This window comes from Sphaerodactylus townsendi, linkage group LG04 (assembly GCF_021028975.2).
Source record: "Sphaerodactylus townsendi isolate TG3544 linkage group LG04, MPM_Stown_v2.3, whole genome shotgun sequence".
In the NCBI taxonomy this organism is placed as follows: Eukaryota; Metazoa; Chordata; class Lepidosauria; order Squamata; family Sphaerodactylidae; genus Sphaerodactylus; species Sphaerodactylus townsendi.
The window spans coordinates 7,702,491-7,838,903 of record NC_059428.1 but is presented as its reverse complement, the minus strand read 5'-3'; the positions used below and the strand labels follow the sequence as shown (position 1 = coordinate 7,838,903).

The window sequence follows — 136,413 nt, the reverse complement described above, 5'->3', positions numbered from 1 at the left end:
GGGGGGGGGGGGTGGGGGGGGGGGGGGGTGGGGGGGGGGGGGGGTGGGGGGGGGGGGGGGTGGGGGGGGGGGGGGGTGGGGGGGGGGGGGGGTGGGGGGGGGGGGGGGTGGGGGGGGGGGGGGGTGGGGGGGGGGGGGGGTGGGGGGGGGGGGGGGTGGGGGGGGGGGGGGGTGGGGGGGGGGGGGGGTGGGGGGGGGGGGGGGTGGGGGGGGGGGGGGGTGGGGGGGGGGGGGGGTGGGGGGGGGGGGGGGTGGGGGGGGGGGGGGGTGGGGGGGGGGGGGGGTGGGGGGGGGGGGGGGTGGGGGGGGGGGGGGGTGGGGGGGGGGGGGGGTGGGGGGGGGGGGGGGTGGGGGGGGGGGGGGGTGGGGGGGGGGGGGGGTGGGGGGGGGGGGGGGTGGGGGGGGGGGGGGGTGGGGGGGGGGGGGGGTGGGGGGGGGGGGGGGTGGGGGGGGGGGGGGGTGGGGGGGGGGGGGGGTGGGGGGGGGGGGGGGTGGGGGGGGGGGGGGGTGGGGGGGGGGGGGGGTGGGGGGGGGGGGGGGTGGGGGGGGGGGGGGGTGGGGGGGGGGGGGGGTGGGGGGGGGGGGGGGTGGGGGGGGGGGGGGGTGGGGGGGGGGGGGGGTGGGGGGGGGGGGGGGTGGGGGGGGGGGGGGGTGGGGGGGGGGGGGGGTGGGGGGGGGGGGGGGTGGGGGGGGGGGGGGGTGGGGGGGGGGGGGGGTGGGGGGGGGGGGGGGTGGGGGGGGGGGGGGGTGGGGGGGGGGGGGGGTGGGGGGGGGGGGGGGTGGGGGGGGGGGGGGGTGGGGGGGGGGGGGGGTGGGGGGGGGGGGGGGTGGGGGGGGGGGGGGGTGGGGGGGGGGGGGGGTGGGGGGGGGGGGGGGTGGGGGGGGGGGGGGGTGGGGGGGGGGGGGGGTGGGGGGGGGGGGGGGTGGGGGGGGGGGGGGGTGGGGGGGGGGGGGGGTGGGGGGGGGGGGGGGTGGGGGGGGGGGGGGGTGGGGGGGGGGGGGGGTGGGGGGGGGGGGGGGTGGGGGGGGGGGGGGGTGGGGGGGGGGGGGGGTGGGGGGGGGGGGGGGTGGGGGGGGGGGGGGGTGGGGGGGGGGGGGGGTGGGGGGGGGGGGGGGTGGGGGGGGGGGGGGGTGGGGGGGGGGGGGGGTGGGGGGGGGGGGGGGTGGGGGGGGGGGGGGGTGGGGGGGGGGGGGGGTGGGGGGGGGGGGGGGTGGGGGGGGGGGGGGGTGGGGGGGGGGGGGGGTGGGGGGGGGGGGGGGTGGGGGGGGGGGGGGGTGGGGGGGGGGGGGGGTGGGGGGGGGGGGGGGTGGGGGGGGGGGGGGGTGGGGGGGGGGGGGGGTGGGGGGGGGGGGGGGTGGGGGGGGGGGGGGGTGGGGGGGGGGGGGGGTGGGGGGGGGGGGGGGTGGGGGGGGGGGGGGGTGGGGGGGGGGGGGGGTGGGGGGGGGGGGGGGTGGGGGGGGGGGGGGGTGGGGGGGGGGGGGGGTGGGGGGGGGGGGGGGTGGGGGGGGGGGGGGGTGGGGGGGGGGGGGGGTGGGGGGGGGGGGGGGTGGGGGGGGGGGGGGGTGGGGGGGGGGGGGGGTGGGGGGGGGGGGGGGTGGGGGGGGGGGGGGGTGGGGGGGGGGGGGGGTGGGGGGGGGGGGGGGTGGGGGGGGGGGGGGGTGGGGGGGGGGGGGGGTGGGGGGGGGGGGGGGTGGGGGGGGGGGGGGGTGGGGGGGGGGGGGGGTGGGGGGGGGGGGGGGTGGGGGGGGGGGGGGGTGGGGGGGGGGGGGGGTGGGGGGGGGGGGGGGTGGGGGGGGGGGGGGGTGGGGGGGGGGGGGGGTGGGGGGGGGGGGGGGTGGGGGGGGGGGGGGGTGGGGGGGGGGGGGGGTGGGGGGGGGGGGGGGTGGGGGGGGGGGGGGGTGGGGGGGGGGGGGGGTGGGGGGGGGGGGGGGTGGGGGGGGGGGGGGGTGGGGGGGGGGGGGGGTGGGGGGGGGGGGGGGTGGGGGGGGGGGGGGGTGGGGGGGGGGGGGGGTGGGGGGGGGGGGGGGTGGGGGGGGGGGGGGGTGGGGGGGGGGGGGGGTGGGGGGGGGGGGGGGTGGGGGGGGGGGGGGGTGGGGGGGGGGGGGGGTGGGGGGGGGGGGGGGTGGGGGGGGGGGGGGGTGGGGGGGGGGGGGGGTGGGGGGGGGGGGGGGTGGGGGGGGGGGGGGGTGGGGGGGGGGGGGGGTGGGGGGGGGGGGGGGTGGGGGGGGGGGGGGGTGGGGGGGGGGGGGGGTGGGGGGGGGGGGGGGTGGGGGGGGGGGGGGGTGGGGGGGGGGGGGGGTGGGGGGGGGGGGGGGTGGGGGGGGGGGGGGGTGGGGGGGGGGGGGGGTGGGGGGGGGGGGGGGTGGGGGGGGGGGGGGGTGGGGGGGGGGGGGGGTGGGGGGGGGGGGGGGTGGGGGGGGGGGGGGGTGGGGGGGGGGGGGGGTGGGGGGGGGGGGGGGTGGGGGGGGGGGGGGGTGGGGGGGGGGGGGGGTGGGGGGGGGGGGGGGTGGGGGGGGGGGGGGGTGGGGGGGGGGGGGGGTGGGGGGGGGGGGGGGTGGGGGGGGGGGGGGGTGGGGGGGGGGGGGGGTGGGGGGGGGGGGGGGTGGGGGGGGGGGGGGGTGGGGGGGGGGGGGGGTGGGGGGGGGGGGGGGTGGGGGGGGGGGGGGGTGGGGGGGGGGGGGGGTGGGGGGGGGGGGGGGTGGGGGGGGGGGGGGGTGGGGGGGGGGGGGGGTGGGGGGGGGGGGGGGTGGGGGGGGGGGGGGGTGGGGGGGGGGGGGGGTGGGGGGGGGGGGGGGTGGGGGGGGGGGGGGGTGGGGGGGGGGGGGGGTGGGGGGGGGGGGGGGTGGGGGGGGGGGGGGGTGGGGGGGGGGGGGGGTGGGGGGGGGGGGGGGTGGGGGGGGGGGGGGGTGGGGGGGGGGGGGGGTGGGGGGGGGGGGGGGTGGGGGGGGGGGGGGGTGGGGGGGGGGGGGGGTGGGGGGGGGGGGGGGTGGGGGGGGGGGGGGGTGGGGGGGGGGGGGGGTGGGGGGGGGGGGGGGTGGGGGGGGGGGGGGGTGGGGGGGGGGGGGGGTGGGGGGGGGGGGGGGTGGGGGGGGGGGGGGGTGGGGGGGGGGGGGGGTGGGGGGGGGGGGGGGTGGGGGGGGGGGGGGGTGGGGGGGGGGGGGGGTGGGGGGGGGGGGGGGTGGGGGGGGGGGGGGGTGGGGGGGGGGGGGGGTGGGGGGGGGGGGGGGTGGGGGGGGGGGGGGGTGGGGGGGGGGGGGGGTGGGGGGGGGGGGGGGTGGGGGGGGGGGGGGGTGGGGGGGGGGGGGGGTGGGGGGGGGGGGGGGTGGGGGGGGGGGGGGGTGGGGGGGGGGGGGGGTGGGGGGGGGGGGGGGTGGGGGGGGGGGGGGGTGGGGGGGGGGGGGGGTGGGGGGGGGGGGGGGTGGGGGGGGGGGGGGGTGGGGGGGGGGGGGGGTGGGGGGGGGGGGGGGTGGGGGGGGGGGGGGGTGGGGGGGGGGGGGGGTGGGGGGGGGGGGGGGTGGGGGGGGGGGGGGGTGGGGGGGGGGGGGGGTGGGGGGGGGGGGGGGTGGGGGGGGGGGGGGGTGGGGGGGGGGGGGGGTGGGGGGGGGGGGGGGTGGGGGGGGGGGGGGGTGGGGGGGGGGGGGGGTGGGGGGGGGGGGGGGTGGGGGGGGGGGGGGGTGGGGGGGGGGGGGGGTGGGGGGGGGGGGGGGTGGGGGGGGGGGGGGGTGGGGGGGGGGGGGGGTGGGGGGGGGGGGGGGTGGGGGGGGGGGGGGGTGGGGGGGGGGGGGGGTGGGGGGGGGGGGGGGTGGGGGGGGGGGGGGGTGGGGGGGGGGGGGGGTGGGGGGGGGGGGGGGTGGGGGGGGGGGGGGGTGGGGGGGGGGGGGGGTGGGGGGGGGGGGGGGTGGGGGGGGGGGGGGGTGGGGGGGGGGGGGGGTGGGGGGGGGGGGGGGTGGGGGGGGGGGGGGGTGGGGGGGGGGGGGGGTGGGGGGGGGGGGGGGTGGGGGGGGGGGGGGGTGGGGGGGGGGGGGGGTGGGGGGGGGGGGGGGTGGGGGGGGGGGGGGGTGGGGGGGGGGGGGGGTGGGGGGGGGGGGGGGTGGGGGGGGGGGGGGGTGGGGGGGGGGGGGGGTGGGGGGGGGGGGGGGTGGGGGGGGGGGGGGGTGGGGGGGGGGGGGGGTGGGGGGGGGGGGGGGTGGGGGGGGGGGGGGGTGGGGGGGGGGGGGGGTGGGGGGGGGGGGGGGTGGGGGGGGGGGGGGGTGGGGGGGGGGGGGGGTGGGGGGGGGGGGGGGTGGGGGGGGGGGGGGGTGGGGGGGGGGGGGGGTGGGGGGGGGGGGGGGTGGGGGGGGGGGGGGGTGGGGGGGGGGGGGGGTGGGGGGGGGGGGGGGTGGGGGGGGGGGGGGGTGGGGGGGGGGGGGGGTGGGGGGGGGGGGGGGTGGGGGGGGGGGGGGGTGGGGGGGGGGGGGGGTGGGGGGGGGGGGGGGTGGGGGGGGGGGGGGGTGGGGGGGGGGGGGGGTGGGGGGGGGGGGGGGTGGGGGGGGGGGGGGGTGGGGGGGGGGGGGGGTGGGGGGGGGGGGGGGTGGGGGGGGGGGGGGGTGGGGGGGGGGGGGGGTGGGGGGGGGGGGGGGTGGGGGGGGGGGGGGGTGGGGGGGGGGGGGGGTGGGGGGGGGGGGGGGTGGGGGGGGGGGGGGGTGGGGGGGGGGGGGGGTGGGGGGGGGGGGGGGTGGGGGGGGGGGGGGGTGGGGGGGGGGGGGGGTGGGGGGGGGGGGGGGTGGGGGGGGGGGGGGGTGGGGGGGGGGGGGGGTGGGGGGGGGGGGGGGTGGGGGGGGGGGGGGGTGGGGGGGGGGGGGGGTGGGGGGGGGGGGGGGTGGGGGGGGGGGGGGGTGGGGGGGGGGGGGGGTGGGGGGGGGGGGGGGTGGGGGGGGGGGGGGGTGGGGGGGGGGGGGGGTGGGGGGGGGGGGGGGTGGGGGGGGGGGGGGGTGGGGGGGGGGGGGGGTGGGGGGGGGGGGGGGTGGGGGGGGGGGGGGGTGGGGGGGGGGGGGGGTGGGGGGGGGGGGGGGTGGGGGGGGGGGGGGGTGGGGGGGGGGGGGGGTGGGGGGGGGGGGGGGTGGGGGGGGGGGGGGGTGGGGGGGGGGGGGGGTGGGGGGGGGGGGGGGTGGGGGGGGGGGGGGGTGGGGGGGGGGGGGGGTGGGGGGGGGGGGGGGTGGGGGGGGGGGGGGGTGGGGGGGGGGGGGGGTGGGGGGGGGGGGGGGTGGGGGGGGGGGGGGGTGGGGGGGGGGGGGGGTGGGGGGGGGGGGGGGTGGGGGGGGGGGGGGGTGGGGGGGGGGGGGGGTGGGGGGGGGGGGGGGTGGGGGGGGGGGGGGGTGGGGGGGGGGGGGGGTGGGGGGGGGGGGGGGTGGGGGGGGGGGGGGGTGGGGGGGGGGGGGGGTGGGGGGGGGGGGGGGTGGGGGGGGGGGGGGGTGGGGGGGGGGGGGGGTGGGGGGGGGGGGGGGTGGGGGGGGGGGGGGGTGGGGGGGGGGGGGGGTGGGGGGGGGGGGGGGTGGGGGGGGGGGGGGGTGGGGGGGGGGGGGGGTGGGGGGGGGGGGGGGTGGGGGGGGGGGGGGGTGGGGGGGGGGGGGGGTGGGGGGGGGGGGGGGTGGGGGGGGGGGGGGGTGGGGGGGGGGGGGGGTGGGGGGGGGGGGGGGTGGGGGGGGGGGGGGGTGGGGGGGGGGGGGGGTGGGGGGGGGGGGGGGTGGGGGGGGGGGGGGGTGGGGGGGGGGGGGGGTGGGGGGGGGGGGGGGTGGGGGGGGGGGGGGGTGGGGGGGGGGGGGGGTGGGGGGGGGGGGGGGTGGGGGGGGGGGGGGGTGGGGGGGGGGGGGGGTGGGGGGGGGGGGGGGTGGGGGGGGGGGGGGGTGGGGGGGGGGGGGGGTGGGGGGGGGGGGGGGTGGGGGGGGGGGGGGGTGGGGGGGGGGGGGGGTGGGGGGGGGGGGGGGTGGGGGGGGGGGGGGGTGGGGGGGGGGGGGGGTGGGGGGGGGGGGGGGTGGGGGGGGGGGGGGGTGGGGGGGGGGGGGGGTGGGGGGGGGGGGGGGTGGGGGGGGGGGGGGGTGGGGGGGGGGGGGGGTGGGGGGGGGGGGGGGTGGGGGGGGGGGGGGGTGGGGGGGGGGGGGGGTGGGGGGGGGGGGGGGTGGGGGGGGGGGGGGGTGGGGGGGGGGGGGGGTGGGGGGGGGGGGGGGTGGGGGGGGGGGGGGGTGGGGGGGGGGGGGGGTGGGGGGGGGGGGGGGTGGGGGGGGGGGGGGGTGGGGGGGGGGGGGGGTGGGGGGGGGGGGGGGTGGGGGGGGGGGGGGGTGGGGGGGGGGGGGGGTGGGGGGGGGGGGGGGTGGGGGGGGGGGGGGGTGGGGGGGGGGGGGGGTGGGGGGGGGGGGGGGTGGGGGGGGGGGGGGGTGGGGGGGGGGGGGGGTGGGGGGGGGGGGGGGTGGGGGGGGGGGGGGGTGGGGGGGGGGGGGGGTGGGGGGGGGGGGGGGTGGGGGGGGGGGGGGGTGGGGGGGGGGGGGGGTGGGGGGGGGGGGGGGTGGGGGGGGGGGGGGGTGGGGGGGGGGGGGGGTGGGGGGGGGGGGGGGTGGGGGGGGGGGGGGGTGGGGGGGGGGGGGGGTGGGGGGGGGGGGGGGTGGGGGGGGGGGGGGGTGGGGGGGGGGGGGGGTGGGGGGGGGGGGGGGTGGGGGGGGGGGGGGGTGGGGGGGGGGGGGGGTGGGGGGGGGGGGGGGTGGGGGGGGGGGGGGGTGGGGGGGGGGGGGGGTGGGGGGGGGGGGGGGTGGGGGGGGGGGGGGGTGGGGGGGGGGGGGGGTGGGGGGGGGGGGGGGTGGGGGGGGGGGGGGGTGGGGGGGGGGGGGGGTGGGGGGGGGGGGGGGTGGGGGGGGGGGGGGGTGGGGGGGGGGGGGGGTGGGGGGGGGGGGGGGTGGGGGGGGGGGGGGGTGGGGGGGGGGGGGGGTGGGGGGGGGGGGGGGTGGGGGGGGGGGGGGGTGGGGGGGGGGGGGGGTGGGGGGGGGGGGGGGTGGGGGGGGGGGGGGGTGGGGGGGGGGGGGGGTGGGGGGGGGGGGGGGTGGGGGGGGGGGGGGGTGGGGGGGGGGGGGGGTGGGGGGGGGGGGGGGTGGGGGGGGGGGGGGGTGGGGGGGGGGGGGGGTGGGGGGGGGGGGGGGTGGGGGGGGGGGGGGGTGGGGGGGGGGGGGGGTGGGGGGGGGGGGGGGTGGGGGGGGGGGGGGGTGGGGGGGGGGGGGGGTGGGGGGGGGGGGGGGTGGGGGGGGGGGGGGGTGGGGGGGGGGGGGGGTGGGGGGGGGGGGGGGTGGGGGGGGGGGGGGGTGGGGGGGGGGGGGGGTGGGGGGGGGGGGGGGTGGGGGGGGGGGGGGGTGGGGGGGGGGGGGGGTGGGGGGGGGGGGGGGTGGGGGGGGGGGGGGGTGGGGGGGGGGGGGGGTGGGGGGGGGGGGGGGTGGGGGGGGGGGGGGGTGGGGGGGGGGGGGGGTGGGGGGGGGGGGGGGTGGGGGGGGGGGGGGGTGGGGGGGGGGGGGGGTGGGGGGGGGGGGGGGTGGGGGGGGGGGGGGGTGGGGGGGGGGGGGGGTGGGGGGGGGGGGGGGTGGGGGGGGGGGGGGGTGGGGGGGGGGGGGGGTGGGGGGGGGGGGGGGTGGGGGGGGGGGGGGGTGGGGGGGGGGGGGGGTGGGGGGGGGGGGGGGTGGGGGGGGGGGGGGGTGGGGGGGGGGGGGGGTGGGGGGGGGGGGGGGTGGGGGGGGGGGGGGGTGGGGGGGGGGGGGGGTGGGGGGGGGGGGGGGTGGGGGGGGGGGGGGGTGGGGGGGGGGGGGGGTGGGGGGGGGGGGGGGTGGGGGGGGGGGGGGGTGGGGGGGGGGGGGGGTGGGGGGGGGGGGGGGTGGGGGGGGGGGGGGGTGGGGGGGGGGGGGGGTGGGGGGGGGGGGGGGTGGGGGGGGGGGGGGGTGGGGGGGGGGGGGGGTGGGGGGGGGGGGGGGTGGGGGGGGGGGGGGGTGGGGGGGGGGGGGGGTGGGGGGGGGGGGGGGTGGGGGGGGGGGGGGGTGGGGGGGGGGGGGGGTGGGGGGGGGGGGGGGTGGGGGGGGGGGGGGGTGGGGGGGGGGGGGGGTGGGGGGGGGGGGGGGTGGGGGGGGGGGGGGGTGGGGGGGGGGGGGGGTGGGGGGGGGGGGGGGTGGGGGGGGGGGGGGGTGGGGGGGGGGGGGGGTGGGGGGGGGGGGGGGTGGGGGGGGGGGGGGGTGGGGGGGGGGGGGGGTGGGGGGGGGGGGGGGTGGGGGGGGGGGGGGGTGGGGGGGGGGGGGGGTGGGGGGGGGGGGGGGTGGGGGGGGGGGGGGGTGGGGGGGGGGGGGGGTGGGGGGGGGGGGGGGTGGGGGGGGGGGGGGGTGGGGGGGGGGGGGGGTGGGGGGGGGGGGGGGTGGGGGGGGGGGGGGGTGGGGGGGGGGGGGGGTGGGGGGGGGGGGGGGTGGGGGGGGGGGGGGGTGGGGGGGGGGGGGGGTGGGGGGGGGGGGGGGTGGGGGGGGGGGGGGGTGGGGGGGGGGGGGGGTGGGGGGGGGGGGGGGTGGGGGGGGGGGGGGGTGGGGGGGGGGGGGGGTGGGGGGGGGGGGGGGTGGGGGGGGGGGGGGGTGGGGGGGGGGGGGGGTGGGGGGGGGGGGGGGTGGGGGGGGGGGGGGGTGGGGGGGGGGGGGGGTGGGGGGGGGGGGGGGTGGGGGGGGGGGGGGGTGGGGGGGGGGGGGGGTGGGGGGGGGGGGGGGTGGGGGGGGGGGGGGGTGGGGGGGGGGGGGGGTGGGGGGGGGGGGGGGTGGGGGGGGGGGGGGGTGGGGGGGGGGGGGGGTGGGGGGGGGGGGGGGTGGGGGGGGGGGGGGGTGGGGGGGGGGGGGGGTGGGGGGGGGGGGGGGTGGGGGGGGGGGGGGGTGGGGGGGGGGGGGGGTGGGGGGGGGGGGGGGTGGGGGGGGGGGGGGGTGGGGGGGGGGGGGGGTGGGGGGGGGGGGGGGTGGGGGGGGGGGGGGGTGGGGGGGGGGGGGGGTGGGGGGGGGGGGGGGTGGGGGGGGGGGGGGGTGGGGGGGGGGGGGGGTGGGGGGGGGGGGGGGTGGGGGGGGGGGGGGGTGGGGGGGGGGGGGGGTGGGGGGGGGGGGGGGTGGGGGGGGGGGGGGGTGGGGGGGGGGGGGGGTGGGGGGGGGGGGGGGTGGGGGGGGGGGGGGGTGGGGGGGGGGGGGGGTGGGGGGGGGGGGGGGTGGGGGGGGGGGGGGGTGGGGGGGGGGGGGGGTGGGGGGGGGGGGGGGTGGGGGGGGGGGGGGGTGGGGGGGGGGGGGGGTGGGGGGGGGGGGGGGTGGGGGGGGGGGGGGGTGGGGGGGGGGGGGGGTGGGGGGGGGGGGGGGTGGGGGGGGGGGGGGGTGGGGGGGGGGGGGGGTGGGGGGGGGGGGGGGTGGGGGGGGGGGGGGGTGGGGGGGGGGGGGGGTGGGGGGGGGGGGGGGTGGGGGGGGGGGGGGGTGGGGGGGGGGGGGGGTGGGGGGGGGGGGGGGTGGGGGGGGGGGGGGGTGGGGGGGGGGGGGGGTGGGGGGGGGGGGGGGTGGGGGGGGGGGGGGGTGGGGGGGGGGGGGGGTGGGGGGGGGGGGGGGTGGGGGGGGGGGGGGGTGGGGGGGGGGGGGGGTGGGGGGGGGGGGGGGTGGGGGGGGGGGGGGGTGGGGGGGGGGGGGGGTGGGGGGGGGGGGGGGTGGGGGGGGGGGGGGGTGGGGGGGGGGGGGGGTGGGGGGGGGGGGGGGTGGGGGGGGGGGGGGGTGGGGGGGGGGGGGGGTGGGGGGGGGGGGGGGTGGGGGGGGGGGGGGGTGGGGGGGGGGGGGGGTGGGGGGGGGGGGGGGTGGGGGGGGGGGGGGGTGGGGGGGGGGGGGGGTGGGGGGGGGGGGGGGTGGGGGGGGGGGGGGGTGGGGGGGGGGGGGGGTGGGGGGGGGGGGGGGTGGGGGGGGGGGGGGGTGGGGGGGGGGGGGGGTGGGGGGGGGGGGGGGTGGGGGGGGGGGGGGGTGGGGGGGGGGGGGGGTGGGGGGGGGGGGGGGTGGGGGGGGGGGGGGGTGGGGGGGGGGGGGGGTGGGGGGGGGGGGGGGTGGGGGGGGGGGGGGGTGGGGGGGGGGGGGGGTGGGGGGGGGGGGGGGTGGGGGGGGGGGGGGGTGGGGGGGGGGGGGGGTGGGGGGGGGGGGGGGTGGGGGGGGGGGGGGGTGGGGGGGGGGGGGGGTGGGGGGGGGGGGGGGTGGGGGGGGGGGGGGGTGGGGGGGGGGGGGGGTGGGGGGGGGGGGGGGTGGGGGGGGGGGGGGGTGGGGGGGGGGGGGGGTGGGGGGGGGGGGGGGTGGGGGGGGGGGGGGGTGGGGGGGGGGGGGGGTGGGGGGGGGGGGGGGTGGGGGGGGGGGGGGGTGGGGGGGGGGGGGGGTGGGGGGGGGGGGGGGTGGGGGGGGGGGGGGGTGGGGGGGGGGGGGGGTGGGGGGGGGGGGGGGTGGGGGGGGGGGGGGGTGGGGGGGGGGGGGGGTGGGGGGGGGGGGGGGTGGGGGGGGGGGGGGGTGGGGGGGGGGGGGGGTGGGGGGGGGGGGGGGTGGGGGGGGGGGGGGGTGGGGGGGGGGGGGGGTGGGGGGGGGGGGGGGTGGGGGGGGGGGGGGGTGGGGGGGGGGGGGGGTGGGGGGGGGGGGGGGTGGGGGGGGGGGGGGGTGGGGGGGGGGGGGGGTGGGGGGGGGGGGGGGTGGGGGGGGGGGGGGGTGGGGGGGGGGGGGGGTGGGGGGGGGGGGGGGTGGGGGGGGGGGGGGGTGGGGGGGGGGGGGGGTGGGGGGGGGGGGGGGTGGGGGGGGGGGGGGGTGGGGGGGGGGGGGGGTGGGGGGGGGGGGGGGTGGGGGGGGGGGGGGGTGGGGGGGGGGGGGGGTGGGGGGGGGGGGGGGTGGGGGGGGGGGGGGGTGGGGGGGGGGGGGGGTGGGGGGGGGGGGGGGTGGGGGGGGGGGGGGGTGGGGGGGGGGGGGGGTGGGGGGGGGGGGGGGTGGGGGGGGGGGGGGGTGGGGGGGGGGGGGGGTGGGGGGGGGGGGGGGTGGGGGGGGGGGGGGGTGGGGGGGGGGGGGGGTGGGGGGGGGGGGGGGTGGGGGGGGGGGGGGGTGGGGGGGGGGGGGGGTGGGGGGGGGGGGGGGTGGGGGGGGGGGGGGGTGGGGGGGGGGGGGGGTGGGGGGGGGGGGGGGTGGGGGGGGGGGGGGGTGGGGGGGGGGGGGGGTGGGGGGGGGGGGGGGTGGGGGGGGGGGGGGGTGGGGGGGGGGGGGGGTGGGGGGGGGGGGGGGTGGGGGGGGGGGGGGGTGGGGGGGGGGGGGGGTGGGGGGGGGGGGGGGTGGGGGGGGGGGGGGGTGGGGGGGGGGGGGGGTGGGGGGGGGGGGGGGTGGGGGGGGGGGGGGGTGGGGGGGGGGGGGGGTGGGGGGGGGGGGGGGTGGGGGGGGGGGGGGGTGGGGGGGGGGGGGGGTGGGGGGGGGGGGGGGTGGGGGGGGGGGGGGGTGGGGGGGGGGGGGGGTGGGGGGGGGGGGGGGTGGGGGGGGGGGGGGGTGGGGGGGGGGGGGGGTGGGGGGGGGGGGGGGTGGGGGGGGGGGGGGGTGGGGGGGGGGGGGGGTGGGGGGGGGGGGGGGTGGGGGGGGGGGGGGGTGGGGGGGGGGGGGGGTGGGGGGGGGGGGGGGTGGGGGGGGGGGGGGGTGGGGGGGGGGGGGGGTGGGGGGGGGGGGGGGTGGGGGGGGGGGGGGGTGGGGGGGGGGGGGGGTGGGGGGGGGGGGGGGTGGGGGGGGGGGGGGGTGGGGGGGGGGGGGGGTGGGGGGGGGGGGGGGTGGGGGGGGGGGGGGGTGGGGGGGGGGGGGGGTGGGGGGGGGGGGGGGTGGGGGGGGGGGGGGGTGGGGGGGGGGGGGGGTGGGGGGGGGGGGGGGTGGGGGGGGGGGGGGGTGGGGGGGGGGGGGGGTGGGGGGGGGGGGGGGTGGGGGGGGGGGGGGGTGGGGGGGGGGGGGGGTGGGGGGGGGGGGGGGTGGGGGGGGGGGGGGGTGGGGGGGGGGGGGGGTGGGGGGGGGGGGGGGTGGGGGGGGGGGGGGGTGGGGGGGGGGGGGGGTGGGGGGGGGGGGGGGTGGGGGGGGGGGGGGGTGGGGGGGGGGGGGGGTGGGGGGGGGGGGGGGTGGGGGGGGGGGGGGGTGGGGGGGGGGGGGGGTGGGGGGGGGGGGGGGTGGGGGGGGGGGGGGGTGGGGGGGGGGGGGGGTGGGGGGGGGGGGGGGTGGGGGGGGGGGGGGGTGGGGGGGGGGGGGGGTGGGGGGGGGGGGGGGTGGGGGGGGGGGGGGGTGGGGGGGGGGGGGGGTGGGGGGGGGGGGGGGTGGGGGGGGGGGGGGGTGGGGGGGGGGGGGGGTGGGGGGGGGGGGGGGTGGGGGGGGGGGGGGGTGGGGGGGGGGGGGGGTGGGGGGGGGGGGGGGTGGGGGGGGGGGGGGGTGGGGGGGGGGGGGGGTGGGGGGGGGGGGGGGTGGGGGGGGGGGGGGGTGGGGGGGGGGGGGGGTGGGGGGGGGGGGGGGTGGGGGGGGGGGGGGGTGGGGGGGGGGGGGGGTGGGGGGGGGGGGGGGTGGGGGGGGGGGGGGGTGGGGGGGGGGGGGGGTGGGGGGGGGGGGGGGTGGGGGGGGGGGGGGGTGGGGGGGGGGGGGGGTGGGGGGGGGGGGGGGTGGGGGGGGGGGGGGGTGGGGGGGGGGGGGGGTGGGGGGGGGGGGGGGTGGGGGGGGGGGGGGGTGGGGGGGGGGGGGGGTGGGGGGGGGGGGGGGTGGGGGGGGGGGGGGGTGGGGGGGGGGGGGGGTGGGGGGGGGGGGGGGTGGGGGGGGGGGGGGGTGGGGGGGGGGGGGGGTGGGGGGGGGGGGGGGTGGGGGGGGGGGGGGGTGGGGGGGGGGGGGGGTGGGGGGGGGGGGGGGTGGGGGGGGGGGGGGGTGGGGGGGGGGGGGGGTGGGGGGGGGGGGGGGTGGGGGGGGGGGGGGGTGGGGGGGGGGGGGGGTGGGGGGGGGGGGGGGTGGGGGGGGGGGGGGGTGGGGGGGGGGGGGGGTGGGGGGGGGGGGGGGTGGGGGGGGGGGGGGGTGGGGGGGGGGGGGGGTGGGGGGGGGGGGGGGTGGGGGGGGGGGGGGGTGGGGGGGGGGGGGGGTGGGGGGGGGGGGGGGTGGGGGGGGGGGGGGGTGGGGGGGGGGGGGGGTGGGGGGGGGGGGGGGTGGGGGGGGGGGGGGGTGGGGGGGGGGGGGGGTGGGGGGGGGGGGGGGTGGGGGGGGGGGGGGGTGGGGGGGGGGGGGGGTGGGGGGGGGGGGGGGTGGGGGGGGGGGGGGGTGGGGGGGGGGGGGGGTGGGGGGGGGGGGGGGTGGGGGGGGGGGGGGGTGGGGGGGGGGGGGGGTGGGGGGGGGGGGGGGTGGGGGGGGGGGGGGGTGGGGGGGGGGGGGGGTGGGGGGGGGGGGGGGTGGGGGGGGGGGGGGGTGGGGGGGGGGGGGGGTGGGGGGGGGGGGGGGTGGGGGGGGGGGGGGGTGGGGGGGGGGGGGGGTGGGGGGGGGGGGGGGTGGGGGGGGGGGGGGGTGGGGGGGGGGGGGGGTGGGGGGGGGGGGGGGTGGGGGGGGGGGGGGGTGGGGGGGGGGGGGGGTGGGGGGGGGGGGGGGTGGGGGGGGGGGGGGGTGGGGGGGGGGGGGGGTGGGGGGGGGGGGGGGTGGGGGGGGGGGGGGGTGGGGGGGGGGGGGGGTGGGGGGGGGGGGGGGTGGGGGGGGGGGGGGGTGGGGGGGGGGGGGGGTGGGGGGGGGGGGGGGTGGGGGGGGGGGGGGGTGGGGGGGGGGGGGGGTGGGGGGGGGGGGGGGTGGGGGGGGGGGGGGGTGGGGGGGGGGGGGGGTGGGGGGGGGGGGGGGTGGGGGGGGGGGGGGGTGGGGGGGGGGGGGGGTGGGGGGGGGGGGGGGTGGGGGGGGGGGGGGGTGGGGGGGGGGGGGGGTGGGGGGGGGGGGGGGTGGGGGGGGGGGGGGGTGGGGGGGGGGGGGGGTGGGGGGGGGGGGGGGTGGGGGGGGGGGGGGGTGGGGGGGGGGGGGGGTGGGGGGGGGGGGGGGTGGGGGGGGGGGGGGGTGGGGGGGGGGGGGGGTGGGGGGGGGGGGGGGTGGGGGGGGGGGGGGGTGGGGGGGGGGGGGGGTGGGGGGGGGGGGGGGTGGGGGGGGGGGGGGGTGGGGGGGGGGGGGGGTGGGGGGGGGGGGGGGTGGGGGGGGGGGGGGGTGGGGGGGGGGGGGGGTGGGGGGGGGGGGGGGTGGGGGGGGGGGGGGGTGGGGGGGGGGGGGGGTGGGGGGGGGGGGGGGTGGGGGGGGGGGGGGGTGGGGGGGGGGGGGGGTGGGGGGGGGGGGGGGTGGGGGGGGGGGGGGGTGGGGGGGGGGGGGGGTGGGGGGGGGGGGGGGTGGGGGGGGGGGGGGGTGGGGGGGGGGGGGGGTGGGGGGGGGGGGGGGTGGGGGGGGGGGGGGGTGGGGGGGGGGGGGGGTGGGGGGGGGGGGGGGTGGGGGGGGGGGGGGGTGGGGGGGGGGGGGGGTGGGGGGGGGGGGGGGTGGGGGGGGGGGGGGGTGGGGGGGGGGGGGGGTGGGGGGGGGGGGGGGTGGGGGGGGGGGGGGGTGGGGGGGGGGGGGGGTGGGGGGGGGGGGGGGTGGGGGGGGGGGGGGGTGGGGGGGGGGGGGGGTGGGGGGGGGGGGGGGTGGGGGGGGGGGGGGGTGGGGGGGGGGGGGGGTGGGGGGGGGGGGGGGTGGGGGGGGGGGGGGGTGGGGGGGGGGGGGGGTGGGGGGGGGGGGGGGTGGGGGGGGGGGGGGGTGGGGGGGGGGGGGGGTGGGGGGGGGGGGGGGTGGGGGGGGGGGGGGGTGGGGGGGGGGGGGGGTGGGGGGGGGGGGGGGTGGGGGGGGGGGGGGGTGGGGGGGGGGGGGGGTGGGGGGGGGGGGGGGTGGGGGGGGGGGGGGGTGGGGGGGGGGGGGGGTGGGGGGGGGGGGGGGTGGGGGGGGGGGGGGGTGGGGGGGGGGGGGGGTGGGGGGGGGGGGGGGTGGGGGGGGGGGGGGGTGGGGGGGGGGGGGGGTGGGGGGGGGGGGGGGTGGGGGGGGGGGGGGGTGGGGGGGGGGGGGGGTGGGGGGGGGGGGGGGTGGGGGGGGGGGGGGGTGGGGGGGGGGGGGGGTGGGGGGGGGGGGGGGTGGGGGGGGGGGGGGGTGGGGGGGGGGGGGGGTGGGGGGGGGGGGGGGTGGGGGGGGGGGGGGGTGGGGGGGGGGGGGGGTGGGGGGGGGGGGGGGTGGGGGGGGGGGGGGGTGGGGGGGGGGGGGGGTGGGGGGGGGGGGGGGTGGGGGGGGGGGGGGGTGGGGGGGGGGGGGGGTGGGGGGGGGGGGGGGTGGGGGGGGGGGGGGGTGGGGGGGGGGGGGGGTGGGGGGGGGGGGGGGTGGGGGGGGGGGGGGGTGGGGGGGGGGGGGGGTGGGGGGGGGGGGGGGTGGGGGGGGGGGGGGGTGGGGGGGGGGGGGGGTGGGGGGGGGGGGGGGTGGGGGGGGGGGGGGGTGGGGGGGGGGGGGGGTGGGGGGGGGGGGGGGTGGGGGGGGGGGGGGGTGGGGGGGGGGGGGGGTGGGGGGGGGGGGGGGTGGGGGGGGGGGGGGGTGGGGGGGGGGGGGGGTGGGGGGGGGGGGGGGTGGGGGGGGGGGGGGGTGGGGGGGGGGGGGGGTGGGGGGGGGGGGGGGTGGGGGGGGGGGGGGGTGGGGGGGGGGGGGGGTGGGGGGGGGGGGGGGTGGGGGGGGGGGGGGGTGGGGGGGGGGGGGGGTGGGGGGGGGGGGGGGTGGGGGGGGGGGGGGGTGGGGGGGGGGGGGGGTGGGGGGGGGGGGGGGTGGGGGGGGGGGGGGGTGGGGGGGGGGGGGGGTGGGGGGGGGGGGGGGTGGGGGGGGGGGGGGGTGGGGGGGGGGGGGGGTGGGGGGGGGGGGGGGTGGGGGGGGGGGGGGGTGGGGGGGGGGGGGGGTGGGGGGGGGGGGGGGTGGGGGGGGGGGGGGGTGGGGGGGGGGGGGGGTGGGGGGGGGGGGGGGTGGGGGGGGGGGGGGGTGGGGGGGGGGGGGGGTGGGGGGGGGGGGGGGTGGGGGGGGGGGGGGGTGGGGGGGGGGGGGGGTGGGGGGGGGGGGGGGTGGGGGGGGGGGGGGGTGGGGGGGGGGGGGGGTGGGGGGGGGGGGGGGTGGGGGGGGGGGGGGGTGGGGGGGGGGGGGGGTGGGGGGGGGGGGGGGTGGGGGGGGGGGGGGGTGGGGGGGGGGGGGGGTGGGGGGGGGGGGGGGTGGGGGGGGGGGGGGGTGGGGGGGGGGGGGGGTGGGGGGGGGGGGGGGTGGGGGGGGGGGGGGGTGGGGGGGGGGGGGGGTGGGGGGGGGGGGGGGTGGGGGGGGGGGGGGGTGGGGGGGGGGGGGGGTGGGGGGGGGGGGGGGTGGGGGGGGGGGGGGGTGGGGGGGGGGGGGGGTGGGGGGGGGGGGGGGTGGGGGGGGGGGGGGGTGGGGGGGGGGGGGGGTGGGGGGGGGGGGGGGTGGGGGGGGGGGGGGGTGGGGGGGGGGGGGGGTGGGGGGGGGGGGGGGTGGGGGGGGGGGGGGGTGGGGGGGGGGGGGGGTGGGGGGGGGGGGGGGTGGGGGGGGGGGGGGGTGGGGGGGGGGGGGGGTGGGGGGGGGGGGGGGTGGGGGGGGGGGGGGGTGGGGGGGGGGGGGGGTGGGGGGGGGGGGGGGTGGGGGGGGGGGGGGGTGGGGGGGGGGGGGGGTGGGGGGGGGGGGGGGTGGGGGGGGGGGGGGGTGGGGGGGGGGGGGGGTGGGGGGGGGGGGGGGTGGGGGGGGGGGGGGGTGGGGGGGGGGGGGGGTGGGGGGGGGGGGGGGTGGGGGGGGGGGGGGGTGGGGGGGGGGGGGGGTGGGGGGGGGGGGGGGTGGGGGGGGGGGGGGGTGGGGGGGGGGGGGGGTGGGGGGGGGGGGGGGTGGGGGGGGGGGGGGGTGGGGGGGGGGGGGGGTGGGGGGGGGGGGGGGTGGGGGGGGGGGGGGGTGGGGGGGGGGGGGGGTGGGGGGGGGGGGGGGTGGGGGGGGGGGGGGGTGGGGGGGGGGGGGGGTGGGGGGGGGGGGGGGTGGGGGGGGGGGGGGGTGGGGGGGGGGGGGGGTGGGGGGGGGGGGGGGTGGGGGGGGGGGGGGGTGGGGGGGGGGGGGGGTGGGGGGGGGGGGGGGTGGGGGGGGGGGGGGGTGGGGGGGGGGGGGGGTGGGGGGGGGGGGGGGTGGGGGGGGGGGGGGGTGGGGGGGGGGGGGGGTGGGGGGGGGGGGGGGTGGGGGGGGGGGGGGGTGGGGGGGGGGGGGGGTGGGGGGGGGGGGGGGTGGGGGGGGGGGGGGGTGGGGGGGGGGGGGGGTGGGGGGGGGGGGGGGTGGGGGGGGGGGGGGGTGGGGGGGGGGGGGGGTGGGGGGGGGGGGGGGTGGGGGGGGGGGGGGGTGGGGGGGGGGGGGGGTGGGGGGGGGGGGGGGTGGGGGGGGGGGGGGGTGGGGGGGGGGGGGGGTGGGGGGGGGGGGGGGTGGGGGGGGGGGGGGGTGGGGGGGGGGGGGGGTGGGGGGGGGGGGGGGTGGGGGGGGGGGGGGGTGGGGGGGGGGGGGGGTGGGGGGGGGGGGGGGTGGGGGGGGGGGGGGGTGGGGGGGGGGGGGGGTGGGGGGGGGGGGGGGTGGGGGGGGGGGGGGGTGGGGGGGGGGGGGGGTGGGGGGGGGGGGGGGTGGGGGGGGGGGGGGGTGGGGGGGGGGGGGGGTGGGGGGGGGGGGGGGTGGGGGGGGGGGGGGGTGGGGGGGGGGGGGGGTGGGGGGGGGGGGGGGTGGGGGGGGGGGGGGGTGGGGGGGGGGGGGGGTGGGGGGGGGGGGGGGTGGGGGGGGGGGGGGGTGGGGGGGGGGGGGGGTGGGGGGGGGGGGGGGTGGGGGGGGGGGGGGGTGGGGGGGGGGGGGGGTGGGGGGGGGGGGGGGTGGGGGGGGGGGGGGGTGGGGGGGGGGGGGGGTGGGGGGGGGGGGGGGTGGGGGGGGGGGGGGGTGGGGGGGGGGGGGGGTGGGGGGGGGGGGGGGTGGGGGGGGGGGGGGGTGGGGGGGGGGGGGGGTGGGGGGGGGGGGGGGTGGGGGGGGGGGGGGGTGGGGGGGGGGGGGGGTGGGGGGGGGGGGGGGTGGGGGGGGGGGGGGGTGGGGGGGGGGGGGGGTGGGGGGGGGGGGGGGTGGGGGGGGGGGGGGGTGGGGGGGGGGGGGGGTGGGGGGGGGGGGGGGTGGGGGGGGGGGGGGGTGGGGGGGGGGGGGGGTGGGGGGGGGGGGGGGTGGGGGGGGGGGGGGGTGGGGGGGGGGGGGGGTGGGGGGGGGGGGGGGTGGGGGGGGGGGGGGGTGGGGGGGGGGGGGGGTGGGGGGGGGGGGGGGTGGGGGGGGGGGGGGGTGGGGGGGGGGGGGGGTGGGGGGGGGGGGGGGTGGGGGGGGGGGGGGGTGGGGGGGGGGGGGGGTGGGGGGGGGGGGGGGTGGGGGGGGGGGGGGGTGGGGGGGGGGGGGGGTGGGGGGGGGGGGGGGTGGGGGGGGGGGGGGGTGGGGGGGGGGGGGGGTGGGGGGGGGGGGGGGTGGGGGGGGGGGGGGGTGGGGGGGGGGGGGGGTGGGGGGGGGGGGGGGTGGGGGGGGGGGGGGGTGGGGGGGGGGGGGGGTGGGGGGGGGGGGGGGTGGGGGGGGGGGGGGGTGGGGGGGGGGGGGGGTGGGGGGGGGGGGGGGTGGGGGGGGGGGGGGGTGGGGGGGGGGGGGGGTGGGGGGGGGGGGGGGTGGGGGGGGGGGGGGGTGGGGGGGGGGGGGGGTGGGGGGGGGGGGGGGTGGGGGGGGGGGGGGGTGGGGGGGGGGGGGGGTGGGGGGGGGGGGGGGTGGGGGGGGGGGGGGGTGGGGGGGGGGGGGGGTGGGGGGGGGGGGGGGTGGGGGGGGGGGGGGGTGGGGGGGGGGGGGGGTGGGGGGGGGGGGGGGTGGGGGGGGGGGGGGGTGGGGGGGGGGGGGGGTGGGGGGGGGGGGGGGTGGGGGGGGGGGGGGGTGGGGGGGGGGGGGGGTGGGGGGGGGGGGGGGTGGGGGGGGGGGGGGGTGGGGGGGGGGGGGGGTGGGGGGGGGGGGGGGTGGGGGGGGGGGGGGGTGGGGGGGGGGGGGGGTGGGGGGGGGGGGGGGTGGGGGGGGGGGGGGGTGGGGGGGGGGGGGGGTGGGGGGGGGGGGGGGTGGGGGGGGGGGGGGGTGGGGGGGGGGGGGGGTGGGGGGGGGGGGGGGTGGGGGGGGGGGGGGGTGGGGGGGGGGGGGGGTGGGGGGGGGGGGGGGTGGGGGGGGGGGGGGGTGGGGGGGGGGGGGGGTGGGGGGGGGGGGGGGTGGGGGGGGGGGGGGGTGGGGGGGGGGGGGGGTGGGGGGGGGGGGGGGTGGGGGGGGGGGGGGGTGGGGGGGGGGGGGGGTGGGGGGGGGGGGGGGTGGGGGGGGGGGGGGGTGGGGGGGGGGGGGGGTGGGGGGGGGGGGGGGTGGGGGGGGGGGGGGGTGGGGGGGGGGGGGGGTGGGGGGGGGGGGGGGTGGGGGGGGGGGGGGGTGGGGGGGGGGGGGGGTGGGGGGGGGGGGGGGTGGGGGGGGGGGGGGGTGGGGGGGGGGGGGGGTGGGGGGGGGGGGGGGTGGGGGGGGGGGGGGGTGGGGGGGGGGGGGGGTGGGGGGGGGGGGGGGTGGGGGGGGGGGGGGGTGGGGGGGGGGGGGGGTGGGGGGGGGGGGGGGTGGGGGGGGGGGGGGGTGGGGGGGGGGGGGGGTGGGGGGGGGGGGGGGTGGGGGGGGGGGGGGGTGGGGGGGGGGGGGGGTGGGGGGGGGGGGGGGTGGGGGGGGGGGGGGGTGGGGGGGGGGGGGGGTGGGGGGGGGGGGGGGTGGGGGGGGGGGGGGGTGGGGGGGGGGGGGGGTGGGGGGGGGGGGGGGTGGGGGGGGGGGGGGGTGGGGGGGGGGGGGGGTGGGGGGGGGGGGGGGTGGGGGGGGGGGGGGGTGGGGGGGGGGGGGGGTGGGGGGGGGGGGGGGTGGGGGGGGGGGGGGGTGGGGGGGGGGGGGGGTGGGGGGGGGGGGGGGTGGGGGGGGGGGGGGGTGGGGGGGGGGGGGGGTGGGGGGGGGGGGGGGTGGGGGGGGGGGGGGGTGGGGGGGGGGGGGGGTGGGGGGGGGGGGGGGTGGGGGGGGGGGGGGGTGGGGGGGGGGGGGGGTGGGGGGGGGGGGGGGTGGGGGGGGGGGGGGGTGGGGGGGGGGGGGGGTGGGGGGGGGGGGGGGTGGGGGGGGGGGGGGGTGGGGGGGGGGGGGGGTGGGGGGGGGGGGGGGTGGGGGGGGGGGGGGGTGGGGGGGGGGGGGGGTGGGGGGGGGGGGGGGTGGGGGGGGGGGGGGGTGGGGGGGGGGGGGGGTGGGGGGGGGGGGGGGTGGGGGGGGGGGGGGGTGGGGGGGGGGGGGGGTGGGGGGGGGGGGGGGTGGGGGGGGGGGGGGGTGGGGGGGGGGGGGGGTGGGGGGGGGGGGGGGTGGGGGGGGGGGGGGGTGGGGGGGGGGGGGGGTGGGGGGGGGGGGGGGTGGGGGGGGGGGGGGGTGGGGGGGGGGGGGGGTGGGGGGGGGGGGGGGTGGGGGGGGGGGGGGGTGGGGGGGGGGGGGGGTGGGGGGGGGGGGGGGTGGGGGGGGGGGGGGGTGGGGGGGGGGGGGGGTGGGGGGGGGGGGGGGTGGGGGGGGGGGGGGGTGGGGGGGGGGGGGGGTGGGGGGGGGGGGGGGTGGGGGGGGGGGGGGGTGGGGGGGGGGGGGGGTGGGGGGGGGGGGGGGTGGGGGGGGGGGGGGGTGGGGGGGGGGGGGGGTGGGGGGGGGGGGGGGTGGGGGGGGGGGGGGGTGGGGGGGGGGGGGGGTGGGGGGGGGGGGGGGTGGGGGGGGGGGGGGGTGGGGGGGGGGGGGGGTGGGGGGGGGGGGGGGTGGGGGGGGGGGGGGGTGGGGGGGGGGGGGGGTGGGGGGGGGGGGGGGTGGGGGGGGGGGGGGGTGGGGGGGGGGGGGGGTGGGGGGGGGGGGGGGTGGGGGGGGGGGGGGGTGGGGGGGGGGGGGGGTGGGGGGGGGGGGGGGTGGGGGGGGGGGGGGGTGGGGGGGGGGGGGGGTGGGGGGGGGGGGGGGTGGGGGGGGGGGGGGGTGGGGGGGGGGGGGGGTGGGGGGGGGGGGGGGTGGGGGGGGGGGGGGGTGGGGGGGGGGGGGGGTGGGGGGGGGGGGGGGTGGGGGGGGGGGGGGGTGGGGGGGGGGGGGGGTGGGGGGGGGGGGGGGTGGGGGGGGGGGGGGGTGGGGGGGGGGGGGGGTGGGGGGGGGGGGGGGTGGGGGGGGGGGGGGGTGGGGGGGGGGGGGGGTGGGGGGGGGGGGGGGTGGGGGGGGGGGGGGGTGGGGGGGGGGGGGGGTGGGGGGGGGGGGGGGTGGGGGGGGGGGGGGGTGGGGGGGGGGGGGGGTGGGGGGGGGGGGGGGTGGGGGGGGGGGGGGGTGGGGGGGGGGGGGGGTGGGGGGGGGGGGGGGTGGGGGGGGGGGGGGGTGGGGGGGGGGGGGGGTGGGGGGGGGGGGGGGTGGGGGGGGGGGGGGGTGGGGGGGGGGGGGGGTGGGGGGGGGGGGGGGTGGGGGGGGGGGGGGGTGGGGGGGGGGGGGGGTGGGGGGGGGGGGGGGTGGGGGGGGGGGGGGGTGGGGGGGGGGGGGGGTGGGGGGGGGGGGGGGTGGGGGGGGGGGGGGGTGGGGGGGGGGGGGGGTGGGGGGGGGGGGGGGTGGGGGGGGGGGGGGGTGGGGGGGGGGGGGGGTGGGGGGGGGGGGGGGTGGGGGGGGGGGGGGGTGGGGGGGGGGGGGGGTGGGGGGGGGGGGGGGTGGGGGGGGGGGGGGGTGGGGGGGGGGGGGGGTGGGGGGGGGGGGGGGTGGGGGGGGGGGGGGGTGGGGGGGGGGGGGGGTGGGGGGGGGGGGGGGTGGGGGGGGGGGGGGGTGGGGGGGGGGGGGGGTGGGGGGGGGGGGGGGTGGGGGGGGGGGGGGGTGGGGGGGGGGGGGGGTGGGGGGGGGGGGGGGTGGGGGGGGGGGGGGGTGGGGGGGGGGGGGGGTGGGGGGGGGGGGGGGTGGGGGGGGGGGGGGGTGGGGGGGGGGGGGGGTGGGGGGGGGGGGGGGTGGGGGGGGGGGGGGGTGGGGGGGGGGGGGGGTGGGGGGGGGGGGGGGTGGGGGGGGGGGGGGGTGGGGGGGGGGGGGGGTGGGGGGGGGGGGGGGTGGGGGGGGGGGGGGGTGGGGGGGGGGGGGGGTGGGGGGGGGGGGGGGTGGGGGGGGGGGGGGGTGGGGGGGGGGGGGGGTGGGGGGGGGGGGGGGTGGGGGGGGGGGGGGGTGGGGGGGGGGGGGGGTGGGGGGGGGGGGGGGTGGGGGGGGGGGGGGGTGGGGGGGGGGGGGGGTGGGGGGGGGGGGGGGTGGGGGGGGGGGGGGGTGGGGGGGGGGGGGGGTGGGGGGGGGGGGGGGTGGGGGGGGGGGGGGGTGGGGGGGGGGGGGGGTGGGGGGGGGGGGGGGTGGGGGGGGGGGGGGGTGGGGGGGGGGGGGGGTGGGGGGGGGGGGGGGTGGGGGGGGGGGGGGGTGGGGGGGGGGGGGGGTGGGGGGGGGGGGGGGTGGGGGGGGGGGGGGGTGGGGGGGGGGGGGGGTGGGGGGGGGGGGGGGTGGGGGGGGGGGGGGGTGGGGGGGGGGGGGGGTGGGGGGGGGGGGGGGTGGGGGGGGGGGGGGGTGGGGGGGGGGGGGGGTGGGGGGGGGGGGGGGTGGGGGGGGGGGGGGGTGGGGGGGGGGGGGGGTGGGGGGGGGGGGGGGTGGGGGGGGGGGGGGGTGGGGGGGGGGGGGGGTGGGGGGGGGGGGGGGTGGGGGGGGGGGGGGGTGGGGGGGGGGGGGGGTGGGGGGGGGGGGGGGTGGGGGGGGGGGGGGGTGGGGGGGGGGGGGGGTGGGGGGGGGGGGGGGTGGGGGGGGGGGGGGGTGGGGGGGGGGGGGGGTGGGGGGGGGGGGGGGTGGGGGGGGGGGGGGGTGGGGGGGGGGGGGGGTGGGGGGGGGGGGGGGTGGGGGGGGGGGGGGGTGGGGGGGGGGGGGGGTGGGGGGGGGGGGGGGTGGGGGGGGGGGGGGGTGGGGGGGGGGGGGGGTGGGGGGGGGGGGGGGTGGGGGGGGGGGGGGGTGGGGGGGGGGGGGGGTGGGGGGGGGGGGGGGTGGGGGGGGGGGGGGGTGGGGGGGGGGGGGGGTGGGGGGGGGGGGGGGTGGGGGGGGGGGGGGGTGGGGGGGGGGGGGGGTGGGGGGGGGGGGGGGTGGGGGGGGGGGGGGGTGGGGGGGGGGGGGGGTGGGGGGGGGGGGGGGTGGGGGGGGGGGGGGGTGGGGGGGGGGGGGGGTGGGGGGGGGGGGGGGTGGGGGGGGGGGGGGGTGGGGGGGGGGGGGGGTGGGGGGGGGGGGGGGTGGGGGGGGGGGGGGGTGGGGGGGGGGGGGGGTGGGGGGGGGGGGGGGTGGGGGGGGGGGGGGGTGGGGGGGGGGGGGGGTGGGGGGGGGGGGGGGTGGGGGGGGGGGGGGGTGGGGGGGGGGGGGGGTGGGGGGGGGGGGGGGTGGGGGGGGGGGGGGGTGGGGGGGGGGGGGGGTGGGGGGGGGGGGGGGTGGGGGGGGGGGGGGGTGGGGGGGGGGGGGGGTGGGGGGGGGGGGGGGTGGGGGGGGGGGGGGGTGGGGGGGGGGGGGGGTGGGGGGGGGGGGGGGTGGGGGGGGGGGGGGGTGGGGGGGGGGGGGGGTGGGGGGGGGGGGGGGTGGGGGGGGGGGGGGGTGGGGGGGGGGGGGGGTGGGGGGGGGGGGGGGTGGGGGGGGGGGGGGGTGGGGGGGGGGGGGGGTGGGGGGGGGGGGGGGTGGGGGGGGGGGGGGGTGGGGGGGGGGGGGGGTGGGGGGGGGGGGGGGTGGGGGGGGGGGGGGGTGGGGGGGGGGGGGGGTGGGGGGGGGGGGGGGTGGGGGGGGGGGGGGGTGGGGGGGGGGGGGGGTGGGGGGGGGGGGGGGTGGGGGGGGGGGGGGGTGGGGGGGGGGGGGGGTGGGGGGGGGGGGGGGTGGGGGGGGGGGGGGGTGGGGGGGGGGGGGGGTGGGGGGGGGGGGGGGTGGGGGGGGGGGGGGGTGGGGGGGGGGGGGGGTGGGGGGGGGGGGGGGTGGGGGGGGGGGGGGGTGGGGGGGGGGGGGGGTGGGGGGGGGGGGGGGTGGGGGGGGGGGGGGGTGGGGGGGGGGGGGGGTGGGGGGGGGGGGGGGTGGGGGGGGGGGGGGGTGGGGGGGGGGGGGGGTGGGGGGGGGGGGGGGTGGGGGGGGGGGGGGGTGGGGGGGGGGGGGGGTGGGGGGGGGGGGGGGTGGGGGGGGGGGGGGGTGGGGGGGGGGGGGGGTGGGGGGGGGGGGGGGTGGGGGGGGGGGGGGGTGGGGGGGGGGGGGGGTGGGGGGGGGGGGGGGTGGGGGGGGGGGGGGGTGGGGGGGGGGGGGGGTGGGGGGGGGGGGGGGTGGGGGGGGGGGGGGGTGGGGGGGGGGGGGGGTGGGGGGGGGGGGGGGTGGGGGGGGGGGGGGGTGGGGGGGGGGGGGGGTGGGGGGGGGGGGGGGTGGGGGGGGGGGGGGGTGGGGGGGGGGGGGGGTGGGGGGGGGGGGGGGTGGGGGGGGGGGGGGGTGGGGGGGGGGGGGGGTGGGGGGGGGGGGGGGTGGGGGGGGGGGGGGGTGGGGGGGGGGGGGGGTGGGGGGGGGGGGGGGTGGGGGGGGGGGGGGGTGGGGGGGGGGGGGGGTGGGGGGGGGGGGGGGTGGGGGGGGGGGGGGGTGGGGGGGGGGGGGGGTGGGGGGGGGGGGGGGTGGGGGGGGGGGGGGGTGGGGGGGGGGGGGGGTGGGGGGGGGGGGGGGTGGGGGGGGGGGGGGGTGGGGGGGGGGGGGGGTGGGGGGGGGGGGGGGTGGGGGGGGGGGGGGGTGGGGGGGGGGGGGGGTGGGGGGGGGGGGGGGTGGGGGGGGGGGGGGGTGGGGGGGGGGGGGGGTGGGGGGGGGGGGGGGTGGGGGGGGGGGGGGGTGGGGGGGGGGGGGGGTGGGGGGGGGGGGGGGTGGGGGGGGGGGGGGGTGGGGGGGGGGGGGGGTGGGGGGGGGGGGGGGTGGGGGGGGGGGGGGGTGGGGGGGGGGGGGGGTGGGGGGGGGGGGGGGTGGGGGGGGGGGGGGGTGGGGGGGGGGGGGGGTGGGGGGGGGGGGGGGTGGGGGGGGGGGGGGGTGGGGGGGGGGGGGGGTGGGGGGGGGGGGGGGTGGGGGGGGGGGGGGGTGGGGGGGGGGGGGGGTGGGGGGGGGGGGGGGTGGGGGGGGGGGGGGGTGGGGGGGGGGGGGGGTGGGGGGGGGGGGGGGTGGGGGGGGGGGGGGGTGGGGGGGGGGGGGGGTGGGGGGGGGGGGGGGTGGGGGGGGGGGGGGGTGGGGGGGGGGGGGGGTGGGGGGGGGGGGGGGTGGGGGGGGGGGGGGGTGGGGGGGGGGGGGGGTGGGGGGGGGGGGGGGTGGGGGGGGGGGGGGGTGGGGGGGGGGGGGGGTGGGGGGGGGGGGGGGTGGGGGGGGGGGGGGGTGGGGGGGGGGGGGGGTGGGGGGGGGGGGGGGTGGGGGGGGGGGGGGGTGGGGGGGGGGGGGGGTGGGGGGGGGGGGGGGTGGGGGGGGGGGGGGGTGGGGGGGGGGGGGGGTGGGGGGGGGGGGGGGTGGGGGGGGGGGGGGGTGGGGGGGGGGGGGGGTGGGGGGGGGGGGGGGTGGGGGGGGGGGGGGGTGGGGGGGGGGGGGGGTGGGGGGGGGGGGGGGTGGGGGGGGGGGGGGGTGGGGGGGGGGGGGGGTGGGGGGGGGGGGGGGTGGGGGGGGGGGGGGGTGGGGGGGGGGGGGGGTGGGGGGGGGGGGGGGTGGGGGGGGGGGGGGGTGGGGGGGGGGGGGGGTGGGGGGGGGGGGGGGTGGGGGGGGGGGGGGGTGGGGGGGGGGGGGGGTGGGGGGGGGGGGGGGTGGGGGGGGGGGGGGGTGGGGGGGGGGGGGGGTGGGGGGGGGGGGGGGTGGGGGGGGGGGGGGGTGGGGGGGGGGGGGGGTGGGGGGGGGGGGGGGTGGGGGGGGGGGGGGGTGGGGGGGGGGGGGGGTGGGGGGGGGGGGGGGTGGGGGGGGGGGGGGGTGGGGGGGGGGGGGGGTGGGGGGGGGGGGGGGTGGGGGGGGGGGGGGGTGGGGGGGGGGGGGGGTGGGGGGGGGGGGGGGTGGGGGGGGGGGGGGGTGGGGGGGGGGGGGGGTGGGGGGGGGGGGGGGTGGGGGGGGGGGGGGGTGGGGGGGGGGGGGGGTGGGGGGGGGGGGGGGTGGGGGGGGGGGGGGGTGGGGGGGGGGGGGGGTGGGGGGGGGGGGGGGTGGGGGGGGGGGGGGGTGGGGGGGGGGGGGGGTGGGGGGGGGGGGGGGTGGGGGGGGGGGGGGGTGGGGGGGGGGGGGGGTGGGGGGGGGGGGGGGTGGGGGGGGGGGGGGGTGGGGGGGGGGGGGGGTGGGGGGGGGGGGGGGTGGGGGGGGGGGGGGGTGGGGGGGGGGGGGGGTGGGGGGGGGGGGGGGTGGGGGGGGGGGGGGGTGGGGGGGGGGGGGGGTGGGGGGGGGGGGGGGTGGGGGGGGGGGGGGGTGGGGGGGGGGGGGGGTGGGGGGGGGGGGGGGTGGGGGGGGGGGGGGGTGGGGGGGGGGGGGGGTGGGGGGGGGGGGGGGTGGGGGGGGGGGGGGGTGGGGGGGGGGGGGGGTGGGGGGGGGGGGGGGTGGGGGGGGGGGGGGGTGGGGGGGGGGGGGGGTGGGGGGGGGGGGGGGTGGGGGGGGGGGGGGGTGGGGGGGGGGGGGGGTGGGGGGGGGGGGGGGTGGGGGGGGGGGGGGGTGGGGGGGGGGGGGGGTGGGGGGGGGGGGGGGTGGGGGGGGGGGGGGGTGGGGGGGGGGGGGGGTGGGGGGGGGGGGGGGTGGGGGGGGGGGGGGGTGGGGGGGGGGGGGGGTGGGGGGGGGGGGGGGTGGGGGGGGGGGGGGGTGGGGGGGGGGGGGGGTGGGGGGGGGGGGGGGTGGGGGGGGGGGGGGGTGGGGGGGGGGGGGGGTGGGGGGGGGGGGGGGTGGGGGGGGGGGGGGGTGGGGGGGGGGGGGGGTGGGGGGGGGGGGGGGTGGGGGGGGGGGGGGGTGGGGGGGGGGGGGGGTGGGGGGGGGGGGGGGTGGGGGGGGGGGGGGGTGGGGGGGGGGGGGGGTGGGGGGGGGGGGGGGTGGGGGGGGGGGGGGGTGGGGGGGGGGGGGGGTGGGGGGGGGGGGGGGTGGGGGGGGGGGGGGGTGGGGGGGGGGGGGGGTGGGGGGGGGGGGGGGTGGGGGGGGGGGGGGGTGGGGGGGGGGGGGGGTGGGGGGGGGGGGGGGTGGGGGGGGGGGGGGGTGGGGGGGGGGGGGGGTGGGGGGGGGGGGGGGTGGGGGGGGGGGGGGGTGGGGGGGGGGGGGGGTGGGGGGGGGGGGGGGTGGGGGGGGGGGGGGGTGGGGGGGGGGGGGGGTGGGGGGGGGGGGGGGTGGGGGGGGGGGGGGGTGGGGGGGGGGGGGGGTGGGGGGGGGGGGGGGTGGGGGGGGGGGGGGGTGGGGGGGGGGGGGGGTGGGGGGGGGGGGGGGTGGGGGGGGGGGGGGGTGGGGGGGGGGGGGGGTGGGGGGGGGGGGGGGTGGGGGGGGGGGGGGGTGGGGGGGGGGGGGGGTGGGGGGGGGGGGGGGTGGGGGGGGGGGGGGGTGGGGGGGGGGGGGGGTGGGGGGGGGGGGGGGTGGGGGGGGGGGGGGGTGGGGGGGGGGGGGGGTGGGGGGGGGGGGGGGTGGGGGGGGGGGGGGGTGGGGGGGGGGGGGGGTGGGGGGGGGGGGGGGTGGGGGGGGGGGGGGGTGGGGGGGGGGGGGGGTGGGGGGGGGGGGGGGTGGGGGGGGGGGGGGGTGGGGGGGGGGGGGGGTGGGGGGGGGGGGGGGTGGGGGGGGGGGGGGGTGGGGGGGGGGGGGGGTGGGGGGGGGGGGGGGTGGGGGGGGGGGGGGGTGGGGGGGGGGGGGGGTGGGGGGGGGGGGGGGTGGGGGGGGGGGGGGGTGGGGGGGGGGGGGGGTGGGGGGGGGGGGGGGTGGGGGGGGGGGGGGGTGGGGGGGGGGGGGGGTGGGGGGGGGGGGGGGTGGGGGGGGGGGGGGGTGGGGGGGGGGGGGGGTGGGGGGGGGGGGGGGTGGGGGGGGGGGGGGGTGGGGGGGGGGGGGGGTGGGGGGGGGGGGGGGTGGGGGGGGGGGGGGGTGGGGGGGGGGGGGGGTGGGGGGGGGGGGGGGTGGGGGGGGGGGGGGGTGGGGGGGGGGGGGGGTGGGGGGGGGGGGGGGTGGGGGGGGGGGGGGGTGGGGGGGGGGGGGGGTGGGGGGGGGGGGGGGTGGGGGGGGGGGGGGGTGGGGGGGGGGGGGGGTGGGGGGGGGGGGGGGTGGGGGGGGGGGGGGGTGGGGGGGGGGGGGGGTGGGGGGGGGGGGGGGTGGGGGGGGGGGGGGGTGGGGGGGGGGGGGGGTGGGGGGGGGGGGGGGTGGGGGGGGGGGGGGGTGGGGGGGGGGGGGGGTGGGGGGGGGGGGGGGTGGGGGGGGGGGGGGGTGGGGGGGGGGGGGGGTGGGGGGGGGGGGGGGTGGGGGGGGGGGGGGGTGGGGGGGGGGGGGGGTGGGGGGGGGGGGGGGTGGGGGGGGGGGGGGGTGGGGGGGGGGGGGGGTGGGGGGGGGGGGGGGTGGGGGGGGGGGGGGGTGGGGGGGGGGGGGGGTGGGGGGGGGGGGGGGTGGGGGGGGGGGGGGGTGGGGGGGGGGGGGGGTGGGGGGGGGGGGGGGTGGGGGGGGGGGGGGGTGGGGGGGGGGGGGGGTGGGGGGGGGGGGGGGTGGGGGGGGGGGGGGGTGGGGGGGGGGGGGGGTGGGGGGGGGGGGGGGTGGGGGGGGGGGGGGGTGGGGGGGGGGGGGGGTGGGGGGGGGGGGGGGTGGGGGGGGGGGGGGGTGGGGGGGGGGGGGGGTGGGGGGGGGGGGGGGTGGGGGGGGGGGGGGGTGGGGGGGGGGGGGGGTGGGGGGGGGGGGGGGTGGGGGGGGGGGGGGGTGGGGGGGGGGGGGGGTGGGGGGGGGGGGGGGTGGGGGGGGGGGGGGGTGGGGGGGGGGGGGGGTGGGGGGGGGGGGGGGTGGGGGGGGGGGGGGGTGGGGGGGGGGGGGGGTGGGGGGGGGGGGGGGTGGGGGGGGGGGGGGGTGGGGGGGGGGGGGGGTGGGGGGGGGGGGGGGTGGGGGGGGGGGGGGGTGGGGGGGGGGGGGGGTGGGGGGGGGGGGGGGTGGGGGGGGGGGGGGGTGGGGGGGGGGGGGGGTGGGGGGGGGGGGGGGTGGGGGGGGGGGGGGGTGGGGGGGGGGGGGGGTGGGGGGGGGGGGGGGTGGGGGGGGGGGGGGGTGGGGGGGGGGGGGGGTGGGGGGGGGGGGGGGTGGGGGGGGGGGGGGGTGGGGGGGGGGGGGGGTGGGGGGGGGGGGGGGTGGGGGGGGGGGGGGGTGGGGGGGGGGGGGGGTGGGGGGGGGGGGGGGTGGGGGGGGGGGGGGGTGGGGGGGGGGGGGGGTGGGGGGGGGGGGGGGTGGGGGGGGGGGGGGGTGGGGGGGGGGGGGGGTGGGGGGGGGGGGGGGTGGGGGGGGGGGGGGGTGGGGGGGGGGGGGGGTGGGGGGGGGGGGGGGTGGGGGGGGGGGGGGGTGGGGGGGGGGGGGGGTGGGGGGGGGGGGGGGTGGGGGGGGGGGGGGGTGGGGGGGGGGGGGGGTGGGGGGGGGGGGGGGTGGGGGGGGGGGGGGGTGGGGGGGGGGGGGGGTGGGGGGGGGGGGGGGTGGGGGGGGGGGGGGGTGGGGGGGGGGGGGGGTGGGGGGGGGGGGGGGTGGGGGGGGGGGGGGGTGGGGGGGGGGGGGGGTGGGGGGGGGGGGGGGTGGGGGGGGGGGGGGGTGGGGGGGGGGGGGGGTGGGGGGGGGGGGGGGTGGGGGGGGGGGGGGGTGGGGGGGGGGGGGGGTGGGGGGGGGGGGGGGTGGGGGGGGGGGGGGGTGGGGGGGGGGGGGGGTGGGGGGGGGGGGGGGTGGGGGGGGGGGGGGGTGGGGGGGGGGGGGGGTGGGGGGGGGGGGGGGTGGGGGGGGGGGGGGGTGGGGGGGGGGGGGGGTGGGGGGGGGGGGGGGTGGGGGGGGGGGGGGGTGGGGGGGGGGGGGGGTGGGGGGGGGGGGGGGTGGGGGGGGGGGGGGGTGGGGGGGGGGGGGGGTGGGGGGGGGGGGGGGTGGGGGGGGGGGGGGGTGGGGGGGGGGGGGGGTGGGGGGGGGGGGGGGTGGGGGGGGGGGGGGGTGGGGGGGGGGGGGGGTGGGGGGGGGGGGGGGTGGGGGGGGGGGGGGGTGGGGGGGGGGGGGGGTGGGGGGGGGGGGGGGTGGGGGGGGGGGGGGGTGGGGGGGGGGGGGGGTGGGGGGGGGGGGGGGTGGGGGGGGGGGGGGGTGGGGGGGGGGGGGGGTGGGGGGGGGGGGGGGTGGGGGGGGGGGGGGGTGGGGGGGGGGGGGGGTGGGGGGGGGGGGGGGTGGGGGGGGGGGGGGGTGGGGGGGGGGGGGGGTGGGGGGGGGGGGGGGTGGGGGGGGGGGGGGGTGGGGGGGGGGGGGGGTGGGGGGGGGGGGGGGTGGGGGGGGGGGGGGGTGGGGGGGGGGGGGGGTGGGGGGGGGGGGGGGTGGGGGGGGGGGGGGGTGGGGGGGGGGGGGGGTGGGGGGGGGGGGGGGTGGGGGGGGGGGGGGGTGGGGGGGGGGGGGGGTGGGGGGGGGGGGGGGTGGGGGGGGGGGGGGGTGGGGGGGGGGGGGGGTGGGGGGGGGGGGGGGTGGGGGGGGGGGGGGGTGGGGGGGGGGGGGGGTGGGGGGGGGGGGGGGTGGGGGGGGGGGGGGGTGGGGGGGGGGGGGGGTGGGGGGGGGGGGGGGTGGGGGGGGGGGGGGGTGGGGGGGGGGGGGGGTGGGGGGGGGGGGGGGTGGGGGGGGGGGGGGGTGGGGGGGGGGGGGGGTGGGGGGGGGGGGGGGTGGGGGGGGGGGGGGGTGGGGGGGGGGGGGGGTGGGGGGGGGGGGGGGTGGGGGGGGGGGGGGGTGGGGGGGGGGGGGGGTGGGGGGGGGGGGGGGTGGGGGGGGGGGGGGGTGGGGGGGGGGGGGGGTGGGGGGGGGGGGGGGTGGGGGGGGGGGGGGGTGGGGGGGGGGGGGGGTGGGGGGGGGGGGGGGTGGGGGGGGGGGGGGGTGGGGGGGGGGGGGGGTGGGGGGGGGGGGGGGTGGGGGGGGGGGGGGGTGGGGGGGGGGGGGGGTGGGGGGGGGGGGGGGTGGGGGGGGGGGGGGGTGGGGGGGGGGGGGGGTGGGGGGGGGGGGGGGTGGGGGGGGGGGGGGGTGGGGGGGGGGGGGGGTGGGGGGGGGGGGGGGTGGGGGGGGGGGGGGGTGGGGGGGGGGGGGGGTGGGGGGGGGGGGGGGTGGGGGGGGGGGGGGGTGGGGGGGGGGGGGGGTGGGGGGGGGGGGGGGTGGGGGGGGGGGGGGGTGGGGGGGGGGGGGGGTGGGGGGGGGGGGGGGTGGGGGGGGGGGGGGGTGGGGGGGGGGGGGGGTGGGGGGGGGGGGGGGTGGGGGGGGGGGGGGGTGGGGGGGGGGGGGGGTGGGGGGGGGGGGGGGTGGGGGGGGGGGGGGGTGGGGGGGGGGGGGGGTGGGGGGGGGGGGGGGTGGGGGGGGGGGGGGGTGGGGGGGGGGGGGGGTGGGGGGGGGGGGGGGTGGGGGGGGGGGGGGGTGGGGGGGGGGGGGGGTGGGGGGGGGGGGGGGTGGGGGGGGGGGGGGGTGGGGGGGGGGGGGGGTGGGGGGGGGGGGGGGTGGGGGGGGGGGGGGGTGGGGGGGGGGGGGGGTGGGGGGGGGGGGGGGTGGGGGGGGGGGGGGGTGGGGGGGGGGGGGGGTGGGGGGGGGGGGGGGTGGGGGGGGGGGGGGGTGGGGGGGGGGGGGGGTGGGGGGGGGGGGGGGTGGGGGGGGGGGGGGGTGGGGGGGGGGGGGGGTGGGGGGGGGGGGGGGTGGGGGGGGGGGGGGGTGGGGGGGGGGGGGGGTGGGGGGGGGGGGGGGTGGGGGGGGGGGGGGGTGGGGGGGGGGGGGGGTGGGGGGGGGGGGGGGTGGGGGGGGGGGGGGGTGGGGGGGGGGGGGGGTGGGGGGGGGGGGGGGTGGGGGGGGGGGGGGGTGGGGGGGGGGGGGGGTGGGGGGGGGGGGGGGTGGGGGGGGGGGGGGGTGGGGGGGGGGGGGGGTGGGGGGGGGGGGGGGTGGGGGGGGGGGGGGGTGGGGGGGGGGGGGGGTGGGGGGGGGGGGGGGTGGGGGGGGGGGGGGGTGGGGGGGGGGGGGGGTGGGGGGGGGGGGGGGTGGGGGGGGGGGGGGGTGGGGGGGGGGGGGGGTGGGGGGGGGGGGGGGTGGGGGGGGGGGGGGGTGGGGGGGGGGGGGGGTGGGGGGGGGGGGGGGTGGGGGGGGGGGGGGGTGGGGGGGGGGGGGGGTGGGGGGGGGGGGGGGTGGGGGGGGGGGGGGGTGGGGGGGGGGGGGGGTGGGGGGGGGGGGGGGTGGGGGGGGGGGGGGGTGGGGGGGGGGGGGGGTGGGGGGGGGGGGGGGTGGGGGGGGGGGGGGGTGGGGGGGGGGGGGGGTGGGGGGGGGGGGGGGTGGGGGGGGGGGGGGGTGGGGGGGGGGGGGGGTGGGGGGGGGGGGGGGTGGGGGGGGGGGGGGGTGGGGGGGGGGGGGGGTGGGGGGGGGGGGGGGTGGGGGGGGGGGGGGGTGGGGGGGGGGGGGGGTGGGGGGGGGGGGGGGTGGGGGGGGGGGGGGGTGGGGGGGGGGGGGGGTGGGGGGGGGGGGGGGTGGGGGGGGGGGGGGGTGGGGGGGGGGGGGGGTGGGGGGGGGGGGGGGTGGGGGGGGGGGGGGGTGGGGGGGGGGGGGGGTGGGGGGGGGGGGGGGTGGGGGGGGGGGGGGGTGGGGGGGGGGGGGGGTGGGGGGGGGGGGGGGTGGGGGGGGGGGGGGGTGGGGGGGGGGGGGGGTGGGGGGGGGGGGGGGTGGGGGGGGGGGGGGGTGGGGGGGGGGGGGGGTGGGGGGGGGGGGGGGTGGGGGGGGGGGGGGGTGGGGGGGGGGGGGGGTGGGGGGGGGGGGGGGTGGGGGGGGGGGGGGGTGGGGGGGGGGGGGGGTGGGGGGGGGGGGGGGTGGGGGGGGGGGGGGGTGGGGGGGGGGGGGGGTGGGGGGGGGGGGGGGTGGGGGGGGGGGGGGGTGGGGGGGGGGGGGGGTGGGGGGGGGGGGGGGTGGGGGGGGGGGGGGGTGGGGGGGGGGGGGGGTGGGGGGGGGGGGGGGTGGGGGGGGGGGGGGGTGGGGGGGGGGGGGGGTGGGGGGGGGGGGGGGTGGGGGGGGGGGGGGGTGGGGGGGGGGGGGGGTGGGGGGGGGGGGGGGTGGGGGGGGGGGGGGGTGGGGGGGGGGGGGGGTGGGGGGGGGGGGGGGTGGGGGGGGGGGGGGGTGGGGGGGGGGGGGGGTGGGGGGGGGGGGGGGTGGGGGGGGGGGGGGGTGGGGGGGGGGGGGGGTGGGGGGGGGGGGGGGTGGGGGGGGGGGGGGGTGGGGGGGGGGGGGGGTGGGGGGGGGGGGGGGTGGGGGGGGGGGGGGGTGGGGGGGGGGGGGGGTGGGGGGGGGGGGGGGTGGGGGGGGGGGGGGGTGGGGGGGGGGGGGGGTGGGGGGGGGGGGGGGTGGGGGGGGGGGGGGGTGGGGGGGGGGGGGGGTGGGGGGGGGGGGGGGTGGGGGGGGGGGGGGGTGGGGGGGGGGGGGGGTGGGGGGGGGGGGGGGTGGGGGGGGGGGGGGGTGGGGGGGGGGGGGGGTGGGGGGGGGGGGGGGTGGGGGGGGGGGGGGGTGGGGGGGGGGGGGGGTGGGGGGGGGGGGGGGTGGGGGGGGGGGGGGGTGGGGGGGGGGGGGGGAGGCGGGGGAGGGGGGGGGGGGGGGGGGGGGGTGGGGGGGGGGGGGGGGGGGGGGGGGGGGGGATGGGGGGGGGGGGGGGGGGGGGGGTGGGGGGGGGGGGGGGGGGGGGGGGGGGGGGGGGGGGGGGGGGGGGGGGGGGGGGGGGGGGGAAGCAAGGGGGGGGGGGGGAGGGGGGGGGCACAGGGGGGGGGGGGGGGGGGGGCGGGGGGGCATATTGCTTCTGTGCTTATCTTTTCCCTCTTGCGCAGGGGGGCATCTACTGGTTCACCCTCATGGATGCCTACAGCACCAGTTTTGGCCTCATCATCATCGTCCTCTTCATGTGTCTCGGTGTTGCCTTCTTTTACGGTGAGTCCCTCGCAAGGACCCCCATTTCCTGCTCGTCTCCTGCCCCTGCCGACCAGAGCGAAGGCTGAACTTCAGGGGTTCCTCATTCATGGCAATTTACAATCCAGATGTTGTTTGGGTTGCCTGCCTGTGTTCCGTCTAGTCCAGGGGTCTTCGAACTATGGCCCTCTAGATGTTCATAGACTACAATTCCCATGAGCCCTACCACTTGGCCATGCTGGCAGGGGTTGATGGGAATTGTAGTCCATGAACATCTGGAGGGCCATAGTTTGAAGACCCCTGATCTAGTCCATCATCCCTTCCAGTTCCCTAGGAAGACCACCAAACAAGGGATAAGGTGAGCCCTTCGGGGGAGGGCGGTCTATAAACCCAATAAATATAAATAAATAAATAAATATAAGGTATTGTCAAAGGTTTTCACGGCTGGATTCAACTGGTTGTGGTGGGTTTTCCAGACTGTGTGGCTGTGGTCTGGTAGACCTTGTTCCTAACGTTCTGCCTGCATCTGTGGCTGGCATCTTCTAAGGGGTATCACAGAGAGAAGTCTGTTACACACTGTGTCCAGTGAGGAGGTAAGGTTTAGTGGGGTATATATTGTCCATGTCCCAGGGTGGGGACCCAGTCAGTAAGTGTTCTGGGTGGAACTTGTTATGCAAAGGTATGGTTAACTGCATTGTAATGTGGGTGGGGTTTTCAGTCCAGAGAGTGATTCACATTTGCAAACCACACCTTTGCATAGCAAGTTCCACCCAGCAGCAGCAGCAGCAGCGGAAGGCCGTTGCTTTCACCTCCTGCAGGTGAGCTCCCAAAGGCACCTAGTGGGCCACTGCGAGTAGCAGAGTGCTGGACTAGATGGACTCTGGTCTGATCCAGCAGGCTCTTTTTTAGGTTCTAGGTCAGCCCTGTTACTGCGGTGTAACGGGTTCAAAATATTTAAGCCAAAAAGCTCAAGCCGACAAAGAATAAAATCAAAAAGGTATTATATTCAGGCCAACAAACGGGCAAGCAAGGATTAGAGGAGCCGCACTAGAATGGCTGCTGGCTCTCATTTTTATAGGTTACATCAGAATAGCAATAGAAAGAATACACCCCTCAGTACTGTCATCATCAATCAATCAATGCAAAGGGTGGAGATCATTCCCTTACCCAAAACATTTGGGGCAAACTAATGCTCTAATTGGAAGATGTCAATTTGTCACCTTTGACGCATTATGAACTAAGGCCCAGCCTCATCTTATCAGCACTGTTCTCTGTTGCCCTATTTTCTGAGACAAAGAGCCTAAACATTTTGCTTTGTATCAGAAAAAGGGCAGACTCAAGGTGCCGGGCCAGGACGAGAAGGCCTCAGTAACAACTTAGTTCATCATCTCACACATTCCCATGTAGAATTGAGAACAAAGAGTATTTCACCCAGGCTCTTGCAGACTTAGCTAGTAACAAAGGCCAGAGAGCCAAAGGCCTACTTTGGTTCATCTTAATTGATCATAATTAAAGCATAAAGTCATAAAAGCAATGCAATTAGAGAAAGTGTCTGCATAGAAACTTTGAAGGTTTTCAAAACTTGTTCTGCGCCTACAGCCCTGCCCACTCTGACCACCAGTGGTGCTCCAAGCTCCTTAGTCGATCTCTTTCCACATCATCTCCCGCCTGGTCCTTTTGGCTGGAGGTTCTGGGACATTTGGCGTGTCACTGAGATGTCTACCCCTGAGCCAGAGGCCCTGTTGTGCCCCAATGGGCTGTGCTTCCCGCAAGCACTCCAGAGAGTAACCTCCCTACTTGCTTCTCAGGTGTGAACCAATTCTGCCAAGACATCGTGGACATGATCTGCCGCTGCCCGCCCTGGTGCAGCAAACTGGTCCTCTACTTCAAAGCCTGCTGGGTGATCATCACGCCTGGACTACTCCTGGTAGGGCCTCCTCTGGAGCTGGTTGCGTTTGGTCCCTCACCCCCCCTCGCCCCCCCCCATTTCCCCTCCTTGAAGACGTTTAGGCAGAGGTTGGCTGAATATTTGCCAGGGATGTTTTAGGTCAGTGGTGGCGAACCTATGGCACTCCAGATGTTCATGGACTACAATTCCCATCAGCCCCTGCCAGCATGGCCCTGGTTTTAGGAAATTCTGCCAGGCACAGTGAACTGGGTGCCCTTCATGCCCCTTCTCTTCTCTTCTCACAAGTATTTGGGCACAATCAGTGTTTATGTCTTGGCTCAATAACTGAATTACAGAAGCTGATAGTTGGGGGCATTCACTAGTCGGAAGTGAAGGGTATCTGATTGCTCCACCTCATATCCAACATGGCTGGGGACCATATTTACTCTAAAGCAAGATGCCCCCTCCCCATATTAAAATGGTTATACTGAAAAGGTTTGTTGCTGTAAAAAAGCTTTTAACCTGTATGCCATTTTAAGTTGGCCTTTCTCTTGAGTGTGAAAAAGCCCTAGTTTTCTTTTCAGGTAAACGGGATATTTGAGCATTCTGAGTTGGTTATTTTGTGAGCTCTCAAGCCCTCAGGGCAGATTCCAAGAATTTTATGTCCAGTTTTAATTACTACTCAGCGCACGCACGCACGCACGCACGCACAAGCATACACACACACACACAAGATCCTTTCATTTGTCCCTTTGAAGCCACATTCTGCTGGAACTGTTCTGCCCGTAACAGAGGCGCTCATGGAGACTTGTGGGTCACATGTGCCCGGGTGCATGCCAGCTGATCACATGGGGGCGGAGTATCGCCCCCCGCACCCTTCCCCTTGGCCCCACCCTGCCAGGTAGCCAGCCCAGCTAGGTAAGTGAGGCGCAGAGGGGGAGGGGGCGCCCGTAGCAGGTTTTGCCCCGGGTGCCATTCCCCCCCCCCCCCCGCATGCCTCTAGTCCATGATATTTTATATCCTCCCCACCAAACACACACATACTATGTATGCATTTAAAGACACTCCCCATTCTCTCCCACCCCCCCACCCCCCCAAACTGCTAGTCTTCCTGCAGAACCACTAAAGAAACGTTGTGTGTTGTCTTGCCTGCAAACTAGGAACAACAACAATTGTCGTTGTTGTGTTAATCTCAGAGTTGGAAGGGACCACTGTAAAATTTTCAACAAATCGGTACGCAATCCATGTTTAAAACCTCCAATGACATCGACTCCGGCACCTCAGCAGGGGGACACCTCCAGTGTTGAACACGAGGATAAAAATATTTTATACTCCCCCTTTCTCGCCGAAGCTCAAGGCGGATTACAGGATGTGAAACTGGGCGATCAGGCTGGAGATCAAATGACCGCTGCAGTCAGACTGGGATGACCACACTAGTTGGTGGTTTGCACTGGTCTCTAAGGCAGGTAAATGCCCATCACTGCAGCCTCTGGGCTGTAGCTGCCAATAGACTACTGAAGAAAACCAGCCAGCTCTTCTGTAGGGAGTGTGTGTGTGTGTTGTGTGTGTGTGTAGGGGGGGGGGGTCTGAGCCAATCTGCCCCCCTCCCAGACGGTCAGAAGGGGCTCAAGCCCTGAACCCCTCTGCTTTTCTCTGCTTCCTCCAGTTCACCCTCTTCTACATCTTCCTGGATTTGTCGAGCACAACTCTGCACTACGGAACCTACGAGTATCCACGCTGGGGGGAGGCCCTGGGGGTCTGCCTGGGGGTCGTGACCTGCATCCAGATCCCGCTCTGGGCAGTCATTGCTCTCTGCAAGGAGTCTGGGACACTGATGGATGTGAGTATGTCTGTGTGTGGGGGTGGCTGTGGGGGGGGGGTGTTGGTTACAGGGAAGACTGGAGAGGAGAGCTGTTCTTGGGGAAAGAGGTGCCCCCCACCAGTGCAAGAGAACCCCGGTCCCTTCACTAGCATTGCGTCCAAGTGTAATCCGGGAGTTGGTGTCTTCTGGGAACTGGGGCAGTCAAATCTTTCTACTCCAAACTAAGTGGCTGGCCTTCCGCAATCCCCGTTCAGCTGGATCCGCCCCTCCCTGTGCAATATGCGGACATGAATAGCAGCCTACCTTACAAAGCAGTTGTGCAGACACCAAATGCTACCTGTCTAAGATGCCCAAACTTCACATACACCAAACTTCACATACACGCTACAGGGGTCAGTGCTTTCAGTCACAGACTAGGAAAGGGATTTGGGCGTCTTAGTTGATAGTTCCATGGGAATGTCCACTCAATGCATGGCAGCTGTGAAAAAGGCAAACTCTATGCTGGGGATCATTAGGAAAGGAATTGAGAATAAAACTGCAAAGATTGTCATGCCCTTATATAAAGCCGTGGTGCGACCGCACTTGGAGTCCTGTGTCCAGTTCTGGTCGTCACATCTCAAAAAGGATGTCGAAGAGATAGAAAAAGTGCAGAGAAGGGCAACGAGGACGATTGAGGGACTGGAGCACCTTCCTTATGAGGAGAGGCTGCAGCATTTGGGACTCTTTCGTTTGGAGAGGAGACGGCTGAGGGGGGATATGATTGAAGTCTATAAAAAATTATGCATGGGGTAGAAAATGTGGACAGAGAGACATTTTTCTCTCTTTCTCACAATACTAGAACCAGGGGGCATCCATTGAAAATGCTGGGGGGAAGAATTAGGACTAATAAAAGGAAACACTTCTTCACGCAACGTGTGATTTGTGTTTGGAATATGCTGCCACAGGAGGTGGTGATGGCCACTCACCTGGATAGCTTCAAAAGGGGCTTGGACAGATTTATGGAGGAGAAGTCGATCTATGGCTACCAATCTTGGTCCTCCTTGTTCTGAGGTTGCAAATGCCTTAGCAGACCAGGTGCTCAGGAGCAGCAGCAGCAGCAGAAGGCCGTTGCTTTCACCTCCTGGATGTGAGCTCCCAAAGGCACCTGGTGGGCCACTGCAAGTAGCAGAGTGCTGGACTAGATGGACTCTGGTCTGATCCAGCTGGCTTGTTTTTATGTTCTTATATCTTTTACTGTGGCAAGAGCTTTGAAAAGTTGTATCCCACTTTGTCAGATGAGGCATGAACCTCTCGCCCCAACAGATGTTTAGACCGTCAGGGCTGTTGATGTGGAACGCGGGAGACAGTTTTGCTTAACATGCGGCAAATTCTAAGGACAACTTGGACCACAGTCCTGTGTTCGAGTTCCAGGGCAGAGGTCCTCTTCAATGCTGCTGTGTAAACACGCATTTATGTTGCCATCTCCGTCTTAAAAGTGCACTTCTTAGAGAGCCAGCGTGGCGTAGGGGTTAAGAGGAGGTGCACTCTAATCGGGAGAACTGGGTTTGATTCCCTGCTCTGCCACTTATCTGGTGAACCAGATTAGCTTGTACACTCCAGTCCAGCACACACCAGCTGGGTGACCTTGGGCTAGTCCCAGTTCTTTGGAGCTCTCTCAGCCCCATCTATCTCACAGGGTGTTTGTTGTGAGGGGGGAAGGGCAAGGAGATTGTAAGCCCCTTTGAGTCTCCTTACAGGAGAGAAAGTGGGGATATAAATCCAAACTCTTCTTCTTCTTTACTCCAAAGAAAGGCTACGATGCCCATGAGGCAATGCTACCTAGCCTGAACAGTCTCCCTGGAGGATCTCCTGGAGTCACTATTTATGCATGTTTATATATTTATATTTATATATTTATATTTATATATTTATGCATGTCCGTGGCTTCGTGTTGATGTGTTTGGGGCTGTGTAGGGCTGGGTGGAGGAAGGGGAAAGTGAAGATGGGGTATGAGTCTGGAATTGTGTGCATCGAGGAATGCTGCTGTAAATTTCGTTGTGCGTGCACAATGACAATAAAATGCTTATGCTTATGTTTGGAAGGGATTTTTTTTCCCTTTTAAGCAGCTAGAAAGCTGAGATGCGGCAGGTCAGAAACGAAAGCTATTAAACGAGTCTCTCTGGTCTCTTCTTTTCAGAGGTTCAGGAAAGCCATCCACCCGCTGAATTCCTGGCGGACCACAAGCGGGCGTGACCTGTCCCACCACGTCATTGACGTTCCTTACACCGTGAACCTGACGGACCACGACTTCACGGGGGGCTGGCAGCAGCAAGGCAGCAGCGAGGCGTGAACGGGCAGGGAGGAGGCGTCCCACCCAGGAGGGGTGGCCACAGGCAAGCGGAGGCACAGCAGGGCCGCGGCCGTGAGGCCCAGAAGGGGCAGCCTGCTAGGAGAGCTGTCTTGAGGAGGACCCAAGAAAGGTGGCGCTCCGTGAAGATATGCTGCGGCTGGGCAGGAGATGGTGGAAACTTTCTTTAAAAATGGAGTAGAGGGCCCGGGTGTGCGACTGAGTGTTAAGACATTGGAGATGTACGTTGCTGGCAGACTTTACTCACTGGTTGCCTTTGCGTTTAGCACCAGTGCAGCGACCTTGGTTAGGCCTGACCTTTGGGCCCACCTGGGCGCTGAGCACCCTGCTCTCCAAGGGCCCCTCTCTGCTGCTGTGCTTGGGCAGCCGGAGCCCCAGCCCCCTTCCCCCCCAGCCTCCTGCCCCCCGTGCTGGGAAAGGTGGGTCAGCCTGCCTGTCTTCTACTTTAGCATCCAGGGCAGACCAGAGTGAGCCTCGCTCGTCTTTGGGCTCCGTCCCAGCTGCTAGTTTGCATTCTGCCTGCTCTGATTGCCAACGGGAACAAGCCGGCCGGAAGGACCTCCAGGCCGGAAGACCTCCGACTGCCGGAAGCTGGTGGCCTGACCCAGGAGAAAAACCCTGTTGTTAAGCAACAAAGAACCGAACTCTGGAATTCACAGCCAAGAGAAGGGAGACGTCAAGGAGACGTCCATCAGTGGCTACTAGCCAGGGCGAATAAAGGGAACCTCCAAATGCAGAGGCAGTATACCTCTAAATCCCAGTGCCAGGAGGCAACATCTGCTGAAGGCTCCGCCTCTATCCTGCCTCTATCCTTCCCCCCTTTAGGGCAATTGGTTGGCCGCTGTGTGGGGTGGGACGTTATGTAACAGATACATGCTATGCTTTTAATCAGACGATACATTTTCCCCTTTCTCCCTCCCCGCCTTCTTCTTTTTCTTTTTTGTTCAAGCAAGCAGCAGAAAGTTCATTCTTCGTATCCTTTGTTCCCATTTTTCTTTCGTTAAATCCGGCTTCTCTCATCCATTTATCAAAAATTAACCAAATCTTCATAATGTCTCTTGGTTTTTCTTGCCATAACATATTTTTTGACATCATCTCAAAAATTTCTAACTGTATTTGTTCCCAAACACATTCCAACCTATTTTGTTAAAATTATCCAAGAGAAGTTCCAGTGTTTTGGAGATAAGAATTAGAGTCTCTGAACACGCTCAGTCGAACTATGGAGCAATTTGGCTCCCAACTTCTGGCAACTGGAGAACAATTTCGCACTTTTTTAAAAAAACCAAGAAGCCAAGCTTAGTCCTCAGCCTAATTCACAGTCCCTAGTATTTCAAAGGGAACAAACTGCTTTGCTTATTGGTGATTTTGGATTGAATGTTAATCGCTGGGACACTTACCATTTGATTAAGCAATCACTCTGTTCTCTATTGCATTGCAAACCAGCTGAACTATACTTTTTAAAACTTGAGATGCTCCCCAAGATAGGTCATTTTAAAAGACTTTTTACATTCCAACCATTTTGAGACTGTCCATTTCTTTTTATCTTTCCATCCTAATGCGATCACCATGTGTGCAGCTGTAATCATGATTTTGTACACTGGTCTCGGGGCATGGTTCCTACATAGCCAGTATTAAGTTTTGAAATGGATGGTGGGAGACCGTTCCAAGCCTATATAGGGAGGGGCAGTATACAAACCTAATAAAATGAGACAGGCTTTGATACCCAGTAAAGATCCATCAAGCTTGGTGTCGTGGTTAAGAGCAGGTGGGTTCTAATCTGGAGAACCGGGTTTGATTCCCCACTCCTCCACCCGAGTGGCAGAGGCTTATCTGGGGAACCAGATGTGTTTTCGCACTTTTACATTCCTGCTGGGTGCCCTTGGGCCAGTCCCAGTTCTCTCAGGACTCTCTCAGCCCCACCTGCCTCGCAAGGTGTCTGTTGTGGGGAGAGGAAGGGAAAGGAGCTTGTAAGCCACCTTGAGTCTCCTTTCAGGAGAGAAAGGGGGTGGTATAAATCCAAACTCCTCCTCCTCCTCCTCTTCTAAACCATAGGTGTCAAACTTGCGCCCCTCCAGATGTTATGGACTACAATTCCCATCATCCCCTGCCAGCATGATTCTGGCAAGGGATGATGGGAACTGTAGTCCATAACATCTGGAGGGCCATGAGTTTGACACCTGTGTTCTAAACTTAATAAAATAAGAGTTGCAGCTTGTCTTGACTGGACATAGTTTGGTGCTGAGACTGGTGTCTTCCGTCTTGCTGTTGACCCAGTTCCGCGGCATTCTCGCTGCAGGCCACCCACAAGAGTCACAGCCCAAGAATCAGCTCCTTTCCCTCGGCTAGTGACATAAAGGGCACAGAAGCTGGCTGTAGCTGGTTAGGTCAGGACGGCTTCAGGGGCCTGGAGCGTGAGGGTCCTGCTGGATCAGACCAGTAAAGATCCACCCAGTCCAGCATCCCAGCTCACACAGCAGCCAACCAGTCCCTTGTGAAGACCGTCGTGAGGCCTCTCCCAGGAACGTGAGGCAAGGGGGGATGCCCTCGGGATCCGTTCCCTGCCCAGGGAGTTCCTTTCTAAGAAAGTGGTTTGTTCTCCAAATGCCTCAGGGAGGGGGGTGGGTGGGGTGGGGGTCATGACCAGCATCAATAAAAGTCATGTTCTGCCCGTTGTCTGTCTTTTTTCTGCAAAGTGCTGGTGTGGGTGTGTGTGTGTGGGGGGGTGTCCTTCCCCTCCAGTTAGGAGGACTATTCCCCCCCAATGGTTGCCGCTCTTGGGCTGGAGTAAACGGGCCCGTTCTTCCAGGGGAGGAAGGGAATAGAGCCGCAGGGTCAGTCTGCACTGGAACTGCGCTCTTGCAAAGGTCAAGAGTGAGGAACAGGCCAGCTGAGAGCAAGGCAGAGTCTCTGGCAGGGATTATGAGCAGAGGAGGGCCCGATCCAGAGGTGGGATCCAGCAGGTTCTCACCAGTTCCCGAGAGTGGGTTACTAATTATTTGTGAGTGCTGAGAGGGGGTTCCTAACTGGGTCCGCTTTTCCGTTAGAAATCCCATTAGGTCCAAAAATCATCAAGTCCTGCTGTTTCCTCTGTGGCTGGTTAGCGAAGGTAGAAAACGGGATAATTCTCCCTGTTGGGCTGTTTCAAAAACATGTTTTAGAAATATGGTCAAGTTCCTTGTTTAAGGAAAGTCTCCTTTTGATTTCTAGAAACAAAATTAAGCGTTTGAAAGTATTAAGTATTTGACAGGCAGTCAACTAGAGGAGAAATAGTTGTTTCTGTTGGCAGCAGACGATAGGACTTGCTAGAATGAGTTTAAATTATGGACAGAAAGATACCAGTTGGAAATTAGGAACTTTTTTTTACAGTAAGAGTTTTTTTTACAGTAACAGAGAAATTATTAATGCCCCGCCCCCGGAATGCCCCGCCCAGCCCCACTGGCGCTACGCCACTTTTTGAATCCCACCACCATGGGAACCTGTTGCTAAAATTTATGGATCCCACCACTGGCCCAATCTCCTAATGTCCATGCAGAGGTCTGTGGTGAGGCTGCAGTCAGAGCGCGATAGGGTGCCAGGGGGCTCTCTCAAAGAGCGCCAGAAGACTGGGGAAATGCAATAAGGAAGAGGCACAACCAGCAAGTGTTGATGTGCATCATTCTGGCAAGAAAGGGTACAGAACTTCAGGGCGTTGTAGTCTAGAGAAGAGATGAAGGGTGGGGAGGGGACACTTATCGAGAGGGGGCGAGGCACTTACTCCTGACCTGGGGAAAAAGGGGCAGAGCCTTTTCTCCCCCTCCCAACATTCAAACATTCTCCGGAACCCCAACTCAGTTCCTGATCTCTGGGTTCATGACAGCCAACCCTGCAGAGGAACCGGCACGATTCCCCAGTGACGGCCTTGAGGTTAGATGGGACGTAAAGGGATCACGGAGAGCTCCTTCGGCATCGCTGGGGAATTGCACAGCTTTTCAGAAGTCAAAATTGTTCAAGGTTTTCTATTTCTCAGCTCAGCCATCGACCAAAAGGGAGGCGGCAACTGAGAGATCAGGAGGAGACAGAGAGACTGGGGAGGCCAGCCAGGAAGGTGACGGGAAAGGCTCTTAAGGGTAAGGATGTGTCACTGGCAACCAAGGGCGAGTTAATTCCTGCCCTAGTTTCAATTTTGTTTTAACCGGGGACCCCAGATTCTTCCTTTAAGGTGGATTTAAGAGAAGAATCTGAGCTCCCTAGTTTAAACACCATTGAAAGTGATGGTGTTTGGGGGTGGATTCCACTGGAGGTGTTTTGTGAGAGATGATGCTGACATTTGTTTGGTAAATGTTTTACTGGGGGGATTAGTGAGAGATTTTCATGCTTAATACCCACTTGCACTGGCTTGGAGTTGTTTCTCAGGCTAACAACCTACCTCATAGGGTTGTTGTGATTAGGAAATTAGGAAAAGAGTTGGTGGGGAGAGAGCCATATATGTTTTGCTGGGAGTGGGAGGTGTTTTGTGAGCTGGTACAAAAAAATCATTGGTGGGGGAGGGTGGCCGCCCATACGTCGGGAAGGGGGGGCACCAAACTCAGGTTTTGTCCCCGGGCGCCAGTTTGCCTAGGGACGCCCCTGCTAGTAGTCCCTCTTGCAGGTGTGAAAGTGGACAAGGAAGAAAGTTTGAGAGGGAGAAAGTTGATCCCTTTAAAATGTGCTGTTGGAAGAGAGTTGCAGCTACTGTGGGCCGCCAAAAGGGTAGCTGCACATCAAATGAAGCCTGAATTGTCCCCAGAAGCTAAAATGACTAAACTGTCATAAGGGTGTTGTGGGTTTTCCGGGTTGTATGGCCGTGTTCCACTAGCATTTTCTCCAGACGTTTTGCTTGCATCTGTGGCTGGCATTTTCAGAGGACGATCCTGTGAAGATGCCAGCCACAGATGCAGGTGAAACATCAGGAAAAAATGCTGCTGGAACATGAAGAAGAAGAGTTTGGATTTATATCCCCCCTCTCTCTCCTGCAGGAGACTCAAAGGGGCTGACAATCTCCTTGCCCTTCCCCCCTCACAACAAACACCCTGTGAGGTAGGTGGGGCTGAGAGAGCTCCGAGAAGCTGTGACTAGCCCAAGGTCACCCAGCTGGCGTGTGTGGGAGTGTACAGGCTAATCTGAATTCCAGATTAGATACACGAGCTCTTAACCTCCTACGCCACTGCTGCTCCTGGCCACACGATCTGAAAAACCCACAACACCCTAGTGATGCCGGCCACGAAAGCCTTCGATAATACATTATACTGTCATACTTTGGGGACGTTACGAGAAGCGTCACTAGAAAAGACGAACGTGCCAGGAAAAGTCAGAGGCGGCAGAGAAAGAGGCGGCTCCAACTTGGGACGGATCAACTCCACCAAGGAAGCCGCGGGGGCCCTCCGTTTGTGCTGTTTTGGAGGACAGTGATCCAGGGGGTTGCCGTAAGTAGGAAGTAACATGACCGCATTTAACTCACACACCCTTCAGTGGGGCTTTTATCCAGTGTCAAAATGGAGCCAGGGTGTGGGTGCTTTTGAAGGATGATGGGAGAGATCTAGGACTGAACGGGGGGACCTGATTCAGTACAAGCCCCGTTCATGCTCAAGTAGCTCCAGTCCCTTGATGGAAGAGGAACGGACACATCCCCACGCTCCGTTTCTTCTGCATGGCTCTAAGGTCGGAGGTAGACCAGGCGGGGGATGGGGGAGGTAAATGCCCACACCCATATTTACATAAGAACATAAGAACAAGCCAGCTGGATCAGACCAGAGTCCATCTAGTCCAGCTCTCTGCTGCTACTCGCAGTGGCCCACCAGGTGCCTTTGGGAGCTCACCTGCAGGATGTTAACGCAATGGCCTTCTGCGGCTGTTGCTCCCGAGCACCTGGTCTGCTGAGGCATTTGCAATCTCAGATCAAAGAGGATCAAGATTGGTAGCCATAGATCGACTTCTCCTCCATAAATCTGTCCAAGCCCCTTTTAAAGCTATCCAGGTGCCATCACCACCTCCTGTGGCAGCATGTTCCAAACACCGATCACACGTTGCGTGAAGAAGTGTTTCCTTTGATTAGTCCTAACTCTTACAGGGGAGTTATTGGCACTCAGGACGACGGCTTGCAAGGGCCCAGAGAGGCTGCGGGTGCAAATCCGCCCGTCCTAAGCAGGCTGTGAGCAGCACCAGCTAATGAACACAAAAATATTCCCCGTGGATGCAGGGAGCCTGTGTGGGGGGCCCTCCATTGAGGAGCCCCGGAGTTCAGGGGTCTCTTCAGCATTCCAGCGGCCCCTGAAGAGAAGGCGGCCACGGAGCCCCCGAGAGGGCCACGCTGCGCTCCCAGAGTCTGCAGTCAACCCCCCCACCCAGAAAAGACACCTCCAGGCCCCGCCTCTTAAAATCGCCTACATGCTTTATTGGATTGAAAACAGTTTTACGAAACGGCCGTAGAATAAAATCAGACTTGGCAGACGCACGGCAGGGTTTGCTGTGCCAATGGTTGCCGGGCACTGCCCAGGACGGCGGGCGGGCGGGCGGCGTTGATGGGCAGTTCTCCTGGAGGAGGTGGAGCCTGCTTGGCGCGGCAACGTCTCATCTCAAGGGGGGTGGGTGCAGCAGCCCCCCCGCTCGCGGCTGGAGCCCACCCCCGGAAAGCAGGACCAAGGACAGGCTCTTTACCCTGCGGAGCCCAACCCAGGCAGCGCCACCGAGCCAAGCGTCGCCCCTGCTGCGTCCCCACCGCCACCCACGCAAGCCCCTGAGCTGCTTCTTCTCTCTCCTCTTCGGGGCGGAGGGGGCGCAAGCCGGCGGGAGCCCTCCTGGGCACAGCAGCGGAGAGATGTAGGCACTTGGTTGCAGAGGGGAGGGCGCAGCGGGGGTCCCCAGGAGCCCTGGGCCCCTCAATTGTACGAGAGGCTTAGAGGCCCCACTGGTGTCTTTCCCAGACATGCGGGTCAATGGGAGGGAGGCTGGCCCCACGGAGCCCACTGAAGTGCAAACGCAGAGCAGCAGGGAGAGGAATATCACCCCCCCCTTTTTCTCCTCAGGCCTGTAGGCCACCACACGTGGCACCTGCCCCCCTTTTGCTGAAGCCCCATTTCCTCCAACTGGTGGGGGGGTTCCTCTCTGCTAGGTCCTGAGGTGGCAGGAGGGCTAAGAGCCACAGGGCCGGGCCACTACGCCCTGAGCCCGTGCCATCCGTTCTCGGGACAGCACCGGACGCCAGGGCCTGCCCCCCCCCTCCTCAGCCCCACGGCTTCCTCGTTCTCCTGGAAACCTCCACACAAAAAACATTCCACGCTGAGGCACGTGGTTTGCAACGAGGCTGGGCCCCGGCTCCAGGGTGGGGGCACGGGCAGACTGCTCAGTGGACCTCTCTGCCTGCAGAGCCGCGCTCCGGCCTTTCTCCATGAAGGAGAGCTGGGGACCCCTGCCAAGAAACCACACGTGACCTCCCCCCCGGACAGCAGCCCCCTGGCTTCTATCTCCTGCAAGGCACAGTTGCCGACCTCCAGGTAGGGCCTGCAGTTCTCCTGGAAGCACAAACTGATCTCCAGGCTACGGCAGCCCCTTCGGCTGGAGGGGACGGGAGCGGCGGACCGGGCCGTAGCACAGCCCCGCAGAACTTGCTGCCCCCGGAATTCCCCGTATGGACCCTGGCAATCCACAGGGGTCTCCAAGGACTCAAACACCTCGCTGGGGGAAGGGGGCAGAGTCTCTCTGAGGCAGGGGCCCCCACGAGGGCAAGAGTCTTTCTCCCGGCAGAGTCAAGCAGACCCCCACTTCCCCACACAGCCATCGCTCTGCCCAAACATCTCGTGGAGCTCCTGGTGGGCTTTGGTGGGGGGCTAGGAAGAGGGCAGAGGTGCTGGGAAGGAAGGGAGGGGGGGCGTGTCTCGTGGTTTGCTGCACTGAGGAGAAGCAGGGAACGGAGCAGAGGAAACCAGGTGGCCTGCAGGGGGAGCAGGGCGGGGGGGGGGCACACAAGCAAGAGGCATCAGCAGTAGCCATGCACAGCCAAAGCGAAGGGCTCTCTGGCATGAGCGGGGGGGGGGGGCAGGCTGAGGTCACAAAACAAACACATTTCATTAGCTCCTCCCCCCACAGCTGTGAACGGGAAGCAGCGGGGTCCCAGGGAGGAGGGGGTGGGCCAGTGCTCGCCCCTACCCGTGTGGTGCTCTCGGTGGGTGGGGGCTCCCCTCCCCTCGCCCCCACCCCATTTCCCCTTGTCCCAGGGGGGGTCACCCCTCCTTCCGGCCCCCCGGCTACTTCTTTGGCTTCTTGAAGATCTTGAGGGGGAACTTCTTCTTGCCGGGGCCCGAGTCGGTCTCCTCGCCCGTGGAGCCGCTGTCCTCATCCCCGACGGTCTTCTTGGACGCCAGCTGCGGGATGCGGGTGCTGCCCTTGGCGAGGTTGTTGGGCCGGGAGTCGGAGACCGGGGAGGGGGTGTCGGGCTCCGTGGAGCTGGGGCTGTGAGACCGGGAGGAGTCGGAGTGGCTCGGCCGCATCCCCACCCCGCTGGCCGCCAAGTGGCTGATCTCCCCCAGGCTGGACGACTTCTCCAAGCCGTGGTTCAGCATAATCGCTTTCTTCATCACAATGGGGCTCTCGGGCAGCTGCTCCTGCGAGGAAGAGGCATCCGGGTGCCGGCTGTGGCCGCCGTTGGGGGACCCGGCACCGAGGGCCGAGTGGCCCGAGCCGGCGGTCTCCTCCGAGGTCTTGTGCAGCAGGGTCGGCCGGTTGGGGAGCAGCTTGGGGGCCGCGCTGGATACGCGCTGATGGTCACTCATGTGCGGGAGGGAGGAGTCCGAGTCGGAGCGGGACAAATCTCTGTGGAGGGAGCGAGAGAGAGAGAGAAGTGAGAACGTGGCCGTGCGAGAACGTGGCACGGAGAACTTCTTCACACGCACACACAGGAAGATGCATTCATGCACAGAGCTCAGCTTCTCTGATGAGGGGGTTTTCTGCAACCACTCCCCGAGCATGAAAAACTGTTAGACAACAAAGATCTCAAAGCAGGGGGCAAACGTTTGTGCCCGTGGACTTAAAACTCGTGGCTAGCATGGTCATACTGCATTTTAAAACTAAACATTGTTATCTTTTACAAAATGTTTTTGGATCTAGAAGAAGAGGAGGAGTTAGGATTTATATCCCCCCCTTTCTCTCCTGCAGGAGACTCAAAGGGGCTGACAATCTCCTTGCCCTTCCCCCCTCACAACAAACACCCTGTGAGGTGGGTGGGGCTGAGAGAGCTCCGAGAAGCTGTGACTAGCCCAAGGTCACCCAGCTGGCGTGTGTGGGAGTGCCCAGGCTAATCTGAATCCCCCAGATAAGCCTCCACAGCTCAGGCGGCAGAGCGGGGAATCAAACCCGGTTCCTCCAGATTAGATACACGAGCTCTTAACCTCCTATGCCACTGCTGCTCCTAGTTTTACCTTTAAGTTTTATTGAGCCCCTGGCCTCAACAGGGGCTGGAATGGGCTCCCGAGTTAGATCAGAGCCCTGTGGGGTTTGAGTTCTTTCTGCAGGCCTGCAAGACGGAGCACTTCCACCGGGCATTTCTTAGGGGCCAGCCAGGTTCAGACCTCCCATGGGATAATGGGGATATTACTGGCCTCCTGTGGGATAGCGGGGATTAAGTCGCCATCGAAATGTTGATTTGTTATATAGTTGTATTTTAAATATTTATTCTATTTTATTGTATTCGTGTGATCTTGCTGTTGCCGCCCTGAGCCCTTCAGGGCTGGGCAGGGTATAAATTCAATAAATAAACAAACAAACAAACAAACAATAGTTCCCTTTTATTTTTCTATTATTCTTACTGAAAATTCAAAATCTTAATTGTTTCCCTAAAATGCCTTTCATTTTATTACTCTGGAATTCTCGGGTTGTTTTATTCCATGTTTGTTATTGGTCTATGACCATAAATAAATCATAAAGCCGCTCTCAGAGCATCAAGGGGCTTGCAGGGGAGAAGCAGGCCATATTTTATTTTATTACCGTATATACTCGCATATGTCGAATTTTTCAGCACATTTTTTGGGCTGAAAAAGCCCCCCTCGACTTACACGTGAGTCAAGTGTATTTTAAAAAATATTTTAGGGTTTTTACTTTGTCAGCCGCCGGGGGCGCAGTTTTTAGGCTAGTGGCACCAAAATTTCAGGGATTTTTCAAGAGACTCTCCTGATGATACCACCCAAGTTTGATAAAGTTTGGTTCAGGGGGTCCAAAGTTATGGGCCCCCAAAGGGGGTGCCCCATCCCCCATTGTTTCCAATGGGAGCTAATAGTAGATGGGGATACATTTTGAGGGTCCATAACTTTGGACCCCCTGAACCAAACTTCACCAAACCTGGGTGGAATCATCAGGAGGGTCTCCTAAAGATACTGTGAAATGTTGGTACTGCCAACATAAACATTCTTCCCCTGACCAAAAATCCAGTTTTTAAGGATTTTAACTCTTGTGTTTTAGCTTGGTTGCTGGTTGAGCTAAGGTTTTTGTACTTTTAAAGTTATTGTTGAGACCATATTGTTTTTGTTGACCCTCTTTTCCACTTACAGAGCTAGTTTACTGTTTTTCTTTGAAATAAATATTCAAAAACATTTAACCTACTGATGCCTCAATTGATGCTGCATGTCCCACCCTCGACTTATACGGGAGTCAATAAGTTTTCCCAGTTTTTTGTGGTAAAATTAGGTGCCTCGACTTATATCCGGGTCGACTTATGCACGAGTATATACGGGTAAATTTATACCCTGTTCCACCTGACACGAAGTTGGCTCAGGGGAGCCTCTAATAGCAATCGCACAGCAATTCACAAAATTTGCAGTAAACATTATGCACTTATAATAAAACCGCTCCCGTTTAATACATTTCTTCCTGTTTAAACACCATATTCTATTTGTTATCTCCTATGACCCCTCCCCCGATACTTACAGATCAGTTGTGGTCAGGGGGTACAGTTGTGGTTGGGGGTATCAAGGCTCTGGAGAGCCCCTGACTGGAGGTAGGAAAGGAAGAAAGGAAAGAGGTCTCTAGACCCCTGGCTGAGGATCTACCGTCACTGTCTCATGGGGCTGTCAAGTACTATACTACCTGATACTACCTGAGCTTGAAAGGCTTAGAACGGGGGTGGAAACCTGTTTAATGGAGCGCAGGGGGCACAGTAGATAACCGAGTCAAGAGCAGGGCCCCTCCAGTGTGGAAACGGGGGCCCCACGGTCAGCGGAAGGGCAGAGGCAACACTCCACACCGCACATCCACCTCCATGCTTCACACAAGCTTTCTTCCGTCAGTCGGCACGGGCAGAGCTAATCCTGTGCAGCAACGGCCTCGCCTGGCAGCACTGGGCGATCCTTCTAAATGAGGGGACAGGCCAGTCTCAAAGGGTCGTTGTTGGGAGGGCGGGAGGACGACCCAAACCCAAGAAGCCATTCATCAAAAGCCCAGGAGAAGTTCTAACTGCCAGGTGCAGGATGAGCTGAGCCCCTGTGGGAGCGTCCTCACAAATTCACAAGAGCGCACCGCTCGTTGTATTGGCCACCCTGCTGGGGGGAGGGGGAGGAGCCAAGGACAAGGGACGTTTGGGTTAGATACTCAGGGAAAGCACAGCACAGCTGGTTAGCAGGTCTCCGGCAGCCTTTTCAGGGCCTTCGAGAGGCCGGGCGAACAGCAAACGTCATGCCACGGTACCCAAAGCTGTCTGTGCAACAGCGCGTCCCAGATGTGACATCGGGAGGGGGGAGGTTGGGCAGCGTGTCCATCTGGAGGATGTAGGAGGCGGTCGTGTGGTGGTAGTAGATGGGGAGGGCGTGGCAGGCTGAAGCCATGTGGGCAGGAGTGGAAGAGGAGGAGGAGGAGCAGGCAGCGGCGGCGGCGAAGGGAGGGCCGGTGCCTTGGACCTCGGAGCCGTAACCCTGGCTGCCGGTCAGGCTGGGCATCCGACGCAGAGACACCCTGCCCGGCAGGAAGTGGGCCAACGCCCCGGATTCGGCCGAGCCGGACAGCGCCTGGCTCTCTACCAACCTCTGGGATCCCAAGGCATGCTGGGGGTCCACAAGCCGATGGCGGACGCTGCTCGGCATGACAGGCGCTGGAACGAGAGAAGGAGACGCAGGTGAGGATTGAGAGGCCGGGCTGGGGGGCAGCAAGCCGAGGCGACGGGCACCGCTGAAACCAGAGCGGGCGGCAGAGGCGAGGGGACCGCGGGTATGGCGCGCCCTCCACCCCCACTGACACCTAAAGATCTGTGCGGATGGAGGCCAACAGGGATGGAGCCATGCCACCCACTGGCTGAGCGTCCCTCCCGGCGGCTTCTGGTCACTGCCCGTGGCCCAGTCTTGAACGGAAGAGGGGCTCCCCAGCATTTCTCCTGGGATTCTCTCTTTTTTGTACAGCTAATGAATAGGTATCAAATTCATGGCCCTCCAGATGGTATGGACTACAGTTCCCACCATCCCCTGCCAGCACATGCTGGCAGAGGATGATGGGAACTGTAGTCCATACCATCTGGAGGGCCATGAGTTTGACACCTGTGAGCTAGTGGAATGTAGGAGTGTGGAAACACATCTGGTTCACCAGATAAGCCTCTGCAACTCAGGAGTGGGGAATCAAACCCGGTGCCAGACCCCCGCCGGAATCTCCTGCACCCCCTCCTCTGTGTTGCCAGTGGGACTTCGTCCTTCAGCCCAGCAGAACAGAGTTCTTTTAAAATGCAACCCAGTTAAGAACCTCCTCCAGTGAAACACACACGTGGCCGACTTGGACCTAGGAGCCCCGAGGGCCTCCAAACTGTGAAGAAGGGGCCACATGGCCCTTCCGTACCCCTGCCCTGTCAAGTAAGCCCAGAAAGGCCACATCTAGAATATTTCTACCCCAGCCCTGCTTGAAGGACCTCACCAGACCCAGCCTGTGGCTCTCTTTTCCCCATCTCATCCTCAAACACGCTGGATAGGAATCCCACGCGCTTCCTCGGGGAGGGGGGGGGAGGGGGGATCTGCTTAATGACAAGTTTCTAACCCTCAAGAATAGATCAAGGGGGGAAATGCAGAAACTAGGGAACTTTCTCTCAAAAGATTGGGGAAAAATACACAAAAGCAGAGAAGGGCAACGAGGATGGTTGAGGGACTGGAGCACCTTCCTTATGAGGAGAGGCTGCAGCGTTGGGGACTCTTTAGTTTGGAGAGGAGACGTCTGAGGGGGGATATGATTGAAGTCTATAAAATTATGCATGGGGTAGAAAATGTGGACAGAGAGAAATTTTTCTCTCTTTCTCACAATACTAGAACCAGGGGGCATTCATTGAAAATGCTGGGGGGAAGAATTAGGACTAATAAAAGGAAACACTTCTTCACGCAACATGTGATTGGTGTTTGGAATATGCTGCCACAGGAGGGGGTGATGGCCACTCACCTGGATAGCTTTAAAAAGGGCTTGGACAGATTTATGGAGGAGAAGTCGATCTCTGGCTACCAATCTTGATCCTCCTTGATCTCAGATTGCAAATGCCTTAGCAGACCAGGTGCTCGGGAGAAACAACCGCAGAAGGCCATTGCTTTCACCTCCTGCATGTGAGCTCCCAAAGGCACCTGGTGGGCCACTGCGAGTAGCAGAGTGCTAGACTAGATGGACTCTGGTCTGATCCAGCTGGCTAGTTCTTATGTTCTTAACAGTGGGCTGCGGAAGCCTGTTTTATACAGAGTCAGACCTTAGGTCCCTAAAGGTGAGTCTCAAATCCTGCGTCCAGAAGGGGCCCTCCAGGATCTCCAAAGACGGTCTTTAAAGCCACTTGTTCCTTGAGCCTTTTAAGTGGAGATGCAGCCTGGGATCGAACCCGGGACCCGCTGTATGCAAAGCAGACACTCTTCCACTGAGCCACGGCTCCTCCACCCCAAGCTGAGTCCCTGGGTATAAGTGGGAGAGCAGCTGCACACCATGACCTTCGCCCCCTAGGCCCTCACTCTGTTTTCAGCGCTTGGCAGGAGAGGAAAAGGAGTCCACGAAGGTTTGTCCTACCAGGAAGTCCTGCTAGGATGCCCCACCCCCACCCCTGCCCTTACCACTCCGCCCAGGATGCTGGAAAAGAGGTCAAAGAAGAGCAGGAGAAAAAGGAGGCGGTGGGTTAGGCTCTGTGCTCAAGAGAGGAAGGAAGCAGGGTGCTCGCTCGGCATTTAGTCCAGCGGGTGGCAAAGAGTCCTAGGAAAGAAGCCTCAAACCCGGGTATCTCCAGAAGGACTGGTCCTCTGAGCCAAGAGATGGGCGGTCACTGAACCTGCGTCCCAAGAGCAAGGCTGCGTCTGGCATTGGCCGATCGGGGTGGGCGGGCGGAAGAGAGAGAAAGCGTTCATTGGTCATCTGATGGAAGCTGCCCAGCCAGGAGCGCCAGGGCGGCCCAACGCCCTCCCAACCCAGCCTTATTCGCCCACACAGTTCTGGCCACCTCGAGGGGGAAAGAGGGCACCGGCAGACCCCTCCCGCTCTCCCCAACAGTGCACAGCAGAGCTGCCCTCCTCCCCAATTTCACGATGCCTGGAAGTCCTCTATCACCCCAGGCCACGCCAGGTCCAGGCTGCCCACTGGTGCAAAGAGAAATTAACAGATTGCCCGAGGCTCCCTTTGCAATCCCAGGTGGCAGGCGTCTGGCTGCAGGGAGCACTCTGCACATGTGCAGAGGCACAACATTATAGGATTGGCTTTCTTTCAGTCCATCCAAATCCCTGATACAGGAAGAAACAGTTGAAAAGAGCCAGCAGGGGTCTGCAGCCTGTGGCTCTCCAGATGTTCATGGACTACAAATCCCATCAGTCCCTGCCAGCATGACCAATTGGCCATGCTGGCAGGGGCTGATGGGATTTGTAGTCCATGAACATCTGGAGAGCCGCAGGTTGCAGACCCCTGCCTCAAAGCATCTCTGTTCAGGGTAAAGAAGAAGAAGAAGAGTTTGGATTTATATCCCCCCTTTCTCTCCTGTAGGAGACTCAAAGGGGCTTAAAATCTCCTTGCCCTTCCCCCCTCACAACAAACACCCTGTGAGGTAGGTGGGGCTGAGAGTGCTCCGAAGAGCTGTGACTAGCCCAAGGTCACCCAGCTGGCGTGTGTGGGAGTGCACAGGCTAATCTGAATTCCCCAGATAAGCCTCCACAACTCAAGCGGCAGAGCTGGGAATCAAACCCGGTTCCTCCAGATCAGAGTGCACCTGCTCTTAGCCACTGCTCTTAGCCACTACGCCACTGCTGCTCCAGATACTTCATACACCGGAAAAGTCACAACAGGCTTGGATGTGTCCCTCTCTTGTTTCCTGGCATACAGAGAGGCCCCAAGATAAGGCTGGAACTCTGACAAGAACCCCGGTGGGTTCGCACTCAGAGCCCGCCTCCAGCTGCTTCCCACCAGGCAGACGTCTCCAAAACACAAAGCTACATCCCGCTAACACACAAGCCTCAATATAAAGTGCACATATAATTGAACTACACAAAAACTCTACACTCTTATGGTGTCTTGTATGTTTGTATATTTAATTGCATGTCTCAATTGTATGTGATGAGTAAGAGTTCTATGTTTGGTAATAAGTATTTGTTATGTGTTAGAACAGTGGTGGCGAACCTATGGCACGGGAGCCAGAGGTGGCACTCAGAGCCCTCTCTGTGGGCACATGCAAACAGAGTCACCCCCAACACCCCATCTAGGCTGGCCTGGGCCGCTGGGCTCCATTATTCGCATTAAACCTAAGTCCTAGTTTTGGGAAAGCAGTGTAGGTGACCCTGATAAGCGCTGTTAAACCCCACTGATTTTCATGCAAAGAACTAAAGCGCGATCCTTTACCTGGGAGCAAGCTCGGTTGCGGGCAATGGGCTTGCTTCTGAGTAAACCCTCCTAGGGTCGTGATTCACCCATTGGAAGAGTTGCACAGTTGCTTCAAAGCAGAACTGAGAACCACAGAAGCTTACGCCGCGGTAACGCATCACACCTTGGAGCCAGCTGTTTTTTTTCTAAACTAAAACCTCAAGTAATTTCAGGTTAAATTGCCAGAGTTGCTGGCACCTTTAGATGCATAAAACAAGTGGGGCTTTAGGTTGCAATTTTAAGCAACCGCCCTCAAATTATAGAAAAAGGTTAAGCCATCACTGTATGTTAGAACTAGGCCAGGGGTCGGGGAACCTCATGACTCTCCAGATGTTCAGGAACATACAATTCCCATCAGTGCCTTTCTGTCAGTGCATGGCCCAATTGTGGCCATATGCTGGTAGGGGCTTTGATGGGAATCTGTAACAGTTCCTGAACTTTATCAGAAGAAGCTGCAGGAGGTCTCCCTACCCCTGGGCTTTCAAACATTAGCAAATAGTAGTAGTTTGTTAGGTAAAGCTACAAGTGGATTGTGGTGGGTTTTCCAGGCTGTGTGGCCGTGGTCTGGTGGATCTACATAAAAACTACATAAAAATACACGGTGGACCTACATAAAAATACAAGGCCACACAGCCCGGAAAACCCACCACAACCAGTTGAATCGACGCCGTGAGAGCTCTTCGACACCACAAGTAGATGTTTAGAAAATCACACTAGCTCAGATGATGGTTGACGCAACCTTTTTTGAGACCGAAAGTGCGTCTAAACGGCAAACCTCCCAAAACCCACTCTTGATTTATTGCAAAGTGCCAACACGGCAATTTAAATCTGGAATATTGAGGTTTTGAAGTTTTAGAAAAAATGGTTGGCTCAGAGGGCATGCATACTACTCAAGAGTAAGCTTGGTGGTAGTCGGTGGCTTTGCTTTTAAAAGCAACCATGCAACTCTTGCGAACGGGTGAATCACTTCACTGTAGGAGTAAAGTTTACTCAGAAGCAAGCCACATTGCCAGCAATTGAGAGCTTTACTCCCAGGAAATAAAGGATAAAGCACTTTTAGTTCTTTTGCATGAGAAAATCCCAGTGGGGTTTAACACGCTTTAACAGGGTTGCCTACACTGCTCTTCAAAAACTAGGTCTTAGGTTTGAAATGCTTATAATCGAGCTCCAGCGGCCCAGAGCCAGCCTAGATGTGGGGGGGGGGCAATTTCCCCCCACATGATGAACGCTGTTTGTGCGTGCCCACAGAGAGGGCTCTGAGTGCCACCTCTGGCACCCGTGCCATAGGTTCGCCATCACTGTCCTAGCTCAATAAATGCACTTTATATTGAGTCTTGTGTATTGGCAGGATGTAGCTTTGTGTTTTGGAACTTGACGGCTACACACTCTTGGATGTTGGTTGATAAGACTCCCCTTGTCTCCCCCAGAGCCAGCCGACACCTACACTGCGCCGACACGGGAGAGATGATTTCCTCGTCCAAGTCGTCCATGTCGTCGGTCATGATGAAGTGGGAGGGGTTGGGCCGGGAAGGAGCGCCCATCCAGCTGGGGTCGATGTTGAGGGCGGCCACCAGCACGTGGATGCCCGGGTTGTTGACAATCTGGAAGCCACACAGCAGCTCCACCTGCTGCCACCCGATTGAGCCTCTCCGCCAGAGCCACCCCGGCCAGCCTTGCGGCTCGGCGCACAGGAGGGGAAGGAAGAGCCGCACAAAGCGCACCTCGGGTCAGCGGGCAGAGCAACGCCCTGCTGCATCCCAGAATGCCCTGCCCTGTCTGGGCGGCACCTCCAGAGGGCCTTTCAGATCTTCTGGCCGGGAAGGGGGACCGCTCCTGGTCGCTTCTTTCAGCTGTGCAGGGGAAGCAACAGAGGCCCAGCGGTGTGGGGGGAGGAAGGGCTGCCTCAAGGCTCCTCTGCATGAGGGGTGCCCAAGAGGAGGGGAATCAGGAGGAGCAGCAGCGGCACACTCACTTGGCGGTCAAGATCTTATGATCCACGTCATCCAGGGAAGAGCTGTGCGCCACGTGGAACGTTCCAAACAGGGTGTTCCTTTTCTTTTTAATTTTTTCAGCCTGGAAAAGAGTCACAGACGCACATCGCTCGAGGGCTGGGTCAGAGTCCAGTGGCGCCAGACAGACTAGCAGGATTTTGGAGGTACAGTCACAGCCTCCCTTGGTCGGCGGGCACCCTCCGCGTACCTACTTATATCGAGCTAAGAGTGCTTTTGACTTCCTCCAAAGGCTCCCCCCCCCCAAAAAAAAAACTCGTGGAGTCGCTTTCGTCAGGTGCTTCTGCCACTCGCACCTTTCGCTTTGGCTAAGAGCAGCTGTTTCTCCAGCGTTCTAGCTTCTTGGGACGTTGTAGTACTTTCGCACTCTCTACCTCGTGGGTCAGGGCTGCAGCCACTTCTGCCAGAGCCTCAGGGGCCGCACTCAGGCTGCTGTGCTGCGACTCCAGCCTCCTTTTCTCCTCACAAGCTCTTCTGAAGCGCCATGCGCACCTGCAGGGAGGGAGATCGGCAGAGCGCCCGCTGCGGTGTTTCAGGAGGGCACTCTGGTGCACTCACCTGAGAGGCAGGCAGGCAGGCAGGGCCAGTGGCCTGCAGTGGCAGCTCAGTCACCTGCCAGCTGTCTTGGTGGCTGCCGGGGGCCACTCCCAAGACAGTCTGTGGAAAACAGAGCCGTGTCCCAAGTGCAGCTCAAATCACCCTGCGCTCCAGAACTGCTCCACTCCCCACTCCTTTTCTTCTGAGGCTGCGTGGAAGAATTCTGCTCATCACATTTCAAGCTTATTTATTTATTTGTTAAATTTATAGGCCACCTCACCCCCGAAGGGCTCGAGGCGGCTCACAATGTGGCTGTACACTAGGACAGCAAATCAATACAACACAAACTTAAACCCATTAAAACTTAAGCAGCAGTTACTAACAATAATATAAGTTAAAAATTAAAACAGAAGTTGTTTAAAAACAGGGGCCCGATCTAAAGGCAAAAAAGGGAGGGAGTAGGCGGGGCCCGAGATGGAATCGGGGCCCGACCAAGATGGAAAAAAAAAAGAGGCAGACTCAGTTTTCAGTGGGGGCAGTAGAACCGCAGCTGGCCTCCCCAAAGGCCCGGTGGAATAACTCGGTCTTACAGGCTCTGCGGAACTCACCAAGGTCCCGCAGGGCCCGGACAGCTGGAGGTAGAGCGTTCCACCAGGCAGGGGCCAGGGCCATAAAGGCCCTGGCCCAGGTCGAGGCCAGCCGCATCGTCGCAGGGCCAGGGGTCACCAGCAGTTCTGCCACCGCCGAACACAACGGCCTATGCGGGACATAAGGGGTGATGCGGTCCTGTAGGTATGAGGGCCCCATGCTGCGTAGGGCCTTAAAGGTCAGTACCAGCACCTTGAAAACGATCCGGAACTCCACTGGGAGCCAGTGCAGGCGGCACAGCACAGGGGTGATATGATCTGAATAATCACCACCTGTCAAAAGCCGAGCCGCCGCATTCTGGACCAGCTTCAGCTTCCAGATCAGTCGCAAGGGAAGGCCCAAGTAGAGCGAGTTACAGTAATCAGTAAGCTACTTCCTGGGGGAGGGTCTTTCAATGGACACTTCCCCCTGCCTTTTATCTACCTGCCAATTGTCACCAATGGGTAATTCAGGAGACCTCTGGGCAGAGGAGAACAGTGGCCAATCCCCACCCACCCCCATTCCAAACCCCCTTCCCATCATGCTGTACAATCCTTCTAGCCAGTGGTGGGATCCAAGCATTTTAATAACAGGTTCCGATGGTGGTGGATTCAAATGATGGCGCTGGCCGCCACGATGCAGCCTCTCCAATCCCTATTGGGCAAGTAGGAGGTTGCTTTAGTAACCCCTTCTCGGCACCCAAAAAAAATTAGTAACCAATTCTAGAGAAGTGGTGAGAACTGGTTGGATCCCACTTCCTAGCCCTACAGAGCCACAGAGGTGGAAGGCGAAGAGGGCTTCTGCTCAAAACCAGACACATTTTTCCCCCCAGAAAACAGGATTTCAGTCAAGTAGCATCTCAGAGACCAACACGATTCCCAGGGGAATCAGCTTTCGAGAGTCGAAGCTCCCTTTGCCAGGTACACGTTAAGAGTGGAGATCCCTGAGCCTTATATCGCAGCTGGTACTCCACTCTAATTTGGATCTCTGCCTCACGAAAGCTCCTCCCCCCAAAATCTTGCTGTTCTCTAGGGTGCAGCTGGACTTGAATCCAGACCAACAGAGTTGCCCTCTGAAAAACTCTCAGGAAACACACAGAACGTATGACTGAGGCTGCAGTTTGTGTTTGGCTTTCAGTCTTATTTCAAAACACATTTTGCCTGGGTTAGTGGCAACGGCCCAGGCTCACAAGTGATGAATTCTGAACAGAAACGTGTGGGGCAAAGGGCCCCGGGGCCGGACAATTGGAGCCCCCACTGGCACCAGCTGCCTGCTGCGAGCTTGCTTCTGCCTGGGTGCAACAAAGGTGTTTCCGGTCACCTCCGTGCGCCTGGTCTACTGCTGGTTCCCAGTCTGTTTACCTGATCTCCTGTGCCGTGACCTGTGGAATTGACCCGTGACTACACCTTCGCCTTGACCCATTGGACTGTCTTCTGACTACGCTCTTGTCTGCCGCCTGTTCTGTCCTGCGAGACTGGACCCGGTCACGCCCTGCCTGCCTGCCTGCCTGCCTGCTGCACACTGCCCACCCAGCAGCTCTGCCCCTCCACCCGAGGGCTGCTCCCAGCCGTGGCCTACCTGCTCCAGCTCTTGCTCGGCGTACTTCTGCCTGCTGAGCTCGTTCTCCGTCCCCTCCCGCAGCTCCCGCAGCCGATGGGCCTCTTGCTTGGCCACGCTGATCTCGTCCTGCAGCCGCTTCTCCAGAGAGACCTTCTCCACCTCCACCGTGCGGTGCTCTTCCTGGGCCTTCTGGAGCCTGCGAGGGCCGGGGGCAAGGAGGGGGGGGGGGGGCAATTAATCTTCATGGGAAGAGTTTGGGGACTCGTCTCATAGTCATCCAATACTGCTTGAGTTGCTGCTTTGTTATTACATATTAATGCTGACAAAATAAGCCTCCAAATGGAGTGCAATCACAGCAGGCTTTTTAAACTTATATATTTCTTTTAGGAGCAGCAGTGGCGTGGTGGTTAGGAGCAGGTGCACTCTAATCTGGAGGAACCGGGTTTGATTCCCCACTCTGCCGCCTGAGCTGTGGAGGCTTATCTGGGGAATTCAGATTAGCTTGTGCACTCCAGCACATGCCAGCTGGGTGACCTTGGGCTAGTCACAGTTCTTTGGAGCTCTCTCAGCCCCACCCACCTCACAGGGTGTTTGTTGTGAGGGGGGAAGGGCAAGGAGATTGTCAGCCCCTTTGAGTCTCCTTACAGGAGAGAAAGGTGGATATAAATCCAAACTCCTCTTCTTGTAGTCCATGAACATCTGGAGAGCCACAGGTTGCAGACCCGTGTCTTAGACTAAATCCCGGCTGCCTAAACTTGCCAAAAAACTGAAGCACAGCCTGAGAAGGGAACTGGCCGGAGTGTGCAGGAGAAAGAAGAAGAGGAAGAAGAAGAAGAAGAAGAGGAGGAGGAGGAGGAGGAGGAGTTTGGATTTATATCCCCCCTTTCTCTCCTGCAGGAGACTCAAAGGGGCTGACAATCTCCTTGCCCTTCCCCCCCTCACAACAAACACCCTGCAAGGTGGGGCTGAGAGAGCTCCAAGAAACTGTGACTCGCCCAAGGTCACCCAGCTGGCGTGTGTGGGAGTGCACAAGCTAATCTGAATTCCCCAGATGAGCCTCCACAGCTCAGGCGGCAGAGCGGGGAATCGAACCCGGTTCCTCCAGATTAGATACATGAGCTCTTAACCTCCTACGCCACTGCTGCTCCTGTGAAAGGGAAGGCAGCCAGTGTGCCAGGAATGACACAGCCTGGCCTGCAGAGTCGGTGCAACGCGGCAAGGAGAAGGGGCTGCAGCTTAGTGGCACAGCATCTGCGGAAGGCCGCCAGTTCAATCCCCGTCTTCTCCAGTTAATAAAGGACCAGGCAGCAGGTGAGGTGGAAAACCTCAGCCTGAGACCCTGGAGAGCTGGCTGGCCATGCTGGCCATGCTGGCAGGGGCTGATGGGAATTGTAGTCCATGAACATCTGGAGAGCCACAGGTTGCAGACCTCTGGTGTAAGAGCTCCGTGGAGGAGGCCAGACAGGGAGAAAAGCCCCGGAACTGAGACACCGTCCGACCGAGGGATTCTCTGCTTGGACGTGCAGGGACTCCGAGGCCCAGCAGAGGGCAGCAGACCAGCAACCGGCAAGCAAGTTCTTCTGCCCAGAGGGGGGAGTTTCTAGACAGCCATGAAGAAAGACACTCCGTCCCTTCAGCTCTGCCCGGTAATTATAAGGACCCCCCTCTCAAACCAGCATTGATGCTCAACTCAAAATCATGACAGCACTCTCAGCATCAAAAGGACATCAGAGTTTATCATATTAACAAGTGAACAACATTTTATCGCCATCCATTTAACTTACTGCTTTTTATTGTTGTAAGTTTTAACTGCTGCGGCTGAATTGTTTTATTGCACTGTTTTATGTGATTTGTGTTGTTCACCGCCCTGAGCCCTAGTGGGAAGGGTGGGATATAAATTTTAAAATAAATAAAAATAAACAAATGTAGTGACGAAGGTTTTCAGGCCAGAATCAACTGGCTGTTGTGGGTTTTCCGGGCTGCGTGGCCACGGTCTGGTAGTTTTCTGTTCTAATGTTTTGCCCGCATCTACGGCTGGCAGCTTCAGAGGTATATTGGTAAGATGGAGAGAAAAACATCTCACCATCTCATGCTTCTGAAGGTATCGGTCATAAACGTGGTACAAAAGCTACAAGACCACGGCCACACAGACCGGAAACCCAGAACACCAAATGAACACAAGATTGGCAAAAAAATTTGTTGGAGAAAGGATTGGCAGGCAATCACACACGCACACACAAAGTGGCCTTACAAAAAGTCAGACCCTGGGTCCTTCGCAGTCAGTATTGTCTACTCGGGCTGGCTGAGCAGCTGTCCGGGGACTCAGGCAGAGATCTTTTATGCCGCCTCTTAGAATCACAGAGTTGGAAGAGACCCCAAGGGCCTTCAAGTCCATCCCCTTGCAATGCAGGATCACACAATCAAAGCACTCCTGTCAGTTCTTTCTCACAATACTAGAACCAGGGGGCATCCATTGAAAATGCTGGGGGGAAGAATTAGGACTAATAAAAGGAAACACTTCTTCACACAACGCGTGATTGGTGTTTGGAATATGCTGCCACAGGAGGTGGTGATGGCCACTAACCTGGGTAGCTTTAAAAGGGGCTTGGACAGATTTATGGAGGAGAAGTCGATCTGTGGCTACCAATCTTGGTCCTCTTTAATCTGAGATTGCAAATGCCTTAGCAGACCAGGTGCTCAGGAACAGCAGCAGCCGCAGCAGAAGGTCATTGCTTTCACCTCCTGCACATGAGCTCCCCAAGGCACCTGGTGGGCCACTGCGAGTAGCAGCAGAGTGCTGGACTAGATGGACTCTGGTCTGATCCAGCAGGCTTGTTCTTATGTTCTTATGGCCATCCAGCTGATTGTGTGTTCCTGCATTGCAGGTGGTTGGATTTGATGGTGCTTGGGGGTCTCTTCCAACTCTATGATTCTGGAGGCCCTGGGGAACGGCTGGGAAGAGTGCCCAGAGGAGCGCATCCACGCGTAATTCAATGGCTGCAGATGCAGGAAGGGGAAGCAGCCTTTGGAGAGGAGCATCCAGTCCACTGGGGCTGGGAGGAGGCAGAACTGGAAGGAAGCCGAGGGGGCAGGCTGGGGAAGGAGGAGGCTGCCCGTGAAGATGAAACAAAGCCAGCCAGCCCTGCGAGGAAGGCGAACAAAGCAAGAGTCCAAGGCTGGGAACGAGGCCTCTGCAACTGAGCCGGAAGGCGTCCTTCACAGCCCTTCCTCCCGGGGCTCCACAGGACTGCTCTTTGCTTCACAAGGATGGAGACTCCCAGGTGACCGTGAGGAAGAAGTCTCTCTCTCTCTCTCTCTCTCTCTCTCTCTCTCTCTCTCTCTCTCACACACACACACACACACACACACACACACACATTGCCAGGAATGTTAAAAATGTGCCCCCAGGAAAATGAGGCTCTGGCAGACAAATAAACACATCTTGAGGAAAAGGAGGGGGAGCCGGGAGCATCTCGTCGCAGACTGTCCACTGGTGGAGTTTTGCAGAGATGCCACATGTCCGCTGGAGGACAGTGTTAGCTGTTTGGAAGGGTTTTTTTAAAAAAACCCAGGAAGTGCTAAACTCCCATCGCTCATGGTCGTGGATTTGTCCGACGGTTTGTTTCCGGTTTGCCAAGGGAGCTACAACACGCCTTCATCTCCAATCAGCAGATGTTCACAGACTCAGTGATAATGTGTGTGCTCTGGAACCCGGCACTCCGCCAATCCTGCTTCTGGCTCAAGGTTGCTGCAAAATGGGGGCTCCAAGCCCCCCAGGAGAATAGCGGGGCCCACTCAGAAGGGGTACAAGCAGCGGGGGATCAGCCTGTTCTGCCAAAGGTACCGGGTAAGAAGACTTTTCTGTTTCTTGCAGCCCTTGAGATGGACGACTGTCGATTCTGGAAGCTGTGGAAGTTGCTGATGCCCAGAACTCTGTGGCCAGCCTCCAAGTGACCGGCAGCAGGTCCAAGCCCCCAGGACACAACTTCAGGTCAAACTTGTTGCCACAGGAAGATGAAAGAAGTGGCTTTGGTGGCGAACCTATGGCACTCCAGATGTCCATGGACTACCATTCCCATCAGGCCCTGCCAGCATGGTCAATTGCATAAGCATTTTATTGTCATTGTGTACGCACAACGAAAATTACAGCAGCATCCCTCGATGCACACAATGTCAGACTCATACCCCCATCCTCCGCTGCATACCTTCCCTGCACCACCTATCCTCTACACACAGCCCCCAAACACATCAACGACGAGAGCTTAGCTTGGAGTTCAGCATAGCCACAGCTCTAGAGTAGAAGCTGTCTCTAAGCCTCTTTGTCCTAGTTTTGATAGACCTGTATCGTCTGCCGGATGGTAACAGTTCAAAAAGAGAGTGTGCTGAAGGAGACGGGTCTCTCAGAATATTTTGGGCTTTTTTTAGGCCCAATTGGCCATGCTGGCAAGGGCTGATGGGAATTGTAGTCCATGAACATCTGGAGTGCCATAAGTTCGCCATCACGGGGCTAGAGAAAGCCCCCAGGCAGGGCCTCTCAGTGGCTCCTAGCCACAGCTGACTATGTAATTGGTGTGCACCTGGGGCCTGTGGCCACACATGTCTTTGTGGCAGCTACACCACTGCCTGCCAGCCTCTATTGAATCCTGCGGGGAATCAGAATGCTGAGACATAGGCAGGAAAACTCCAGGCCAGGACACCTCTGGTCTATTTCTTTAGGGAGTGTTTCCCCTTGCTTCCTCCCTATCACAAGAGCCTCCGTCCAGAAGCAACCAGAAAGATCTGCAACAGAAGCTATTGATGCGCCCAGCCCCAATGAAAGGGACCACCTCTGACTCATGCTGCCCCCTCCCCGGCATCTTTATTGATTGATTGATTGATTGATTGATTGATTGATTGATTGATTGTTTAGTTTTATATACCGTCCTGTCCCCGAAGGGCTCTGGGCGGTGTACAAGTCAAATCATAATACAACTAAATACAATTAAAACTAAACAATTAAATTCCAATATAGATAGATTACTAATCCCCTTTAAAAAATCCTTTAAAACAGTGGTTAATACAATTAAATCAAAGTCAAGGCACCCGGTAAAATCCATTTTTAAAACCCTCCCTAAATGGGAAGACTGTTGGCTCCATCAATAAAAAGATGTAAACAGAGATGGGGACAGAAGGGGAGGGGGGCACCTTTATTCCTGACAGGTTGGCGGGGGGGGGGGGCTCACCTTTCCTGGAGGTCATGCAGGCTCTGCTCTGCCCGGTGCAGCCCCTCGAGGTCCTTCATCATCTTCTTCATGTGCTCCTTGGAGTAGCGATTCTGGATGTAGGCAAACCAGCAGCCCCCCACGCCGATCACAATTGACACCACCAGCATGAAGTCTTTCAAGTGGTTGTGACGGGTCGCTGGGGAGACAAAGGCCACAGTGGGGGGGATGAAGGGAGGAAGCCCACCCCCCTGCTGCCCCCTTCCTTCACTTTGATGCGGAGATGGGCGGCTGCCGTGGCTTTCCAGGCAGGGCAAGAAGCCAGGAACCCGCCGGCCGAGCTTCTGGCAGGTCCAATGTCTGATGGCGAAAAAGCAGGCAGACCCCACCCTACCCCACCCAGCCCTCCAGGGAAGGTCGGCATTTCATGTCCTTTTCTCTGTGCCCCAATAGTAGAGGTGAACTGAGGGGCAATTAGAAACAGGGCATTTTCTGCAGTGGCCCCTTGGCTTTGGAGCACCCGCCCCCTTGTGGCTCACTGGGTTCTTCCTGAACTTTCCTCTGGCACTGGGCCAAATGCCTATTTTTACCCACACATTTGATGAGGAGGAGGAGGAACAGAAGAAGAAGTAGAGGAGGATGAGTTTGGATTTATCCTTTGTCTCCTGTAAAGAGTCTCAAAGCAGCTTACAAGCTCCTGTCCTTCCTCTCCCCACAACAGACACCCTGTGAGGTTAGTGGGGCTGAGAGAGTTCTGAGAGAACTAGGACTAGTCCAAGATCACCCAGAAGGCTTCATGTGTAGGAATAGGGAATCAAACCGGGTTCTATTGTTGTTGTTGTTGTTGTTGTTGTAGATTTCACAGCTGCCAGATCTTTAGCTGGTTGTTGGCCTTCCTTACAATTCGTGCCTCACCCAGAGGCCTAGGAAGTTGTAATGTATCGGCGTAGTATTTGTTTATCATTATAGATAGATAGATAGATAGATAGATAGATAGATAGATAGATAGATGGATGGATGGATGGATGGATGGATGGATGGATGGATGGATGGATGGATGGATGGATGGATGGATGGATGGATGGATGGATGGATGGATGGATGGATGGATGGATGGATGGATGGATGGATGGATGGAGAGGGAGGGAGGGAGGGAGGGAGGGAGGGGTGGAGGGAGGGAGGGAGGGATGGGTGGAGGGAGGGAGGGAGGGATGGAGGAGGATTAGATTCAGGAGGGAGGAGGAGGAGGGAGGGAGGAGGAGACCACCGCCACCATCCCCAAAGGGCTCTGGGCAGTTTACAACAAAACAACAAAACTAATACAATAAAACCAGCACATAATTTAGATAAATACATTAAAATCTTAATACAGATAAAACCTCAATTATATGTGGCGCCCCAGAACCACATATAATTTACACGGTTTGTGTTCAAAGGCTGGTTTTTAAGATTTACATTGTAAGCTGGCTTGAGTTCCGCAGCTAAATGTATTGCATAAAATAAAAATGAACGATTGTGATGTGGTTTTAATCATAAGCCACCTGAACAGGATGCCAGAGAGGTGGCATAGAAACATTCTGGACACCATAAATCTGCATGGGGCCGGATCCTGCCAAGGGGCAGACATCCCTGCCAGAAGGAGGAGATCTTTGCCTAGCTGCAAAGGAGCAGCAGTCTTGGTCTGGGTGGGGGGATGAATGGCAGGGGGGATGAATGGCAGGCTTCTTTTAAGGGGGGGAGATGTGGGGTTTGCTCTTCTATTTTTGCTTTTAAACTGAAAACATTTTCAACCGTCGCTGTAAGCTGCCTTGAACCACAAGGATAGGTGCAATACTGATATTTTAATAACTTTAATAAGTGCTCGGCCAGTTTGCCCAGGTCAGCCGTGGGGACCCTCCTGCCTTTTCCACGGAGTATGGATGAGGTCTCCTGCAAGAAGGACTCCTTGCTTCACCTAGCATGGAAAGATTCCCAGGAGGCTGTTGTGTAACCCCCTCGGGGTTGGGGGGGGGGGGGGAGACCGTTCAGTCTCCGAACATCACAAAGGCTTTCTAAGGAGAAGGGAGCAAGCGGACCATGGCAGGATTTAGAGATTAGCCTGGCAGCGATCCACGCAGCCCTGAGCTGGGCTCTGAACAAGGAAAGGCCCATTCTTCAAGGGATTATTACCTTTGGGTTCAGAAAAGCCTGCTCCCAGCAACAGATTCAGGGGCAAGAGGTGTGGGCCTCCCCCTTTCCCTCTGGCATCCAAAGAAGGAGCACAGACACTTGGGCACCAGAGCCTCACACGAGGAGCTCCAGAACTCAGTCCCCTGCTGCTAAATTATCCATGAAGCTCTGCCTTTTTGACCATCTTCCCTTCTGGCTGGCTTGTTCTTTTTTTTGTGGGGGGGGGGGTGTACATGCCTTATGTCAGTGGTGGCGAACCTATGGCACAGGTGCCAGAGGTGGCACTCGGAGCCCTGTCTGTGGGCACGCGCCCTTGGGGAGTTCCTCGGCCATGTGGGGAGGAAATCGCCCCACATCTATAGGCTGGCCCTGGGTCACTGGAGACTCGGGATTATTAGCATTAAACCTATGAGCTAGTTTTGGGGAAGCAGTGTAGGTAACCCTGTTAAGCACTGTTAAACCCCACTGATTTTCATGTGAAGAACTAAAGCACGATCCTTTACCTGGGAGTAACCTCGGTTGCTGGCAACGGGGCTTGCTTCTGAGTAAACCCTCCAAGGGTTGTGATTCGAAGAGTTCCATGGTTGCTTCAAAGCAAAGCCACCGACTACCACCAAGCTTACTCCCAAGTAACGCGCGCCTCGGAGCCAACCGTTTTTTCTAAACTAAAACCTCAGTATTCAGGTTAAATTGCCGTGTTGGCACTTTGCAATAAATAAGTGGGGTTTGGGTTGCAGTTTGGGCACTTGGTCTCGAAAAGGTTCGCCACCACTGCCTTATGTATTACCCAGTTCTACATCTGGGAAACAAAAAAGAGGCTAAATATGAGCAATCAGTGTGATGCAGCGGCATAAAAGGCTAATGTAATCTTGGGGTGTATCAATAGAGGCATAATATCCAAATCGTAAGAGGTCATTGGTACCAGACCGACCCATGATGGGTTAGGGGGGCCCTGTCTCTAGCCATCCTGCCAACCCTTGGGATGCCCAGCAGTGCAGTGCCAAAGTGCCCTTTTCTGCACTGGCTCAGTGTGCCCACGACAGAAAACCTTGTCTGAACTTGTCCTCACCTGTATCTCACTTGCAAACTATCTGCTTCATCCCCTTCCTAAAGGAATTAAGACAAGACAATGCCTTCAGTGGGAAGGGCCCATTTCCACCTCCATCTCCGGTCTATCTGCTTCACTGAGACAAAGAACATGCTAATTGCTTCAAGGTGTTCCTGCCAGCACAATAGCAATCTTAGTTTCTTTCTCTGACTTCTCTCCAATACCACCTTCTTTGCACCACCACTGTTTTACAGCTGTGATAAAGTCCGTTCCCTGCCACCTTTGGGCACTCCCTGGCTTAGCCCATTAATGCCAAGTGCCCAACATTATCATTAAGTACTATACCCATTACTTGAGCATTACTGCTCAAGTTGAGCACTCTCCTTCTGTCTTTCTCTGGAAAGGAAAGGCTTCCCTTTGTCTTGGGAGACTAAGGGTCACTCTGCATAACTCTGAGGGCTCATTTCTCCCTATAACTAGCCCCCTCTTCAAACAGTGTTTAATATCGCCTGGACACCTCTCTGTCTGTTGATATTGTTCCCAATGCATTGTTTCTTATTCTACTGGAGTTTAGTGCTGGTCACTGGGGTCTGTTCATCGAGCCATTCTGCTCCAAGATAAGGTAGTACAACCCTTCTCCCACAAATCCCTCCACTTTTCCAGACCTTTCCCCTCAACTCTATACACATCCTTGAACTGTGGGTGTATCTTTTGCTGTTTTGATTACTGTGTGCTTGTATGTTTATTATTTTTACTTTTTAATAAAATCGTTAAACTGTATCTTGCTCTCTTAAGGATTCCTTGCAAAACCTACTCTCCATAACCTTTGGCAACCAAGTTTCCGAGCTCGCCCAACCTCTCATTAAGCAAGGTCTGCCCGTTCCTAAATCCCCACCCTAAAAGGGGCAGACCCAGCATTTGGGGTAACATCATAGTCCCGCTACAGACTGCACTGGCCAGGCTGCACCTGAAGTATTGTGTGCCGTTCTGAAGGTGTCACTTCAAAAAGGATGTGGACAGAATGAAGTGGGTGTGCAGGGAGAGACATGACTGCTCTCTTGAAGTATTTGAAGGGTTGTCACTTCGAAGAGGGCACAGAGCTGTTCTTATTGGCAGCAGAAACGAGGACTCACAATTATGGGTTTAAATTGCAGGCAGCAAGATTCCCACTGGATATTAGGGGGGAAAGTTACATTAATAGTTGTGCAACAGTGGAATCAGCTGCCTAGGGAGGGGGTGAGCTTTCTGTCACGGGCAGTCTTTAAGCAGTGGCTAGACGAGTGGCGGTGAACCTTTGGCACTCCAGATGCTATGGACTACAAGTCCCATCAGCCCCTGCCAGCATGGCCAATTGGCCATACAGGAAGGGGCTGATGGGAATTGTAGTCCATAACATCTGGAGTTCCAAAGGTTCGCCACCACGGGGCTAGACCAACACTTGTTAGGGATGCTCTAGGCCCGTGGTGGCGAACCTATGGCACTCCAGATGTTCATGGACTACAATGTTCATGGACTACAATTGGCCATGCTGGCAGGGTCTGATGGGAATTGTAGTCCATGAACATCTGGAGTGCCATAGGTTCGCCACCACTGCTTTAGGCTGACCCTGCATTGTAGCAGGGGCTGGACTAGATGGCCTGTCCTCCCCTTTCCAACTCTGTGATTCTATAAACCTGCTGCAGCCACAGGGGCAGAGAATATTATCTCTCTTTTTCACATAGCTTATGTAGCATCTCCCAGCGGCAGGTAGCCTGGGTTTCTAGCTCATGCTCTGTGCCAACTCAGAAAAGGGCCATGCTGGTCTCAGAAAGGGAAGCTGCAGAGCGGGCAAAGCAAAGGAATGCCAGCTCCAGCGAAGCAGAGGAGGGCACCAGGCTCCTTTGCACCACGGAGGCTCCTTTGGCTGACTGACGGGTGGGAAGCGGGATGCAAGAGGGCAGGAGAGGCTGGGAACAGAGCCGGAGAGTCTGCTTGCTGCCCCTTCGTCCGCCGGGCCAGGCCGCAGAGCCGGCACTATGGTGACTGGGTCACACAAACAAACGCCAGGCAGTAAACAAACGCTGCAGGGATGGAATTTCACAGCAAAGAGGCGCAATGTGGAGCAGTGGGGATGTTTCCTCGGCCCTTTCTCTTCAAAACGGCCACTTGTGGGCAATTTCCTAAGCTCACTCCGTGGGTTCAGCACTTCTCACCAATCCTGGCAGAAGCCCGCGAATATGCCGCCAAGATGGGTGCTTATTTTAGCAGGCCCCCGCCTATGCATGCAATGCAGCGGAGGAGCTGCAGCTGAGCCTGGTAGCACCTTAGAGACCAGCAAGAATTTTTGGGGTAGAAGCTGTTGAGAGTCCTCAGATACAGCCCCCCAGCTCTTAGATCCCAGCCAGAAGGGTGGGGGGGCAGGTGCCAAGGAAGGAATTCGGGATGCCCAGGTACGAAGCAGAGCGGCAAACCCAGCCTGATGAGAGCAGAGGAGAAACGCTTGCCGGCAGAAAAAGAGGGAGCTCAGATTACTGTGTCCTTATTCAGCCCTGAGGGGCCCTTCCTTCTGAATCTGTGAATGGCCAGAGGCAACGTGCTGCCTTCCGCTTTGCGGGACAGAAGAGGCTCCAAAACAACCCATTTCTGCACCTGCATTCTGGAAACTGCAGAAACCATGCACCACGCGCATTCTGTGTTATTGCCCCCTTCATAACCGGGCCAGAACCAAGTTCCTCTCCACCTTCTTGATGGGCTTAGGGGGCTGGACAGACCAGCAGAAGACAGCTTATCTGTTAAACAACGAATCCAGGGATGCTCTAGAGCAGGGGTGTCCAACTCTGGCGCTTCAGGTGTTCATGGACTACAATTCCCATCAGCCCCTGTTGGCATGGCCTCCGACAATACATCTCCCGATGTATGTATAAAATTATGCATGGGGTAGAAATTTTTTCTCTCTTTTTTCTCTGGCAATTATCTAGAACCAGGGGCAATCTGTATTGAAAAATAAGCTGGGGGGGGAAGAATTAGGACTAATAAAAGGAAACACTTCTTCACCGCAACGTGTGATTGGTGTTTGGAATATGCTGCCACAGGAGGTGGTGATGGCCACTAACCTGGATATAGATTTAAAAGGGGCTTGGACAGATTTATGGAGGAGAAGTCGATCTATGGCTACCAATCTTGATCCTCCTTGATCTGAGATTGCAAATGCCTTAGCAGACCAGGTGCTCGAGAGCAACAGCCGCAGAAGGCCATTGCTTTCACCTCCTGCAGGTGAGCTCCCAAAGGCACCTGGTGGGCCACTGCGAGTAGCAGAGAGCTGGACTAGATGGACTCTGGTCTGATTCAGCTGGCTTGTTCTTAAGTTCTTATGTTCTCCCAGAAACTGCTAAGCAGCTTGAAGGAGGGAAACCTCCTAGGGAGGGGGGGGGGGCAACATGCCTCCAGTCATTATCTGCCCCACTCTGGACTTTAACCGTCCAATCGGCATTTCCCTGCCTGGTTTTCATTTCCCCAGCTCCTTAAGCGAGGAGTTCAAATTACAACACGGAAACGGGGCTGACGCGGCTTGTTAATGGGACTCTGCCAATGCCGTCGGGCAGCTCATCGCCAGTTCCCAGGAACCGAAACATAACTCACCGAGCTGTAAATATTTAAAGTGGCCAGGAGAGCAAACCCCGATCGTTACAAGGCCTGATTAATCAGCCCTTCCTGACTAAAGCAGACGGTTTCCTTCACAATCCAATTCCGCAGCACGGGGAGCACACAAGGTCTCCCCACGCAGCTCCGCCCCAGAGCACCATGAGATGTGGGGCTCGAGAGGCCCAGCCCAAAGTGGGGCCTCCCATCTTTGCCGCTTCCGGGTGGAGCTTGTGGGGAGCAACAGTCGTCCTGCATTCTGGGTCAACGCCACTTAAGCAAGACGAACAGAACAGGTGAGGAGGCCTCTGCCGTGTCCAGTGCACCGGTCCACTTGGCTATCAGCCCCGCTTGGCGCTGTCTGTTCTGAAAACATTAGTTCCCTGAGGTCTGGGGAAAGGCTGATTCTCTGACCTTCTGCATGCAATACGAACATAAGAACATAAGAACTAGCCTGCTGGATCAGACCAGAGTCCATCTAGTCCAGCTCTCTGCTACTCGCAGTGGCCCACCAGGTGCCTTTGGGAGCTCACCTGCAGTGAAAGCAATGGCCTTCTGCGGCTGTGCTCCTGAGCACCTGGTCTGCTAAGGCATTTGCAACCTCAGATCAAAGAGGATCAAGATTGGGAGCCATAGCTTCCGCTGAACCCCAACTCCTCGCCCCTCCTTCGGAGCCTCTGGTGGGGCTGAGGGGTGTGTGTGGGGGGCGATTCTCTGCCTCCCCATGTGACCAGCTGGCGTGCACCCAGGGACATGTGATCCCACATGTCCCCATGAGCTCTCCCTGACCCTATGGCATGGGAAAGGGACACAAAGCCTTCTGGGAAACGATCTTGCCTTCACTGAGGAAGTGCCATCAGCGGAAGAAACGTGCTCCCAAGACAGGAGGCACCCCACGTACGGCCTGCTCCGCTGTGCAATGGGTGCACTAAACACCAGGACAGCAGAGGAGCTGCGATGCAAAGCCCATGTCCGCATCACCTGGATCATGGGGTCTGCAACCTGCGGCTCTCCAGATGTTCGTGGACTTCAAATCCCATCAGCCCCTGCCAGCATGGCCATGAACATCTGGAGAGCCGCAGGTTGCAGACCACTGACCTGGATGGAAGGAAATATGCATCACACAATGCAGTGGACTCCAATTCAGTAGGTACCATAAGAACCTAAGAACAAGCCAGCTGGATCAGACCAGAGTCCATCTAGTCCAGCTCTCTGCTACTCGCAGTGGCCCACCAGGTGCCATTGGGAGCTCACAGGCAGGAGGTGAAAGCAATGGCCTTCTGCTGCTGCTGTTGCTCCCGAGCACCTGGTCTGTTAAGGCATTTGCAATCTCAGATCAAAGAGGATCAAGATTGGTAGCCATAGATCAACTTCTCCTCCATAAACCACTGCAGGCCCAGACTGAACATAAGAACAAGCCAGCTGGATCAGACCAGAGTCCATCTAGTCCAGCTCTCTGCTACTCGCAGTGGCCCACCAGGTGCCTTTGGGAGCTCACATGCAGGAAGGGTGCTCCAGTCATCTGTGGTCAGCTTGGAAAATCCCCGGGGAAAGAGACCTCATTTCAAACAGTCCAAAGAGCAAATCTCCAAGGACTTGAATCTAGCTGTCTCCTGCAGACCAACACAGTTACCCTCCAAACTGGTTCTGAAACCAGGAATCAGCTGGGCACCTGAGCTTCCAGGATGTGAACCGGAGCCAAAAACCAACCTCTAACGTTTCCAACAGAATGAAAAACCAGCTCCACGTTCCTGGAGTACACCCACGCAAACATGCCCCACTCACGGCCGCCAGGAATCCCAGAAGGGAAGGCAGCGCTTAAGTGGGAGAAATAAATCACTCGCCTTGTGAGCTGAAACCCTCTCTCTCATTAAAGGCCGTGCCAGGCCTCCCACAAAATAAACACCACTTGCCGGGCTTCTTGTGCGGTCAGTTTGGATTATCCCTTTTCAGAAATAGGAAAAAAGTAGCCAGCAGGCTGTGAAGCAGCACCGCCAGGCCCCGGGCCAAAACACAGCTCTTCCTCCACACCCCACCACTCTACTCAAAGATCGCCCCACCACTCTACTCAAGGATGGGGAAAAGGTATTGAAAGCTCTCTGTTAGCATCACAGCCAAGTAAACTAGGAAGCTTGTATTGGGAAATGGAATGCTGTATTGTATAGGGTTTAAGTTATGAGTTTTAATTTATATGTATTATTGTATTTTGTGTTTTGTTGTCTACCACCCAGAGCCCTCCAGGGGTGGGCGGTTCCTAAATCGATGGATGGATGACCCGGACGGACCCGAGATTGGACCCGTTGACTGGACGGACGGACGGACCGGGACCCAGACGGGACGGGGCGGACGGTAATCGGACCATTGTTTTATTTCGATAGATACCCCAGAGTCCACCTTCCAAAGTGACCATCTTCTCCAGGTGAACTGATCTCTGTTAGCTGAACATCAGTTGCAACCCCTGGCAATCTCTAGTCACCACCTGAAGGTTGGTAACTCTAATCTCAGCTGAGGGCAGGCATTCTTCCCACCTGCACAGCCTGACATGCAGAGCCTCAGCTCCCCCCGGCAGCACCTTATTCCCATGATAAAATCTGGATTTTCTGGTTGCAGCTAAAAGGTTTTTGCAACAGCCCAGGTTCAGCCGGTTCCCCCCCTCCCGCCCTCCTGCCCCCAGGCTCAGCTGGAGCAATCTGGATATCAGGAACCATCAAGCGAAGGCTCCACGCCTGAACCCTCCCACAGGTGCAGTGTCTGCGAGCACAATCCAGCCACAGGCCAGAGCACCTCTGCCAACCAAGCCCAGCCCAAGGAGGCCAAGGCCCCAACAGGGTGCCCGGGGTGGGGGTGGGGCACAGTAGTTATTGCCACCTTCCTGGCAGTCTGCAAGTTTGTTATAAAGTGGGTGGGCCTCAGTAAGGTTCTTGCTCTGAACGACTTCCGATTGGCCACTGGAAATTTGATTGGCTGTGCAGATTTTTTTTTAAACGTGGCTTTCGCAACAGATGCCGTCGCAGTGCAAAGATCTTTACTGTGTGACCGGAAGTAAACCGAGCGCCTGGAATGAAGTGTTTTTAAACAAGATGTCCCTTTTAAAAAGCACCCTGTTCAGCAGAGCTCCTGCTTGAAAGGTTGGAGTTACAACTGGCATGACCAGCGTGAGAGTCCGCGTGGTGTCGTGGTTAAGAGCAGGTGGATTCTAATCTGGAGAACCGGGTTTGATTCCCCACTCCTCCGCCTGAGTGGCAGGGGCTTTTATCTGGTGAACCGGATGTGTTTCCCCACTCCTACATTCCTGCTGGGCGACCTTGGGCTGCTCACAGTTCTCTCAGAACTCTCTCAGCCCGCACGTATCCCCACAAGGTGTCTGTTGTGGGGAGAGGAAGGGAAAGGAGTTTGTAAGCCACCTTGAGTCTCCTTTCAGGAGAAAAAGGTGGGGTATAAATCCATACTACTACTACTACTACCACCACCACCACCACCACCCGGCATTTAAGAGCCTGCTTCACCTCCAGCAGCAGCTGTTTCGTGGCACCCATTTTGTGGCCGCAACTCCAAAGGTGCCCACAGCCGCAAAAAGATTGGGGGTCACTGGTGTGGGGCATACTGAAGGAAACAACTCCTCCTAATTCAGGTGAAACGAACAGCAAGGGAATTCATTGTCAAAGGCTTTCACAGCCAGAATCACGTGTGTTGTGGGTTTTCTGGGTTGTATGGTCGTGCTCCAGTAGCATTTTCTCCTGATGTTTCACCTGCAGATGCCAGCTACAGACGCAGGCGAAACGTCAGGAGAAAATGCTACCGGAACACGGCCATGCAACCCAGAAAACCCACAACACGTTAGTAAGGGAATGATTGCATGATGCCAGCCATGTCTTAGGAGCTGCTTGTTCCCAGCAACGTCTCTTAAGAAGCCTGGCTGCACCCTGAGAATGGGCGGGGGCTTTCTGCCGCCGGGGGCTCAGCAGTTCATGAGCACCACCTGGCACGGCACTCCGAAGGGGACCGGGAGGCACTGTGGATTCTGGAGCTGCCCCTGACCCATCCCACAACCCCCCTGTGGCAAAGGCGGACAGCCACCGGAGCACGCCGGCTCACTCACAAAGAGGTGGCCCAAAGAGCACCGTGTCCAGGGCTTTCAGCTGCAGCTTCTGCCTGTGGCTCCGGTCGGTCATCTTCAGGACGGTTCCTGTCATGGTGGCGTTGTTTATGGCCAACCTGCAGCGAGGGGGGAGAGAAACGACAGGTGGCGGTCACACAGGAAGGGCACAGGGGACCAAAATACAATCTGGAGGGTTTTTTTTCCCAGGGAATGGCTGCTCAAGGGCACCCGGCCTTGCATGTGCAGGAAGGAGATTAAGTGGCAGCCGCTTCCTTGCCTTTCACAAGGGCATTGGGACCTCGGTCCTAGGAGCCAGCAGCTATTTTCATTTCATGGAGCAGGATACTCAGGAGCTTTTTCTCTGCCAGAGTTATCCTCCCGCTGTGAAGTGGAGAATTTGTCCAACACCAAAAAGTTGGCAACCCCCATAAGGATCCTTTTCTTCTGGACGGTCTCCCTCTTATTGGGAGGAAGTCCCTTAAGAGGAAAGCTATCGTTAGGCTATATGACTGAAACCCAAAGGCTGATCTCTTTTTGGGAATGTGGCCTCTCTGGGTGAGGATGCTTTCCTCCTGGATTGTCCCTCTGGTTGGGAGTAAGTTTCTTAAGGACATGGTCAAGCTGACCATTGCCTTCTTCCATGATCCTTCCTCTCTCATGGGAGGGGGTTCTGGGCACTGTGAAGAGAGGGGACCCCGACTGGAAATCCTGAGTCTGGACCTCCTGACAATCCCTCAGAAGAGGTGCCGGGGATGCCTGCCCAGGAGAAGATGGGGCAGTGGAAGGAGCTCAGGTGTTGTGTGTGTTGACCTGAGTCAGGAACAAGCAGCGAATGGCTGGTGCCTTTGGTGAGGCTGGCCGCTGAGTTCGCCCCTCTTTGTTGCCCTTTGTTGCCCTATATGTCATCTGCTGATTTGAACATCGGCCAGTCCCCTCCCGGGGGTTAATGCCATACATCAGCCACTTATTGCAATTATGGAAGATTACTGCTGCTAATGTTTTAATGTTTTTAATTTATTTATTGTTTTAACTGAGATTACTTGATGTCTTGTGTTTGACTGTCTTGTAAACCGCCCTGAGCCCTTCGGGGGTAGGGCGGTCTACCAAACTGAATAAACAATAATAAAATAATAATAATAATTGCAGGGGTGAGAATCTGACCAGATGAAGCAGCATTATGAAGCCTGGTCAGGCTTGGGAACTTCTGTGAACGGCAAGAGAGAATTTATGCAGGACGAGAACCACCTCAGCGCAAGTATTTCCTTCTCCGCACTCCATCCCGGGGAGGGACGGCAGCTCTGAGTACCCCGTCGGCAGGCAAAAGGTCCCTGGTTCAGAGAACAGCATTTGCTGCAAACAAATACTTGCTTGGTTTTTATTTCGATCCTGCTTTTCTCCCTGATCCAGGGAGTCAAAGAGCCGGCCTGGTGTAGTGACTAGGAGTAGTGGACTCTAATCTGGAGAACAAGGTTTGACTCCTCACTCCTCCACGTGATCAGCCGACTCTAATCTGGTGGACTGGATTTATTTCCCTGCTCCTCCACATGAAGCCTGATGGGTGGCCTTGGGCCTGTCACAGTTTTCTCTCAGCTCCCCCTATCCCTCAAGATGTCTGTTGTGGGGAAGGGGAGGGAAGTCGATTGTAAGACACTAGGAGCAGCAGTGGCGTAGGAGGTTAAGAGCTCGTGTATCTAATCTGGAGGAACCGGGTTTGATTCCCAGCTCTGCCGCCTGAGCTATGGAGGCTTATCTGGGGAATTCAGATTAGCCTGTGCACTCCCACACACGCCAGCTGGGTGACCTTGGGCTAGGCACAGCTTCTCGGAGCTCTCTCAGCCCCACCTACCTCACAGGGTGTTTGTTGTGAGGGGGGAAGGGCAAGGAGATTGTAAGCCCCTGCAGGAGAGAAAGGGGGGATAGAAATCCAAACTCCTCCTCCTCCTCCTCCTCCTCCTCCTCCTCCTCCTCCTCCTTCTTCTTAAAAGTGGAGGAAAGAGTGGTATAAAAACCAACTCTTCTTTGTATTGCCAAAGGCTTTCACGGCCGGAATCACTGGGGTGTTGTGGGGTTTCCAGGCTGTATGGCCGTGTTCCAGTAGCACTTTCAGGAATTGCACAAGGAAGTTTTAATACCAACAATGACTAAAGTGCATAGATGCAATATTCACAAAATAACATAATCAAGAATGAAATCATTCCATGGGTCCATAAGGTTCTCCCGACCGTAATTATATAAATATTTCATTCACAGTCCAATGGAAAAAAGGCAGAATCTGGTGGAATCGCGGCCCACTCGCCACACGGCCAAATGGCACGGGTTTAAGAAACAGCCACCTGCCGCCAAATTGTACAAGTTCAAAGGAGCAGCAGCAAAACACCCGTGCGCTGAAGTGCATTTTCGCTAATCCTCTTCAGTGCATATGAGTACTTATTTCCATCGTTCAAAAATTGCTATATGCTACCAAAGTATGTTGCAAATCATTCACTAGGTGTTCTTTCTAGGATTCTTAGTAACGTAACATAACGTAATCCTTGTGTAATTCCTGTTGTGTGGCAAGTTTTTTTGGGGTTTGGCCAACCTTGTTCCTTGTCTCTTGGTTTAGTCTTGCCCTCATTCTTCCTTTCCAGTAGCATTTTCTCCTGACGTTTCGCCTGCATCTGTGGCTGGCACCTTTAGCTGACACTGGTGGATTTGCCCTCTCCAGGGCACTTACACTGGTGGAGAGGCAAACCCACCAGCACCCAGCCGCAGCAGGGCCTTCAGATGCCCGTCTGCAGTGCCCAGTTCCCCGCTGGCACACCCACACTGCCTAGAGCTATGCCAGCATCCTGGGGTGTTCAGGGCAGGGGCAACCTTAGTTAGCCTCCAGAGCCCTCTCAGCTGCTGTACACATATCTCTGCTAGAAACAAGGAACAAGGTTGACCAAACCCCAAAAAACTTGCCACACAACAGGAATTGGACAAGGAAGTGTTAATACCAACAATGACTAAAGTGCATAGATACAATATTCACAAAATGACATGATCCAGAATGATTCCATGAGTCCATAAGGTTCTCCCTCTATAAATATTTCATTCACAGCCTAATGGCACACATGGAAAAGGCACCGGTTCAAGAAACAGCCACCTGCCGCCAAATTGTACAAGTTCAAAAGAGCAGCAAGGTTCAAAAAAGCAGCAGCAAAACGCCTGCGCGCTGAAGTGCGCTTTCGCTAATCTTCTTCAGCGCACGTGCGTCCTCTTCAGTGTAGATGTACAATATTAGTACTTATTTCCATCATTCAAAAATAGTTATATGCTACCTATAATAATAAATAGTGAATAATAAATAGAGCGCCCCCCCCCTCTCTCTTTTATAATATCAGTGGACCCTGCCGTCCCCCCCTTCTTTTCTTTCTTTTAGGGGATTTGTTAGTAGGCGCCATCTGTTATGCTGATTAGTGTGCTGCTTTTAATGGGGGGTTATTTTTATATAGAGCCAAATTAATTAATATTTAATCGATTGTAGTTTTTGGTTTTATTGTGCTCTACTTATATGTATTGTTCACCGCCCTGAGCCCTTCGGGGGAGGGCGGTATATAAATATAATAAATATAATAAATATAATGAATGAATGAATGAATGAATGAATGAATGAATGAATGAATGAATGAATGAATGAATGATATTGCTAATCATTACAATACAGGCATGATTTTGTTGTTGTATTTTTGCCATCCCCGACCACCCGACTGCTCTGAATTGAGCTGTTTGCCTCTCTGGCTCTCCGCTCCCTCCCAGAGCTTTTAGCTCCCTCCCAGGGAAGCCCCGAGCTCTCCCGCCCGCTCTCAGCAGCGCCACTGACCTCGGCATGGCATGACCAGTGAGCAGAAGTTTGCGGAAGGTTTCTTCGTATTGTGGCAGCTCCACGTAGGTGATCAGCCACTGCACCACCTCCTCGGTCGTCCAGTTGTACACTGCAAAAAAATAAGGAAGACCAAGTAAGCAACTGAAGGGGTCCCTCCACCCCCTGCTGCCTTGACTGTGTCCAGGTCTAAGAGGCAGCGGCCCCGTTAACCTCTCCTTAAGTCCTGCCCACGCCTGGGAATGAACTGAACAACAAGAAGAAGAGTTTGGATTTATCCCCCCCTTTCTCTCCTGTAAGGAGACTCAAAGGGGCTGACAATCTCCTTTCCCTTCCTCTCCTGTGAGGTGGGTGGGGCTGAAAGAGGTCAGAGAGAACTGTGACTTGCCCAAGGTCACCCAGCTGGCATGGGTTGGACTGCACAAGCTAATCTGGTTCACCAGATAAGCCTCCACAGCTCAAGTGGCAGAGCAGGGAATCACACCTGGTTCTCCACATTAGAGTGCACTTACTCTTAACCACTACATCACACTGAACCCAGCCAGACCACCTCCCGACGGAGCAATCCGTCTTTTGAAGGACCCGGCGGTGCTACGAACCTAGTAAAGCAAGACCAAGGAATTGAACTGGCTGGTTTTCCACCTGTGCTCCCCCCCCCCCACATTCCCCCCACATCCACCTGCAAGAGATGAGTGGCTGGGGCATCATTTAGCAGAAATGGGGAAAGCTGCAAACTCTGAACAGGTGCTCACCAAGCCCAAAGGAAGTTCTTATGTTCTTATGAAGGAACTCCAGAAGACATTTGGAACAATATCAGATGGAAGCAAAGGAATAATTTCCCCCTCTGTGCTGAGGGCAAAATCCCCTGGTCAGTTTAACTGCTACAGGGGTACATCCAGGGTATGCACGAGGTGGGACTCCCTCCTGGAAGGGCTGCCCAGCACTGGAATCAGGCCGCAACTTCACCCTGCCTTGCCGCAACTTCACCCTTCCTTGCCGCAACTTCACCCTCCCTTGCCGCAACTTCACCCTTGCTGGACAAATGCCAGACTTGAGCTCGGCACCATCACGGAATTTGCTCCTTTTTAAAAATTTTGGCCAGGCAAAAAGAAGCTGGACTAGTTTGACACAGTCAGTGTCTCAAGGAGGGAGCGCATCAAACAGAGCGTGTTAGAGAACACCACAAATGATCTTATGGTATGTCTCTCTCTCTTTCTTTCTCTCTCTGTGTACATCATGACTCTCTGCAGACTCATTTCAGCAGCCAGAAACCAAGAGGCTTTTAGAGCGGAGCATTAGAAGAGGGGGCCGCTTCCCGCTTCAGAAGAGCTCCAGGCCATTACCTGCATCAGTGGCAGCCTGTTCCAGGTGAGTCCCCCCAGGGGATGCATTCTTTCAAGAAGAATGGACCGGCTATCAAGAAAAGCAGGCCATCCCCTCTGGAGGCCAAGAGACCGGCGAGGGCCCGCGCTTTGGGGGCCGAGAAAGAAAAACAGGAGATGGCTCCCTTCTGAACGTCCCGAACAAGCTGCTCCGCTGACCCAAGATGGAAGTTCTCGTGTTTGTCGTGATGAAAAGTGCCATCAATTTATGGGAACCCTTCAGGGAGTTTTCAGGGACAGAGATGTTCAGAGGGGCACCTGCCAGGAGTGCTTTGGGGGGGGGGGGTGTCCTGCATGGCAGAGGGCTAAACTCAATGGCCCTCATGGTCTCTTACATCTCTATGATTCTACGATTTTATGAGACGTCATCACCAGCCAGAGGATTGGGACGCTCAGAAGCCAAGGAGCCCAATAGAGAAACCGATTCCTACAAAGCAGCCGTGAACCAGAGAGGAACCAGACAGAAATGGACTGAATGCAGTTCTGAAGAAGCTGCAGGTGTGAAAAGCAACCACCTGAAGAATATGGGGCCTCTGCCTGGCATCCCAGCTCCTTGGGGCCAGCTCCACTTCTCAGGGGCCTGGTTCCGTTCTCGCAAACAGCACATGAACGGGGAAACCTGGATCCAGGCTGCACAAACCACCTCAGGCAAAAGGTGGGGATTCCCGAAGCCTAAAAAAAGCCCAACATATTCTGAGAGACCCGTCTCATCCAGCACACTCTCTTTTGTGAACTGTGACCATCTGGCAGACGATACAGGTCTATCAAAACTAGGACAAAGAGGCTTAGAGGCAGCTTCTACTCTAGAGCTGTGGCGATCCTGAACTCCGCGGCTTCGTGTTGATGTGTTTGGGGCTGTGTAGGGATGGGTGGAGGAAGGGGAAAGGGAGGATGGGGGATGAGTCTGAAATTGTGTACATCGAGGAATGCTGCTGTAAATTTCATTGTGCGTGCACAATGACAATAAAATGCTTATGCTTATGCACAGGACGGAACGCTCCTCCCAGAGCAAAAAAATTCCCTCCTCACAGAAAATGAAAAATCAGTATGGATTACTCTGAACACGAGGAGCATGTTTGTGTCAGAAGGAGCACGGAGTTAAGCCCCCAATTCCTCTTCTCTACCTCCCCCCATGTTTGAAGTGGTGTAGCCCAGGAACAGATTTGCTTCCTGGCCCGCCATAGGGAGACCTGGGCCGGCCCCGCCTCTGGTACTGCAGACGAGTGCAGCAGACCCTCATCTCCCGAACATTTGTGGAATGGGGTGGGGTGCCCTGAAGCATCAAGCCACACCTGTGGTGGCGGTGGCGTGCACACACGCTAAGCCGTTCTTCCTCCCGCCACACACTCCCCCTCCCCCAGGGCTCAGTTCCAGTCTCTTCAGCCTCCACTGTGCCCAGAGCATTTTCTGGACTTTTGCAGGGAGGGAGGGGTCTGTTGCCCCCAGGGGTGACTCAGCAGGCAGCAGAGGGGGTGGGGGGTGCAGGTTAGACTGAGGTAATTGAGAGAGTGGTGTTGGAGCAGCTTCAAGGTTTTCTGGATGACGCATCGGCTTTCGACCCCTTCCAGTCCGGCTTCCGTGCTGGGCATGGGACGGAGACTGTTCAAATGCGCCCGTCCACGGAGCACTCCGTATCCAGCTTGACCAGGCCGGATGGTGGCTGCTGGTGTTATTGGATCTCACCGCGGCGTTTGATGTGGTCGACCACGACCTTTTGGCCCACCGCCTGGCCGCCTCCGGTCGCGGGGCACTGTCCTTCAGTGGATAACCCTCGTTTCTCCGGGGCCGGACTCAGCAAGTGAGGTGCGGGGACCAGGCCTCCCGGAAGTACCCGCTTCAATCACGGTGTACCCCAGGGGGCATTATTGTCCCAGCTGTTATTTAACATCTATATCGCGTTACCTCTTGCTCAGCTGAATTACCCGGAGTTTTGGGCACAGTTGCCATCGAAGAATGCGCTGATGACACACAGCTCATTCTGTTGATGGAGGGGGGAGCAGCCGCCCCTCCTGTGGCTCTCCAGCATTGTTTGGAGGCGGTTGCTGGTTGGTTCTTGACCAGAGCAGGTTAAACGCTGAACCCCTCGAAGGCGGAGATCCTCTGGCTTGAGAATTAGGTGAGGGGGAGGGACTTTCCAGCCGCCCGGTGTGGAAGGGGGTCCACATTGACACCGACCCCCTCAGATCCGCAGCCTGGGGGGTCCACCTGGATTTGTCTCTCACAATGGAGACCCAGGTGGCCTATACAACCCGGGCTGCCTTCTTCCACCTCCGCCAGGCCAGTACAAGCGCCCTTCCTCTCAAGCCGGACCTAGCCTCAGTGATCCAATACAGCGGTCATTTCCAGACTTGACTATTGTAACTTCTCTGTGAATCCTTCCCGCTAACGTCCTGATCCGGCGTTTAAAACTGGTTCACCATGCAGCAGCATGTCTGCTTACAGGCAGCACCCTATGGGAACACATCCAGCCTGTGCTGCGGCAGCTGCATTGGCTTCCAGTAAGAGTTCAGGATCATCTTCAAAGTGTTGGTGTTGACCTTTAAAAGGCCATTCACGGCACAGGACCATCATTATCACCGAGACCGCATCACCCCATATGTCCCTAAATGGCCTCTCCGGTCGGCGGAGGCCAACTTATTGGTGAATCCCTGGCCCCTCGGCGACAAGCGGCTGGCCTTCCACGCGGGCCAGGACTTTACAGCCCTGGCCCCGGCCTGGTTAGGGAACGCTCTCCACTCCAGCTGTCCGGGCCTCTGCGGGACCTTAAGCGAGGTTCCAAGGGGCCTGTAAGACGGAGCTGTTCGCTACTGGCCTTTTGGAGGACCTAGCCGCCATGTAGTGCTCCCCCGATCTGTGGCCCTTAACACCCGGGCCACGACTCCATCACTGTGACTCGCCATGCCTCCCTTCATCGTGGGGAGGGAGGGATTTTATACTGTTGAAATGCTGGACGCCACCTTACATCTTGGATTTTAATTTAATTTAATTTATATTTAAACTTGGATCGCTGCTTTTAAATGTTATTAATTATATTATTTTTAAATGTTGTACACCGCCCAGAGCCCTCCGGGGATGGGGCGGTATAAAAATCTAATAAAATAAATAAATAAATAAATAAATAAGCAGGGAGGGGTCTCTTTCCTGCAAGGGGGAGAAACAGAAAGCTGCTGAAGTAAAGATGCATTGTGTTCAGTATTGTCAAAGGCTTTCTGAGCTGTCTACCAGACTATGGCCACACAGCCCGGAAAGTCCACAACCACTGGGCATCGTAGTGTCAAAGGCTTTCACGACCGGAATCACCGGGGTGTAACAATGAAGTTGCATAATCAACGAAGTTGCATAATCAATGAAGTTGATTATGAAATTGATTGTGCAACTTAATTGTTACTTACATATGCTAAAATGGGTGGATTCCAACCAAATCACACTTGCTAATTGTACCCTTTATTATACTTGTTAACAGGCAAATGGTTGTCGAAGGCTTTCACGGCCGGAATCACTGGGGTGCTGTGTGGTTTCCGTGCTTCAGATCCTCTGAAGATGCCTCAGCCACAGATGCAGGTGTAAAGTCGGGAGAAAATGCTACTGGAACACGGCCATACAGCCCAGAAATCCCACAACACCCCTAAAGAGGCATCATTTCGCTTCGGCAACTGGACGGAGCAGGAAGCCATCACGCTCAGTAGCCAACGATGGCCCCCTCCTCCATGAACGCGCCCACTCTACTTTTAAAGCCCTCCGAGTTGGTGGCATAACCACATCCTGCGGGGATGAGTTCCACAATTTAACTATTTGCTAAATGAAGAAGAAGAGTTTGGATTTATATCACCCCTTTCTCTCCTGTAGGAGACTCAAAGGGGCTTACAATCTCCTACCCCTTCCCCCCTCACAACAAACACCCTGTCAGGTAGGTGGGGCTGAGAGCGCTCCGAGAAGCTGTGACTAGCCCAAGGTCACCCAGCTGGCATGTGTGGGAGTGCCCAGGCTAATCTGAATTCCCCAGATAAGCCTCCACAGCTCAGGTGGCAGAGCTGGGAATCAAACCCGGTTCCTCCAGATTAGATACACGAGCTCTTAACCTCCTCCGCCACTGCTGCTCGTTTGGTGGATTCCACACAGCAAATGTATAACAGGTTGCATTCGTTATAAAGGAATCTGTTTTCCTTTTTCCTGTTCACATGCAAGCCTTTCAGGCAGCGGCTGGAGCCCACGGAAACAGGCTGGGTTGCTTTTGTGCCTTCACACGGAAATGCTTCTCTCTTTTTTTAATTTTCTTGCAACATGTGCGTTGCTGTGCAGGCATGCAGGAATGAACCCTCACGGCCACGCAGGTCGTCCCACAATATGATCAGTGGCACCTGCGTAGCTGTACGTGGGCAACACGCAAAAGAAAAGAAAACAGGACTTCTCTGCAACCGCAGGGGCATAATGCATTGCTGTGGATTGGCCCCGCTCGCTGCCGAACGTGCTTGGGGGGCTTTGTACCCTGTGAGTCCCACGGGGAATCTGCCCACAACCTGCTGAGCGACTTGCACAGAATGGTGGGCAGGCAGACTCTCCCTGACAGAGTGGACGGCTGGGCGGACCGCAGGGAAATAAAGCGCTTCCTGTTCAGGCGGGAGCCGCTCCGACCTGGAATTCTGCAAAAGGTTTAGCAATTTTTTTAAATCCCAGGATGAGGGGAATAAAACAGGCCAAACTAGTTTTGGAGATGGAACCTGTGTTATGTCTCCCCCCCTCCCCCTCAAAAAACCAGTTTGTATTGCGCCCTGCATCTGTTAAATTTGCCCCGTGCGGAATCTACCTTTGTATCTGCCTGAATCTCCCACCCTTTAGCTTCAGTGGACGGCTCCGGGGGTCTCGTATGATGGCAGAGGGAGCACAGCCTAGAATCCTAGAGTTGGAAGAGACCCCAAAGGGCCATCCAGTCCAACCTCCTGCCATGCAGGAACACACAATCAAAACGCTCCTGGCAGCTTCTTCCTGTGCGCTCTCTCCTCGCTACACAGAGGGGTTGAGTCATTTATTATGCCTGCCTTTTTTCACCCAGAAGGCTTCTGTCGAAAATAAAAGAAATGATTTGGGCATCTGAAAATGCTGCACCCAGTAAGGAAAAGCTCTGTGTGGGCCGGAGTTCCCTGTCCTCTCCGCAGTGTGCGTGAAGCAAGCTCTGGCCTTCAGAGGCAGAATGGGCCCGGCTTCATGGAAACACCGGAGCTAGGGAAAAGAACAGGCCAGACGGCAGAGTTGTGATTCTTGGTGCTAGTGGGGATGTGCATTTTGTAAGAGCCGCTCTAGTTTTATGAAGAAAGCACCGACACATTATATAAATGAAATTATACTCTAAATACCATAGAGAATTCAAGTGCAGCCCCACAAACCGTCTGCTTTATATTGTCGAAGGCTTTCACGGCCGGAATCACTGGGGTGCTGTGTGGTTTCCGGGATGCATGGCTGTGTTCTAGCAGCATTCTCTCCCGATGTTTCGCCTGCATCTGTGGCTGGCATCTTCAGAGGATCTCAGAAGATTCCTGAAGATTCAGAGGATCCCCTGAAGATGCCAGCCACAGATGCAGGCAAAACATCAGGAGAGAATGCTGGTAGAACACAGCCATACAGCCCGGAAACCAGACCACACTCCATCTGCGTTATAGTTCTGCTTCAAACATGCCATTAGGAAGACACATTCTCCACATGCATAAAAGAAAGAAAGCACTTTTCAAGGATTCAATTCTGAAAGAGCTCAACGTGCAGGTTTTTAGATCTCTGTATTTCTTGCTGTGTTCATGCATGAAAAACGCTGAGTGTAGCATTAACGCGCATTTAGCTGGCTGCATGTTTTCATCCCAGCAAGAACGAGGCAGTGGAGAAGTTCCAAGGATTGGGGCGTGGGGGGAAAGCCTTGCTTGAAGTCTCCCTCCCTTCGAAAAGTCAGAGGGTGGTGGGAACACCCCGCCTGTTTCGGCCTCTGAGAGATTTGCCGGTCTCTTCTCACAACATCTGGTGGCAATTAAGCAAAGCCGTTTTTAAACAAGCCCATAGCTGTCTTGTCCTGGAATGCACTCAAGACAAGAGGAGCTCTTCGGTTATTGTGGAAACCTCCTGGAAAACCTGCCGCAAAGCAACACGGGAAGGTTTTTCCCATTCCGACCCTCATTGGACTGAAATCCACATAGATCTAACCCAACAGTGCATTTATTTCTAATAAAGATTGCTTGTTTTCCAGCGACCGTTCCATTTAAGAACACCCCCCACATTCTCTGACTCAACAGCAAAACCAAGCACAGAAGTCAATCTTCCATCTCCTGCCTGGTGGGGTGGGATCTAGCTGGCATCTCAGGCAAGAGAGGATTCAGCAGAACCAAAATGATGGAGATGATGGAGGAGGAGGAGGAGGAGGAGGAGGAGGAGGAGGAGGAGAAGGAGAAGGAGAAGGAGAGGAGGAGGAGAGGAGGAGGAGGAGGAGGAGGAGGAGGAGGAGGAGGAGGAGTTTGGATTTATATCCCCCCTTTCTCTCCTGCAGGAAACTCAAAGGGGCTGACAATCTCCCTTCCCTTCCCCCCTCACAACAAACACCCTGTGAGGTAGGTGGGGCTGAGAGAGCTCCGAAAAACTGTGACTAGCCTAAGGTCACCAAGGTAATCTAATTCCCCAGACAAGCCTCCACAGCTCAAGTGGCAGAGCGGGGAATCAAACCCGGTTCCCCAGATTAGAGTGCACCTGCTCTCAACCACTGCACTACGCTGGCTCTCCATGCTGGGTCCACCACGCTGAGCAAAATAGTTGGCATCTGGGTGCCAGTCAGAATTCGCGGCCCAGGAAGGTTAATGAGGCGATGAAAGGAGAGGGCGCCAGAAACCAGAGGGCAGCGTCTGCCAGTGGGTAGGGGGTGATCTGCTTTCTCTCAGAGGCACTCAGAGCCCTGGGCGACTGGCGGCCAAGAAATGCCTCCCTTTCCCGGAGCCCTCCGGGTCTGTTCCTTATCTCTGCAGCACAAAGGGCCCTCGCAAGCCTTCTGTCCTCACATCTGCTCTGTGAGAGAAGCCACTTCGTCGTCGCTGGCATCTCGTTCTGTATCTTAGTCAGCTCTGCCCCAAGTGACAAAACCCTGCTGCTCCAATTCAAAGCACCTCTTTTCCTATCATGCCAGACTCTGAAATACGTTCACAGTCCTTTTCTGGACAGCACAACCCTGGTTTGAAGCACAAAGTCGGGGGAACCGGCTACCTGCTGAGGGAGCTATGTCAATTCCACAGGGCCTGCAGGGCATGGCTGTTCCCCCAGGCCTTCCCCAACTAGCCAGCCGGATCGACTGAATATAGCAGGATATCTTTCCGCCTCCGGGGGGGAAGGAGGGGTGGAAATGGCGGGACGGATTAATTTATATTAACCAGCTTTATTGTAATAATTTTGCTAATTGGTTGTAAAGTTTTTAAATCAGGATTTATACTTTACAGTTGTAGGATGTTTTGAAATATGTTGTAATCCACCCCAGAGCCCTTCGGGGATGGGGTGGGATATCAAACAAACAAACAAACAAACAAACAAACAAACAAACAAACAAACAAACTAACTAACTAACTAACTAACTAACTAACTAACTAACTAACTAACTAACATTGTCGCCTCTAAGAGGAATTCCTTGAGAGCAGCAGTGGCGTAGGAGGTTAAGAGCTCGTGTATCTAATCTGGAGGAACCGGGTTTGATTCCCAGCTCTGCCACCTGAGCTGTGGAGGCTTATCTGGGGGATTCGGATTAGCCTGTGCACTCCCACACACGCCAGCTGGGTGACCTTGGGCTAGTCACAGCTTCTCAGAGCTCTCTCAGCCCCACCCACCTCACAGGGTGTTTGTTGTGAGGGGGGAAGGGCAAGGAGATTGTCAGCCCCTTTGAGTCTCCTACAGGAGAGAAAGGGGGGATATAAATCCAAACTGTTCTTCTTCTTGTCCCTCCCTGTTTGCATTCCCCAAAAAGGCTTTTTGCAGAGATTGGTACAACCAACATCTAAGCAGTCCTTATTCAGAAGCCAGAGTTCCCTGCTTGGGCAGACGGGACCCTTCGTTTCCCACCCTCTTTGAAAAAGGGACAGTGCTACACTGCAGCCTCGTGGGAGAGCTGGGACAGAAATCCTAAAAGTTGCGAAGGCTCAGGTGTGCCACCCTGAGCATCTGGGACCCTTGGCTGCATTTGGTAAAGACAAAGGTATTCGGTCCATACAGGTGGACTTCATCCCTTTTGGACACAGGACAATCCGGCTCCCTAAGTCTCTCCTCGTAGGGCATGGATTCCAGACCTTGTACCATTTTGGTTGCCCTCCTCCGGACCTTCTGAGATCTGGACACAGATAGCCCAAAGCAGTTCGCAGGGCCAAGTACTAGCCCTGGGGATCACAGTTCCCGACGACCCCCTTACAAGATCCCCTTCCCCAATCCCACCTCCTCCCAGAGCAGTAACGCCTGCAGTTTCCACCTCTTTCAGTAAAGGACTCATGGGTAGTTGTACTTCCCAATCCAACACGGTCTCAAGCCACTCCCAAACCAGCCACAAAGACACAACAGCGAAATATCATCTGCAGCAAACAGAAGCCTTCAGTGGCGCAAGAAATGCTTTGCTGGAGGCCTCCAAGGCAGAAGGAAGGAGAGGGAAGCGACCAACAGGAAGCCAACAGCAGATGGGGAAGAGGGTCAGGGGGAAGATAAGAGAGGAGAAGGAGAGGACTTGCAATTGGCTTCCTTTCCAGATGACCATGGATAATTAAGGCCTCCTCCACACTGGCAGAATAAGGCACTTTCAATTCACTTCCAAAATTGTTGCAAGTAGATTTGGCTCTTCTGCACAGTGAAATCCAGCTGCAAAGTGCATTGAAAGTGGACTGGAAGTGCATTATGCTGCATGTGCGGAAGGGGCCCTAGTTCCAATCCATTTCCACCACAGGTGTCAAACACAGGCCCGCCAGGTGTTCATGGACTACGATTCCCAGCAGCCCATGCCAGCAGGGCCAATTGGCTTTGGGCGTCTTAGTTGATAGTTCCATGGGAATGTCAACTCAATGCATGGCAGCTGTGAAAAAGGCAAACTCTATGCTAGGGATAATTAGGAAAGGAGTTGATAATAAAACTGCAAGGATTGTCGTGCCCTTATATAAAGCCATGGTGCGACCGCACTTGGAGTACTGTGCTCAGTTCTGGTCGCCACATCTCAAAAAGGATATCGAAGAGATAGAAAAAGTGCAGAGAAGGGCAACAAGGACGATTGAGGGACTGGAGCACCTTCCTTATGAGGAGAGGCTGCAGCGTTTGGAACTCTTTAGTTTGGAGAGGGCTGAGGGGGGATATGATTGAAGTCTATAAAATTATGCATGGGGTAGAAAATGTTGACAGAGAGAAATTTTTCTCTCTCACAATACTAGAACCAGGGGGTATCCATTGAAAATGCTGGGGGGAAGAGTTAGGACTAATAAAAGGAAACACTTCTTCACGCAACATGTGATTGGTGTTTGGAATATGCTGCCACAAGAGGTGGTGATGGCCACTCACCTGGATAGCTTTCAAAGGGGCTTGGACAGATTGATGGAGGAGAAGTCGATCTATGGCTACCAATCTTGATCCTCCTTGATCTGAGATTGCAAATGCCTTAACAGTCCAGGTGCTCGGGAGCAGCAGCAGCAGCAGAAGGCCATTGCTTTCACATCCTGCAGGTGAGCTCCCAAAGGCACCTGGTGGGCCACTGCGAGTAGCAGAGTGCTGGACTAGATGGACTCTGGTCTGATCCAGCTGGCTTGTTCTTATGTTTTTTCTTATGTTCTTATAGTCCATGAACACCTGGAGGGCCTGAGTTTGACACCTGTGATTTCCACCATACTTCAGCGATGATTTGCAAGTGAATTTTGCTAATTCACACAATTGAATCCAGTTGCAAAGTAGACAGGAAGTGGGCTGGAAGCGCATCCTTCAGCATGTGTGGAAGGGCCTGCGTGTCAGGATGCCTATGGGGTGCTGGGGCCGCTTGCAGCTTTGGGCTTGGGAGGGAAGGGATTCCAGCAGAATATTATGTAGTGTGTTTCTGCTCGTTCTCACCAGCAGGTGTTGGCCAAGGTTGACTCTAACGAACTTTTGTCTTTATCTCACCATCTGCATATTTCTGCTTTGGTTCATATGGGTACACCCTCACTGATATTACTGACGGTTTGCGCGAGGAAAAGTCAGTTCTGGCTTTTCCACGCTGTTCTCAAGATGCTGAATAAACTACTGTTCTTTACAAGGTGTTGTTTCCAGCCCTGTCCAAATACATTCAGACAGGCGTGACTGAATCAAATCCAGGGTCTCAGGCTGAGGTCTTTCACTTGACTTACTGCCTGGTCTTTTAACTGGAGATGCTGGGAACTGAGTCTAGGCCAGTGGTGGCGAACCTATGGCACAGGTGCCAGAGGTGGCACTCGGAGCCCTCTCTGTGGGCATGCGCGCACAGAGTGCGTCATGTGGGGGGGGGGGGAAGCACTGTTAAACCCCACTGATTTTCATGGGAAGAACTAAAGCGCGATCCTTCACCTGAGAGTAAGCTCGGTTGCTGGCAATGGGGCTTGCTTCTGAGTAAACCCTCCTAGGGTCGTGATTCACCCGTTAGAAGAGTTGCATGGTTGCTTCAAAGCAAAGCCACTGACTACCGTCAAGCTTACTCCTGAGTAACGCACGCCTCGGAGCCAACCGTTTTTTCTAAACTAAAATCTCAGTATTCAGGTTAAATTGCCGTGTTGGCACTTTGTGATAAATAAGTGGGTTTTGGGTTGCAATTTGGGCACTTGGTCTCGAAAAGGTTCGCCATCACTGGTCTAGGCCCTTCAACAGGCCAATCAGATGCTCTAGCGCTGAGTCATGATCCCTCCCATCGCTTCCTGTCCTGGTGCACCATGGGATTTCCGTACCTCTTTCCAAAGGAGCAGAGCCAGACACTGGGTCTCCACAGCAGGTACCTGGGAACGGGCTGTTAACATCCAACCAGGATTACGTCCAAACGAGAAGTCTTCCCACCCACCCTCACCCCCACTGGGAAGCAGGACAGAGCTGTCCTTTGGCTGTCCAGATCCTAGCTTCTCTGTCGCATGACTTCTGTCCTTTGTTTCCTGCAGTTCCCGAGCCCTCCACGAGAGCTAGTGCCCCAGCCCTCACCAAAGCATCCCGTCTCTGCCAACAGCACACTAGCCGCTGCCACCTCCCCCCATGAATACACTGATGACCGCAGCAGAATTACCTTCAGAGGACTTCCACGCCTTCCAGAGATCTTCAACGCTAATGAGGTTATCCTCCCCGTGGAAAGTGCTGTGCTGGAGCGTAGGGTCATGGTAATTCAAATCTTCCCTGAGGAACTGGAAGAAAACAGCACAATATGAGCCAGTTGGCAGACAGGTTCACTATCAACCGTTACTATCAACAGCTATCAGCAGCAGAAGGCCCTTGCTTTCACATCCTGCAGGTGAGCTCCCAAAGGCACCTGGTGGGCCACTGCGAGTAGCAGAGTGCTGGACTAGATGGACTCTGGTCTGATCCAGCAGGCTAGTTCTTATGTTCTTATGTTCTTAAGAGCTCTTTTTATTGAATTTAATACCTAGTTCTTCTCAGGAGCAGCAGTGGCGTAGGAGGTTAAGAGCTCATGTATCTAATCTGGAGGAACCGGGTTTGATTCCCCGCTCTGCCGCCTGAGCTGTGGAGGCTTATCTGAGGAATTCAGATTAGCCTGTGCATTCCCACACACGCCAGCTGGGTGACCTTGGGCTAGTCACAGCTTCTTGGAGCTCTCTCAGCCCCACCTACCTCACAGGGTGTTTGTTGTGAGGGGGGAAAGGCAAGGAGATTGTAAGCCCCTTTGAGTCTCCTGCAGGAGAGAAAGGGGGGATATAAATCCAAACTCTTCTCTTCTCTTCTTATGTTCTTACTGCAAGCTGCCCATGGAAATATTATTTGGTTTGGAGAAGCAAGACACAGGTTCAAATTCCTCTCCAGTTACTGCAGGCTCTGGGCCACTGGAATCTTACACTGAGAAGGTTTTTTTTAAAAAAGGCACACACAACAGAATTTCACATTTTGTCATTAACCTGCTACACCCCGAGCACACCAATCCGCAAGACCAACACTGCCCGCTCTTATGGCTGCTGACTTTTCCTTAGGAGCCTCTGGCAAGGGGCTCGTGGGAAAATCTAAGCACACCTGCCCAATGGACCATTCGTGCCTGGTGCTGGAACAGGGGGAAGGGGGGGAGAGGGAGGGTCACGGAGACAGGGCTCTCCTCCACCCCGCAGCCTGCCGCGTCACTCCTCCAAACGACCCACTTGGTGGCACAAAAGCACAGGTCTGAGCAAGTCAGCACCCAGCAAAGAAACCCCAAGTGAGAAATTCCCAGAGAAAAGGCAGACAACGATAAGACTGTCAAAAAGAGGAAGCCCCATCCAGGGTCTGAAAACTGCCGATTCATCTTCACTGATGGAAAGCTAAGAATGGAAAGACACCACCCTGTCTCTGGACGCATCTGGATACACACAGTTCTTTTTCTGGTCTTCTCAGAGCCATCCAACTCAAAGGGCCACCATGAAATTCCCAGCTGGGACAGGAAAGAAGCACAAATATGGTACAAGGCCAAGACTGCCATGCCCTACGAAAAGAGGGAGCTGGGGATGTTTAGTTTGGTAAAGAGAAGATTAAGAGGTGACATGATAGCCATGTTTAGGTATTTGAAGGGATGTCATGTTGGTGAGGGAGCGAGCTTGTTTTCTGCGGCTCCAGAGACCAGGAACAGGAGTCATGGGTTCAAGGTGCAGGAAAATTAATTAATTAATTAACTAACTAACTAACAAACAAACAAACAAACAAACAAACAAACAAACAAACAAACAAATTGCAGGGGGTTGGACTTGATGGCCCTTGGGGTCTCTTCTAGCTCTATGATTCTATGATATAAAAGCCGGCACGGTAAGCCGGTTCTGGCGACTAAACCATTAGATCGGCACCTTCAGAACAGTCCTCCTAGGAAGCAATTCCAAAGACACAGAGCCTAGTCTCACAGAAGGGCCTTTGCTCCACAGTGCTTTGCACCAATAAGGCTCTGGGTTCAACTCTGCCCACCAGACCTTGCAGGGCTGTTGTCTGGATCCCTCTGCGGGACCACCTCTCCCCCAATGTTGCCTGGCAGGGAGTCTGCCCTAAGGGAGTCTGATGGACCAGGGCCCTCGGCAGCAGAGAGCACACCGTGGTGGCCATGGGAAAGAGGAAAAGAGACCAGAGGCTTGGCAGGGGAACGGGGCAAATGAATGAGATGCAGAGATGAGGAACAAAAGACGGGGACTGTTAGGACGCAAAGGGACGTGGGTTCAAATGATCACTCCCTACATCACTACTGTGTTTCCCCGAAAATAAGACAGTGTCTTATATTAATTTTTGCTCCCCAAGATGCGCTATGTCTTATTTTCAGGGGATGTCTTATTTTTCCACTCCACAGCTGCATGCTCTGGTCGACGGGCATGCTTCCAAACAAAAACTTTGCTACGTCTTACTTTCGGGGGATGTTTTATATTTAGCACTTCAGCAAAACCTCTACTACGTCTTATTCTCAGGGGATGTCTTATATTCGGGGAAACAGGGTAAGATATTCAGTGTGCCCCGAGATACACTCTGTTTTATCAGATGAATGAAGCAGTCATCTAAACAGGTAGGTATACAAATCCGGAATATGGGGGGGGGGGGGGGGGGGGGGCATTACCAAATATGTTAAAAGGTTCAACCAGTGCCAGAGACGGCAGCAGGCGCTTCCTCAGATGTCAAGAGAGCAGAAATGGATGCAGAATGCCAACAAACGCATTCCAGACCCAGGCCCTGCGGCTGGGACCCAGCAGCTGCAGACAACAAGCTGGGAGAGAAAGAATTATTATTATTATTATTTATTAGGTTTATATACCGCCCTCCCCCGGAGGGCTCAGGGCGGTGAACAACATATAAAATAGAGCACATATATCAGATTAAAACCATTAAATATCAATTCATACGGCTCTAATAAATATAAACCCGACCCCATTAAAATGCAGCATATTTAAGATCGACATAAAGATGGCACCTACTATCAACTCCCTCAAAAACCCCAAAGGGAAGGGGCGGTAGGATCCGCTTGATATTATAAGGAGGAGGCTATCGGAGCAAGTCAGGGGGTCGTCCCTTTCCCTTTCCGCAGAGGAACGAGAATCATAGAATCATAGAGCTGGAAGAGACCCCCAAGGGCCATCTAGTCCAACCCCCTGCAATACAGGAACTAGAAATCAACACAGCACGGCTGGTGCTGGACAGTGCACTGAGGAACAAAGGCAAAATGCAGGCCAGGGAACAAATGTCTAAGGCCATGGTGGCGAACCTTTGGCACTCCAGATGTTATGGACTACAATTCCCATCAGCCCCTGCCAATTGCCCATGCTGGCAGGGGCTGATGGTGTCAGTCCTGGCATCTGGAGTGCAAATTCCACCACCACTGATAGTCTAAGGAAGGAAAAGAGATAGAAAAGGGTGAGAGAGAGGGCAGCGAGGGATGATTGAGGGACTGGAGTACCTTGGGAGGCTGCAGAAGTTTGGGACTCTTTAGTTTGGAGAGAGAGGCGTCTGAGGGGATAGGATTGGGAAGTCTATAAAATTATACATGGGGTAGAAAATGTGGACAGAGAGAATTTTTTCTCTCTTTCTCACCATCACCTAGAACCAAGAGGGGCATTCATTGAAAATGCTGGGGGGAAAAATTAGGACTAATAAAAGGAAACACTTCTTCACGCAACGTGGGATTGGTGTTTGGAATATGCTGCCACAAGAGGTGGTGATGGCCGCTAACCTGGATAGCTTTAAAAAGGGCTTGGACAGATTTATGGAGGAGAAGTCGATCTATGTCTACCAATCTTGATCCTCCTTGAGCTGAGGTTGCAAATGCCTTAGCAGACCAGGTGCTCGGGAGCAGCAGCAACAGCAGAAGGCCCTTGCTTTCACCTCCTGCAGGTGAGCTCCCAAAGGCACCTGGTGGGCCACTGCGAGTAGCAGAGAGCTGGACTAGATGGACTCTGGTCTGATCCAGCTGGCTTGTTCTTATGTTCTTATGTTCTGAAGGAAGACAACGTGCACTCCAAAACAGGCTTCGCTGCAGCGTGCCGCACACAGCTTGGTGCACAGATCCTTCTTTCCCTCCGGCGTTTTGCCTCCCGGCTCCCCTTTGCTGCCCGAGCCGAGTTTTGGAGCTGCAGCGCTGGGAGAGGGATTAAGGAAATCTGTGCAGTCTTGTGACCCTTTCCGCGAGCCAAGCAGCTAAAAAAGAACCTTCACAAGATGCTCCAAGATCACCCAAGATTAAAGATGGGCAGCGGAGCTACAGGGGAAGGGAGGGAAGATTTATGGCTGTTGTCCCCCCCGCACACACACAATCCTCTCCACCAGCTCAGCCGGCAACATCCAAGGGCAAGAAGGCAAAGTCATACGGAGAGACCAGACCAACAACGACAACGTGCACAAGCCGAGAGAGCAGCGGCTGCAAGCGCCCCGAGGGATGGAGGCGGCAGAGCCAGCTGTTGCTGGGTATATTTAGCTCAGGAAGGAAAAGTGATCTCCTGTCAGGTCTTCCTTCAGCCGAGCCCCATAAACACGGGACCTCCAAGGTCTTGCAGAAGAGGACACTGGGGGGAGGGGCCCCGATTAGAGCTCTTATCCGGGAAGCAGAGCCAAGCCAGGGCTGGAAGGCAGCGGTGCTGGGGGCAAGAAGGCCAGAAGGTCAAGAGGGGGGTTGGATGACCTTAGCCCAGCTAGACCCACAGAGCATGAGGCCTGCGTTCCTGCAGGCCAAACACTCCCAGTTTATGGGAAACAAGATGGCACCCAGACTGGTGGGTGCAGGGCATTCTTCTAGTCTTGTTTCTTAAGGGATGAGTCTGGTCACAGAAACACAGAGCTGGAATGGGACCCTAGTGGTCATCCAGCCCAACCCCCGGCACAACGCATGACATTCAGCCTACACTCCCTCGGAGATCCTCGCTCACTAAAACATGGCCTTATGAGGAGAGGCTGCAGCGTTTGGGACGCTTTCGTTTGGAGAGGAGACATCTGAGGGGGATATGATTGAAGTCTATAAAATTATGCATGGGGTAGAAAATGTGGACAGAGAGAAATTTTTCTCTCTCACAATACTAGAACCAGGGGGCATCCATTGAAAATGCTGGGGGGAAGAATTAGGACTAATAAAAGGAAACACTTCTTCACGCAACGTGGGATTGGTGTTTGGAATATGCTGCCACAGGAGGGGGTGATGGTCACTCACCTGGATAGCTTTAAAAGGGGCTTGGACAGATTTATGGAGCAGAAGTCGATCTATGTCTACCAATCTTGATCCTCCTTGATCTGAGGTTGCAAATGCCTGAGCAGACCAGGTGCTCGGGAGCAGCAGCAGCAGCAGAAGGCCATTGCTTTCACCCCCTGCATGTGAGCTCCCAAAGGCACCTGGTGGGCCACTGCGAGTAGCAGATAGCTGGACTAGATGGACTCTGGTCTGATCCAGCTGGCTTGTTCTTATGTTCTTATGTTCTTTCTTATGGCCCTGGATCCTGATTCAGGTCTTTCTAATGACCTGTTCCCATCAACTAGGCCTGCAGCGGCAGCTTCAGGCTTGGAACAATCCCCAGGAACCCGGGGGTCCCATTCGGATTGGGACTGCGGGGCAACAGGGAGAAGAGCTTCAACCTCTCTGGCTGCTTTCACAATCTGGAATGGCCCCAGTGAATCGCGGTTTGTTCAGCAGGGGGGCCATGTAGGGATGGGCACATCGGGGCGTCAATTAGCACTCAAGTGAAGTACTTACAGCAGTGGTGGCGAACCTATGCACTCAGAGCCCTCTCTGTGGGCACGCGTGCACAGAGTTTGTCATGTGGGGGGGGGGGGCGATAGGTAACCCTGTTAAGCTCTGTTAAACCCCACTGATTTTCATGGGAAGAACTAAAGCACAATCCTTTACCTGGGAGTAAGCTCGGTTGCTGGCAATAGGACTTGCTTCTAAACCCTCCTAGGGTCGTGATTCACCCGTTGGAAGAGTTGCACGGTTGCTTCAAAGCAAAGCCACCGACTACCACCAAGCTTACTCCCGAGTAACGCGTGCCTCGGAGCCAACCATTTTTTTTCTAAACTAAAACCTCAGTATTTGGGTTAAATTGCCGTGTTGGCACTTTGCGATAAATAAGTGGGTTTTGGGTTGCAGTTTGGGCACTCGGTCTCGAAAAGGTTCGCCATCACTGACTTATAGTAAGCAGAGGGGGCGGAGCACCTTCTGAGGAGGGGCCCTCCTAGTTCCTTCTACGGAAAGAAATGCCTCTTCTGAGTACCTGCTGGTTGATCAAGTGTGTGGATACTCCGCTCACGACTCTGCCCGGTCTCCTATCCAGAGGAATCCACACAGACCCAAAACATGGGAACGGCCCCCCACTTGGAAGGATCTCCTCTGCCCCTGAGCCACAGAGCCGTCCTATGCGGCAGCCAAACACGTGGGTCAGCAGCCTAGAAGTTGGCTCTTGAGGCATCGAGGTAGGCCTAGAAGAACGGAGGCGCCTGAGGATGATGCCAAAGGCAGAGCAACAGAAACAGAGGCATCGAGCTGGCGAGACGGGGAGGAACGCGTGACCCTGAAGATGCAGGGAGATGGTGGCCGAGCGGAGGAGCCTGCTGCCCAGACGATGCCACATAAGAGAGCATCCCTTATGATCCAGCACCAGATAACAAAGCTTTTACAGTATTGAATTATTTGTCGTGGAACAGGCATTTCATAGGCTTTACTATCACTAGGCTTTCGCTATTCAACTTTTTTGTAAGATCAACTGAGTTTGTGCGGCATAGTGGTTAAGAACAGGCGCAATCTAATCTGGAGAACCGGGTTTGACTCCCCACTCTGCCACTTGAGCTGCGGAGGCTTATCTAGGGAATCAGATTAGCTTGTGCACTCCTCCAGCACAGGCCAGCTGGGTGACCTTGGGCTAGTCACAGTTCTCTCTGACCTCTCTCAGCCCCACCGACCTCACAAGGAGTTTGTTGGGGGGAGAGAAAGGGAAAGGAGTTTGTAAGACACCTTGAGTCTCCTTACAGGAGAGAAAGGGGGTGATATAAATCCAATTCTCCTCCTCCTCCTTCTTCTGTGATTTTTTATTAGTTGTAATCAGCATTTTATTGTGGTTGGCTTAGCTGCTGGTGTTTCACTGCTGTGTGCTGTTTCCCTCTGCTGCTTTTGACAACTGCTGTTAACACGACACGAGGGCTATGATTGCTCCATCAAAATCAGAAGAATCCCCCTGAAACCACAAGGGCAGGGCAGCCGTCTCCTGGCCAGCATCCCCCAATCTCCTCCCTCCTGAAAGGAGAGGCGTTTTTAAGGAGATGCTGTTGCTTGAAAGGAAGTCATGAAGATGCTGTATTCAGGGCAGCACCAGTTCACTCCAACCCTCCAGCTCTGCTGTAGTCTACAGGTGTCGAACGGGCCTGAAGAAGAAGAAGAAATTGGATTTATATCCCCCCTTTCTCTCCTGCAGGAGACTCAAAGGGGCTGACAATCTCCTTGCCCTTCCCCCCTCACAACAAACACCCTGTGAGAGAGCTCCGAGAAGCTGTGACTAGCCCAAGGTCACTTGCTAGCGTGTGTATAGATGCACAGGCTAATCTGGTTGAGAGAAACCTCCACAGCTCGAAGCGTGAGAGCGGAATCAAACCCGGTTCCTCCAGATTAGATACGCGAGCTCTTAACCTCCTACGCCACTGCTGCTCCTGGCCTATCACTCTTCCACAAGAACCCCTGATTCTCCTGTGCACAAACAGGATGTCCAAGGAAGAATAATGTCTCCCAGGGTCTCAGGATGAGGCCTTACACTGGCTCCTGCTTGTTCCTTTTAACTGGAGATGCCGGGACGGAACCTGGGACCTTCCGCGTGCAAAACAGAGGCTCTTCCGTTGAACCACTGTTCTCCTGTGTTGCAGCTTCAAGCTCGGCCAGTTACTTGAATTGAAGAGTCAGCTTGCAGGCTACCTTTCCCCAGTCCAAGCCTCAGGGCTGTGAGTTCCTTCGGCAGAGATCCCGGAGGACGTAATCCATTCTCCTCATGAGGGGTCTCGCCTGTGCGGAGAGCAGACCCGCTTTAATTAGGGGAATTTTCCCCAGGAGAACTTGGGGCACCTTTTTAAATTAGAGCCGCCGCTGCCACCTTGACGTCTGCTGAGCAACTCCTCTCCCCAGGGCAAAGCACTGACATTTCGACAGCAGAGTTTTATCGTTGCCGATGTTCTGAGCGGGACAGCTGAGGAAAGGATGCTCGATGACAAACAGCAGTTTCTGGGATTGCTCAGATAGGAGAAGAGCCCCCAGAAATTCACTCTGGAGAGTTCTCCTCATTTTGGAAGGCACTTTGGAAGGGCAGTAGCCAAGGGAAAGAACAGACAGGAATACAGACAGCACTGTGAAAATGTGCATCCTCTAGGTCCGTGGTGGTGAACCTTTGGCACTCCAGATGTTATGGACTACAATCCCCATCAGCCCCTGCCAGCAGGGCCAATTGGGGCTGATGGGAATTGTAGTCCATTACATCTGGAGTGCCAAAGGTTCGCCACCACAGCTCTAGGTCAATAGCCGCGAACCATAAAGAACTGTGGCGAAGTGGTAAGATAAATCATTTTATGTATTGTTTCCAAGGAAACTGGGTCAACCAGAAGCAAAGGAAGATCACTTTCAGGCTGGGAACCTGCCCTGAAGTTATTAAAAAAAAACGAGAAGCTCAGCCGTAACCACATAATCTCTGGCCTCTCCAAGCAAAGGGTTCTTCAGGGCTGTCCGCAATTTAAGAAAGCTGGACCACAACTAATAACAAGAAAAATGTCACGGGCAGGCTGCCCAATCCCGGGAGAGGTAAAAAGCCCTCCTTCCCTTTCTGGGGCTCCTTCTGTTCATATCCCAAAACACCTCCTCACTTGTTCCCTCCTGAGCCCAGCATTGCTGTTGTCTTAACACAATTTATAGACGGTATTCCGCAAAACCTTCCTGGCGCAAATCCAGGCAAATTTGGAAAGCATCTAAATATTTACTTTAACCGTTTCACCCTGCTTGTCTTTCCCAGGGCAGCTTAAAATGGAACCGAACAACCACAAATAAAAACAAAGCCCAAGGAGGAAAAACTCCCATCACTTGTCCTGCCCCACAAAGGCCCCAAGGACACAGCGGCCCCACAGCCTCCGCAAGATCGCCAGTGAAATCCTTGAAAATAGTTTATGTCTACATTTTCTTTCTTTCTCACAATACTAGAACCAGGGAGCATACATTGAAAATGCTGGGAGGGGGAAGAATTAGGACTAATAAAAGGAAACACTTCTTCACGCAACGTGTGATTGGTGTTTGGAAGATGCTGCCACAGGAGGTGGTGATGGCCACTCACCTGGATAGCTTTCAAAGGGGCTTGGACAGATTTATGGAGGAGAAGTCAATTTATGGCTACCAATCTTGATCCTCCTTGATCTGAGGTTGCAAATGCCTTAGCAGACCAGGTGCTCAGGAGTAGTAGCAGCAGCAGAAGGCCCTTGCTTTCACCTCCTGCAGGTGAGCTCCCAAAGGCACCTGGTGGGCCACTGCGAGTAGCAGAATGCTGGACTGGATGGACTCTGGTCTGATCCAGCAGGCTAGTTCTTATGTTCTTATGTTCTTACAGTATCTACAGAAAGTATTATTATCGAATGCTGTCTTAAATAGAAAAAAAAAAATCATACTCCATATTCACTAAACCTTTGTCTTGCATGCCACTCATTCCAAAAGAGTTTTTACGAGCTTTCTCAAAATTCCCCAATGTTTTAACATTGCAGAAATTGAAACAGAGGACTTTTTCACATTCTGGATTTTGAGTATGAGAAACCTTGCATTTCACTCACTGTAAAAGAAATATTTTTTCCCACTGGAAAAATGGGGGAAAATACCCTTGGAAAAAAGAATACCTTTTCCCCTAAGGTCTTCACATCTCTGCTGTGAACGTCAGAACAATCTCCTGTAACTGGCAACACCTCGCCAAAGTTCTGGGCAGTGAAAGGTCTTTTTACATCACCTACTAGCTGATTTTTGTAGCTGGACTGAACACCTGGGACCTTCTGAAGGCCAAACAGATGTCCTACGACTTAGTCATCGTCCCTCCCCAAATGGAGGAGTCAAAGGAGGAGATTTTTTCAAACGTACTTGTTTTTTGGAAAAGGTACGTGTCATCTCCTCCAAGACCTACTTAAGGGATCGCGCAAAATAAAAACAAAAGCAGCAAAACAAAACAAACCTGAAATGATATCCACAAACAGCACTTCGGTGAAAAAGGAGACCATACGAAGAACTTAAAAAGGAAGATGTTAAAAGCCTAGGCAAAGAGAAACATTTCGGTTTGGTACCAAATGGACCAAAAGCATCGAGGGACGCTCAATGAAGAGGTGAGATGCAGCTGAAAAAGCCCTCTCATTGGTTGCCACACCTGCAGGTGCACAGTTCTTTAACTAGCACCTGGTCAGTACACGAAGAGGGGTTCCTTCCATTATCCAGAGCCCATTCAGGGACTTGAAGGTCAACGTTCAACTGTGCCTGGGAAAAGATAGGTAGCCGACGCAATTAATTTTGTCAGCACTGGGGCGACACAATCCCTCTATCCAGCCCCCAACAATAATCTGGCTGCCACATTTTGAATCAATTACAATTTCTGGACTTTTTTCAAAGGCAGACCTATGGCAAGCACACTGCAGTACTCTGCCTAGGATGTGATCAGAGCATGGATCACTGTGGCCAAATCATGCTGCTTCACAAATTAATACATTGATAAAGAATCCATTAAAAGGAAACCTGCCCCCAACTGTAATTTGCAGCTGATACGGCAACTTGTTTAAAAAACAGACTTTAGTTTTTTAAGAGGCTGGAAGTCTGCGAGACAGAACAGAAGTTAGCAAATGAGTAAGTGGATTTTCCTCAAAAAAAGAGAGAAGAAAACCAGATTGGAGGCTCAGCCCTTGTATTTGGAAATCCAGCCAAAAAACCCCCACCCTGTGCAACGCTTCAATGCTTCGTCAAGTTGTTCTACTGGAAGTTACATTTCAAATTCAAACTATTCTGGGAGCCCTTCAGAATTAGTCAGAATCTAACTACCGTATATACTCGCATATAAGTCGACTTTTTCAGCACATTTTTTGTGCTGAAAAAGCCCCCCTCAACGTATACGCGAGTGAGGTGTATTTTAAAAAATATTTTAGGATTTTTACTTTGTTGGCCGCCAGGGGGAGCAGTTTTTAGGCTAGTGGCACCGAAATTTCGGGCAATCATCAGGCAACACTCCTGATGATACCAGCCAGGTTTGGTGACGTTTGGTTCAGGGGGTCCAAAGTTATGGACCCCCAAAAGGGGTGCCCCGTCCCCCATTGTTTCCAATGGGAGCTAATAGTAGACGGGGCTACATTTTGAGGGTCCATAACTTTGGACCCCTTGAACCAAACTTCACTAAGCCTGGGTGGTATCGTCAGAATAATCTCTTGCTGATACCAGCCAGGTTTGGTGATGTTTGGTTTAGGGGGTCCAACGTTATGGATCCCCAAAGTGGTTGCTCCCATCCCCCATTGTTTCCAATGGAAGCTAGTAGTAGATGGGACTACCCTTTTGAGGGTCCATAACTTTGGATCCCCTGGACCAAACTTCACCAAACCTGGGTGGTATCATCAGGAGGGTCTCCTAAAGATACTCTGAAATGTTGGTACTGCTAACATAAACATTCCTCCCCTGACAGGCACCCTCAAATTTTCCCCAGATTCTCCCTTTAAATCACTCCCCCTTCTGAGTGGATTTAAAGGGAGAATCAGGGCTTAGAGAGCTAGTTTACTGTTTTTCTTTGAAATAAATATTCAAAAACATTTAATCTACTGATGACTCAATTAATGTAATTTTATTGGTATCTATTTTTATTTTTGAAATTTACCAGTAGCTGCTGCATTTCCCACCCTCGACCTATACACAATAAGTTTTCCCAGTTTTTTGTTGTAAAATTAGGTGCCTCGACTTATTTGCGGGTCGACTTATACACGAGTATGTACGGTAATTTTTTATGAGGCCAGGAAAGCCCTGAACTTCTGGCCTTTAAAAAGCAGCGGGTTTTCAGGTCAAGATTTTATTTTTGCTCGGTTGCTGACTCTCCAAGTGCCTGCCCTGAGCAGAGTACAAAATCAGTAATCCCTTTAGTGCAGCAACCAAGATCCCAGATGATGGGGCTGTTCCTTCAACTGAAGGCTAAGTCAAAGTTTCATGCCTACCCAGCATTAATTTGATTTGGGCTGTCTTGTACTCCTAACAATCTATTACAGTGATGGCGAAACTTTTCGAGACTGAGTGCCCAAATTGAAACCCCAAACCCACTTATTTATCGCAAAGTGCCAACACAGCAATTTAACCTGAATACTGAGGTTTTAGTTTAGAAAAACAGTTGGCTCCGAGGCATGCGTTACTTGGGAGTAAGCTTCATGGTAGTCGGTGGCTTTGCTTTGAAGCAACCGTGCAACTCTTCCAACAGGTGAATCACGACCTTAGCAAGCCCCATTGTCAGCAAACGAGATTACTCCCAGGTAAAGGATCGCGCTTTAGTTCTTCGCATGAAAATCAGTGGGGCTTAATAGCACTTAACAGGGTTACCTACACTGCCTCCCCAAAACTAGGGCTGATTCTGCATGGGCCAAAAACAGCAGAGTGAAAATGGTGTGAAAATGGTGTAAAAGGGTTTAAAATGGTGTAAAAGGGTTTATACTGTTTTCACACTATTTTTACACAGCTGTTTTTGGCCCATTCAGAATCAGCTTAGGTCTTAGGTTTAATGCTAATAATCGAGCCCAGCGGCCCAGGCCAGCCTAGATATGTGGGGGGGGGGGGACTCTGTTTGCGCGTGCCCACAGAGAGGGCTCTGAGTGCCACCTCTGGCACCCGTGCCATAGGTTCGCCATCACTGATCTATTACATGTGACTTTTAAGAATAACAGGGGGGAGGGAGGGAGGGAGGGAGGGAGGGAGAGAGAGAGAGAGAGGGAGGTTCTAAGGTTTTATCTTGCAGCTATTTATATCCCTGCAAACTGCTGGTCTTTTTGTTTTAAAAAGTGCAGTCATTAGAGGGGTGATATGACAGAATTCAAGAGCCTGGCCCTTCCAAAGGTAGCCACATCAACCAGGGATCCCCGCCAGTTTTATTTGGTTCCTGGGATTCTTCTAAGACCACAGCAGTTCAACAACAAGAATCTAGAATTGAGGGCTGTAATTTGAACATTCAAAGATAACCTATAACCCAATTTTAAGAGGCCCAGAGAAAAAATTACATGCAATAGCCCATAACACAGTAGAATCACAGAGTTGGAAGAGACCCCATCAAGTCCAACCCCCTGCCATGCAGGAACACACAATCAAATCCAACAACAGACAGGAGGAGGAGGGAGGGAGGGAGGAAGGAGGAGAGGGGAGGGGAGGAGGAGAGGAGGAGAGAGGAGAGGGAGGAGAGAGGAGAGGGGGGGGGAGAGGAAGAGAGGAAGGGAGGAGAGGGAGAGGGAGGGAAGGGAGGGAGAGAGAGAGGGAGGTAAGAGGAAGAGAGAGGGAGGGAGGGAGGAAGAGGAGGAGGAGGAGGAGGAGGAGGAGGAGTTTGGATTTATAGGAGACTCAAAGGGGCTTACAAAGACTGTAGGAGACTCAAAGGGGCTTACAATCTCCTTGCCCTTCCCCCATCACAACAAACACCCTGTGAGGTAGGTGGGGCTGAGAGAGCTCCGAGAAGCTGTGACTAGCCCAAGGTCACCCAGCTGGCGAGTGTGGGAGTGCCCAATCTAATCTGAATTCCCCAGATAAGCCTCCACAGCTCAGGCGGCAGAGCTGGGAATCAAACCCGGTTCCTCCAGATCAGAATGCACCTGCTCTTAACCTCCTTTGCCACTGCTGCTCTGTGGAAGAGGCAGGCTCAAGGAAATGTGTGTCAACATAGTCTGGGGCAGCCATTGCTCACAGCCACAGATCCACATGGATTTATACCCCGCTTGTGACAACCATAAGAAGTGTCAGGGCGGCTTACAAACTCCTTCCCCTCCTATCTCCACAACAGACACCTTGTGAGAGAGTTCAGAGTGAACTGGGACTGGCTCAAGGTCACCCAGCAGACTTCCTGTGGAGGAGCAGGAAAACAAACCAAAAGAAAGAAAGCAGATGCGATTCTGGCCTGTATCAATAGGAGTCTAGTGTCTAGAGCGAGGGATGTAATTGTACCTCTCTATTCTGCATTGGTTAGACCTCACCTCTCACAATACTAGAACCAGGGGGCATCCAATGAAAATGCCAGGGGGGGGGGAGGAATTAGGACTAATAAAAGGAAACACTTCTTCACGCAATGTGTGATTGGTGTTTGGAAGATGCTGCCTCAGGAGGTGATGATGGCCACTAACCTGGATAGCTTTAAAAAGGGCTTGGACAGATTTATGGAGAAGTCGATCTATGGCTATCAATCTTGATCCTCCTTGATCTGAGGTTGCAAATGCCTTAGCAGACCAGGTGCTCGGGAGCAGTAGCAGCAGCAGCAGCAGGAGGCCATTGCTCTCACCTCCTGCATGTGAGCTCCCAAAGGCACCTGGTAGGCCACTGTGAGTAGCAGAGAGGTGGACTAGATGGACTCTGGTCTGATCCAGCAGGCTAGTTCTTATGTTCTTATGTTCTTATGAATATTGTGAACAGTTCTGGCCACCGCAGTTCAAGAAGGATATTGACAAGCTGGAACGGGTCCAGAGGAGGGCAACCAAATTGGTCCAAGGTCTGGAGTCCAGGCCCTACGAGGAGAGACTTGGGGAGCTGGGGATGTTTAGTCTGGAGACTAGGCTCCATCAATATTGTGGAGTGTAGCACTCAAGGCCCGCCCTGCGCAGCCACTTCACTTCAGTCTGGTAAGAATTCAGTTTGTTCACCTGTAGACGTTTAACCTCAGCAGTCAGGTGCTGCTTCAGGACCTCTACAGAATCTCCATGGTCAGGATCTGTCGACTTCTACGATAACCAGGCTCTGGGGTTCAGAAATCGTTTTATTGACAGGCCGTTCCGAACGGCCGGCAGGCAAGCGTGGCTGGAACCCAGTTCCACTACAGCACAGGTGTCAAACTCGCGGCCCTCCAGATGTTATGGACTACAGTTCCCATCATCCCCTGCCAGCATGATTCTGGCAGGGGATGGTGGGAACTGTAGTCCATAACATCTGGAGGGCCGCGAGTTTGACACCTGTGCACTACAGCTTTTCGTGGCTAATATCTTTTCCCCCACACGTGTCTCTAACCCCTACCCTCGGGACCCCAGCAGGATGAAACCACACTGCAGGTAAGGCCAGGTGCCGGCCGGCCCAGAGGGTGAGAAAGTCACTGCATGCCCAAATCAAAGGCAAACATGGCAGCGCCCGCTCCAAAGCGTCATGGCAGGTATCAGGGAAGAGCTGAAATGTAAACACGGTCTTAGCAGGGTCTTGGCAACCAGGCGGTTTGGATGAAGAACTGCCGAGCTGGGCGTCCTCAACATACTGTTCAAAATCGAATGATTTTGACTGAGGGCTTTCCATACAATTTGATAGAACCGCACGGCGGATCAGACTGATCCTTGTGGAATTGCAGGTCCCATGCTCACGACAACTGGTGTCCCGCGGCAACCCTCTAAGCCCTGCCCACAAGGAATGGTTTAACTAATTCAGAGCACATCCCATAACCCCTTCTTCTTCCTCCAACCCTCCCAACCAGATGGTATGGCTCATAGTATCTGCTGCTGATAAGCTTTTTTTCATCCTGATGTTATAAACCTCTGTGATCTCCCCCTTCCGCTATCATAGTTTCTCTAAGCCCTAACAGCCTCAGGAGGAAGGTTGTTCAGTTCCTGGATAATGTTGGGTGTCCTCTAAATCAATCAGTTTTATTTACGGTCATTGACCGGCAAAGTACAAAAAAATTGAAATCATAAAATTGCAGAAGTTAAGAAAAAATATAGGTTAAAACAGATAGAAAATGCAATTGATAGGCATTGGAAGATTCGAGACATAAGTTCTGACTAATAAGTGGTGTGTCCGGCTAATAATGATTGGTGAATAGAAGTTAGCTGGCAGTATTATTATTAGTATTATTATTTATTAGATTTATAGGCTGCCTCACCCCCAAAGGGCTCGAGGCGGCTCACAATACAGCTGTTCCGATAACAGCACATAAAACCACGTTAAAACAAATTTCCACAGTACCAGTGGCACTCTGTCGGGCCTTCCTGATTTTGCTAGATATCCAGGCAAACTTGACAACAGAATACGTTAGATTGTTATCAGATAACAGTATTTTAATCCTTTCTTTCTTACTCAAGAGGGAGTTTGCCTGGTCACAAGGGAGAAACATCCCACGAATCTCATCATAAAATGAGCATTCAAATAATATATGCTCTGAATTTTCAACCCCTCCTATTTGACAGCTGCAGATTCTACCCTCTTTGGGTGTTTTGTTATAGATCCCATTATTATAATAAGGCGAAAGGGCATTATAGCGTAGTAGGCTGTAGGCTCTGCGATAATTAACATTAGACAAAGACGTAAGATAGGGCATTATAGAAAGTCTGTTCAGCATTGTTTTACTGAAGTTAGGATTTTCAAGTTTGTTAAGGTCGTGTTGCCTCTCGACATCTATTATCCAATGTTTAACAAGATCCCTAGCTCTGTCATAGCTCATACTTGTAACTAGTTGTTGAGAAAGTCCAGAGTATGATAATTGCCGTAATACTGATCTGAGCCACGGGGCTGTAAATGTACCAATCAGGACGAGTCTTGCGAGGCCCCTCTGGCAATAGCATAGTTTGAGCCAATATTGTTGGGTGTCCTTTTCCAGCCCTACAATGTCCTTTCTTGAGACAGGGCAGCTAGAATTCCAGGCTCACTGGAAAGGGGGCGGCAACATTTCCCAATTCCATTACTAAATAAATAAATGAATCGAACTAGACATGGCACCTTCCTTATGAGGAGAGGATGCAGCGTTTGGGACTCTTTAGTTTGGAGAGGAGACGTCTGAGGGGGGATATGATTGAAGTCTATAAAATTATGCATGGGGCAGAAAATGTTGACAGAGAAATTTTTCTCTCTTTCTCACAATACTAGAACCAGGGGGCATCCACTGAAAATGCTGGGGGGAAGAATTAGGACTAATAAAAGGAAACACTTCTTCACACAACGTGTGATTGGTGTTTGGAATATGCTGCCCCAGGAGGTGGTGATGGCCACTAACCTGGGTAGCTTTAAAAGGGGCTTGGATAGATTTATGGAGGAGAAGTCGATTTATGGCTACCAATCTTGATCCTCCTTGATCTGAGGTTGCAAATGCCTTAGCAGACCAGGTGCTCAGGAGCAGCAGCAGCAGCAGAAGGCCATTGCTTTCACCTCCTGCAGGTGAGCTCCCCAAGGCACCTGGTGGGCCACTGCGAGTAGCAGAGAGCTGGACTAGATGGACTCTGGTCTGATCCAGCTGGCTTGTTCTTATGTTCAATCTCAAGGGGAATGCAAAACCAGTCACCTTTGATCCTGTTCCATTCTTGTTGACATCTAGTGTAGAGTTGGGTGCCTTTCACCTCTTCTGCCCACCTAGTCGACCTTTCCATTGCTTGTTCCACCATAACTCCAAGAGCTCTTTCCTAATCTTTTTTTCTCAGAAGACGCCGGGAAAGGAATCATGCTTCCCCATAACCCCTTTCCATTCATCTCTTTCAAACTCAAGTACCACCTTTGGAGTTCGAATTAACAACCCTCCCCGCCCGCCGGTTGACCTTTTCCGGCATTTCCGCAAGGTGTGGGTGACTGCAAGTGCTGTTTCTACAGATGTGTGCGTATTTATCAAAAACATGGGCTGTTAAGCTAGAACGGCAGGAAGTCTTTTCACTGCTAGGCAGAGAGAGCCCATGCGTTCACGCTCCCAACCACTCTAGCAGAGAGAGGAAGTGCAGCTAGTCTGGCTGCGTCTTCATGGGCTGGAAACATCCCACCGCAAGAGCAACTCGTCCTTCCTGTCAGGCAGTCTGACCTGTCTGGGCCCATCATGTGTGTGTTGAGAAAACGTTTCCCTCCTCAAGAACTTTTGGTGTTTTCGCAGCTCTGATGCACTTTTATAACTTTCCCATCTCTTCTTCTGTCCCCCAAGGCTCGTTTCCCTGGGGAAGTTTCTGGAACTGGGCGGGCTCCAACATGTCAGCTCAGGTTTCTGAACGCAGAGAGAGTTCTCCAGGCTTCACTTCTCATGGGCGGGGTGATGCACAGAGCAGCCAGTGGGCACAGTTCCAGACGTAGCCAGCGTGGCGATGCGGTTAAGAGCAAACGGACTCTGATCTGGTGAACTGGGTTTCATAGAATTATGGAATCATAAAGTTGGAAAAGACCCCAAGGGCCATCAAGTCCGACCCCCTGCCATGCAGAAACACACCATCAAACCACTCCTGACATATGTTAAGAACATAAGAACATAAGAACTAGCCTGCTGGATCAGACCAGAGTCCAGCACTCTGCTACTCGCAGTGGCCCACCAGGTGCCTTTGGGAGCTCACAGGCAGGATGTGAAAGCAATGGCCTTCTGCTGCTGCTGCTGCTGCTGCTGCTGCTCCCGAGCACCTGGTCTGCTAAGGCATTTGCAACCTCAGATCAAGGAGGATCAAGATTGGTAGCCATAGATCGACTTCTCCTCCATAAATCTGTCCAAGCCCCTTTTAAAGCTATCCAGGTGAGTGGCCATCATCACCTCCTGTGGCAGCATATTCCAAACACCAATCACACGTGGCGTGAAGAAGTGTTTCCTTTTATTAGTCCTAATTCTTCCCCCCAGCATTTTCAATGAATGCCCCCTGGTTCTGGTATTGTGAGAAAGAGAGGAAAAACTTCTCTCTGTCAACATTTTCTACTCCATGCACAATTTTATAGACTTCAATCTCCAAACTTCCTCTCCAAACTAATGTTCATTCAGCCGTAGTTTAAAAACCTCCAAAGAAGGAGACTCCATTACTCTCTGAGGCAGTGCATTCCACTGTCAAACAGCCCTGACGGTCAGGAAGTTCTTCCTAATGTTTAGGTGGAATCTCTTTTCCTGCACTTGGAATCCGTGTCATAGTCTCCGAGGCAGCAGAAAACAAGCTTGCTTCCTCACCAACATGGCATCCCTTCAAATATTTAAACACAGCTATCATGTCCCCCCCTTAACCTTCACTTCTCCAGACTAAACATCCCCAGCTCCCTAAGTCTCTCCTTGTAGGGTATGGATTCCAGACCTTTTACCATTTTGGTTGCCCTCCTCTGCACAGATTCCAGCTTGTCAATATCCTTCTTGAATTGCGCTGCCCAGAACTGAACACAGTACTCTAGGTGACCAATGCAGAAATTACAACCCTTGATCTTGACACTATACTCCTATTGATACAGCCCAAAATCACATTGGCTTTCTTGGCTGCTGCATCACACTGCTAACTCATGTTCAGTTTATGGTCTACTAAGACTCCCAAAACAGAAATCACAGGCCCAAACTCTCAGGTCCACATTTTAGGTGCCTGCAGCCATTTTCCAGCAATATCCACACCCTTGGCTTGGGAGCCCAAACAGTGAAGAACTGCTAGAGACTGCAGCCCAGGGGACGGGAGGGGAAGAGCAGCCTCTGCCCCTTGAAAGAGAATTCTGCTCTCAACTCTTGATGCCCTCTGCCTTCAAACCACCAGCACAAATACCTAACAGCCATAGCAGCAAAACGGGGGGGGGGGGGGGCACTCAGCCCCCCAGCTCCTTCTTGGTGCACTGAGCACCATGTGCAGGTGAGAATGGAGAGCCCTTGCAAAAACCTTTCTGACATGTGCTCCAAATGAAAATCAAGCTTAACCACAACACCACGCTGGTGATGCTTCCCTTCATTCATTCATTCATTCATTCATTCATTCATTCATTCATTCATTCATTCAGTCAGTCAGTCAGTCAGTCAGTCAGTCAGTCAGTCAGTCAGTCAGTCTTATATAACGCCCTACCCCCGAAGGGCTCTGGGCGGTGAACAACATGAGATTACAAATACATAATAAGCTCTTAATAATTTAAATTAAAAGGCAGCAAATAACACATGAACAATGCCCGCAATAGTCCTCATTAAACCCTCCCAAGAGGAGAGAAGAAAGGATGGGTCCCATAGATGATGATGGACCCTAATTACAGGAGAATAAAAGGGGGCACGTCTCAGCAGCTGGACACTCCAAAAGCCCGGTGGAACAACTCCGTCTTGCAGGCCCTGCGGAATTCACCAAGATCCTGCAGTGCCCAGACAGCTGGAGGAAGAGTGTTCCACCAGGCAGAGGCCAGGGCTGTAAAGGTCCTGGCCCGGGTGGAGGCCAGCAGCATAATTGAGGGGCCAGGGACTACCAGACCCTCAGCCCTTCAAGGTCAGCATCGTCTACTCCAGCAGTGTGGCGCTTCAAATGTTCACGGACTACAATTCCCATCAGCCTCTGCTGGCATGGCCAACGGCAGCCACGAGAAGAGAAGGGCGAGGGCCGTGTGGCTTGCTTCTTATGCGCACGCTGAGCCCTTGGCCCTGCCCCCAAGCGCAAGCTGGCTCCTTCAACAGGTCTGCCCAGAGTTCGGCACCTATTGCTCCCTGCCCATTCCTCCCAGCTGGCAACCTGCGGCATCCGATAAATCCACACCACATTTCCTCAGGGTCTCAGTAGCTGAGGCCTTTTACATGACCCGTTTCCAAAGCTTCTAACTGGAGATGCCGAGGACTGAACCTGGGACATTCTGCATGAAAATCACTTGCCACTCCGGGAGCCACAGGCTGCTCTGCCCTCACCTCATCACTCTCCTCCACGTCCACGTTGCCGTTGGCGTCGTCGTCCATCTGCTTGTGGATGCTGCGGACGGCTTCAAAGCTGAGCTGCTCGTCCTCGCTGTGACACACGGGCTCGTCGATGCGGCAGAATTCTGCGCAAGAGAAGGACAGGGCACGGGATGAGAGGCGCTCCCCACCACATGAGCTTCCACCGCGCCCTCTCCCTCAAAAGCCTCCCACACCAGTGCAGGACCGGGACAGCACCTCCAGGGAACCGTGCAAACTCCTGCATTCTCTGTATTGTCGAAGGCTTTCATGGCTGGAATCACTGGGGTGCTGTGTGGTTTCCGGGCTGTATGGCCGTGTTCTAGCAGCATTCTCTCCTGATGTTTCGCCTGCATCTGTGGCTGGCCTCTTCAGAAGATCTGCTAGAACATGGCCGTACAGCCCGGAAACCACACAGCACCCCTCTTGCATTCTCTGCTGTGGCCCCAACCTTGCAGAGCTGCCTCCCAGGTGAGGTCACTGGGGGGAGAGGCCCCCACCCACCTGGCTTTCTGCAAACTGTGCAAAACTGAATTATTCAAGAGGAAAACGCTACCAGAGCATGGCCATACAACCCGGAAAACCCACAACACCCTCGTGATTCCAGTCGTGAAAGCTTTCGACAATACATTCAAGAGGAATATTTGCACAGGTCAAATGGGACTGTACAGTAACAGAACGGTCAGAAAGTTGCACTGGTTTGCACTAGTCGCAAATCGATAGAGGGGAACTCAGAAGGGTATTCAGTGGGAGGGGGAGGAGGGAAGGGTCTGTTTAAGGGATTAAGGATAAATATTAAATGTGAGTAGTAAAGCTTTGATTTTTGTAAAACTCTATATGGGAAACTCTTTAATTTTTATGTACAGACAAATGCTCTAACCTATAAATGTATGAAATATTCCTTAATACCTATTGTGAAATTGCAATAAAAATATTAAAAAAAAGTTGCACTGGTGTAAGGACAGGGATTGTGGCCTACACGACCGTATGGCTACCTGTACCTGCTCCAGTCCAGTTTCTACAGCACCTCTACAAGGTCATGCTTTGTGCTCAGCTGTTTGAGATTTCAGAAGAAGAAGAAGAAGAGTTTGGATTTATATCCCCCCTTTCCTGTAGGAGACTCAAAGAGGTCTACAATCTCCTTGCCCTTCCCCCCTCTCAACAAACACCCTGTGAGGCAGGTGGGGCTGAGAGAGCTCTGAGAAGCTGTGACTAGCCCAAGGTCACCCAGCTGGCGTGTGTGGGAGTGCACAGGCTAATCTGAATTCCCCAGAGAAGCCTCCACAGCTCAGGCGGCAGAGCTGGGAATCAAACCCGGTTCCTCCAGATTAGATACACGAGCTCTTAACCTCCCACGCCACTGCTGCTCTCAGCTCAGACTGTTTTCAGATTCCTGCAGTCCAAGCCTCTGGTGCTGTCCAGCAGACGCCTCATCCCATTGACTGACCTGGTCTTACGCGATATAATCGTCAGGCCCAGTGGAATTGTCAGGCCCAATTCCGGAATCAAGGCCACCCGTGGCCCTGTTATCAAATTGCCTGGGGCTGGGATAGCTTCTCTATTGCGGAGCTTGTAACTAGCGAATTAGGCAAACTTATCTCTTGCTTCCTGGAGGAGGGAGAGTGCCAGTCATGCCTTGGAGTGCTAAAACAAATATGCTTTCTCACGCCCTGTCTTCTGCCCCCTTCTGCCCCCATATATATTGAAACATTTGCTCCTTCAAACTATCCCCCCTCTCATCATCAGGCTAAGCACAGCCATTCAGGTCAGGGCAAGAGTCGAACAGATGAGTTTTGCCATTGCCTGCCTTCCTCAGCAGTCTACCTTTAAGGCCTTGCGCGGCCTGGGACCCTCGTACCTTCGGGACTGCATTACCCCATATGTCCCAACTCGACCTCTGCACTCCAATTTACTGGAGGTCCCCGGCCCCTCAATGATGAGGCTGGCCTCCACTCGAGCCAGGGCCTTCACGGCTCTGGCGCCGGCCTGGTGGAACACTCTCCCTCCAGCTGTCCGGGCCCTGCGGGACCTTGGGAAGTTCTGCAGGGCCTGTAAGACTGAGTTATTCCACCGGGCCTTTGGAGAGACCGGACGCTGAGGGTGCCCCTGCCCCCTCCTCTGTACCCCCATGGGCCCTAATACCATCAGGACCCATTATTTCGCATTAGGAGGGTTTTGTAAGGGCGCGGGCGATGCTTTAAGATATGACTGTTGTTTTAATTATATGCATGTTTTAGCTGATGTTTTATCTGTACACCGCCCTGAGCCCTTCGGGGATAGGGCGGTATACTAAATTCAATTCAATTAATTAATTAATTAATTAATTAATTAATTAATTAATACATTTATTATTATTATTATTATTATTATTATTATTATTATTATCATTAATATTATTATTATCATTAATAATATTATTATTATTATTATTATTATTATTATTATTATTATTATTATTATTATTATTATTATTATTATTATGCACTGGGTGCAGTGCCTAAAGATCTTGAACGGCGTGTGATGTAATACAAAATCCAGCATATTGATCTTGTTTGCTGTGTATAACTGTTTTTGAATAATAATAATAATAATTAATAAATAAATAAATAAATGATGATGATGATGATGATGATGATGATGATGATGATGATGATGATGATGATGATGATGATGATGATGATGATGATGATGATGATGATGATGATGATAATTGAACGGCACTTAAAAACAATTGGCGCTGACAAAATCACCATACTTCAGCTGCAAAAGGCCACCCTACTCGGCTCTGCACGCATTATTCGTCGATACATCTCACAGTCCTAGATGCTTGGGAAGTGTCCGACGTGTGATGTAATACAAAATCCAGCATATTGATCTTGTTTGCTGTGTATAACTGTTTTTGTATCAATATAACAACAACAACAACAACAACAACACATCCAAGATCTACTCAGGGCTGGTCTTGCTTAGCTTCCAAGATTTGGCAATCTTGGGCTGGCCTGGGCGTCCAGGTCAGGGCATATGTCTCATGAAGAATTGTTTTTTCAAACTCCTGCATCAAAGGGGCCAAGAAATGGAGGAAGTGCAAACGTGAAATACACCAGATTCAAAGCACAGAGAGAATTCACAGCAGCAAGTCGTTGACGACCGTAAGGTTTCCCTAAATACCCAGGGTTCTAGCTGCATCTTGAAGTCTAATAAGTGTTTATATCTGCGCTGGATTTAAGGCTCCTGAGGGTGCCATTAAAAAGCTCCATTTACATTTTATTGCACCGCCACCGACTATCCCTCTGCAGTTTATGGATTTAAATGAAGCAGTAACGGCCAAGGATTCCTCCCGGCTCCTGCAATTCATGGGCCTCTGCGCCTGCTGTCTAAAAAATGCTTGTCATAATCTCATAGAGACAATTGTCGGCAGGCGTCTGACAAAGCAGATTCTACTCCACAAAACCTCAAGCTAGAATTAAAAACATGTTCGTCCTTCTGGCTACAACAGACCAACACTCAGGAACCCTCTAGAACAGTGATGGTGAACCTTTTCGAGACCGAGTGCCCAAATTGCAACCCAAACCCCACTTATTTATCACAAAGTGCCAACCCGGCAATTTAACCTGAATGCTGAGGTTTTAGTTTAGTTTAGCTCCCTCTTCCTCTGCCCACCCGCTTGAACAGGGGCCATCCAGCTCGAGCCTCCAGCAAGTCCCGCGGGCACAGCTCTGGGCCTCTCTAGCATCTCTGCCTCCTCTGCACCCCGCACCCCCCCCCCCGGGCAGCAGCCACCTGGAGCCCAGACACCAGGCCCACCAGCCGAGTCCTCCCTGCTCACCACAGTGCGCACACGTCGTGCTCAGTGGCCCAGGCCAGCCTAGATGTGTGTGTGTGTGGGGGGGGGGGTGATTTTCTGCCCCCACATGACGAACTCTGTATGCGCGTGCCCACAGAGAGAGAGCTCTGAGTGCCACCTCTGGCACCCGTGCCATAGGTTCACCATCACTGCTCTAGAATTAACACCTGGAAGGACAGACTCTTCTCAAGCTCAGAAGCAGCCTGTTCCTATTTCTGGTGATTTGGTCCTAGTATAGAAAGAGAATGTTTGCTGACAGCTCTCCAAGACAAGCACTCGCAAAGAGATGTGTATTCAAAAAAATCTACCTACCTTCCTACATATATATCCACCTACCTACCTACCTACCGACCTACCGACCGACCTATCTATAGCCAGTGTGGTTTGGTGGTGAAGAGCAGGTGGATTCTAATCTGGAGAGCCGGGATTGATTCCCCACTCCTCCACATGAGTGGCAGAGACTTATCTGGTGAACCAGATGTGTTTCCACGCTCCTACACTCCTGCTGGGTGACCTTGGGCTAGTCCCAGTTCTCTCAGGACTCTCTCAGCCCCATCTGCCTCACAAAGTCCCTCTGTTGTGGGGAGAGGAAGGGAAAGGAGCTTGTCAGCCACCTTGAGTCTCCTTACATAAGCATAAGCATAAGCATTTTATGGTCATTGTGCACGCGCAACAAAATTTACAGCAGCATTCCTCGATGCACACAATTTCAGACTCATCCCCCATCCTCCCTTTCCCCTTCCTCCACCCATCCCTACACAGCCCCAAACACATCAACACGAAGCCGCGGAGTTCAACATAGCCACAGCTCTAGAGTAGAAGCTGTCTCTAAGCCTCTTTGTCCTAGTTTTGATAGACCTGTGTCGTCTGCCGGATGGACACAGTTCAAAAAGAGAGTGGGCTGGATGAGACAGGTCTCTCAGAATATTTCGGGCTTTCTTTAGGCTTCGGGAATTATAGAGTTCTTCCCAGGAGGGGAGAGGGCTTCTCTTCTTACGGGAGAGAAGGGTGCGGTATAAATCCAAACTCTTCTTCTTCTTCTATCTAAACATCTAATACAAGAGACCTATGGAGTCTTGGTCATACCCATTCACGCCACTCCTCCACCCTGGCAAGGAAGAAGAAGAAGAAGAGTTTGGATTTATATCCCCCCTTTCTCTCCTGCAGGAGACTCAAAGGGGCTTACAATCTCCTTGCCCTTCCCCCCTCACAACAAACACCCTGTGAGGTGGGTGGGGCTGAGAGAGCTCCGAGAAGCTGTGACTAGCCCAAGGTCACCCAGCTGGCGTGTGTGGGAGCGTACAGGCTACTCTGAATTCCCCAGATAAGCCTCCACAACTCAAGCAGCAGAGCTGGGAATCAAACCCGGTTCCTCCAGATTAGATACACGAGCTCTGAACCTCCTACGCCACTGCTGCCATGGATCTTGCTCCAAAGAAGCCTCACAAGGGCCTGGCCATGTGTTTTGCTTTCCCTGGGCTCCTCCCGGGTCTGCTGAATCGTACTCGTCTTGCCACTTGAACGTGCTGAACACGATCTCCATGCAAGCACAGAGGCCTGGTTCTGATTGGGCCCAGGCACCCACGGGTAGGAGGAAGGATTATGCCTTCCTGCCGTGCTGCTTTCCCACTCTGGTGCTGGGAAAACCCAGGCGTTGGGCAAATACCAGGCATACATACGCTTGAGAATTAAGTGCCCAACATGAACCTCGCCACACATGCCTGATCACGTGGACCTGGGAAACCAGAACGTGACATGAAGTCCTTTGAGGTGACCAGCAAGAACTGAGTGCAAAACGTCGCTGTGGTCAGCCCACCCAGAGCAACTTCAGCCGAGCTCATTCCCCCCACAGGGCAGGTAAGTGTGGGGCTTTGGCAGCTTCTTGGCTTGGCTTTAAATTGGACAGAAGCTGCAGCAGCGTGTGGGACACACCTGCCAAGAGGCCTGGCAGGAGGCACAGAGAGCATGCCTTGGGAAAGCAAACACCATTTCTCTTCCTGGCCCAGGAAAAGTCCATGCACCGCATCTTCTGAAGACAGACAGGAATCCCAAAGACATTTCTGGATCCGCAGCCACGCTCCAGGGTGCTTAAAAGCTGGACCAAGACCAGATGGGTGCAAAAACAAGGTTGAATGGTTGTTCATCTGTGTCTTCTGTGCAGGCAGGCATAGACTTCTCAGTGGCCTGTCTGTACCTGTGCAGTCCCCATGCATGCCAAAGGAGGAGGAGGAGGAGGAGGAGTTTGGATTTATACCCCACCTTTCACTCCTATATGGAGACTCATAAGAACATAGGAACATAAGAACTAGCCTGCTGGATCAGACCAGAGTCCATCTAGTCCAGCACTCTGCTGCTACTCGCAGTGGCCCACCAGGTGCCTTTGGGAGCTCATAGGCAGGAGGGGAAAGCAATGGCCTTCTGCTGCTGCTGCTCCTGAGCACCTGGTCTGCTAAGGCATTTGCAATCTGAGATCAAAGAGGATCAAGATTGGTAGCCATAGATCGACTTCTCCTCCATAAATCTGTCCAAGCCCTTTTTAAAGCTATCCAGGTTAGTGGCCATCACCACCTCCTGTGGCAGCATATTCCAAACGCCAATCACACGTTGCGTGAAGAAGTGTTTTATTAGTCCTGATTCTTCCCCCCAGCATTTTCAATGGATGCCCCCTGGTTCTAGTATTGTGAGAAAGAGAGAAAAATGTCTCTCTGTCAACATTTTCTACCCCATGCATAATTTTATACACTTCAATCATATCCCCCCTCAGCCGTCTCCTCTCCAAACTAAAGAGTCCCAAACGCTGCAGCCTCTCCTCATAAGGAAGGTGCTCCAATCCCTCAATCATCCTCGTTGCCCTTCTCTGCACTTTTTCGATCTCTTCGATATCCTTTTTGAGATGTGGCGACCAGAACTGAACACAGTCCTCCAAGTGCGGTCGCACCACGGCTTTATATAAGGGCATGACAATCTTTGCAGTTTTATTCTCAGTTCCTTTCCTAATGATCCCCAGCATAGAGTTTGCCTTTTTCACAGCTGCCATGCATTGAGTTGACATTCCCATGGAACGATCAACTAAGACGCCCAAATCCCTTTCCTGGTCTGTGACTGATAGCACTGACCCCTGTAGCGTGTATGTGAAGTTTGGATTTTTTGCTCCTATGTGCATCAAGGCAGTTTACAAGCTCCTTTTCCCTTCCTCTCCCCACAACAGACACCTTGTGAGGCAGGTGGGGCTGAGAGAGTCCTGAGAGAACTGTGATTAGTCCAAGGTCACCCTGCAGGCTTCATATTTATTTATTTATTTATTCCATTTATACCCCGCCCTTTCTTTTCACTGTAAATAAAATTAGGCCCTCTGGTTTCACGTTTCACCTGCAGTCTGGTGGAGGCCCACCTTCAGGTCCCAAAAAAGGACACAGATTGACTGGAGCCAAACACGTCAGACAGATCTGGGGTTCAAGAGGCTGCGCAGATTTCCCATCTACCCTCCTCTCTCCCCAGACCTCTTAGCCCTAGAAAGCAAAGCGACGTGCCTCATAGAGCGAGTAGACAAGAAAGACTATTCATCCCCTGGAACATCACACTGGGTCGCCAACTCTGGGTTGGAAAATTCCTGGAGATTTGGGGAGATGCCCGGGGAGCGGACCTCAATGGAGTATAATGTCCTCCAGTCCACCCACCAAAGCAGCCATTCGCTCCAGGGGAAGGGATCTCTGGAGTCTGGAGATGAGCTGTCATTTCAGGAGGTCTCCAACCACTACCTGGGATGAGGGACATTTTGCCATCTGTTCATGTACCTAAGTACGAAATAGAAGCCCACCCCATCAAGTGTGCTGCTCCGACTTCCAGAGAGAAGGCACCATGTACACCTCTCAAGAAATGTTTTCGTTCAGCCATGAACTTGGCCTATGACTGTTTCCTACCTTTGCATCCCACTTTTGATGTGATGGTACATCCCACCTTAGGCGTTGTCCTTCCGCACTGCGTTTCAATTCTGTAAAGCTAGTCCTCTGGCCCTGCTTATAGGATGCCTTAAAGGACTGTTTGGGTTGGGTTCTACTGGCTGAATGCAGGATACGGGTGCAAACACAGACCCTCTTGATGGATTGTTGAAAGCTTTCACAGCTGGAATCAGCTGGCTGTTGTGGTTTTCCCGGGCTGTGTGACCACGGTCTGGCAGTTTTTGCTCCTAACGTTTCGCCCGCACAGCCTTCCTAGTTAGATCTGTACTCTGTACTCCTAGTTAGACTCTGTACCCTGTATAATGCAGACAGCATTATATATTCATATAGCGCACAGATGTCAAACTCGCAGCCCTCCAGATGTTATGGACTACAGTTCCATAACTTTGCACACTTTGTTATCTTTGCACGCTTTGTTATCTTTGCACACAAATATTATTTTTGCCATCTGACCATTAGGAAAAATTAAAGTTGAAATCAGAAAACAAACTTTGTAGAAAGTAACGGAAAGTATAATTTGGATTCAACAATCACAAAAGATAACACTGCCCACATACCCGGATATCAAGTTTCAATTTCTAACAATGAAAACACCGAGCGAGCTCTTTAATAATTCATTGTCAAACCCATTATAGGAACAAGCTTCAATTCCGATGGCGGGAAAACTGAGACTCACCAACATTTAGGCTGCAATATCTTTTTTAAAAAAAACTTTAAGATGCCATTGGTCTTTTCTTTAATGTTATGGAATATTACCTGTCGCCCAAACTATTCACTTTTAAACAAAATCTTCAGGATATTTTGAATGCGTCTACAGTATATACGTGAATTATCATTGTCCAATGCTGCAGATTCTCTTACACTTCGGAGTGTGGGGGAGTCTCCTTCTTTGGAGGTTTGGATGGCCATCTGGCAGGAGTGCTTTGATGGTGTGTTCCTGCATGGCAGGGGGTTGGGCTGGATGGCCCTTGGGGGTCTCTTCCAACTGTGATTCTATGGTTCATGCTCATGCTATCTAAATCTGATCTGAAAAAGTATTTCACTCATTCCAGATGAAAACAAAAACAAAGGAGTTTTGATTTAAGTGAGCAGCCCCTCCAACTTCCCACCCTCAGGAATAGAAGAAAAAAGTGACACAAATCCTGGGTGGTTCGTGCCATACATCCACCTTCACAAAACCCATCATATGTCTGAACATCCCCGCTTCGAACTCTCCATTTTCTCCCAGGCCTCCACACCTCTAGACAGCAGCCTCTTCCCCTTAACAGGGCATCTGGGGGCCCACCAAAATCCTTCCGCTCACCTGCCCCAGCAAAGCTTCTCTCCCCACAGTCCCTAGATTAGAAGATGCCACCCAAGCATTGTCTGAGAACAAGTGACATGTCTTTATTTACCTGATTACCCAGAGCAGCTCAACATTACACCCCTCTCTTCCATTTTATACTCCCAGCAACCCTGACATGTAGGTCAAGTTAAGAGTGCAGGAGTGGCCAGCCCCCGCCCCCCCGGAAACATCAGTAGCAGGGTGAGGGTTTGAAGAAGAAGAAGAAGAAGAAGAAGAAGAAGAAGAAGAAGAAGAAGAGGAAGAAGAGGAAGAAGAGGAGGAGGAGGAGGAGGAGGAGGAGGAGGAGGAGGAGGAGTTTGGGTTTATATCCCCCCTTTCTCTCCTGCAGGAGACTCAAAGGGGCTGACAATCTCCTTGCCCTTCCCCGCTCACAACAAACACCCTGTGAGGTGGGTGGGGCTGAGAGAGCTCTGAGAAGCTGTGACTAGCCCAAGGTCACCCAGCTGGCGTGTGTGGGAGTGCACAGGCTAATCTGAATTCCCCAGATAAGCCTCCGCAGCTCAGGTGGCAGAGCTGGGAATCAAACCCGGTTCCTCCAGATTAGATACACGAGCTCTTAACTTCCTACGCCACTGGGTCTCCCGGATCCTGGTCCAACATCCTAACTACGACACAGCTCTGGCTTTGGTGGTCGCCTGGTTGCCTGGAAACCTGAGAGTGGCCAGAACCCCTGGCATTCTGCTCCCCCCCTTCACGTGTCCCTCCTGGCACCCAGGTGACCCACGGGACGCCTGTCCCTGGAGTGGCCACCACCGTCCACGGCAGAGGCTCAATTCTCCCCTGCTATGCCACCCTTCTGATTTTTAAATAGGAAAAAATGCACGGGAGCTCAGTTCTTAAACTCTCAACAGCACGAGGGACTTGGCCCCGAGAGTGGCCCCCTGGCTAGTCAGCTGCACCCCAAGAGGCCAGGAGCCCCTCTGCACTGGGCCCGGCCACTGTCAACCTTCCACCCCTAGAGGCTCACCAAACCCAAACCCTTAGTGCTGCTCAGACGTGGGGGGCCTCGACGTCCATGTGGTGTCGTGCCTAAGAGTGTTGGCGGATCCAGGTTAGAATTCCCACTCGTGCCATTCGGTGCTCTTCGGTCAGTCCCCCACTCTGAGCCCAAACCAGCTCACAGGGGTGTTGTGGGGATTAAATGGAGGAGGAGGAGGATTTATATCCCCCCCTTTCTCTCCTGTCATGGAGGAGAGGAGAAGGATGGAAGCCACTGGGGAGAAATGCTAGGGAGAAATGAAGGGGATACATCAGCCAATCAGTCAGTAAATTCCTTCCCCATCCCGAATTGTCGGATTCAAGCACAGCCACCTCTTGGAGACCAGAAAGGTTTTCGGCGTATCAGAATTATCTACTTTTACAATGCCATCTTTGTTTATATCTTTGTTATCCTCCTAGGGAGGGGTCCGGCCGTTCCCTCTTTTTGGGGAGGTTTCAATGAATCGGGTTATGGGGTGCCTGTTACTATTGTTATTATTGTTTGACTGCTGTTTTGACTGAATTTTAAGGGATTTTAGCAAATGTGGTCACTATTGTGATCCTTGTTTTATTTGTATATTTGTTGACACTGTTGTGCACCGCCCAGAGCCCCTTGGGGATGGGGCATTCTATAAAGATAGATAGATAGATAGATAGATAGATAGACAGACAGACAGACAGACAGACAGACAGACAGACAGACAGACAGACAGACAGACAGACAGACAGACAGACAGACAGACAGACAGACAGACAGACAGACAGACAGACAGACAGATAGATAGATAGATAGATAGATAGATAGATAGATAGATAGATAGATGGGGGGGGGGGGGGGTGGGGGGGGGGGGGGGTGGGGGGGGGAGGGGGGGGGGGGGGAGGGGGGTGGGGGGGGGGGGGGGTGGGGGGGGCGGGGGGTGGGGGGGGGGGGGGGTGGGGGGGGGGGGGGGTGGGGGGGGGGGGGGGTGGGGGGGGGGGGGGGTGGGGGGGGGGGGGGGTGGGGGGGGGGGGGGGTGGGGGGGGGGGGGGGTGGGGGGGGGGGGGGGTGGGGGGGGGGGGGGGTGGGGGGGGGGGGGGGTGGGGGGGGGGGGGGGTGGGGGGGGGGGGGGGTGGGGGGGGGGGGGGGTGGGGGGGGGGGGGGGTGGGGGGGGGGGGGGGTGGGGGGGGGGGGGGGTGGGGGGGGGGGGGGGTGGGGGGGGGGGGGGGTGGGGGGGGGGGGGGGTGGGGGGGGGGGGGGGTGGGGGGGGGGGGGGGTGGGGGGGGGGGGGGGTGGGGGGGGGGGGGGGTGGGGGGGGGGGGGGGTGGGGGGGGGGGGGGGTGGGGGGGGGGGGGGGTGGGGGGGGGGGGGGGTGGGGGGGGGGGGGGGTGGGGGGGGGGGGGGGTGGGGGGGGGGGGGGGTGGGGGGGGGGGGGGGTGGGGGGGGGGGGGGGTGGGGGGGGGGGGGGGTGGGGGGGGGGGGGGGTGGGGGGGGGGGGGGGTGGGGGGGGGGGGGGGTGGGGGGGGGGGGGGGTGGGGGGGGGGGGGGGTGGGGGGGGGGGGGGGTGGGGGGGGGGGGGGGTGGGGGGGGGGGGGGGTGGGGGGGGGGGGGGGTGGGGGGGGGGGGGGGTGGGGGGGGGGGGGGGTGGGGGGGGGGGGGGGTGGGGGGGGGGGGGGGTGGGGGGGGGGGGGGGTGGGGGGGGGGGGGGGTGGGGGGGGGGGGGGGTGGGGGGGGGGGGGGGTGGGGGGGGGGGGGGGTGGGGGGGGGGGGGGGTGGGGGGGGGGGGGGGTGGGGGGGGGGGGGGGTGGGGGGGGGGGGGGGTGGGGGGGGGGGGGGGTGGGGGGGGGGGGGGGTGGGGGGGGGGGGGGGTGGGGGGGGGGGGGGGTGGGGGGGGGGGGGGGTGGGGGGGGGGGGGGGTGGGGGGGGGGGGGGGTGGGGGGGGGGGGGGGTGGGGGGGGGGGGGGGTGGGGGGGGGGGGGGGTGGGGGGGGGGGGGGGTGGGGGGGGGGGGGGGTGGGGGGGGGGGGGGGTGGGGGGGGGGGGGGGTGGGGGGGGGGGGGGGTGGGGGGGGGGGGGGGTGGGGGGGGGGGGGGGTGGGGGGGGGGGGGGGTGGGGGGGGGGGGGGGTGGGGGGGGGGGGGGGTGGGGGGGGGGGGGGGTGGGGGGGGGGGGGGGTGGGGGGGGGGGGGGGTGGGGGGGGGGGGGGGTGGGGGGGGGGGGGGGTGGGGGGGGGGGGGGGTGGGGGGGGGGGGGGGTGGGGGGGGGGGGGGGTGGGGGGGGGGGGGGGTGGGGGGGGGGGGGGGTGGGGGGGGGGGGGGGTGGGGGGGGGGGGGGGTGGGGGGGGGGGGGGGTGGGGGGGGGGGGGGGTGGGGGGGGGGGGGGGTGGGGGGGGGGGGGGGTGGGGGGGGGGGGGGGTGGGGGGGGGGGGGGGTGGGGGGGGGGGGGGGTGGGGGGGGGGGGGGGTGGGGGGGGGGGGGGGTGGGGGGGGGGGGGGGTGGGGGGGGGGGGGGGTGGGGGGGGGGGGGGGTGGGGGGGGGGGGGGGTGGGGGGGGGGGGGGGTGGGGGGGGGGGGGGGTGGGGGGGGGGGGGGGTGGGGGGGGGGGGGGGTGGGGGGGGGGGGGGGTGGGGGGGGGGGGGGGTGGGGGGGGGGGGGGGTGGGGGGGGGGGGGGGTGGGGGGGGGGGGGGGTGGGGGGGGGGGGGGGTGGGGGGGGGGGGGGGTGGGGGGGGGGGGGGGTGGGGGGGGGGGGGGGTGGGGGGGGGGGGGGGTGGGGGGGGGGGGGGGTGGGGGGGGGGGGGGGTGGGGGGGGGGGGGGGTGGGGGGGGGGGGGGGTGGGGGGGGGGGGGGGTGGGGGGGGGGGGGGGTGGGGGGGGGGGGGGGTGGGGGGGGGGGGGGGTGGGGGGGGGGGGGGGTGGGGGGGGGGGGGGGTGGGGGGGGGGGGGGGTGGGGGGGGGGGGGGGTGGGGGGGGGGGGGGGTGGGGGGGGGGGGGGGTGGGGGGGGGGGGGGGTGGGGGGGGGGGGGGGTGGGGGGGGGGGGGGGTGGGGGGGGGGGGGGGTGGGGGGGGGGGGGGGTGGGGGGGGGGGGGGGTGGGGGGGGGGGGGGGTGGGGGGGGGGGGGGGTGGGGGGGGGGGGGGGTGGGGGGGGGGGGGGGTGGGGGGGGGGGGGGGTGGGGGGGGGGGGGGGTGGGGGGGGGGGGGGGTGGGGGGGGGGGGGGGTGGGGGGGGGGGGGGGTGGGGGGGGGGGGGGGTGGGGGGGGGGGGGGGTGGGGGGGGGGGGGGGTGGGGGGGGGGGGGGGTGGGGGGGGGGGGGGGTGGGGGGGGGGGGGGGTGGGGGGGGGGGGGGGTGGGGGGGGGGGGGGGTGGGGGGGGGGGGGGGTGGGGGGGGGGGGGGGTGGGGGGGGGGGGGGGTGGGGGGGGGGGGGGGTGGGGGGGGGGGGGGGTGGGGGGGGGGGGGGGTGGGGGGGGGGGGGGGTGGGGGGGGGGGGGGGTGGGGGGGGGGGGGGGTGGGGGGGGGGGGGGGTGGGGGGGGGGGGGGGTGGGGGGGGGGGGGGGTGGGGGGGGGGGGGGGTGGGGGGGGGGGGGGGTGGGGGGGGGGGGGGGTGGGGGGGGGGGGGGGTGGGGGGGGGGGGGGGTGGGGGGGGGGGGGGGTGGGGGGGGGGGGGGGTGGGGGGGGGGGGGGGTGGGGGGGGGGGGGGGTGGGGGGGGGGGGGGGTGGGGGGGGGGGGGGGTGGGGGGGGGGGGGGGTGGGGGGGGGGGGGGGTGGGGGGGGGGGGGGGTGGGGGGGGGGGGGGGTGGGGGGGGGGGGGGGTGGGGGGGGGGGGGGGTGGGGGGGGGGGGGGGTGGGGGGGGGGGGGGGTGGGGGGGGGGGGGGGTGGGGGGGGGGGGGGGTGGGGGGGGGGGGGGGTGGGGGGGGGGGGGGGTGGGGGGGGGGGGGGGTGGGGGGGGGGGGGGGTGGGGGGGGGGGGGGGTGGGGGGGGGGGGGGGTGGGGGGGGGGGGGGGTGGGGGGGGGGGGGGGTGGGGGGGGGGGGGGGTGGGGGGGGGGGGGGGTGGGGGGGGGGGGGGGTGGGGGGGGGGGGGGGTGGGGGGGGGGGGGGGTGGGGGGGGGGGGGGGTGGGGGGGGGGGGGGGTGGGGGGGGGGGGGGGTGGGGGGGGGGGGGGGTGGGGGGGGGGGGGGGTGGGGGGGGGGGGGGGTGGGGGGGGGGGGGGGTGGGGGGGGGGGGGGGTGGGGGGGGGGGGGGGTGGGGGGGGGGGGGGGTGGGGGGGGGGGGGGGTGGGGGGGGGGGGGGGTGGGGGGGGGGGGGGGTGGGGGGGGGGGGGGGTGGGGGGGGGGGGGGGTGGGGGGGGGGGGGGGTGGGGGGGGGGGGGGGTGGGGGGGGGGGGGGGTGGGGGGGGGGGGGGGTGGGGGGGGGGGGGGGTGGGGGGGGGGGGGGGTGGGGGGGGGGGGGGGTGGGGGGGGGGGGGGGTGGGGGGGGGGGGGGGTGGGGGGGGGGGGGGGTGGGGGGGGGGGGGGGTGGGGGGGGGGGGGGGTGGGGGGGGGGGGGGGTGGGGGGGGGGGGGGGTGGGGGGGGGGGGGGGTGGGGGGGGGGGGGGGTGGGGGGGGGGGGGGGTGGGGGGGGGGGGGGGTGGGGGGGGGGGGGGGTGGGGGGGGGGGGGGGTGGGGGGGGGGGGGGGTGGGGGGGGGGGGGGGTGGGGGGGGGGGGGGGTGGGGGGGGGGGGGGGTGGGGGGGGGGGGGGGTGGGGGGGGGGGGGGGTGGGGGGGGGGGGGGGTGGGGGGGGGGGGGGGTGGGGGGGGGGGGGGGTGGGGGGGGGGGGGGGTGGGGGGGGGGGGGGGTGGGGGGGGGGGGGGGTGGGGGGGGGGGGGGGTGGGGGGGGGGGGGGGTGGGGGGGGGGGGGGGTGGGGGGGGGGGGGGGTGGGGGGGGGGGGGGGTGGGGGGGGGGGGGGGTGGGGGGGGGGGGGGGTGGGGGGGGGGGGGGGTGGGGGGGGGGGGGGGTGGGGGGGGGGGGGGGTGGGGGGGGGGGGGGGTGGGGGGGGGGGGGGGTGGGGGGGGGGGGGGGTGGGGGGGGGGGGGGGTGGGGGGGGGGGGGGGTGGGGGGGGGGGGGGGTGGGGGGGGGGGGGGGTGGGGGGGGGGGGGGGTGGGGGGGGGGGGGGGTGGGGGGGGGGGGGGGTGGGGGGGGGGGGGGGTGGGGGGGGGGGGGGGTGGGGGGGGGGGGGGGTGGGGGGGGGGGGGGGTGGGGGGGGGGGGGGGTGGGGGGGGGGGGGGGTGGGGGGGGGGGGGGGTGGGGGGGGGGGGGGGTGGGGGGGGGGGGGGGTGGGGGGGGGGGGGGGTGGGGGGGGGGGGGGGTGGGGGGGGGGGGGGGTGGGGGGGGGGGGGGGTGGGGGGGGGGGGGGGTGGGGGGGGGGGGGGGTGGGGGGGGGGGGGGGTGGGGGGGGGGGGGGGTGGGGGGGGGGGGGGGTGGGGGGGGGGGGGGGTGGGGGGGGGGGGGGGTGGGGGGGGGGGGGGGTGGGGGGGGGGGGGGGTGGGGGGGGGGGGGGGTGGGGGGGGGGGGGGGTGGGGGGGGGGGGGGGTGGGGGGGGGGGGGGGTGGGGGGGGGGGGGGGTGGGGGGGGGGGGGGGTGGGGGGGGGGGGGGGTGGGGGGGGGGGGGGGTGGGGGGGGGGGGGGGTGGGGGGGGGGGGGGGTGGGGGGGGGGGGGGGTGGGGGGGGGGGGGGGTGGGGGGGGGGGGGGGTGGGGGGGGGGGGGGGTGGGGGGGGGGGGGGGTGGGGGGGGGGGGGGGTGGGGGGGGGGGGGGGTGGGGGGGGGGGGGGGTGGGGGGGGGGGGGGGTGGGGGGGGGGGGGGGTGGGGGGGGGGGGGGGTGGGGGGGGGGGGGGGTGGGGGGGGGGGGGGGTGGGGGGGGGGGGGGGTGGGGGGGGGGGGGGGTGGGGGGGGGGGGGGGTGGGGGGGGGGGGGGGTGGGGGGGGGGGGGGGTGGGGGGGGGGGGGGGTGGGGGGGGGGGGGGGTGGGGGGGGGGGGGGGTGGGGGGGGGGGGGGGTGGGGGGGGGGGGGGGTGGGGGGGGGGGGGGGTGGGGGGGGGGGGGGGTGGGGGGGGGGGGGGGTGGGGGGGGGGGGGGGTGGGGGGGGGGGGGGGTGGGGGGGGGGGGGGGTGGGGGGGGGGGGGGGTGGGGGGGGGGGGGGGTGGGGGGGGGGGGGGGTGGGGGGGGGGGGGGGTGGGGGGGGGGGGGGGTGGGGGGGGGGGGGGGTGGGGGGGGGGGGGGGTGGGGGGGGGGGGGGGTGGGGGGGGGGGGGGGTGGGGGGGGGGGGGGGTGGGGGGGGGGGGGGGTGGGGGGGGGGGGGGGTGGGGGGGGGGGGGGGTGGGGGGGGGGGGGGGTGGGGGGGGGGGGGGGTGGGGGGGGGGGGGGGTGGGGGGGGGGGGGGGTGGGGGGGGGGGGGGGTGGGGGGGGGGGGGGGTGGGGGGGGGGGGGGGTGGGGGGGGGGGGGGGTGGGGGGGGGGGGGGGTGGGGGGGGGGGGGGGTGGGGGGGGGGGGGGGTGGGGGGGGGGGGGGGTGGGGGGGGGGGGGGGTGGGGGGGGGGGGGGGTGGGGGGGGGGGGGGGTGGGGGGGGGGGGGGGTGGGGGGGGGGGGGGGTGGGGGGGGGGGGGGGTGGGGGGGGGGGGGGGTGGGGGGGGGGGGGGGTGGGGGGGGGGGGGGGTGGGGGGGGGGGGGGGTGGGGGGGGGGGGGGGTGGGGGGGGGGGGGGGTGGGGGGGGGGGGGGGTGGGGGGGGGGGGGGGTGGGGGGGGGGGGGGGTGGGGGGGGGGGGGGGTGGGGGGGGGGGGGGGTGGGGGGGGGGGGGGGTGGGGGGGGGGGGGGGTGGGGGGGGGGGGGGGTGGGGGGGGGGGGGGGTGGGGGGGGGGGGGGGTGGGGGGGGGGGGGGGTGGGGGGGGGGGGGGGTGGGGGGGGGGGGGGGTGGGGGGGGGGGGGGGTGGGGGGGGGGGGGGGTGGGGGGGGGGGGGGGTGGGGGGGGGGGGGGGTGGGGGGGGGGGGGGGTGGGGGGGGGGGGGGGTGGGGGGGGGGGGGGGTGGGGGGGGGGGGGGGTGGGGGGGGGGGGGGGTGGGGGGGGGGGGGGGTGGGGGGGGGGGGGGGTGGGGGGGGGGGGGGGTGGGGGGGGGGGGGGGTGGGGGGGGGGGGGGGTGGGGGGGGGGGGGGGTGGGGGGGGGGGGGGGTGGGGGGGGGGGGGGGTGGGGGGGGGGGGGGGTGGGGGGGGGGGGGGGTGGGGGGGGGGGGGGGTGGGGGGGGGGGGGGGTGGGGGGGGGGGGGGGTGGGGGGGGGGGGGGGTGGGGGGGGGGGGGGGTGGGGGGGGGGGGGGGTGGGGGGGGGGGGGGGTGGGGGGGGGGGGGGGTGGGGGGGGGGGGGGGTGGGGGGGGGGGGGGGTGGGGGGGGGGGGGGGTGGGGGGGGGGGGGGGTGGGGGGGGGGGGGGGTGGGGGGGGGGGGGGGTGGGGGGGGGGGGGGGTGGGGGGGGGGGGGGGTGGGGGGGGGGGGGGGTGGGGGGGGGGGGGGGTGGGGGGGGGGGGGGGTGGGGGGGGGGGGGGGTGGGGGGGGGGGGGGGTGGGGGGGGGGGGGGGTGGGGGGGGGGGGGGGTGGGGGGGGGGGGGGGTGGGGGGGGGGGGGGGTGGGGGGGGGGGGGGGTGGGGGGGGGGGGGGGTGGGGGGGGGGGGGGGTGGGGGGGGGGGGGGGTGGGGGGGGGGGGGGGTGGGGGGGGGGGGGGGTGGGGGGGGGGGGGGGTGGGGGGGGGGGGGGGTGGGGGGGGGGGGGGGTGGGGGGGGGGGGGGGTGGGGGGGGGGGGGGGTGGGGGGGGGGGGGGGTGGGGGGGGGGGGGGGTGGGGGGGGGGGGGGGTGGGGGGGGGGGGGGGTGGGGGGGGGGGGGGGTGGGGGGGGGGGGGGGTGGGGGGGGGGGGGGGTGGGGGGGGGGGGGGGTGGGGGGGGGGGGGGGTGGGGGGGGGGGGGGGTGGGGGGGGGGGGGGGTGGGGGGGGGGGGGGGTGGGGGGGGGGGGGGGTGGGGGGGGGGGGGGGTGGGGGGGGGGGGGGGTGGGGGGGGGGGGGGGTGGGGGGGGGGGGGGGTGGGGGGGGGGGGGGGTGGGGGGGGGGGGGGGTGGGGGGGGGGGGGGGTGGGGGGGGGGGGGGGTGGGGGGGGGGGGGGGTGGGGGGGGGGGGGGGTGGGGGGGGGGGGGGGTGGGGGGGGGGGGGGGTGGGGGGGGGGGGGGGTGGGGGGGGGGGGGGGTGGGGGGGGGGGGGGGTGGGGGGGGGGGGGGGTGGGGGGGGGGGGGGGTGGGGGGGGGGGGGGGTGGGGGGGGGGGGGGGTGGGGGGGGGGGGGGGTGGGGGGGGGGGGGGGTGGGGGGGGGGGGGGGTGGGGGGGGGGGGGGGTGGGGGGGGGGGGGGGTGGGGGGGGGGGGGGGTGGGGGGGGGGGGGGGTGGGGGGGGGGGGGGGTGGGGGGGGGGGGGGGTGGGGGGGGGGGGGGGTGGGGGGGGGGGGGGGTGGGGGGGGGGGGGGGTGGGGGGGGGGGGGGGTGGGGGGGGGGGGGGGTGGGGGGGGGGGGGGGTGGGGGGGGGGGGGGGTGGGGGGGGGGGGGGGTGGGGGGGGGGGGGGGTGGGGGGGGGGGGGGGTGGGGGGGGGGGGGGGTGGGGGGGGGGGGGGGTGGGGGGGGGGGGGGGTGGGGGGGGGGGGGGGTGGGGGGGGGGGGGGGTGGGGGGGGGGGGGGGTGGGGGGGGGGGGGGGTGGGGGGGGGGGGGGGTGGGGGGGGGGGGGGGTGGGGGGGGGGGGGGGTGGGGGGGGGGGGGGGTGGGGGGGGGGGGGGGTGGGGGGGGGGGGGGGTGGGGGGGGGGGGGGGTGGGGGGGGGGGGGGGTGGGGGGGGGGGGGGGTGGGGGGGGGGGGGGGTGGGGGGGGGGGGGGGTGGGGGGGGGGGGGGGTGGGGGGGGGGGGGGGTGGGGGGGGGGGGGGGTGGGGGGGGGGGGGGGTGGGGGGGGGGGGGGGTGGGGGGGGGGGGGGGTGGGGGGGGGGGGGGGTGGGGGGGGGGGGGGGTGGGGGGGGGGGGGGGTGGGGGGGGGGGGGGGTGGGGGGGGGGGGGGGTGGGGGGGGGGGGGGGTGGGGGGGGGGGGGGGTGGGGGGGGGGGGGGGTGGGGGGGGGGGGGGGTGGGGGGGGGGGGGGGTGGGGGGGGGGGGGGGTGGGGGGGGGGGGGGGTGGGGGGGGGGGGGGGTGGGGGGGGGGGGGGGTGGGGGGGGGGGGGGGTGGGGGGGGGGGGGGGTGGGGGGGGGGGGGGGTGGGGGGGGGGGGGGGTGGGGGGGGGGGGGGGTGGGGGGGGGGGGGGGTGGGGGGGGGGGGGGGTGGGGGGGGGGGGGGGTGGGGGGGGGGGGGGGTGGGGGGGGGGGGGGGTGGGGGGGGGGGGGGGTGGGGGGGGGGGGGGGTGGGGGGGGGGGGGGGTGGGGGGGGGGGGGGGTGGGGGGGGGGGGGGGTGGGGGGGGGGGGGGGTGGGGGGGGGGGGGGGTGGGGGGGGGGGGGGGTGGGGGGGGGGGGGGGTGGGGGGGGGGGGGGGTGGGGGGGGGGGGGGGTGGGGGGGGGGGGGGGTGGGGGGGGGGGGGGGTGGGGGGGGGGGGGGGTGGGGGGGGGGGGGGGTGGGGGGGGGGGGGGGTGGGGGGGGGGGGGGGTGGGGGGGGGGGGGGGTGGGGGGGGGGGGGGGTGGGGGGGGGGGGGGGTGGGGGGGGGGGGGGGTGGGGGGGGGGGGGGGTGGGGGGGGGGGGGGGTGGGGGGGGGGGGGGGTGGGGGGGGGGGGGGGTGGGGGGGGGGGGGGGTGGGGGGGGGGGGGGGTGGGGGGGGGGGGGGGTGGGGGGGGGGGGGGGTGGGGGGGGGGGGGGGTGGGGGGGGGGGGGGGTGGGGGGGGGGGGGGGTGGGGGGGGGGGGGGGTGGGGGGGGGGGGGGGTGGGGGGGGGGGGGGGTGGGGGGGGGGGGGGGTGGGGGGGGGGGGGGGTGGGGGGGGGGGGGGGTGGGGGGGGGGGGGGGTGGGGGGGGGGGGGGGTGGGGGGGGGGGGGGGTGGGGGGGGGGGGGGGTGGGGGGGGGGGGGGGTGGGGGGGGGGGGGGGTGGGGGGGGGGGGGGGTGGGGGGGGGGGGGGGTGGGGGGGGGGGGGGGTGGGGGGGGGGGGGGGTGGGGGGGGGGGGGGGTGGGGGGGGGGGGGGGTGGGGGGGGGGGGGGGTGGGGGGGGGGGGGGGTGGGGGGGGGGGGGGGTGGGGGGGGGGGGGGGTGGGGGGGGGGGGGGGTGGGGGGGGGGGGGGGTGGGGGGGGGGGGGGGTGGGGGGGGGGGGGGGTGGGGGGGGGGGGGGGTGGGGGGGGGGGGGGGTGGGGGGGGGGGGGGGTGGGGGGGGGGGGGGGTGGGGGGGGGGGGGGGTGGGGGGGGGGGGGGGTGGGGGGGGGGGGGGGTGGGGGGGGGGGGGGGTGGGGGGGGGGGGGGGTGGGGGGGGGGGGGGGTGGGGGGGGGGGGGGGTGGGGGGGGGGGGGGGTGGGGGGGGGGGGGGGTGGGGGGGGGGGGGGGTGGGGGGGGGGGGGGGTGGGGGGGGGGGGGGGTGGGGGGGGGGGGGGGTGGGGGGGGGGGGGGGTGGGGGGGGGGGGGGGTGGGGGGGGGGGGGGGTGGGGGGGGGGGGGGGTGGGGGGGGGGGGGGGTGGGGGGGGGGGGGGGTGGGGGGGGGGGGGGGTGGGGGGGGGGGGGGGTGGGGGGGGGGGGGGGTGGGGGGGGGGGGGGGTGGGGGGGGGGGGGGGTGGGGGGGGGGGGGGGTGGGGGGGGGGGGGGGTGGGGGGGGGGGGGGGTGGGGGGGGGGGGGGGTGGGGGGGGGGGGGGGTGGGGGGGGGGGGGGGTGGGGGGGGGGGGGGGTGGGGGGGGGGGGGGGTGGGGGGGGGGGGGGGTGGGGGGGGGGGGGGGTGGGGGGGGGGGGGGGTGGGGGGGGGGGGGGGTGGGGGGGGGGGGGGGTGGGGGGGGGGGGGGGTGGGGGGGGGGGGGGGTGGGGGGGGGGGGGGGTGGGGGGGGGGGGGGGTGGGGGGGGGGGGGGGTGGGGGGGGGGGGGGGTGGGGGGGGGGGGGGGTGGGGGGGGGGGGGGGTGGGGGGGGGGGGGGGTGGGGGGGGGGGGGGGTGGGGGGGGGGGGGGGTGGGGGGGGGGGGGGGTGGGGGGGGGGGGGGGTGGGGGGGGGGGGGGGTGGGGGGGGGGGGGGGTGGGGGGGGGGGGGGGTGGGGGGGGGGGGGGGTGGGGGGGGGGGGGGGTGGGGGGGGGGGGGGGTGGGGGGGGGGGGGGGTGGGGGGGGGGGGGGGTGGGGGGGGGGGGGGGTGGGGGGGGGGGGGGGTGGGGGGGGGGGGGGGTGGGGGGGGGGGGGGGTGGGGGGGGGGGGGGGTGGGGGGGGGGGGGGGTGGGGGGGGGGGGGGGTGGGGGGGGGGGGGGGTGGGGGGGGGGGGGGGTGGGGGGGGGGGGGGGTGGGGGGGGGGGGGGGTGGGGGGGGGGGGGGGTGGGGGGGGGGGGGGGTGGGGGGGGGGGGGGGTGGGGGGGGGGGGGGGTGGGGGGGGGGGGGGGTGGGGGGGGGGGGGGGTGGGGGGGGGGGGGGGTGGGGGGGGGGGGGGGTGGGGGGGGGGGGGGGTGGGGGGGGGGGGGGGTGGGGGGGGGGGGGGGTGGGGGGGGGGGGGGGTGGGGGGGGGGGGGGGTGGGGGGGGGGGGGGGTGGGGGGGGGGGGGGGTGGGGGGGGGGGGGGGTGGGGGGGGGGGGGGGTGGGGGGGGGGGGGGGTGGGGGGGGGGGGGGGTGGGGGGGGGGGGGGGTGGGGGGGGGGGGGGGTGGGGGGGGGGGGGGGTGGGGGGGGGGGGGGGTGGGGGGGGGGGGGGGTGGGGGGGGGGGGGGGTGGGGGGGGGGGGGGGTGGGGGGGGGGGGGGGTGGGGGGGGGGGGGGGTGGGGGGGGGGGGGGGTGGGGGGGGGGGGGGGTGGGGGGGGGGGGGGGTGGGGGGGGGGGGGGGTGGGGGGGGGGGGGGGTGGGGGGGGGGGGGGGTGGGGGGGGGGGGGGGTGGGGGGGGGGGGGGGTGGGGGGGGGGGGGGGTGGGGGGGGGGGGGGGTGGGGGGGGGGGGGGGTGGGGGGGGGGGGGG

General features: G+C 65.1%; 3 protein-coding genes across 3 annotated transcripts; 1 reads left to right on the top strand and 2 right to left on the bottom strand.

Annotated features, from left to right (window-relative positions):
- Window positions 1-34,175: 34,175 nt before the first annotated feature.
- On the top strand, window positions 34,176-41,330 carry LOC125431743 (sodium-dependent proline transporter-like). Its single transcript, XM_048494820.1, has 4 exons — window positions 34,176-34,281; window positions 36,069-36,187; window positions 37,815-37,988; window positions 40,147-41,330. Exons 1-4 carry the CDS (start codon window positions 34,206-34,208, stop codon window positions 40,297-40,299), a joined length of 522 nt encoding a protein of 173 aa, XP_048350777.1. The 5' UTR covers window positions 34,176-34,205; the 3' UTR covers window positions 40,300-41,330.
- A 5,372-nt stretch (window positions 41,331-46,702) lies between these two features.
- On the bottom strand, window positions 46,703-58,571 carry LOC125431138 (stromal interaction molecule 1-like; the record flags this gene model as incomplete). Its single annotated transcript, XM_048493804.1, is given in 6 exon segments — window positions 46,703-49,140; window positions 52,003-52,402; window positions 57,596-57,785; window positions 57,787-57,823; window positions 58,118-58,224; window positions 58,455-58,571. Coding segments are annotated over 6 exon segments (1,416 nt in total), but the record flags the coding sequence as incomplete, so codon positions are not given.
- On the bottom strand, window positions 58,498-114,279 carry LOC125431139 (stromal interaction molecule 1-like). Its single transcript, XM_048493806.1, has 7 exons — window positions 114,147-114,279; window positions 93,494-93,608; window positions 80,864-80,975; window positions 77,020-77,135; window positions 66,107-66,284; window positions 60,903-61,080; window positions 58,498-58,652 (listed from the first exon to the last, which is right to left on the bottom strand). The coding sequence occupies exons 1-7, from the start codon at window positions 114,192-114,194 to the stop codon at window positions 58,623-58,625; spliced, it is 777 nt and encodes a 258-aa protein (XP_048349763.1). The 5' UTR covers window positions 114,195-114,279; the 3' UTR covers window positions 58,498-58,622.
- Window positions 114,280-136,413: the final 22,134 nt, after the last annotated feature.

What these genes read in the sequence shown, in the direction of transcription:
- LOC125431743 (XM_048494820.1), top strand. Translation starts at nt 34,206, where the DNA reads ATGGATGCCTACAGCACCAGTTTTGGCCTCATCATCATCGTCCTCTTC. An exon ending in CGGTGTTGCCTTCTTTTACG is followed by an intron (nt 34,282 to 36,068) that starts GTGAGTCCCTCG and finishes CTTGCTTCTCAG; the next exon opens with GTGTGAACCAATTCTGCCAA. An exon ending in AGTCTGGGACACTGATGGAT is followed by an intron (nt 37,989 to 40,146) that starts GTGAGTATGTCT and finishes TCTTCTTTTCAG; the next exon opens with AGGTTCAGGAAAGCCATCCA.
- LOC125431139 (XM_048493806.1), bottom strand. Translation starts at nt 114,194, where the DNA reads ATGGACGACGACGCCAACGGCAACGTGGACGTGGAGGAGAGTGATGAG. An exon ending in GCTCTTTGGGCCACCTCTTT is followed by an intron (nt 66,285 to 77,019) that starts GTGAGTGAGCCG and finishes TTGTCTCCCCAG; the next exon opens with CGACCCGTCACAACCACTTG. An exon ending in CTGCATGACCTCCAGGAAAG is followed by an intron (nt 61,081 to 66,106) that starts GTGAGCCCCCCC and finishes CGGCCCTCGCAG; the next exon opens with GCTCCAGAAGGCCCAGGAAG.